Raw genomic sequence first — 144,179 nt, forward strand, 5'->3', positions numbered from 1 at the left:
TTCTATCCGGCAAAACTATCATTCTATGCAATAAACCTAACATATATCATTTTATCATTTTATCAGTCAGTCAAAAGTATCATTTTATCAACTCAGAGTATCATTCTATCCGGCAAAACTATCATTCTATGCAATAAACCTAATATAATCGGCACAATACATAATATACTGTCACGACCGTATTTTCTAAGGATAGAAAACACGGTTGATCGCGACTAGGGGAGGATTAAAGAAGCGGGGAAGAAAGGGGAAAACACCAATCGACCATAGCTCGAAACAAATGGGAATAGCTTGAAATAAAATCAGAGTTTTGAACAAAATTAGACCTGGGTATTTTAAGATGCACAACGGAAGCAAATGAACGCGGTTCCATGTATGAAGACATGAACCTCCGAGAGTCATATTCCGACTGAATTAAATGTCTTGTCTTAATAGCACTACCTCCACCACTTCGCTGCTCAACCTGCACATTTAGAAATATATGCAGGGCTGAGTACAAAGAGTACTCAGCGAACACATTGCCGAAAATTACACATATCCATTTGAAAATATTGTCAAGCCATCATCACAGTAACACTCGGGGTGTTGTTAAAAAGACCCGAGCTTACAAAAAATATCACATTGGGTTGCAACCCCTTTTTCCGGTACTTAGCCATATCTGATCACATTGTGCCGTCGAGATGGTGTTCTCGCACGGTCACCTTCTCTGCCCAACATGTCAGAGGTATTCTTGTGCCGGGAAGGTGGCCACCTTCCACGGTCACCTTCTCTGCCCAACATGTCAGAGGTATCCTTGTGCCGGGAAGGTGGCCACCTTCCTCGGTCACCTGCTCTGCCCAACATGACAGAGGGAGCTTGTGTACACTAGTCCGAGCGGGGACACCACCCTCACTAGGACCCGAATTCGACTTATATCATCATTCATAATTTACTTGGCCGTAGCCAACAGATAGGCATCATACACAAAACATTTATGGCAAGACAACATCTTTAATAATCACGAACATGTGTTCGTGTTTTCATAAAATACGATTTGTATTTTTAGTATAGGAAAGCTCACCTGGTTCGTTTAGTTCCTTTAACTTGAATTTCTTACTCCGACCTTACTTGCGGAGATAACCTTTTTGAAAACAAACAACGTACTAATAAGACTTGAGAAATTCACATACTTATAGGAATGCATGCCCCTACTTTATTTTTTTTATCATTTGTTCACCGTTAGAAAATTTTAGAAACTTGCATATTAATTAAATTGGGAAATTTAACTAATAGCACTTCTTTATTAAACTTAATTATTTATGTGACTTGAGAACGTCGTCTCCCTCTTTCTTTCCATTTCCTTAGCGGCCGCCCGAGGCGTCGCGGGGCGATGCCGGTCGGTCACTCACGCCCATAATTCCTCCGTTAGCTCCTCGTATTTTTCCATCATAATATCGAACAAAAATCTCAAAATTTATTTAAGCGCATAATTGAATTATCGCAAGTATTTCCCCTTGCAATTACATTTATTTCGAAACTTGGGATAAATTATTTGTACGTCGAATTATTCCGATAATTAATTAAATAATTCCCTACAATTAGTTCAATTATCAACTCAAAGATTTATTTAATTATCGGTCCAAACTAAAATTAGTGTTCTATACCTTACTAATTATTCTATAAAAACTATAGCAACTTGGATCATAACAAATCATTTTATCTTACTTAACCATTTTATTCTTAGGTCCAAAATAATTAAATTCGGAATAGGCCTCACATTTACTATGCATTGTAACTTCAAATTATTTAGAAGGAAATGGGCTCGAATTATTATTTTCTAATTCTCTCATCTTCTTAACCCAATACATGCAGCCCAATTCCTAAAAACTCTAGCCCAATGGAAAAAAAAACTAACCCTACATAACACTAAGTCATCATCTTCTCCCTCATTTCACAAAATGCACCGCTTCTTCCTTTCCTCCCTTTCGACGCCGCCGATCTGCCGCCCCGCCAGCGCCGCCGCTCCGGCGACGGCCCTCTCTCCATCTCTTCCTCACGCCGCCGCCGCCCCCCTCTTTCTCTCCAGATTCGCCGCCGCCGCCACTGTGCATGCACAGGCGGCGGCTTCCCCGTCCTCTTCCCGGAGTCCGGACGTAGCAGCAGCGGCCTCTCTCCCTCGGTCGGTCTCTCTCGGTTCGCCGCACCGCCGTCGCCGCTGCGGATCCGCCGCCGCCGCTGGTCCGCATCAGCCGCCGTCGCCGCTGGTCCTGCGGATCCGCCGTCGCCGCGAAACTCCCGGAAGGTAATGTTAAATTTCTTCTCCTTTGTTTTTATTTTATTTGATTTTCTATAAAGATTTTGTCTTTTATTTATGGTTTGTGTTTTAACTTTGTAGATTTGGCAAGATCTTGAACTTATAGAAAGTCATAGGGGTGTGGGGCTGCCCTCGTCGTCTCCGGGCTGCCGAGCTTGCTGCCGGAATCCGGCTGATTCATAAAGATAAGTTTTTTTTCTCCTTATTTCTAGTAACTAATGCCGTAGGAGCCTACTTTGTTTCTATTTACTGAATTTGGTGAATTATGAGTGGTAAATGCCTTGCTATATGAAGATTCAGTGGTGAAAAGAAAACAACATGTTGTTAAACTTGTAACTTGTGGTGGCAGATGCTATAGCAACTATGTTCTTGAGGTGCTAAATTCTCTATATGAGATATATTGAATATTGTGGTTTGGGCAGATGATACGTTTTGCCTATGTGAAAAGTTTCAATATGTTGGAAAATGAGGTGTGGGTACTCACTTTTATTTGATTGTGAAAGAGAAATGTTGAATTTGTGCTTCCGTGTGATTGTGAAAAAAAAGCAGCTAGATTTGCTTCCTCCTCTTGCTCAGCTTTGTTGTGAGATTGATGTGGAGTAAAAGTTTATGTGGGGTTTGTGAAGGGAAATTAGGATATCTGGTGTGTGTGTATGGTGAAAGAAAGTGATTTGCGTAAATGTTCTTATACATAAAAGATGGCAAGTAACTTATCTTGCAAGAATAAGTTGCAAGTGGCTTACCTTACATTATTCAATATGATGATTTCTACTGCAAATCTTTTAATGCAGCATTAAATGATGTGTTAAAACCTCTGAATCTGCCCTCCCCTTTTTGAGAAAATTATTTTTTTATTATTTATTTATTATTTATTTATTTTTGTAATTATTTGATTATTTAATTATTTACTGGTTTATTTAATTTGGTGTAGGTATACTCGGTTCCTGTTCGTGGCTATTTGTGTTGAAGTACCCACTTCCATACGATGTATAAATTAATTTTTGTTGCACTTTTGTTGGATGTATCGGACATCAAGATTTTAAATTTTAGGATCTTATTTATTTATTTAAATTTATTATAATCATATAGGTGTAATATATTTACGTGTTCTATTCACTTGCCTAACGTCAAAACAAACAACGACAATCTATCGTAGCTCGGATGTAATCGCATAAAAGTCACTTATATAGGTAATAAAGTTAATAATATAGTTTATAATAATATCGGCTTAGCGGGTCGTTACATTCTACCCCTCTTAAAAGAAATTTCGTCCCGAAATTTAGGAAGTACTTAGACAAAAATCTCGGGATATTTCTCCTTCGTTTTCTCTTCTAGCTCCCATGTTGCTTCTTCCTGTCCGTTGTTTTTCCACAAAACCTTCACTGTAGTAATCGACTTGTTCCGAAGCTGTTGCACCTTCCGGTCTAGTATTTCTATCGGCTTTTCTTCGTAGCTCAGGTCAGGTTCTAAAGAGATTTCTTCGTGACGAATCACAGGTTTCGGGTCGAACACGTACCTTCGAAGTTGGGAGACGTGGAATACGTTGTATACGTTCACAAAGTTGGGTGGTAATGCCAAGCGATATGCTACTGGGCCCACTTCTTCCAGAATTTCATAGGGTCCAATAAATCGTGGTTTTAGCTTACCTTTGAGTCCAAATCTGGTTATTCCTTTGGAATGGGATACTTTCGAAAAGACCTTCTCTCCGATGTTAAATTTCAATTCGATTCGACGTTTGTCCGTGTAATTTTTTTTTTTTTTTTTTGCGGTGGTCAGTATCTTGCCTCCCATGAGGGTCTCACAAGCAAAAATATAGAGTTCATCTAACCGTTTTAACTTTGATAGGAACTGAATTTGGGATCCCAAGAGGAATATTCGAATCGTTCTTGCTTTGCGTAGGCTCCAAGATAGACATGAAAATAAAACGATTATAATTATTTCAATTACGTGAGTGTTTGGTTCACCACAAACTCTCACCAGTAGCTTGCAACAAATGTTTTTATGAAGTGCAAAGACTAGGCTCAATTGGGCTCATTATGCTTACTCCCAGAAAAATACAACTTCAAAGGGCTTAAGCCATACCCATAGAGCTTGGGAATTTTATTGTGGGAAGAGCTTGCCAGATGGAATAAATTGCAAAAGTGGGGTATGATGAATAGAATGTAGATGTCAATAATAGGTTGCCAATAATATAATCAAAATGAACAGTGAAGTAGAAAAGTTTCAAGTATCCCCCAGATGATAACAGGAAGACCTGAGATGATTGGTTACAAATGGATTTGAAAAGAATAGGAAAAACAAACAATTGCAATTTGCTCGACAACACCTATGATCATATCAATGAAATTTTTAGAGTTTATAAGCAATTTAGGGAAACTAACTACAAGAGGGAACTAGCCAAGGGAGAAGCAATATGCCAGCTTTAAATATGGAGCTGCATAAAAGCTCAAATCAAGAGACAACAGTCATATTTGAATTCAAAAGATGAGAGTACTCATGTAAAACAAAGAGCTTGTCAACAACTATGTCTGAAAATACAAAGGGTCAATTTAAAAGGTTTAAGGTCTCACCAGATGACTGCTCTAATACGGTACGACTGAAAATGATTGGGCTCAAGTGAATTTGAGAAAGGAGAATAACAAGGAACTACCCTTTTGGGTCAACAACATTGTGATACTATATCAAGTTAATGAATTCTTGAAGTTTATAACCAAATCACGGAAATTAACTAGTAGAGAAGACAATCCGAGCAAACTGGTTCAAAGATAGAGCAAATTGCTTTGGACCTGGAGTTGCTGAAGAGCTCACAGCATGATGGAATAATTATAGTGAAATTAAGAAGAGGTGACTATTCTTTATAAATTAATGAGTGTCAGCAAGCCCTTGTGAAAACACTAAAGATCTACTAATGATCTTTGATGAATATATTATCATTGAACAGACAATAGTTTAGGGAAACATGTTCATTCTAAAGGCTATAAATAAAGCAACTCCAAGTATAGGAGTTTGATGGCAAGAATTCAGAGAGTCAAAGTATTGCTTTTATACAGAACGAGTAAAGAAAGACCGTAGTCACTGGAGGTTATCAGAAAACATGAGGGAGCAAGCTCAAAACTGAAAGTGATTCTCAACCTTGACATAGAAGAGGGAAAATAATGGCACATTACCTTGCAAAAGAAGTCATTTAATATCTTAATTTAACAAAAAGTATTTTGATCAAGGGGGATGCGAGAAAATGGAATTCATGGGAATTCGAGTAAGCATGGCTGATGAATCTTCTTGGTTAACTACAAGGGTGATACTCCCTTGTTTAATTCTTCATAGAGAATGGTAACTGAGTTATGAGAAACTTTGGTCACAAGCTATTTTCACTTTACGATCAAGTCAGAGGACTATATGTGGAGATTATGACTCATCGGTTCGTCAGAATGCTCATTCTCGTAACACGTCGTTTCTGTTTACTTATATTGTAAAGCTAGGTTCTTTGTTTACATTGTAATCATATTATCTTGCTATGTATGTGTACATAGCTTAGTTGGATCAAAGGTATGATCCTTTGGAGTGATTGGATTGTCAGAAAAGATAATGGCTAACCCAGATTATTCATGTCATTTGGACATAGAAAATGGCATTTAACCCCTACCATCTTTCTAGAAACATCGCTTTGTTCTATGTTGGATTGCTTTTCTCGTGACGAAGTTTCTTTCTTATTGCGTACTTTCTTTTCGTCGCTCGGGAAAGCGAGAAATGTTCATACTGTACTTCTAAGTTCGAGTTCATATTGTGTTCTAAAAGGAATGCATAACTAAGTATTCTAAGTTCTTGGAAATTTTGAATTCCCCATTCTAGCAACATGATTCAATGGCTAACTCAAAAAGATGTGTCATTTCACCAACTTAAAAAAAAACATCATTTCAACAGTTGGTACCAGACTCGTATACTTTATACTTTCATATTTCAATACCTTTTTCCATTTAGGAAAGTTACTTCTTTTATTCATACAATCACAGTCTTTAGCCAAGAAAAGACATACTGACTCTTTCTTTAAGCATGCTACCAAATCAAGAAACGTCAACTCTTTTTTTTTTTTTGAACTTAATATTTTCATCTGTTCACTCAAATTAACTGCATGAGTTATTTCTCCATTTCAAACTTTCAAACATCTTGACTTTCTTTTGAAAAAGAACAAGTTACCTTTTTTTTTTCCTCGTTGAGTGCGATTGGTGGGAGTGCTAAGAGCATTTTCATCGATTAGACAGTCTAGTGGAGCAAGGCTAGACCAAAGATTTTCAAAGAAGACTCTCGGGTTCAGAGCGAGAAAGAATGCTCTGATACCACTCTGTCACGACCGCATTTTCTAAGGATAGAAAACACGGTTGATCGTGACTAGGGGAGGATTAAAGAAGCGGAGAAGAAAGGGGAAAACACCAATCGACCATAGCTCGAAACAAATGGGAATAGCTTGAAATAAAATCAGAGTTTTGAACAAAATTAGACCTGGGTATTTTAAGATGCACAACGGAAGCAAATGAACGCGGTTCCATGTATGAAGACATGAACCTCCGAGAGTCAAATTCCGACTGAATTAAATGTCTTGTCTTAATAGCACTACCTCCACCACTTCGCTGCTCAACCTGCACATTTAGAAATATATGCAGGGCTGAGTACAAAGAGTACTCAGCGAACACATTGCCGAAAATTACACATATCCATTTGAAAATATTGTCAAGCCATCATCACAATAACACTCGGGGTGTTGTTAAAAAGACCCGAGCTTACAAAAAATATCACATTGGGTTGCAACCCCTTTTTCCGGTACTTAGCCATATCTGATCACATTGTGCCGTCGAGATGGTGTTCTCGCACGGTCACCTTCTCTGCCCAACATGTCAGAGGTATTCTTGTGCCGGGAAGGTGGCCACCTTCCACGGTCACCTTCTCTGCCCAACATGTCAGAGGTATCCTTGTGCCGGGAAGGTGGCCACCTTCCTCGGTCACCTGCTCTGCCCAACATGACAGAGGGAGCTTGTGTACACTAGTCCGAGCGGGGACACCACCCTCACTAGGACCCGAATTCGACTTATATCATCATTCATAATTTACTTGGCCGTAGCCAACAGATAGGCATCATACACAAAACATTTATGGCAAGACAACATCTTTAATAATCACGAACATGTGTTCGTGTTTTCATAAAATACGATTTGTATTTTTAGTATAGGAAAGCTCACCTGGTTCGTTTAGTTCCTTTAACTTGAATTTCTTACTCCGACCTTACTTGCGGAGATAACCTTTTTGAAAACAAACAACGTACTAATAAGACTTGAGAAATTCACATACTTATAGGAATGCATGCCCCTACTTTATTTTTTTTATCATTTGTTCACCGTTAGAAAATTTTAGACACTTGCATATTAATTAAATTGGGAAATTTAACTAATAGCACTTCTTTATTAAACTTAATTATTTATGTGACTTGAGAACGTCGTCTCCCTCTTTCTTTCCATTTTCTTAGCGGCCGCCCGAGGCGTCGCGGGGCGATGCCGGTCGGTCACTCACGCCCATAATTCCTCCGTTAGCTCCTCGTATTTTTCCATCATAATATCGAACAAAAATCCCAAAATTTATTTAAGCGCATAATTGAATTATCGCAAGTATTTCCCCTTGCAATTACATTTATTTCGAAACTTGGGATAAATTATTTGTACGTCGAATTATTCCGATAATTAATTAAATAATTCCCTACAATTAGTTCAATTATCAACTCAAAGATTTATTTAATTATCGGTCCAAACTAAAATTAGTGTTCTATACCTTACTAATTATTCTATAAAAACTATAGCAACTTCGGAATAGGCCTCACATTTACTATGCATTGTAACTTCAAATTATTTAGAAGGAAATGGGCTCGAATTATTATTTTCTAATTCTCTCATCTTCTTAACCCAATACATGCAGCCCAATTCCTAAAAACTCTAGCCCAATGGAAAAAAAAACTAACCCTACATAACACTAAGTCATCATCTTCTCCATCATTTCACAAAATGCACCGCTTCTTCCTTTCTTCCCTTTCGACGCCGCCGATCTGCCGCCCCGCCAGCGCCGCCGCTCCGGCGACGGCCCTCTCTCCATCTCTTCCTCACGCCGCCGCCGCCCCCCTATTTCTCTCCAGATTCGCCGCCGCCGCCACTGTGCATGCACAGGCGGCGGCTTCCCCGTCCTCTTCCCGGAGTCCGGACGTAGCAGCAGCGGCCTCTCTCCCTCGGTCGGTCTCTCTCGGTTCGCCGCACCGCCGTCGCCGCTGCGGATCCGCCGCCGCCGCTGGTCCGCATCAGCCGCCGTCGCCGCTGGTCCTGCGGATCCGCCGTCGCCGCGAAACTCCCGGAAGGTAATGTTAAATTTCTTCTCCTTTGTTTTTATTTTATTTGATTTTCTATAAAGATTTTGTCTTTTATTTATGGTTTGTGTTTTAACTTTGTAGATTTGGCAAGATCTTGAACTTATAGAAAGTCATAGGGGTGTGGGGCTGCCCTCGTCGTCTCCGGGCTGCCGAGCTTGCTGCCGGAATCCGGCTGATTCATAAAGATAAGTTTTTTTTTCTCCTTATTTCGAGTAACTAATGCCGTAGGAGCCTACTTTGTTTCTATTTACTGAATTTGGTGAATTATGAGTGGTAAATGCCTTGCTATATGAAGATTCAGTGGTGAAAAGAAAACAGCATGTTGTTAAACTTGTAACTTGTGGTGGCAGATGCTATAGCAACTATGTTCTTGAGGTGCTAAATTCTCTATATGAGATATATTGAATATTGTGGTTTGGGCAGATGATACGTTTTGCCTATGTGAAAAGTTTCAATATGTTGGAAAGTGGGGTGTGGGTACTCACTTTTGTTTGATTGTGAAAGAGAAATGTTGAATTTGTGCTTCCGTGTGATTGTGAAAAAAAAAGCAGCTAGATTTGCTTCCTCCTCTTGCTCAGCTTTGTTGTGAGATTGATGTGGAGTAAAAGTTTATGTGGGGTTTGTGAAGGGAAATTAGGATATCTGGTGTGTGTGTATGGTGAAAGAAAGTGATTTGCGTAAATGTTCTTATACATAAAAGATGGCAAGTAACTTATCTTGCAAGAATAAGTTGCAAGTGGCTTACCTTACATTATTCAATATGATGATTTCTACTGCAAATCTTTTAATGCAGCATTAAATGCTGTGTTAAAACCTCTGAATCTGCCCTCCCCTTTTTGAGAAAATTATTTTTTTATTATTTATTTATTATTTATTTATTTTTTGTAATTATTTGATTATTTAATTATTTACTGGTTTATTTAATTTGGTGTAGGTATACTCGGTTCCTGTTCGTGGCTATTTGTGTTGAAGTACCCACTTCCATACGATGTATAAATTAATTTTTGTTGGACTTTTGTTGGATGTATCGGACATCAAGATTTTAAATTTTAGGATCTTATTTATTTATTTAAATTTATTATAATCATATAGGTGTAATATATTTACGTGTTCTATTCACTTGCCTAACATCAAAACAAACAACGACAATCTATCGTAGCTCGGATGTAATCGCATAAAAGTCACTTATATAGGTAATAAAGCTAATAATATAGTTTATAATAATATCGGCTTAGCGGGTCGTTACATATACAAACCTACAAAGCAGTAAACGTATCATTTTATCAACTCAGAGTATCATTTTTATAAGGTTATTGTCATTTTATCCACTTAGATTATCATTTTATCAGGTAAAAGTATCATTTTATTAAACAAAAATATCATTTTATACACCAAAAATACATATAATTCTATCAGCTGAAATTATCATTCTACCCGGCAAAACTATAATTCTATCGGCTGAAAGTATCATTCTATCCGGCAAAACTATCATTTTATCAGTTTTATGTCATTTTGTCACGTTAAAGTATCATTTTATCAGCTTATATGCAATTTCTTCAGCTAAACTATCATTTTTATAAGCTAACTGTCATTTTATCCGCTTAGATTATCATTTTATCAGGTAAAAGTATCATTTTATTAAACAAAAATGTCATTTTATACACCAAAAATACCTATCATTCTATCGGCTGAAAGTATCATTTTACCCGGCAAAACTATCATTCTATCAGCTGAAAGTATCATTCTATCCGGTAAAACTATCATTTTATGCAGTAAACCTAACATTTATAAGCTAAAAGTATCATTTTATCAACTCAAAGTATCATTATATCCGGTAAAACTATCATTCTATGCAATAAACCTATCATTTTATCATTTTAGCAGTCAGTCAAAAGTATCATTTTATCAACTCAGAGTATCATTCTATCCGGAAAAACTATCATTCTATGCAATAAACCTATCATTTTATCATTTTATCAGTCAGTCAAAAGTATCATTTTATCAACTCAGAGTATCATTCTATCCGGTAAAACTATCATTCTATGCAATAAACCTATCATTTTATCATTTTATCAGTAAGTCAAAAGTATTATTTTATCAACTCAGAGTATCATTCTATCCGGCAAAACTATCATTCTATGCAATAAACCTATCATTTTATCATTTTACGTGATAGTTGGCGAAATTCAGAAATTAAATGAGGGAAATGACAGTTTTACCCCCGCGCTTTTTTTATGAAGTAAATCTAAGTTTGAATCTCAAAACTATCATTCTATGCAATAAACCTATCATTTTATCAGTTTACGTGATATTTGGCAAAATTCAGAAATTAAATGAGAGAAATGACAGTTTTACCCCCGCACTTTTTTTTATGAAGTAAATCTAAGTTTGAATCTCAACAGCATGATTAGAAATATGTGTGGTCCAGATTTGGTTATAGGGTTATTACGATATTTTGGGGTTATCATATGATCACGACTCTATATATATATATATATATATAACCATTCTTAAGTGTAGAACCTAGAACTCTACATATTTTATTCATTGGATGAGGAAAAATGACGGTCAAGATTAAAAATCATACATATTAGACTATGTTTTCACGACATTCCGGACTCAACATGTGAAAAAACTCACATGTTGATGGAAGAATGAATGAAACGAAGAAGAGTCCATGCATGCTTTATTTTTTCACTTATCTGCATTCACCCATTAATAATAGTTTTGGTTGTAATGGGAAGTTGTTGTGCAAATCAACACCATTGGATTAAAAGATCTAACGACCTCCGTTTGGCATTTGTTCTACGTTTAAGAATAGTTCTACGTTTAAGAATGGTTCTATCTTGATCACAATCCTATATATAGTTGTGATCAATATATATATATATATATATTATGTAGTACATGAGTGAAGATTGAATGTTATTCATACATAATTACATATCCAATAACCATATCCCCTAGTTAATTTATTATTAGATGCATGATTATGGATTATTATATTTGTATATTTATTTTCTATGATTACATAAATTAGTTATTGACTTTTTAAAAAAAATAGTGCATCCTAGAATTGATTGTGTTATAATAATTTTGATTTGCATAATTATAGAGATTAGTTGTCAATGATATATCTCTAGTTTCATAAATATAATGATTGATTAGTTATTTATATGTATATAATATATGTATATGAGTATGAAGATTGATTATATATATATATATATATATATATATATATATATATAGTTGTGATCAATGTCGAACCAATTTTAAAGACCGAACCAGAGACCAAATCTGGTCCATTAGATCTAGTTTTTTTGATGAGATGTGCTGTTGTGTAAAATTTTCGGTCTTCATTACAAGCCCATTTTACTTCATTGTATAGGTTTATTACTTCATTCCGTGCGTAATACCTTGAAACTACAACATGTTTTTACTTTCTTCCAGTAGGTTTTGAAATGATTCAACATATGTTTCATTTGAATTCATTGACTTGAGTTTTTACTTTATTTACATTAAAAAATGCAATTTATTCAAGTGTGTTTATTACTTCATTCAGAAACGTTATTACTTCATTGGATAAGGTTGTTACTTCATTCTAGTAGGACTTCAAATGCTTCTACACAGACTTTATTTCAATAATTTATTACATCATTCCATGTGTTTATTACACCATATCAGTGTTGTGGCAGTGGTGATAGATATTGTAGAAAGAAACAACGGCACGCGACGGCGAAACAGCATTTACGTACTGGAATGAAGTAATAATCCTACTGGAATGAAAAAAAAACCTAATAGAATGAAGTAAAAACCTACTGGAATGAAGTTAAATCTTCGTAACATGTTAGTATGACTTATTTACCTTCGGATGAATTAAAATAGGCTCGTGATGAAGGCGAAAATAATTGATAAATTTGTGTCTCGCATCCATAAAAAACTAGATATAAAAACCTAATTTGGTATGGTTCGGTGGTTCGGTGGTTCGGTCTTTAAGAATGGATTTGTAAATAATGAGACTCTATATATATATATATATATATATATATATATATATATATATATATAGGAAAAAGGTTTTGATCCAAGCAAAACCAATAATTAAACAAAAACACGGAGGGTCATTGTAAAGCAGTTTTAGGTCATATTATAAACTTTGGGTTTGAGGTCATGTTAAGATCATTTCATGTCATCCTTACTATAATGACTTAAAAATAAGCTTACAATGACCTAAAAATGACTTTTGTATGCTTGGTTCTGCATTTTTGTATTAAGAATGGTTTTGCTTGGATCAAAACCATATATATATATATATATATATATATATATATATATATATATATATATATATATATGAGCGTTATTCTCCTATTCATACCTTAGATCCTTTATTCTTCTTAATATGGGCCGTTAGATCTCATTCATCAACGGTCCAGATGATCTACATTATTACACTATAAAATCTGCATTATTCAACTGAAAATCTGCATTATTAAATGACACGTGGCACCAATCTAACCGTCGGATGACAAAATCGTGGGGCTGAGATTAAAAAGAACAAAGAACAAAAGATACAAAAAGGAAATGAATACATCCTATATATATATATATATATATTTGTATTTGTATTTGTATTTATATATTTTCATGATAATCATAGATTTTATTAATGAAATTCTATAAAATAATCAATTAATTTAATTACTCAACCTAAACCAAAACTTATAACAAATTTATTTCCATTTTTATTTGCATATTAATAAATATTAATTGTTAATTGATTTGCATAATTATAGATATTAGTTTTTTTTATAGATTTATCTCCATTAAAAATAGTTTCATAATTATAGTATTATGATTCCTAAATTTGTGGGATTATAGATTTATGTGTGTGTAAATTGTAATCTATAAATATAATACACAAAATTTATGGGAATACATAAAACTTCATGTATGCAAAATCTTGATTCCTTATTTTGTGGGAATATGTATTTGTACATCATTAGTACTATACTATTCAAGTAGAGATTAATATTGTTTAATTAGCACAATAAAAATTTTGAATTTGGCCAGCCCGGCCCACTTACCAATTGGGCCCGAGCTTGGGCTTGGCTCATTCTATGTACCAAAACCCACGCCCGGCCCGCCACAGACATGGGCCGGGCTGGGCTCAAATATCGTCGGGCCTCACCGGGTCCGGCCAGGGCTGGCCGGCCCACTTGACATCTCTATGTGTGGCTTGGGCATCTGCATAGTTGATCAACCCCAATCGGCATGCGAAACCCTCCAGCTCTTTCTCTACTCTGGATCGCATACGTCTACCTCCAAAACACGACATTAATTGCATATGAGCATGCAAATATATTATAGTATGAAAAGTGATAGAAAATATGTGACACAAATACCTTTGAACAGGCCAACCCAACCCACTTACCAAGTGGGTTGGGCTGGACTAGGCTTTGAGATACAAGCCCAGTCCACTTTAGGAATAGGTCTATGCAGAATTGGGCCCCTGTATGTCTAGTTGGTATCTTTTAACCTATATAATCTCCTTTCAATTGCATAAAAATAAGCTTTTGAATATTTTATTCATTTACATTATTATATTAATTATCTTTATATTTTATTGTGTGAAATACTAGCAATAAATATAAAAAATTTACCATCAAATATCATGTGCAATGCTAACAATAAAAAAAAAAGAAAGAAAAGCAATCCTATCATATAAATTGGTGATTTTTTTTTTAAAAAAAAAACTCTCCACAATAGCAGCATTAGCAATGATGACTTTTAAATTTTGTGAAAAATTTAAGTTCATTAAAAAATTGATATGTGAATGCGGATATATATAGGGATGTGATCATATGATAACCCATATTTATGGTGATAACCTAATAACCTATCATTCTATGGACGAAATATATCATTTTATAAAATAGAATATCATTTTATGGATTAAAAATATCATTCTATGCATGCTGAAAAAATATCATTTTATAGTGTAAAAATATCATTTTTAGTAAAAATGATATTTTTGACCCATAAAATGATAGGTTATTAGGTTATCACCATAAATATGGTTATCATTTTACCGCACCCCTATATATATATATATATATATATATATATAGGGGTGCATTATAATGATAACCCCAATTTCCGTAATAACCCTATAACTAAATCTGGACCACACATTTTTAAAATCACGTGGTCTAGATTCAAACTTAGATTTACTTCATAAAAAAAAGCGCGAGGGTAAATATGTCATTTCGCTCATGATAAAATTTACGTATCCAAATTTTGCTCATTTAATTTCTGAATTTCGCTCATTTTATCATTTTATCAGTCAGTCAAAAGTATCATTTTATCAACTCAGAGTATCATTCTATCCGGCAAAACTATCATTCTATGCAATAAACCTAACATATATCATTTTATCAGTCAGTCAAAAGTATCATTTTATCAACTCAGAGTATCATTCTATCCGACAAAACTATCATTCTATGCAATAAACCTATCATTTTATCATTTTATCAGTCAGTCAAAAGTATCATTTTATCAACTCAGAGTATTATTCTATCCGGCAAAACTATCATTCTATGCAATAAACCTATCATTTTATCAGTCAGTCAAAAGTATCATTTTATCAACTCAGAGTATCATTCTATCCGGTAAAACTATCATTCTATGCAATAAACCTAATATAATCGGCACAATACATAATATACAAACCTACAAAGCAGTAAACGTATCATTTTATCAACTCAGAGTATCATTTTTATAAGGTTACTGTCATTTTATCCGCTTAGATTATCATTTTATTAAACAAAAATGTTATTTTATACACCAAAAATACTTATCATTCTATCGGCTGAAAGTATCATTCTACCCAGCAAAACTATCATTCTATCGGCTGAAAGTATTATTCTATCCAGCAAAACTATCATTTTATGGAGTAAACCTAACATTTATAAGCTAAAAGTATCATTTTATCAACTCAGAGTATCATTCTATCCGGAAAAACTATCATTTTTTATAAGGTTTCTGTAATTTTATCCGCTTAGATTATCATTTTATCAGGTAAAAGTATCATTTTATTAAACAAAAATGTCATTTTATACACCAAAAATACCTATCATTCTATCGGCTGAAAGTATCATTCTACCCGGCAAAACTATCATTCTATCGGCTGAAAGTATCATTCTATCCGGCAAAACTATCATTCTATGCAATAAACCTATCATTTTATCAGTCAGTCAAAAGTATCATTTTATTAACTCAGAGTATCATTCTATCCGGCAAAACTATCATTCTATGCAATAAACCTATCATTTTATCAGTAAGTCAAAAGTATCATTTTATCAATTCAGAGCATCATTCTATCCGGCAAAACTATCATTCTATGCAATAAACCTATCATTTTATCATTTTATCATTTTATCAGTCAGTCAAATGTATCATTTTATCAACTCAGAGTATCATTCTATCCGACAAAACTATCATTCTATGCAATAAACCTATCATTTTATCATTTTATCAGTCAGTCAAAAGTATCATTTTATCAACTCAGAGTATCATTCTATCCGATAAAACTATCATTCTATGCAATAAACCTATCATTTTACGTGATATTTGGCGAAATTCAAAAATTAAATGAGGGAAATGACAGTTTTACCCCCGTTCTTTTTTTATGAAGTAAATCTAAGTTTGAATCTCAAAACTATCATTCTATGCAATAAACCTATCATTTTATCATTTTATCATTTTACGTGATATTTGGCAAAATTCAGAAATTAAATGAGAGAAATGACAGTTTTACCCCTGCGTTTTTTTTTATGAAGTAAATCTAAGTTTGAATCTCAACCGCATGATTAGAAATATGTGTGGTCCAGATTTGGTTATAGGGTTATTACGATATTTAGGGGTTATCATATGATCACGACTCTATATATATATATATATATATATATATATATAGGGATGTATTCATTTCCTTTTCCTATATTTCTTCCTATTTCCTTCTTAATATCAACCATTAGATTAGAGAAATGGACGGTCAAGATCAACATTGGGTAATTAATCCCGTGTTGCATTATTGGTCCTATTTTGTGCATTATGAGGGTACAATAGTAATCTAATAATGGCTGGAACATTACTAATGAATTGTAAACCGCTACGAATAATGCACCACATGGTAACGAGTAATGCATATAATTGACTATATAATGCACAATTTGTGAACTGCAATGCATACGAACAAGATGTGCTGTGTTATGATGTTTGACACTGAATTGTAAACCGCTACGAATAATGCACCACATGGTAACGAGTAATGCATATAATTGACTATATAATGCACAATTTGTGAACTGCAATGCATACGAACAAGATGTGCTGTGTTATGATGTTTGACACACGTTTCTTTTTTCCCTTAAGGGTTTAATAAGCTTAGGGGCTAGGGTATAGTAAGTACGCATTAATAATAAATTATAAAACGATACGAATAATACACCAAATTGTCATGAGTAATAGATGTTATTAACTATATAATGCACAATATGTTAACTGCAATGCATACGGATAAGATGTATCATGTTATGATGTTTGACACACGTTTCTTGTTTCTTCTAAGGGTTTAATAAGCTTAGGGGCTAGGGTATAGTACGTAAACACGTATGTAATCTTCACATGGTAACGAGTAATGGATATAATTGACTATATAATGCACAATTTGTGAACTGCAATGCATACGAACAAGATGTGTTGTGTTATGAAGTTTGACACATGTTTCTTGTTTCCCCTAAGGGTTTAATAAGCTTAGGGGCTAGGGTATAGTATGTACGCATTAATAACAAATTATAAAACGATACGAATAATTCACCAAATTGTCACGAGTAATGGATGTTATTAACTATAAAATGCACAATATGTTAACTGCAATGCATACGAATAAGATGTACCATGTTATGATGTTTGACACACGTTTCTTGTTTCCCCTAAGGGTTTAATAAGCTTAGGGGCTAGGGTATAGTACGTAGACATTACTAAATGCACGTATGTAATCTTCACTGCGTTGATTAACCCATATACATAATACCTCTAATAATGCATAATATACTCAGATAATGACAATTAATAACTACATAATGCACTACCTAAACCAAATAATGCACATACGTATATTCCAATAACAACAATTTGTTAGTAATGTCTACGTACTATACCCTAGCCCCTAAGCTTATTAAACCCGTAGGGGAAACAAGAAACGTGTGTCAAACATCATAACATGGTACATGTTATTCGTATGCATTGCAGTTCACATATTGTGCATTATATAGTTAATAACATCCATTACTCGTGACAATTTGGTGAATTATTCGTATCGTTTTATAATTTGTTATTAATGCGTACATACTATACCCTAGCCCCTAAGCTTATTAAACCCTTAGAGGAAACAAGAAACGTGTGTCAAACATCATAACACAACACATCTTGTTCGTATGCATTGCAGTTCACAAATTGTGCATTATATAGTCAATTATATCCATTACTCGTTACCATGTGGTGCAGTATTCGTAGCGGTTTACAATTCATTATTAATGTGTACGTACTAAACCCTAGCCCCTAAACTTATTAAACCCTTAGGAGAAATAAGGACCATGTGCCAAACAACGAAACATTGTAGTTCACATATTGTGCATTACATAGTCAATTATATGCATTACTCGTTACCATGTGGTGCATTATTCGCAGATACCAAAATATGGCAGTTCCTTTTCCGTCAAATGTCAATAATAACCCTGTAATGCATACAACCCCCTTCTATAATGCAACACGGAACCAGATTTATAGAATCAATCTGATCCGTTGATGCCTTAGATCTAACGCGTAATATTAAGAAGGAAAAATGATCTAAGAGGTGAAAAGGAGAATAACGCACCCCTATATATATATATATATATATATATATATATATATATATATATATATATATATATATATATATATATATATATATGACCTATGTATTAACATGCAAAACTTCCATATTTTGCCAAGCCATGTTTGATGCCAGTTGGAGGTGGGGTTAATGCATATGTTCATTTGTCAAAAATATTATTCAAAGGACATACCACATCCTAATTCCATGTAGTATGTCTAGACCACTGAATATTTTTTCCGACGAGACGCAGTTGACAGCTATTAGAGATTTGTATCATCTTCATCACTAATTTCGGAGAGTAACATTAACTCTATGCATTAATCATGAGATTAAGTAATAATTATGAGATAAGTATTAATTAAATTCATGATTTTTCTACTGCGCGTATATGGATGGACGCGCACAAAAGGCCTTCTCTAGACATTATGATGAGATTAGGTCAATACTGTAAAAAAACAGTATAGAATTCATTACGAGTAATTGTATATTTAATGTAGTACCGGACCAAAAAAATTATTAGTATGGACATTACAAATATATACTATATTTTAACATATAATATACTCCATTAATTCGGTACGAACTTTATGGAGTTACCTATATTCCTTTTTTCTAAACTATCGTTGTAGCTTTTTTTTCGACAACCATTATTTCCCCCATATTCCTTTTTTCTAAACTATCGTTGTAGCTTTTTTTTCCGACAACCATTATTTCCTTCATATATATATATATAGATTGTACAAACTTCAAATTATGATATACCGCTAGAAAATGCCAGCAAATGACAGAATAACATCAACAGAAAATATCAACACACTCTGTTGAGGAGTTCGGAATTTGTACAATATACATAATTTGCATTTTATCACCACCCTTAAATAAATTGAAAAATATTAATTAAAATTTTCCGTAATAATAGTTAATTAATCCCTAAAACCCACATTTTCCTATTTTTCTCATTGACTTTTTTGAATTAATGTCTTCCAATTTTCAAATAACAAAATATTTTACACATTAATATTCCTAATTCGCATATAGATTTTGCATTATTATTTTTTCAGTCAACTCCATCTTTTTCATTTATATATATTGACATTTTATCACATATGTCAACACAAATGCATAAAATATAATCACACTAGTATATGTTGCACACTAATATATCAATAGAGAATCATCATAATGTCAATATTTAGTAAAAGTATGGAGCTTAAACAATGTCAAAAGACTAGTATATTAATTATACTAATGGGATGTAATTAAATAATAATTAAATCTTTGATAATAATTATTAGGCAGTGGCGGAGCCACATTGGAACAAGGGGTACCATTGTACCCCCAAATTTCATGATAATTATATATATAGTTGTAGTTGATACTATGGAATGGTAGTAGTGCAACAATAATTCGCTCCATTAGTGTATCTGGATGCTCGTGTTCGATTCCTGTCAGCGGCATTTACTTTATTTTGACTATTTTGTTACTTCATTTTGATTATTTTTCCTAGAATATTGTAGTTAAATGACAACATATACTCCATACTCTTCTATACAATATATAAACATTACCCTGGTCTAGTAGGAATATTATATATTTTGTGCTTCCTCCGTCCAATTTTATTTTTTATTTATAAAATTCATATATATTTTCTTCTACAATAAACATTACCTTAGTACTGTAGTGTTTTAAATAAATATTTTATTTTTAAAATTTATAAAAATTGAAATAAATTGACATAGTACATTTTCTCTTCTATTCAATAAACATTATGTCAATTGTTATATATTTTGAATTCAAGCATTAAGGTATATTATGTTAAGCCTAATTTATGCTAACATCATATTTTGAAGTTCAGAGTTATGGAAATTATTTATCATACCCCCGAATTGAAAATTCTGGATCCGCCACTGGTACTTAGATATCTAGATTTGACATATAATGCCAATACAAGGTCTCATTTAATATTTTTATAAAGCGTTTTGATATTCGTATGTTTTAATCTCGATTCATATTTTTAAGAAAAAAAATTATATTTGTATGTTTTAATCTTAGTTCACCATTCTCTAGATCCAACTATCCATATTATGAAGTACTTCCTCCGTCTGCGAATAGGAGTCCCGTTTTTCCATTTTAGTTCGTCCGCGAATAGAAGTCCCGGTTCACTTTTACCATAAATGGTACAAGGGTCTCACCTTCCACTAACTCATTTCGCTCACATTTTATTTAAAACTAATATATACAAGTATGACCTCTATTCCACTAACTTTTTTTCACCTACTTTTTTTATCATTTCTTAAAACTCGTGCCGCTAAAAAATGAAACTCTTAATGGCGGATAATAAAGTCATTTTTTCTATTTTGGGAAGTTCCAAGTTAATTGAGTCATTTCTATTTTTGGTAAAAAGTAATTCTCCTTTTTATTTTATTCTCTCTTTATCTATTTTACTTTATTTTCTCTTACTTTTTCACCATCCATTTAACATACTATTCTTAAACTTCGTGCCGAAAAGAAATGTCTCTATTAACAAGGAACGAAGGGAGTATCTAAGATAATGGTAGTATTTTAGTAGGACACTACCCACTCCATATATAATAATTTATCCTCTCCGATCCTTATCCTTCAATTTCAATATTTCAGTCTTAATAAGCTTGGTAAATACCAAAAATAATTTCGAAATACTATTTCTTTTTCAATGAAAAATAACTTTAAAGGTAAAACACATTATTTTTAATGCAAATTTAATAAAGTAAGAGAGAAAGTTTACATAAATATTATGTTCACGTGGCCCCGGTGGTAGGGTTATACATATTCCACAGCAATTAAACCCGTAAAACACGAGATTTCACTTCTTGCTTACGATCAATATATATGTGGTGGTGGAATTAGAATATCTTAATCTTTGTATTTGGACATGAAGTCATCTTTGTTAGGTCACCATTATTAATTTGACACATCTTATATTATTATATTCCTTATTATCATCATATCTAAAAAGTTGACATTTTAAATCCATCATTTCTTCTTTTTTATATATTTCTTTATAAAAATAATTTCACTGTTTTATTATTCCTCTCTTTTCAAGGGGAGATAATATATCACACCAATGCATTATGTAACTAAAGTCTAAGTAAACACAACTATTATCTATTACAATCAAAGTATCATCTTGAAGGAGAATCCAACGAAGCCAATCAACACACAGACTCTATCTATATCATAACATGTAAGTGTCTTGGAAGATATTATGATAATCTTTCCAATCAACAACTCTACATGTGTGTTTTTATATTTTTATATAACTAATAACTAAATAGACTCTATCTATATCATAACATGTAAGTGTCTTGGAAGATATTATGATAATCTTTCCAATCAACAACTCTACATGTGTGTTTTTATATTTTTATATAACTAATAACTAAATATCAATTTTGTATGTTAAAAATATCAACACAAAGACATAAGTTTATCAACACATGAATATTGATAAATTTATGTCTTTGTGTTAATATTTAAATTTACATGTTGTATTGATATAATTATATCTTTGTGTTGATAATTTTTTGAAAGTTATTAGTTATTACTGTAAATTAGTTAGCACACTAACGCATCCGCATCCCTATAAGGATAACAGTTATCTACAGTACATGACATACACCAACAAGGTATAATTAAGACATGTAGGTTTTCTTCTTAGTCTTCTTTTAATTAGGAATTGCATATTTAAGAACGGGTGGTTATTAGTTATCTTATGTATTAAGTTACATTGTTTATATAAAGCAAAACACATCCTTTAGTTTTTTATTTTATGTATTAATGTGTTTTGCCTAATCAAACAACAAATTTCTTTTAACGATTTAGAATTCTTTAGTTTTTTATTTTATTTTGTTTTATCTTTTTTTAAAATATTTATGTCATGTTTATATTTTCCAACTAGAATATTAGGTGGAATAAATTTAAATAATTAACATATGATGTGTTATTTTATAACGGAAAAGTTAACGATTCCGTCAAATAAGGATTATAATATATTGAATATAAAAGTACAAGGACTTACTAAAACGAAAAAATTGTATAATGACCTATTCAAATAAACAATCAAAGTAAAAGGACTTAACGATGTGTTTTGCGTTAAATTCATTATTAAGACAAGATTGTGATGACTTACATGATTGAAGTTGTGAGGAAAACTCGTGGGAAATGCCATTTGATGTTCATCTCCTCCTAGCTCCTAATTAACAGGATTGACAAAACTCATAAAACAGAAAACAAAGTATATAGCATTTTTAATTATTTGGAATATATATGGTGCATCAACTCACCTGCATATAGTTGGGAGGGACTGGATGAGGAACATACACTCCATGATCAATATTATTATTGTTGTTGTTATTTGGAATGGAATCATCATTATCCTGAAATTGAGTATTTGGAATGGATTCATCATCATCCTGAAATTGAGGAAGTCATGTATATATGAGAAACTGAGAAGATGAGAAGACTTGACATAGCTAATAATGAAGATGATAGTAGTAATAGAAGAAGATAGATACACGGAGGTGTGATTCCAAGGGGACGATGTCGTTGAGGAAGGCTAAGAGAGAGTGGTCTCTAATAGCGAAAGCGACGTCATTTCGCTGCAGAGTTTTGCGGTTGTTAAGTTGAGTGTGCATCCACGCCCCCACGCTTAATTCCATCACAAATAGCTCACACGCTTTACTGAACAACACCGGTGTATCAGCGCTGATCATCTGATACACCACAACATTAATTAATAAAAATACATGTTACCCGATTTTTAAATTTCTATTCACTTATAAAAAAATTCTTAATATACTCAAACTTATGCATCCCCACATTATATTAGCAAAAAGTTCTTAATAAAATAATTGCATCACACGTGAGTTTACGTTTTATTCAACAACCAAAAACTAAATCAAAGTACAAACATTTTGAAAATAAAATAGCATAACAACTTACCCTCACTTTTTCGTCAGATTTCATCACTTTCTTTATGCGAGCTAATGGCAGTGTGTGTGGAGTCTTGACATCTACAAAACCAACAAGGGAACATATACTTATAAACATATTTTTATACTAATTTATTAGATATATGAAAAGTGACACTAAAAAAATTATTCTAGCAATAAAATTAACACAACATTCAAGAATAATTAAAAAATGGGAATTACCAGTAGGAGCGTCACGAATCTCAGAAAGTCTCTCTCTCCAAAAATTATGCAAGTTGTGCTTCAAATGGTTCATAAAAGATGCACGTCTTTCGGCTTCAAGCTGCATACACAATAGTTCAAAACTCAATGCTCAAAATAATTAAAACAATAGTAAAAATTAAAACATGGAGTACTACATACTATAAATTAATTCATGTAGCAACATGTCATTCTAGCCATTTTTCATTACAGAAATGTGTAAATTAATTCGTTTTAAAAGTTTGCCTCTTAATTTATTCCATTAAGAATCGACAAATAAGATTAAATACATAACAAAACACAATGAGCACATTTGTCTCTCTTTAGCAACATTCTAATATAGTGCAACCTCCCTCAACTAAAGCGCGAGGCCTAGGGTTTTAACCCAATAGTATCCGGGAATCGAAACAAAATTTTAGAAACACCAAATAAGCGAGTAAATAAAGAAGATGATGAAAAGTGAACGATTTACCAGATCATGGTCGACATGAATAGAAGAGGAAGGCATCGGCATAAAGTTGTGCATTTGCAAATGTAGTTGAGAAGCCGACAGCGTATGCCTCGAGTTGCTAACGTTCCTTTCCCTATTATAGTTCATTTTCAAACGAAAAATATTTTTTACTTGCTACAAATAAATAAAAGAGCTTACAAATATTTAAGGAGTGAAGGGAGTGGATGTTTGAGTTTGTGCTTATAAATAATATTTTCTTGATTTTATTAAGACGTTACTCACTTTGCATAACATTCCATGTCTGATTATCTATGTTATTTAAGAAATAAATAATAAGACCATCCACATCCGTGCTCTTGCCAACGAGCACGGATGTGGGCCCAGCACTTTTACTCCCTGCTCTTAGGCAAGAGCACAACACCAACATCCGTGCTCTTCCCAAGGACATGCTCAAGGGCCCACCATTCTATTATTCAATTTAAATAAAAACATTTCCATAATATTAAAATGCATTAAAAATAACCGAAATAATATTACAAATTACAAACAAATTTAAAATTACATAATTAAAAACCTAAAAATTAAAATTTTCTTTATTAAAGTCTTCAAAATTAAAAATTACATAATTTAAATCCTAAAAACTAAAAATTACATAATTAAATTCATAAAATTAAAAAAATCCACTACTCGTGGCCGAATTTCGCCCAAATGGATGATGAATGTGTGTATTTATAGATGATTTTGGGATTAAATTTGTTTTAAAAAATTTCAAAAAAAAATCAACAAAATGGTAATAAAATCTGTATATTTTTGGGAATCCAAAAATATATTTTTTTTGGTATTATTTCAATTTTTTTTTTAAAAATGCCAACGGCCAATAGAAACGCTCCACGTCGCCCTGCTCGCTGGCACGGACGTGCTCCTAGCTAAGAGCAGAGCCGTGCCAGCGGCAAGAGCGCAGCGGCGGACAGCGGTGTGCTCTGCGCTGTGGATGCTCTAATACTTTCGAAATTTATTTATTATAGTAAATTCGACAGAAATAAGTGAATGACCAGCGATGACTTTGGATAGTATTTACATAAATTTTTGGTTGAATCATCAACATACAAGAGGATAAGAGAAAGATTAATGGCAATGCATCTGGAGCAGGTATCTGTAATTAATACTCATCACCTCTTTTGAAAGCAGTTATTTTGAGATTTAATTTTAGAGTAAGCATGCAGCACTGAGTGTAAGTATTATTTCTACTAGTTATATTTTTTCAATCAGACTAGGCTAGTCTTAGTGATTTAGGTTTACATTTGAAGGCCTCCAGGAGAATTTTTGCTATTCTACTATGATTGTCAATGTATGGATAGACTCAAAACTTGGTTGAATTGTAAGAGTCAACGCCAGATTAGCCAACTAGGATATGTCCTTTGTCAACTAAGACTATGTTTTCATTTATTAATTTAAATCAATACACTCGAATATTTCGTCGTTATTGACTCGCTTTAAATTTAATTTACGAATCAATTATTCAAATTAATGATATACGTTATTAGTATAAGCTAAACATAGAATAGGATTTATTTTATAAAAATCGAAACCGGGCCGAAATCACTGCAACGGTCAAAACTTGAAGAACCATGAAGTCCCTCGTTGTCCTATCAAGATTCAAGTATTTTTGGAACCAGAATCGGCGCTTCCAAACCATAACCAGCGATTCCAGCATCGTGAACATGTTTAATGTGGTTTTTTTCAAAAAGAAAAATATATCTATAACACCCTAAATCAGATTTCCTTAAATAATAATAAATCTTAGCGCTTAATTGGGTTTTTTTATAAGGTTGAGTTTTCAAAACTTAAATATCTAAGAATAAAATTATTTTTAGTATGTCTTAATTAGTAGATTGTAAAATATGAGTAATTAGCATATAGTTAAATAGTACTAGTATATGGTATGAATTCATCGATCCTCTACAGACTTGAGCGATTAAGGAAAGCTTGCATAGCCGTTCGATATGGTCCAAAGTTGAGTGTGTGGTATATTTTGTGGCCCATTCAGAAGAGGCCCATTACATTAATTTATGTGGACCGCTCCTTATTTGTGCCCATCTCTATGCCCACTTACTTCAGACGTCGTTGATTGCCGGCGCCATGTGTTGCTCTTGCTCCACTAGGATTGATGAGCGGCTTATCTCTCTATCCCTCTCACGCACTCTTTCATTTTGAGCCTTTCATTCTCTCTTTTTTGTGTTTTCTCTTACTCAATCCGAGATATCGCTCTGCCTTCTTTCTAGAACTATCTTGCTCTCTTCATTTCTGAGCGTCGATTGTCTTATCTGATCATCTTTCACCTCTTGGGTTTCCTTACTAGTTTTTCGACACCGAATTGAAACTTTGTGTTCTAGTGTCAAGTCAGAGAAGATTCCGAAGTTTTGTGGTGAAACCGAGTGTTGGGTGAGAATCCTCCGTAGTGATGTAGCAACCTGTGTGGTCTTAGGGTTTTCGTGTGGTGCTTGAGTTGTAACTGCTTCCTTCCCATAAGATCTTCGGTCGAAGGGTGTATCGTGTATGGTCTATGTGTGTCTATGCGACATTGATCCACTTCGATCTGTTATCTTTTACTTGTGCACATGTTTGCTATGGGTGTCGGAAGTTATCAGATTTTAAAAAATTGTACTCCCTCCGGTCCCCAATAGTAGTCTCATTTTATCATTTTTGTCGGTCCCCATTATAAGTCTCATTTCACATTTTCTATTGAAGGCCGAGAGGGGGTATTAACCATGGTTTGTTATTTGTGAGACTAACCATCTCACCAAGGTGACCTTAAACAGGTCTCGGTTATTATTGATTTAATCCCTACAACCACAATTAGAGGGTCATATTACGCTTATGTCCTCCCCTCCGATTCTCTCATTCATGCAATTTCTCTCGCCATAGTTTCAGTGCTCTTGGTTGAGGACCACAATAGTCAGCATCACCAATAGTAGTTTTTTTAATAGCTTAGGCTCTGGCGCTTGTAGTGAGATCTCTTTAAATTTGGTGGCTTTATTTCCCCTCTATTTAGTTGATGCAAAAATGTCATATCCTGTTAGATCATGAACTCTATTGTGGGCTGAGTGATTTTGCAATTTGAAAATCAACTTTTCCACTTTGTTGTTATGCTATAACATGATCAATATGTGAATTTAAGTGGGTTAGCGACTTGATTTGGGTGTCCATCTTGGAATGAGATTTTTTTTCTTGAAGCTATTGAATTATCAACATTATAACGTCTAGAATTTACTTAACTTTTTAATTAATTTGTGAACATTCTGTTTCTTTCTTTGTGACGTATACTAGAATTTAGTTGGCCATTTGATCTCACCAACCGTTAGTTGCCTGATCAAGCGAGCGGGGCAAGAAATAAACTATTGTAACTATAAATAATACAGTAAATAACAAGAATGATTGTAGTAGTATTATTAACTACCGAGTTTCAAGAATAGCTATGTCAATATGGAGAACCAAGTTTAGTCCAAAATGTTGCATGTACACATGCCATATTAACAATTGACCAAGATTATTTTATCCTTATTCTCTATAGTTAAGCAATCAATCTCTTCATGCAACATACCACATCGACGAAAGCGATCATCAAGTGCTATAGATCAAAAAACCCAATCCAATTTCAAGAGAACGTACCAATCAGCGTGGTGGTGGTGTTCTCATGGGCGCTGCCATGAGCTTCTCCTCCTCAGTAAGAGAGTGGCGAAAATGGCAGCGGTGGCCGTAAGGGCAGGCATCTCCGGCGAGCACCATACGACAAACCTCGGTCTTGTAGCGCGGGTGCCTGATCACTGGGCGCAGCTCCTTGATTCCGTGAGCGAACTGACAGTTCTCCCCATATGGACACGCGCCGGTCTCTTCCCATTTGTTGCACAGTTCGGTTTTGAACATCCCTTGGTTGTAGACATCGAATTCCAGCGCATCTTCCTCCTCCTTTGCCCCTGGCACGTACACCCTCTGCTGCTTACGGTTGCACGCCAACAAAGCCACAGGAAATATGGCACAAGTTAATGTTGGCAAACAACTTAATTGGAACATGATAATTGAACATTCAACATTCAATCATTCAAGCTGGATCTGAGTACACATTTGATATAACAATAATTGAGTTCATTAAGAGAAGAATCGACCACTACTTGAACATTCCGCTTCTCCAAATTTACAGATGCCTATTGTTCGAGATCTTATTTCAGTTTTGCGATACAGCAAGCAACTCATCCAGGTTCAGAGTAAACAGAGTTTAACAGATCGGTCGTAGTACAATATACAAATTCGAATTTCAGATCACGAAAACAGAGTATACTATAACCTTCGAAATTCGTAATATTTCGTGATTGTTCAGATTTCAGTTCTTAAAATTACAATTATAGTAAATTCGTAATGTGAATTCATTGAAAAATACTACTCCATTCGCGAGAAATTCAAATCTAAGAACAAATCAGAAACGGTTTTCACGTGAAACGAAGCACACTAGGGTTCGAGTTGACTCACCGAAGGTGGAGACGGCTGACTCACTGTTTTCTGGATATTCGTTTCCCGGCCAGATCTATTCACCAGCTTCAGATAACCTTTTGAACGCACTGAAATGCTCTTCGGAAGTACGGTCTTCTCTGGAGACCTCCGCTCGAAGCGATTGCATTCCGCGAGAGGTTGCGGTGCCGGCACATGAACCGGAACAGGAATAGGAAGGGGAACCGGAGCGGCGGCGGGGGGAGAGGAGACGCTGAGATGGCTGAATTCAGAGAGCAATCGTGTGCGAGAGAAGAGCATTGCGACGCGACGAGATAGATCGGCGTTGGAGACACGGAGAGAATCGTTCTCGAGGCGGAGCGCGTCAACCTCCTCGATAGAATCGCGAAGTAGCGATAAGCAGATTGTGTAGCGGTTGTAGAGCTGCTGGTACTCGAGGATGCTGCTCGAATCATGGCAGCGGCGCTCGGAATCGCCGATGTCGAAAGAGGCAGCGTCTGTTGTGTAATTCTGAAACAGCGAGGAGTAAATGGAGGCGTCGGAGTTGAGATAATCATCCGGCGAATTTGAGAGAAACAGATTGCTCCGAGAGAAACACACCGGCGAGGCATCGGTGGTGGTGAGGGCGGAAAATGAGGTATTCTCCTTCTGCATCTCACCGGAAAACTCTGTGAGATTCAGAAATCAGGATACCTAAGCGGTTAGAGATATTTGTAGAGAAACAGGGGGAAAAGAATTGGGTCTGCGCAGATTAGCAAAAGGGCGGGAGAATATAAAGCATCAGAAGAGAAATTACTGGATGTGTGCTGGTGTACAAAGGCTACAAGTTTGCGCCAATGATAAGACGGGATTTAGGTCGGTTAGAATGGTGTTGGTGGTGTAGCCGTAGAGCATAACTTGCTTGCAACAGAAGCATTTAAACTTTTTGGCGGGGAAAATGCCTGTCGTGTGAGTTGTGACTTCGAGAAATAATCAAGAATCAAGCAGTTTACAAAATAAATATAAAATGGTTGGAATAAATATGTTTATGTTTTTTATTTGAAACATTTGACAGCTGATATTTTGTTACTATAAACAAAGAAAATATAGGAATCACTTATGCATGAATGTTTTCATATTTGTAACATAAAAAATTAAAAAGGAAGGTGGATGAACACTAGCCACCACTTTAGTTGCTCAAATAATACTATAATGATTATGTTGAAAGATATGAGTATTATTCATTCAATTTGTTCAGAGAATTACAATAGGTACACCTCCTTTAAATAGGCCAAGGGTTACATAAAATTGTCAAGATTTGCCATAATACTCATTCCCTAATTAATTTTTTTTCCTTGCTTACCTATTTTCCTTACTTACATATTTTTCTTTCTAACACTCCCCCTCAAGTTAAGTAATGAGATTACCGATACTTAACTTGCCCAATACCTCATGGAAGCTTCTTGCATCGACAGCTTTCGTGAGTATATCCGCCAACTGATCTTCAGATCTCACAAAAGGAAGTTCTACCGTCTTGGCCTCTATATTGCCCTTGATGAAATGTCGATCCACCTCGACATGTTTTGTCCGATCATGCTGAACTGGATTTTCAGATATACTGATTGCCGCCTTATTATCACAGAACAACTTACATGACTTCTGTGAGTTTAAGTTCAACTCAGTCATCAATTTCCTCAGCCACAGAATCTCAAACAACCCACTCTTAATCCCTCGAAATTCAGCTTCTGCACTTGACAAGGCTACCACTTTCTGTTTTTTGCTTCTCCACGTGACAAGATTTCCTCCCACAAAGGTAAAATATCCAGCAGTTGATTTTCTGTCATTTGGGTTCCCTGCCCAATCAGCATCCGTGAATCCATGAATCTCTAAATGTCCATGATTCTCGAATAGAATCCCATGGTTCGCTGTCCCTTTCAGATATCGAACAATCCTCAGTGTTGCTTCCCAGTGAGCTACTTGAGGTGCATGCATAAACTGACTAACTACTCCAACTGCATAAGCTATGTCGGGTCTAGTGTGGGATAGGTATATCAATTTTCCAACTAAACGTTGATATCTCGTGCGGTGAGTGGCTTCAGCTCCTTCAATTATCCGCAGACCATGATTCTGAACCATAGGAGTATCTGCTGGCTTACAGTCCAGTGGTCCTGTCTCGGTTAACAAGTCAAGTACATATTTCTTCTGACTGATGAAGATCCTCTTCTTTGACCTTAGCACTTCTATACCCAGAAAGTATTTAGTAATCCCAAGTCCTTCATTTCAAACTCTGCAAACAAATTCTTCCTTAGCTTGCTTATTTTCTCTTCATCATCTCCCGTGAGAATCATGTCATCTACATAGATGATGAGGCATGTAATCTTTCCTTCTCTTTTCTTCAAGAATAATGTATGATCAGAGTTGCTTTGTTCATACCCATACTTCTTCATTGCCTCAGAGAATCTCCCAAACCAAGCTCTAGGTGACTGCTTTAGCCCATATAGTGTTCGTTTTAGTTTGCAAATCTTTCCTCCTTCGAAATCTCCAACAAATCCAGGTGGTGGCTCCATGTAAATGGGCTTCTTCAGTTCCCCATGTAAGAATGCGTTTGTCACGTCGAACTGTTGTAGTGGCCATTCCCTGACTGCCGCTATTGAGAAGAGCACTCGAATAGTACTCATTTTTGCTATCGGTGAGAATGTTTCAGCATAATCAACTCCATAAGTCTGAGTGTATCCTTTGGCCACAAGTCTCGCCTTATACCTTTCAATCGACCCATCTGGCCTCCGTTTGATAGTGAAGACCCATCTGCATCCCACAGTTCGAACTCCATCGGGTTTAAGACATACTTCTCATGTATTGTTCTTCATCAGAGCCCTCATTTCTACTAGCATTGCTTCTCGCCAGTGAGCAATTTTCATAGCCTCCTCGGCCGTATATGGGATTTCTTCTTCTTCGTAAAGTGCTGCTTCAAACGCCCTAGCCATCTCTGTTAGATTTGCTTTAGCCAGATTCGCCATAGAATATCGGCTTCTACTAATCCTCTCAGGACTGTATCTCTTAGCCGGGACCCCACGAGTAGTTCTGTTGGGGAGTATATAGCGGCCGGTATCACCATCAATTGTTGCATTCTCATTCTCGTCTACACCAAAAGTGTCAGCAGTAATAACTGTATTATCTGAGCTAGTTTCAGGAATTACCTCGGATATCACTGGAGGAGGACTCGATTCAGGCGTAGGCGGTTGAGGAGGCTCTACAGCAGATGTGACTGACTCGGCAGTGACACTAGCTTGTTCTGTTGGTTCCACGTTCGAGATACTTGGATGTGGCATCGGAAAACTGAGGGGTCCAATTTTATCACACTCCCCCTGAACAGCACTCCCCCTGACCCCGAGGTTGGGTGTGATAGAAGTATTCACTTTCTAGAAAATTACAATTCATGGTTGTTATAACCTTCCTAGACCCCGGGTGATAGCATCGATAGCCCTTCTGATTTACCCCATACCCCAAAAAAACACATTTTATTGCACATGCAGAAAATTTTCCTCTTTCGTGTTTCGGTACATGCACATAAACGGAACAACCAAAGATTTTGAGCGGAAGTATGAGAGGTGGGGGAATATCGGTAAGGGATGCGAGAGTCTGCAAAGGAGTTTTCATACCCAAAATTTTTGTAGGCAAACGATTAATCAGGTAGACAGCAGTGGCAACAGCTTCGGGCCATAAAAATTTAGGAACATTTGAGTCAAAAAACATGGCTCTCGTGACCTCTAGGATTATCCTATTCTTTCGTTCAGCTACACCATTTTGTTCAGGAGTATAAGGACAAGTAGTTTGATGAACTAACCCATTTTCTTTAAAAAAATCAGTCATGTCTTTGTTAACAAATTCCCTACCATTATCGGATCTAAGAATTTTGATCGTGGTTTGGAATTGTGTCTGGATCATTGTAAAGAAACGGGTAAATTTTTCAAAAACGTCAGATTTATGCTTCAAAAAATATACCCAGTCAATCTAGTGCAGTCATCCACAAAAATGAGAAAATATTTAAAACCATGATCACCAACAATAGGAGCTGGACCCCAAACATCGGCATGCACTAGAGAAAAAATAGTCTTAACACGAGTATCACTTGATCTAAAGGATTGTCTGTGGTTTTTTGCCAAAACACAAGATTCGCAAGTAATATCCTTAAAATGGGAAAACTTTGGAAAAAGCAATTTTAAATAACCCGAGGATGGTTGCCCCAATCTGCGGTGCCACAACCAAGCTTCCCGATTTGCAGATCCGTGAGCAAGCATCGCGGTGCCACCTTGTTGAGTAATCTCATCCACATAATAAAGACCTTGACGCTCAGTGCCACGCCCAATTATCCTCCTCGTCCTGATATCCTGTAATACACAGAAATTTGGATGCATTAGTAACGTACAGTTTAATTCTTTCGTCACGTGGCTGATAGACATAAGTTTATGAGATAATTTGGGCACATAGAGGCAATTTGTAAGCTTCAGGGTTGGGGATATTTCAATGGTTCCACTCCCACCCACAGCGGTCAACTCTCCATCGGCAGTTTGAATTTGGCTTTTAGTTGCCCCATTAAATTCACAAAAATCTTTCAGATCGTAGGTCATAGTATCAGTTGTCCCACAATCAAAAATCCACTCACTCTCCTTAGGATCAATTTTACTTTGGGCAATGCATGCAATATGTATATTTTCCAAGGGTGCAAAACGATTTGGGCTTAAGACAGAACTTTCAGACAGTTTTGGGGTCAAACGTGGAATATAGTTTTTCTGGGGTCCTAACTGTAATTTTCCCGGGTCATATTGCATATATTCTGAACTATAAGGACCAGAAATTAAATTACTCATGCTTTGGGGTTTATTCTGAAAATCAAATTGGGGATCGGGGTTTCTCAACCCCAATCCGTTACCTCTATATGACCCGCCTCCTTTCTTCTCCGCGAAGGCTACCTCGCCGGGCCTGCCGCCTCCACCCGGTTGAGGACCGGTATCTCCTGCTCTCCTACGGGTGTTAGTCATCTCCCTATTCCCTGCCCCTTGCAGAAATAATCCGCCTCCAGCTTCGACTCCGATGGCTAATCGAGCTTTAGCCTTTTGATTTTCATCCCATCATTCCGGAAATCCAACGAGGAGGAAACATGTATCTCAAGTATGTCTTTGTTTTCCGCAATGAGAGCACCAAAATTTTGATTTGTCGGGTTTGAAACTGCCTTGGCGATTGGGTTGTTGCGCGGCGGTTAGTGGTGGTGGCTGTTTTGGTCGCGGTGGTGGCTGGTTTCTGACGGCGAACCCGTGTCCGACTTGGCCCGATGATGATCCATCGTTGATTGCGCCGGTCTGGAGATCGATGTCTGCTGCTGGCATGATTTTCAACCGCATAGCTTCTCGTTTTACCAGACCGTATGCGGTCTCGGCTGAGGGTAACGAGGTTTCCTTGAGAATATCCCTTTGGATCCCGTCATATCTTGCATTCAAGCCTGTTAGGAATTTGAACAGCCGTCTTGTTGCTACATACGTTCGAAGTTGGCTAATCCCCTTGTCGCAGCAATCCACAGGTTGATGTTGGCATCGGTCAATTTCGACCCAGATTCCGTGGAGATGTCGCCAATATGTTTCTAGCCCATGTTCCCCTTGCACGATTCGGCCTGCCTTTTCCTCTAGATCGTACAACAGATATGGATCTGCAGTACTTTCGAATGTAGTTTGTAGGCTCTCCCACAGAGCTTGCGCGGTTTGGTGATGTGCAAAGTCGACAACAATTTCTGTTTCGACGTTGTCAATTATCCATGAGAACACTGTCATATCGGCTTCCTCCCATTCTGTGTACCCCTTCATTCCAGGTTCCGGCGGCTGCGGTTTGGTGATGTGCAAAGTCGACAACAATTTCTGTTTCGACGTTGTCAATTATCCATGAGAACACTGTCATATCGGCTTCCTCCCATTCTGTGTACCCCTTCATTCCAGGTTCCGGCGGCTGCGGTGTACCGGTGATATACCTGTTTGCTTGTCTTCCCACGATGGCTACTCTCATCAGCCGTTTCCATAGGGGATAATTCATCTCGTTGAGTTTAACGGCTAGAGTAACATTCTTACTCATCTTTAATCGTGTCTCCTCCATATTTGGTTTCTCTTCATCGTCTGACATGTTGCAGGTTGAAAATAACTGTCTTCTTGGTCGGGAAAGGTATTAGGCTATGATGATTTTGTTTTGAGCCTTTGCTCTGGTACCATGTTGAAAGATATGAGTATTATTCATTCAACTTGTTCAGAGAATTACAATAGGTACACCTCCTTTAAATAAGCCAAGGGTTACATAAAATTGGCAAGATTTGCCATAATACTCATTCCCTAATTAATTTTTTTTCCTTACTTACCTATTTTCCTTACTTACATACTTTCCTTTCTAACTGATTATAAGTTGGATAAACTCATTTCCAGATCTAATCATCATATACAAGCACTTGCTTCTCCACTACAGCTCTAACTAATTCTGTTTATGTCAACCACAAAATTTGACATAGTAAGTCCCTTGAGTATGAGTATTCACGAAATACTTTGTTAATTAGAAAAGATTCAGAAAAATATAGAATGATAATTCCCACAAATATTTCATATCTTTGTTGGTACGGTTACATCTTAGACTTCACCATTCTTACTAGATTCGAAACCTTCCATCCTATTCCATTTTCCAATCATTTTATTTTATTATACCAAGCATACGGGAGATATCACCAAATATAGAATACCAGTCCTTTATGGAGTATATGTAAGCAAAATCTTTTTATCAATTAAGTTAGTACTTCATCATCTTTTATATTTCCCATTTTCGTTGCTTTATCTAAATAAATATCAAATTGATGTACTCAACATGCAATTACTAATAAAAATAAATTATGGCTAAAGATGAATAAACCATGTGAATGGCCGCACACAAAGGACTCTTTGACTTTACTAGTTTACTTGTCACAGTAAAATCTTATGCCACGATATTTTAGCATTGATGTTCCTGCCTATAATTCAAAGAAATAAAAGTTGAACCTTGTTCATATATCATAGCCAAGATTCATCAAGTATCTATACTCCCCTCGTCTCAAATTACTTGAATTGTTTCAGTTGAGCATAGGATTTAAGAATGTGACGTTTGATGATAAAGTAGGAGAAAGAAAAGAGAATATTTTTTTGTCATTATAGTGTCCGCAATGCATCCACAATAACTTTTCGGTGCCGATTTCGTATGTATAGATCTCTATCTATTTCTGCACATAATAAATAGTATTAGAGACCATTTGTGTCCCTCTAAATTTAATAAAGAGTGAACTAAAAAAATAGTCTCAGGACTATAGGTTAATTTTAAAATATCTCTAGTAGTCCCTGGATTAAGGTTTATTTTCACCATCAGCACCACCGTCGTCTTCATACTTGTCATTGCCAAATCCTAACCCAATCTTGCAGCAATATGGCGCCGGATGAAAAAAAGATATGTATACTACAACAAGATTTTACTCTCTCTTTTCAATTAAAGGTATATGTAATACGTATACAATGTGTCTGTATACTACATAATGCAGCAAAAAATATTTTTGAAGCTAAAAACTGCCTCAATTCTTTCATTCCCAATTTCACATTTATAACAACAATCATATTCTTCCTTTCTGCTTGCGAGAATTAATTGTTAGTTAGGCCATCCACAACGCTGTTCCCTCACCGTTCCTAAACCGTTCCTTAAACTACTATTTGCGGGCCCCACTGTACTTTTTTACTTCATTCCTTAACTAAGGAACGAAACCTGCAACCCTCCGTTTCTTATCCGTTCCTTAACCGTTCCTTAAATTACTATTCATTCAATTTCATTTTTTATTTTTATTTCCAACCCAATTCAATTAAAACAAACACACTTCATTAAAATTAAAATAACATTACAACTTAAAATTCAAAAAAATAGAAAAAGACATAATTAAAATCCTAAAAAATAAAAAATGACATAATTTAAAATACAATTTTATAGAGACAACCAAGAATGAGTTTGTCCCACATCGAAAGTGGAACATAAAACATTCAAGGATGTCTCTATAAAATAGAGACAACCAAGAATGAGTTTGTCCCACATCAAAAGTGGAACATAAAACATTCAAGGATGTCTCTATAAAATAGAGATAACCAAGAATGAGTTTGTCCCACATCGAAAGTGGAACATAAAACATTCAAGGATGTCTCTATAAAATAGAGATAACCAAGAATGAGTTTATCCCACATCGAAAGTGAAACATAAAACATTCAAGGATGTCTCTATAAAATAGAGATAACCAAGAATGAGTTTGTCCCACATCGAAAGTGGAACATAAAACATTCAAGGATGTCTCTATAAAATAGAGACAACCAAGAATGAGTTTGTCCCACATCAAAAGTGGAACATGAAACATTCAAGGATGTCTCTATAAAAGAGAGACAACCAAGAATGAGTTTAATAAATTCGCAAGCCCATGAAATATATATGGGCTAATACGAATTTCTAGTATTCATTTATTTGTAAAAATTGTTTTTAAATATAAAAAACAATTTTTATAAATAAAAAATATTTTTTTAAAAATTCATTTTTTAAAAAAATGAATTTATTGCGTCAGCGTGACGACGCCCACTCGCGGGCCGGCGAGTGGAGCGTCACGCACGACGCAGGGCGAGCCACGTCGCCACGTCGCCGAAGCGCGTGGCGGCACGGACCGTGCCCCGGGTCGTGCCGTTGGCACCTGGCACGGCTTGGGAACGACACGGAGACGGAACGCACCTCCGCAACGCGTCGCGCGCCGGTTCCGTTCCGCTGGCACGAAACGCGGAACGCGGATGGCCCGCGTTGCGGATGCTCTTAGAGAGAGAAAGAAATAAAGAGAGGAGTAATTGTTAGCTAAAGCGTGTGATTTTAACGGTCGGCAGTATGTCTGCGGCAGCGGCAATAACAAGAAGAGGAAGCGAGCTATGGATAGTTGTTATGAATCAAAAAAAGATATGGATAGTGTTATGGAGAAAAAAAAAGGAACAAAGTGAGACTGAGGAAAAAAGAAGAAGATAATTTTAAAAGAATATCAGATTCAATACATAAAAATAATATCAAAATAATATCGAATTCAAAGAGTGAAATTAATTGTGAATAGATAAAAATGTCCATCTCATTTCTGAGGTCATTTTGAGGAGAAAACAGTGTAAAAGGACCGCTAATAAAATAAATCCTTAGTCCAGAGACTACTAAAAACATTTTTAAAATCTAATGACTATTGATGAAATAAACCAATAGTTTAGGAATTATTTTTGTAGTTCCCTCCTATATTACTTAGTCAGCTGCTAGCTTATTTAATGACAAAAAAAAATTACATAATACTAATATTTAATGTTTTATGTACTCTAATACACATAAACAATTGATTCACAGTGTGGAGTAATAATATATTAATAATCGTACAAACACAAAATTAAGAGAAAAGAAAACTTTAAGAAATTACGAAGACATATTTAAATTAAAGGAATCCAGTTAGGTAACAACGAATATCTTATCCTGCCTAAAACAACAATGAAGGGAAATCTGCTTTTCGCCAACGGTTTCCAGAATGCGGAATCGAATTCAAGTGCTCTGTGGAAGTGGAAAGGAATCGATCTGCAGGAGAGAAAGCCCGAGGGTAAGCTGTATCCGGTGACGGAATTCTTCCACGAGAAGATCGACGACGCCGTCCTCGGCCCCGGAGTCGGCGCCGGAATCGGCTGCGGCGTTGGATTGGGGTTCGGAGTGGTCGGCGGCGCCGGCTTTCTCAGCTCGTCGTGGAATGATCTTAGATTGGTGTTTGGCGTCGGAATTGGATGCGGAGCCGGCGCCGGAGTCGGGTTCGGGCAGGGTTACGGCGGAGGGTTCAGCTTGGAATCGCTAAGATCTTATTGGTCGAAGCCGAGATCTAAATCGAAGAGGCGGGTTCGGGTTTAGGTAGGTTTTATTTGACCCGGAAATTTTGCTCTCGTTTTCGGAGATTTTGTAGCATCGAGTCTGTTTTTTAAATGGATGATAATGAAATGTTATTTTGTTTCGTATTTTTGTTATTAGTCGGTGAATGAGTATATAATTGATTATATATGGAGCTTCCAATTGAAAAAATGGTATAACTAAATGAAAATTAATTATAAGTGTGGGATTAAAAATTTCCTAATTTTTACTAAATAATATTCCATCCTAAATTATGGAGTATGATAAGGTCAATTTCATGCATTGGTTATGAGGTTAAATTCTATGATTTCTGTGAACTAATATATGTTTTAAGTTCAGGTGCGCAGAGAATTTGTCAGAAATAGAAGGAAAAATCCAGTCAGAAATAGAAGGAAAAATCCATCAGGCAGAGGAAACTGAAGGAAAAGTGGAGTGAAGAAGTCAGTTGCAACCTGACCCAGGAGATCAAGGAAGCAGTTGTGAGCAGAAAAGTGTCTTGTTTAAAGGACTTTATAGGAGGGAAAAATCGACAATTCAGTAGAGGAACTACCCTAGAAGTTCGAGCATCAACTATAAATAGAGACAACATGAAGAGAGATCAGCATCATTCACCTTCCACTCTTAGCTCATCACTCACACACATCATTCCTCTGCGCACTTAGATACTTATGGGGTAAAATTCTGGGAATTCGTGGTGGTCTAGCTTGGATTTTGTGGTGTAACACCGTCCTCGTGAAGGGCAAAGATACAATTTATCATTTTCTGTTGCTTTCCGTCGCTTTAAGCCGAGACTTCACCGTTTTAGAAGCTCATCGTTTATTGCTTATGTGTTAAACTTTGACTATTGTTGCTATGGAATTTCATATTTTCTGTTCAGCTGCTTCTGATGTTTGATTGTTGGTATTTACTGTTTTGGGTGCTTTTCGCAACTGTTGTTTGAATCGGGGTGGAGATCGGTTGATCGAAGTTGGTTTGTCGTTGAATTGTTTGAATCGGAGTTGAGCAATATGGGTTTGACGTATTGGAGCGTTTTTCTCTGTTGATCAGAGTAGAATTGTTAAAAGGAGTTGTGGATCTGAGTTGAGAATTAGAGACTTGAACTAAGTATTCCAGTTTCCAGACAAATGTACTCGCAGATCAAGCCAATAAATGGATAATCCACTCATATGCACCACCAGAAAATCAACAAAAAGTATAAAATTGAGTACAAATGAGGATGAGACAAGAAGTCACTACCTTAATAACAGTGTTAGGCCCGGTGACATCTTCAAAACGTATGGCATATCCAAATTTATCACCAAGTTCAGTTTCCATCTCTTCGCTCACTCTTGTTGCAACACTCATGGCGAACACACGCCTTGGTTGTGTGCAGCCAACAATGCCATTGTTTGTGTACCCATCTTCGTGAAGATACTGTGCAGGGAAAGTACGTATATGATTGAAACAATGTTTCAGGATATACAGACACAAATTCAGACAAATATTTTATAAATACGATTCTGAACATGCACTGTGTTAATTGTGTTGTCTTTCCTGAACCAGTTTCACCAACCACTAGATCGCTTGATTTTCGCGGATTACCTGTATTTGTAAAAGATGAGATTAAATAACAAATACTCCAAAAACTATCAAAATGTGGATTCTCTCGGCAGATCAGATTAGACTAAATGAAAGATAACCTAAGATATACATGTTTGTTGCATGATAGTTACATGGATTTCTCCAGAAAACCATCATGATACCATTATGCTTTGCAGGGAAATCAAATTTGGAAAATGCTGAAATGCACAACTCCTTCTCAAAGGACCCAAAAACAGAAATTAGGGTAAATTCAGGTCAAAACTATTTACCACATCGCTGCAGTACAAATGGTTTATGAGCCAAAACTGAAAATCCAGTAAAATTACAGAACACCAATCTTATTTTCCATTCAAAGCTTCATGTATTGGGGAATACTTTAATGTTTCTACATCAATCAATCAAGCATAAGAAAAGCTGAACAAACAACTCATACCTGCAATAATTCTTCTCGTATAGAGAAGATGGGCAAATATTGTCGCTGTTGGGCTAAGGTTTTTGATTTAGCAAAATTGCTGACTCCCTCTCCTTTTTTCAAATGTTGTGCAAATTTTGCATCCTGTTTGAAATCAATTTCACCTTGATCGCCAACTTCAGCAGTATTCGTCCGCGTCAATCTAGAAACAATGCAAAAAGAGTTCAGAGCTTCAATGACTAATGGCAAAAGACCTAGAAATAAATTATTTAAATTCTGAATGTTGCATACCTGTTCTGCAGTTTTCTCAACACCAAGAATATTGCCAAGATTAGAACCAGCAAGCTCCCAAAACCGTTGTCTGGACTTGTTCATGCTTTGTTTTTCACGAATTTCCCTAACCAGATTGGAGCCCTTCCGTGATATTATAGCCATATCTGACGTAGGGTCTTTTAATGGCATAACCGGCTCAGCTTGTTTCGTGAAAGCAATCCTCCCGTCGAGAAAAGGTGGTTTTGTATCTGATAACAAAATATTTAGAATCTGAATAACAAATATAAGAGTTTTGCTTCAAATTGAAAAATGAAGACAATCATAGACCATCCAAGTGTAAGATTCAGGCATACCATGCACAAGAAGAATAACTTTTCGTTCTTCCTCATCATCGAACTCAGTCTGCACCTCAGTTCCTCTGACAGCACCTGATCTCAAAAGTTGTCTATCCTCCCACTGAGCATTATCAGCAGTGAGCTGCGAATGTTTTTTGCTTTGTGCAAGAGTCATCTTAGTCCCATCTCTTCTCACCTACAATCCAAAACAGAATCCGTTGGATTTTTAGAGAAGCATGAAAAATTAGAACAAGCTATATCAATACTTATAGTAGTTCTAACTTTTCCACATTACATGAGCTCATAGTACAATTTTAAGCAATTAGATTTCAAGTTCATTCCCCTTAAAAGACGTAGGCCAAAAAGGATTAAGTTACATTAGACACACACAAAAGCCAAAAAACTGTTCACATTTTTAGGATCAAAGGCCATAGCTTAAATTCTAGAGTTAACCACTATTACCATTGATCAGAACAAAAGTCAAGGGTCACAGATAGTCAGAAATAAAGTGGGATCAGTTGGGCCACCCTAAACAAGGAAATATGTTACAAATAAAGCCTTAGGAACTATACCAGTCGCTTAGCCAACTCCGCTTCTTTTTTCTAGAAAGATGCCTCGTCGCCGAGAAAAGCGGATGAGCCATCAGCGTCATAAACATTGCTTTCTTCGTCTCGATCATAGCTGCAGACATGATACATTTGCAATGAGAAACATTCAGTTTATGTATGAAGCAAACTGAAAACAACAAAATCCCATAATGCGATTGACAGATTAAAAATGTGAAAAAATGTCCAGATTAAATTACCAAGCACGATCAGAATTGTATTCCATCTCTAAACGCATTCTTTCTGTTATCTCATGATTTTGGTCTGCGGATGTGCTTTCTGGACCATTTTCTCCATTCTAAAACAAGCAAAGATACATAGAAAATGGAAATACGTAAGAATAAGAAGTTACAGCAAACAATAATTTGTAACTGTTAGGAGGGGGTTCAGGAGAACTAAAAAAGAGAGATAGGAAGAAAGAGTTCGAAAAGAAGGAGAGCCTTTATACCGTCGAGTCAGCCTGATTGGAGCTCCCACCATATTGGGAACTTGAAGACCTAAAAGACGTCCCGTCCCACGTGCCCGAATTGGAGCATAGCTATCCCAAGGAGACGCGCATTCAGAAAAGGTTAACAAGTTACTATACAAGATAATTCCAAATTGCAGCAATGAGTTATGAGAGGTTTATGTGATTTACCTGAAGAATTAGAAGTACGCCCTCCCAACCATGGAGAAACAAGCCGTACATCAGGCGAGGCACCAACAAGCATGGGGGATGGAGAAGGCCGACAATGTCTGCTACTAGAATAGTGACCATCACCGCGCGGGGATTCTTCCCACTCCCATCTTCCATCATCCCAATCAGACATGCCTACAATGTTATGCATAACATTATGTTGGAAAAAACAGTCTTAAATAGTTTTATTTAAATTCAATGCAAGGATTTGAAGATGTGAACTAGATTTTATTTCAGATGTCTCAGCAAATAGTTATAATATATTTGAAGGCGTTAAATAGTGAAAATAGAGAACAATGCATACCAGCTGTTCTCGTATCTACATCTTTTTCTCCCATACTCTCCATGGCAAAATTCCAAAAAGGGACGTTATGGTAAAATGTATCCGCCATTTGGACCCTGAAAAAAAAAGTTTCCAGCCATGGTAAAGACGCGAGAGCTTATCGCGTCTTTTAACTAAACACGCGTGAAGCTCTCGCGTGTTTTAAAAGTGTAGACGCATCAGCGTAATGCGTGTTTAAAGTAAAACACGCATATTCCTCTCGCGTGTATTAAAGAAGAGACGCGTCTTCCTCTCGCGTGTTTAAAGCAAACACGCGACAAGCTCTCGCGTGTCTCCCTTGCTTCACAAAATCCGTCCAGAAGGCAGAACATACCACAAAACGCGAAGAAGCAGCGAAAATCGGCGAAAATTCTTCCCAACCAGCGAAATTCGAAGCCTAATCCGATATTTAGCTCTCCCATTCCAATTTGAAGTGTTGTTAGGTAACTTTCAACCCTTATTTTCGATTTTTATTGGTTGGGTATAATAGTTAGAGTTCATGGGGTAGGAAGTATTTTGTTGAATTTGGTTGAATTTGGTGTTGAATGATTCAATTTGGTTGATTTTATCTTGAAATTGGTTGTATTTGATGTTGATTATTCAATTTGGTTGATGTTTTGTTGAAGTGTTGAATACGGTTGAATAAGGTGTTACTTTGTTGAATTTGGTGTTATTTTGTTGCATTTGGTGTTAATTTGGTGAATGTGATTGATATTTTGTTGAATTATTGAATTTGGTTTTGAATTATTGAATTTGGTTGAATTATTGTTGAATTATTGAATATGGTTGAATATGATGTTAATTTGTTGAATTTGGTGTTGATTTGTTGAATGTGGTTGATATTATTGTTTTGAATTATTGAATTTGGTTTTGAATTATTGAACATGGTTGAATTTGGTGTTAGTTTGTTGAATAATTTGTTGAATTTGGTTGAATTTATTAAGTGAAGTTTTTTTTAGAAAATTTGGTTTATAATTAAACATGTTAAATTTTGATTATATTAGGATGTCGCGATATGGACCAGAAGATCCTTCTGTTTTGCATTATCAGCACAGTCATATATCACGCAAGGCGTGGGCAGGCCAGGAAACAACCTCTTTCAATATTCGGCGCTTTGAGGGACATTTCTGGGAAATCGATAATCATCACAGACGCGTGATTGATTATGTTTGTAGATTTGGTTTAGGTGGAGTTCTTTTCTGTGGTAAGGCTCTGGATGTAGATCATGCGCTGATCACAGCTTTGGTTGAGCGTTGGAGGCCAGAGACACATACATTCCATCTTCCCATAGGGGAAACTACCATTACATTACAAGACGTTCAAGTATTATGGGCTTTACGTGTAGATGGAGTACCCTTCACAGGAAATGGGTTTTGTGAAATTGGGTGGAGGGGTTTATGTGAAGAGCTCTTGGGCTTCTATCCCCTTCAAAGCGAGATGAAGGAAAACGGTATCTTGACATCCGCGCTAATACATAGGATGACGATTGAACCGTTAGGAGATGGTCTCGAAGACGAAGCCTACATTCAACGGGCACGTATGATTGTGCTTGTGCTATTGGGAGGGTTGATCTTACCCGACGGCTCAGGGTGTAAGATACCTCTCATGTGGTTGACCCAACTTCGAGATGTAGAGGCTGCCTCTATGATTAGTTGGGCGAGTGTTGCACTTGCTACATTATACCATAATCTTTGTGAGGCGTCTATGGGCAAAAGGACAGACATTGGAGGTCCGACAGTGCTCCTACAGCTTTGGGTGTGGGAGAGAATGCCCACATTGAGACCGGATTTTGTAGCGGCACGTATACATACAAACAACACTCCATGTGCATTAATGTAAGTTTGTTGTTTCCTCTCTTTTGTGTATTTAATGACACCATATTAAATTGACAACTTTTGTTATTGTAGGTGGACTGGCTCCTATATGATAAACAGAGCCCCCAAACATTCTGTTCGACATTATCGTGAACAGTTGTCATTACTCCAAAATAGCCAGGTAAAATGAATAATGTTTGATATATATTTGGGTAATTTTAATGTAAACTTGTTATTGTAGTTTATTTGGATGCCCTACGTGGACCGTCAATTGCCAGACTCCTGCCTCGAGATGAACAACAGTTGGAGATCTGTGACGTACATAGTTTGTTGGGCTATTGTAGAAGCACATGAGCCTGAGCGCGTGGTTAGACAATTTGGAGGCACGCCGTTCATCCCGGAATTGCGTGATTGGGGTTTCAATGAAACTCACTTCAAAACCAATCGTCGTGGAAAGGCTAAGACGAACTGGGCTGTGCAGAACAAGGCCTACATCCAACATTGGGAGAGAAGGTCGGAGTTCGTTACTGATCATTACATGGAGCCTCTTGCAGACCACGTGCAGGTGATGAGAACTCGACAATACATGGAGTGGTACTTTAAAATTACCATTACATATATCACGCAGCCGGGTAGGCTTCCAGAAGTAGGGATGAACACTGTTGCATCATCATCTACACTCCAAGTAAGTATTGTATTTTTATAGATGTTGTTTCATTTTAAAAGTATGCATGTTATTAAATATGCACGTTTTATTTGTTACAGGCGGAGACATTGGCACGTGTATTTCATATGTCGTGCGGTTTTGACCCAGCAGACGCCGTAGGATTGTTGCATGAGATTAACAGTCTTGCTCTTAACTGCCTCACCGAGTGCAGTGAGAGTGAACGCACGGTCATACCTTCCACACAGCGCACTGATGTGGATATGTCCCGGGGGTTTATTCGAAGAGCTCGCGGTATTGGTCAGAGAGGTATCCGAACAGGCGGGCATGGTTATTCACGGCATTTCAGAATGTTCCAAGACATGCCAGGGTCATCACAAGCAGCAAATGAAGAAAATATTAATTCAGATGACAACATAGATTTGGATACATTCATCGACAATTTTGCTAGTGAGCCCGAAATGCAAAATCCACCGGCACCAGATCCCTCTAGTTGGTTTCCTTCCTACTTGGTCAGACGCGCCACAGTCTAGTTGGGCGACTCCATTAGATAGAGTTGGGCTACCATGGAATCCTACTACACAGGATTCATTCTTTTCGGATGTCCATATCATGCACTCTCCGACAAATGATGATGATGATGCTGCTGATGATGATGATGCTGCTGATGATGATGATGCTGCTGATGATGATGCTGCTGATGATGCTGATGTTGCTCCTAGGAGTAGTGCCTACATAGAGCGCCCCACGAGGAGAGAGCATATTGACCCTCCTAGGAGTAGTGTTCAATTTGAACGGCCTAGTAGCAGTTCACATACATCCCGTCCCGATAAGGAACGCTCCAGACCAAGTTTGTCTCAGACAATTTTGGGTATGTTCCCACGTAGAAGGTCTAGCCGTGACAACAGAGGAAAAGGCCCGAGTAAATATACACCTTCGTCATTTAAGTAGAATATTATAATTAGATGTATTGACTATTTATTACAGATGCAGGTGATGAGATGTACTGTTGACTTATTATATGTTGATTGATTTGAGATGTAATGTTTGTTCATTACAGGTGGATTGATCAATAAATAAAGTAAACTCTGTCGAAATTTTTTTAAGCAATATTACTTAAGAATGTCATTTCAGTCTTAAACTTGGTTCAAACACATAATAATATTCAACCCTCAATCACGAGTCTCAAACATAATATAACTACACAACACGTCCTAAAGTGCACTTTCTTCTATTATGGCCGGTCTCTCCACAAAGGCGGCATCGAGGAGGAGCTCTTGGCGCATCATCGTCGCGCTCATCCATTTGGTTGTGTATCCTGCTTCTGTTGTACCGCCCACGTGAACGAGGAAGTAGCCGTGCTGGTGAACATTCCAGTGTCCATTCAGGTTCATACCAATAATCTTGGTGTCTCAGTGGACGGAACGCAGCTGCTTAAAAGTGCAATTGTAAGACATGATAAAAATGTAAGAATAAAAAGTATCTAAACAACATACCTGCGTACTGGTGAATCCAAACATCTGTGTGGTATCGTGTATCAACATGACTAAAGATGTCATCACTGCGTTCGCTCAGCACCGCTACAGCGTGAGAGCAAGGCATTCTCCAGGTCTGCCACTTTCCACATGAGCATCTCTTTTCACGGTAATCCACAACATGTATATTATGGCCTCTACTTGGACCTCTGTGATAGGTTAGCACATCATAAGTTCCACGTGCTATGCTTGTAGTCCTAACATGATGACGTCTCCCTTGACGGTCATTCTTCTGAAATAACTCCCAAGCCCACGGTGTCAAAGGCGTCTGACATTGTTTGGCTAGAGTCGTTCGGTTAACAAACCAGTTGATGGTCCGCCAGAATGTAATATCAAATTGGGAGTTCCCTCGTAGATAACAACACATTATTATAACACTCGGCCATGTTAGTATATGTCTCACCCCATCGACGAAATTCATCGTGTGCCATAGTCCTTTGCGATCTGTCTATGGTGGTTTCGAGGTACCTCAGAGCTTCTGGACTCACCTTTTCTAATTCACGCCTTGCAGTCCAATATCTCCGCTCCTCAATTACTTCACCCATCTTCCATACCCATTTCTTCACTTCGGGGCCTTTGTGTCTTTGTAACACATTCTATCTAACGTGAATTAAACAGAATCGATGATAACCAACTGGTGACTCTTTCCACACATCAGCCTTCAAGGCATTTATAATGCCTTGATGTCTGTCACTTATTATGCACACTTCCTGGTCATGCTTTATAATATGCACTCTCATAAGATTCAAAAACCAACTCCAACTCTCGTTTGTTTCTTCATCAACAATAGCAAAAGCAACAGGCAAACAATTCTTATTTGCATCGTAACCTACTGCAGCAAGTAATTTACCTTTCAATCTTCCACGCAGGTGAGTCCCATTAACTGATAAGACCGGCTTTGCTACTTGGAACGCCTCTATTGCTGGCCCAAATGCCCAAAATACGTAGCGGAACACCTTTGTATTACCTTGACTCAATACAGGGTCATGCAACGACTCAACGATTGTCCCCGGATTTTGAGTTTGCAACTCAGTCAGGTAGCTGGGGAGTTGTCTGAAGGATCCCTCCCACCCACCATATACAAGCTCAATAGCTTTTCTGCGAGCGTACCATGCTTTCTTGTAGCTGATTTTCACGTGAAATTTATCTTTGATATATGTAAGCACTGCAGAAGGCTTGAATTCAGCATCATTTTCAATTTGACTTCGAATACAGAGAGCAATCATGGATGATGTAAGATTAACATGTTCACTTGGATCGTGATCTCCCATACAGCAATGACGATCAACCCATGAGTTGATCGACCAGCTACCATCACGTTTCTTAAATGTTGCTTTAACCTCCCAATTACATGGGTAGCGTTGCCCAAGGTCCCTGCCTCTTCTTTTCGGACCAAATGGGTCCCTACATACTGCATGCCATCTTCTTGAATGACTATCCATAACCTCACACATCCGACCTGTTCCCACATGCCATAATGTGATAGCAGTTTTCAACTGCAATTTGCTATCAAATTTTGTTCCCACATCTATATGTCTCGGATTATCCTCATCCCAATACCACATATCTTCGTCAACCAATCCATGGTCTTCTGAAAAGTAACCTCGGCTGCCTTCACATGGTAATGATCGAAAAAATGGTAACCCTTCAGGCACATAGTCGGGAACAGATTACTCCCCACGAACAGATGGTTGTACATAATTCTCAATCATCATATCAAGTGACTCGTCGTCTGTAGGATCTTCACATGATTCTGCACTATAATCAAGATCACTTGGTTGAGAACCATCGGAACCATCACAATCAGAGCCATCTGCACCATCAACATTATCTGCACCATCACAATTATCAGAACCATCTGCACCATCACCATTATCAGAACCATCACAATTATCAGAACCATCTGAACCATCACAATTATCAGAACCATCTGAACCATCACATGTCATATTTGGTACATCTAGTGGTTCATCAACCTCCCTCCCAGATGTGTTGAATTCAAAGCTATGATATTCATCATCCCTCCTAGATGTCCCGACATCAAAACTAGGATAACCATCTCTCCTAGACGTTCCAACATCATGATGAGTGATAGGTGGTTCAAATTGCAACGCAGTGGTAACCGGAGTATATTCAATAAAAAGTTCAATTTGACGTGGATTTTCAGCAAACATATACTCCAACAAATTAGCATCCACTGGTGTAGCTATATAATTCACCACTCCACTAAAAACCACAGGATGCCTCCATGTTAAATCAATCGTATGCGCATCCAACTCAATTCCAATTTTTTTCACATATCATTGAAACAAGCTGATAATAAGATATGTTTTCATTCAATATATTAAATGACTTTGCACGAGGGGGATCATAAGCAACACCCAAACCTGGGAGCTGAATAATTTTCCCATCCCAATATAAACTAACAAACACCATTAAACCTGCAAAATAAGTACGACATAACATCATATACTATAAATTCAACATACTTAAATAAATATTGAACAAAATTAAAACTGAAAATCAATACCAAGTTCAATGCCATAAACCCTAAATCTATACCTAACTAACATATAGCAATGATAATTGAAATTAATAGTAAAAAATTACCTAGCACCACTTCAAATAGGAATTAGAGCATCAAAATATCGGATTCACTTCGATTTTCGCTGGCTAGAGACGTTAGCCGTCGCTGAGAGTAAGAGAATGAGCGAGCTGGAACTGAAGTCGCGAGTGGAAAGTGAGGTCTCTGCCGTCTGGGCTGGAATTTGTGTACAACGAAACACGCGAGAGCGTGTTGCGTGTTTATCTAAACACGCGATTTCCTGATGCGTGTTACGTATACACGCAATAGCCTGATGCGTGTTTAATTAAACACGCGAGAGCTTCACGCGTGTTTAGTTAAAAGACGCGAGAGCTTCTCGCGTCTTTACCATGGCTGGAAACTTTTTTTTCCAGGGTCCAAATGGCGGATACATTTTGCCATAACGTCCCTTCTTGGAATTTTGCCTACTCTCCATTGTGCTCTTTTTCTTGACCACGAGATGACTCTCTAGGGGTCCTTTCTTCCTGTCAGCACAAAACCCCCATTTTACTTGGTTGGCCTTTTTTTTACTACAGCTCTCTTAATTACTTATCTGCATTCAAGCAAACATTTATCAAATAAACCCCAGGGATATAACACTGATCGGCATCTAGCTATTTCTAAAACATATATCAAATATTTACTGGAATTGTTCAATGGTGGCTGGAGCGACGGATTTGGGGACTCCAGCGCGGTTATTTTCTGTTTATAAAAAACTCAATTAAAATTTTCATTCGATTTTAATAGTCTCTTTCCTTTTTTGCTATTTTCCTACTCTATTTATGGCCATTTTTCATTCATTTTTTCTATTACGTTAATATAGTATTTCTTGATTTCATGAACTTACAATTCCTACACATAAAATCGTTTATTTAGTCAGATTAATTAATAATTAGTTTATGAAGGTAAAATATAAATCAAGCTTACAAGTCCTAATTTTGTATTCCAATTTTTACTTTTATGAGCAATACAATGTATTATTATTAAGTTATAATGAAACAGGAATTTCAGAACCAATGCCAAGGCCTATTTGCATTATAAGTTGTAAATTAATAGTTTAATACTATGAAGGAAAATTTTCAGCCCAAATTTAAGTACAAAGTTATAGTGAAATTATTCAGCGTATGTCTTCTTGGCTACTTTGTGTCGAAGAAACGAAATAATTTAATGTTATGTCTTTAGTATCTATTAACATATTATATATAAATTTATATTTAAAATATATGTTATGGTATTTTTTTCTTATTGCAATGTATTAATTAATAAATATCAATAATTAATATCCCAAAAATAAATTTAGTAGTACATCGCACGTAAACACTAGCTACAATTAAAATGCCACTCAATAAACTAAGGACCATTAAATAAAAGAGGTACGATAGCCCAAAACAATATATGTTTTATTTAATTAATTAGTCTAATAGTAGTAATAAAATTTATTTATTGAATACTAGTATTATTTTTAAGATATTCAAAGTTTATATCTTAATTATAATAGTATGAAATAATTAATATAATAGCTACTAACAATTTATTAAATAGCCATTTACATAATTATAAAAAAAATTATATTTAATTTTGTAATTTTAATACTTTAATTAAACCCACCTCCCACCCCACCTTTCGGTGAGGCGCTGCGGGCGGTGCACTCGAGCTAGCCCCATCTGATGCCATCCCACTGCCCGTAGTTACGCTCCTTGCCCTTAGTTCCTACTATAAAAGTATTAATCCCAAATATTTTGATGTATGACTTAGAATAATTATAGAAAAGTTTAACGTTTATTTATGCCAACATGTTTTTCTTTGTCAGCTTACCACGTCAACAAAGACTGTTAATATTTAATACTACTAAGTAATAATGTACGTGTAATAAAATGTTCTTTAGTGGACTTTAAAGTATATTATCTACTAGTATCATCCATTTCACGCACTCTAGTATAAGTGTATAAGAGCATCCCCAACGGTGCTCGTTAGGGAGTACGCCGTCCGTGCCAATGGCGCGGCACGCTGCTATCCGCCGCTGCACTCTTGCCGACGGCACGGCGCTGCTCGATGTATCGAGCACGTCCGTGCCGCTGAGCAGGGCGACGTGGCGCCCTCTCATTCGCCAACGGCTTAGCCGTTACAATTTCTATTTTTTTTAAATCGAAAATAATATTAAAAATAAAAAATATACATTTTCGGATTCCCAAAAATATAGCCGTTTTTTTTTATTTTTTTTAAATTTTTTTAATCCCAAAATCATTTATAAATACACACATTCATCATCCATTTTTCACATCAAATTATCTCTCATTCATATTTTTTCATACAACTCATCTACATCTTCCTCTCTCACTCATACCCTCTCTAAATTCAAAAATGGATTTCAGCGATATCATGGCGGAAGCGGAGCGCGAAGAACAAGAATACTATGAATAATATCATGCCGCCTATGAAGCCTATGTTGCCGCCGCTACCCTCGCCCCTACTCCTCAACCAACTAGATCAAATCGCAGCTACATCCCTCGTGACCGGGAGGGAGCCCACGAAAGGCTCGTTGCCGACTATTTTTCCGACGAACTGCGGTTTCCGAAAGATTATTTTCGGCGCCGTTTTCGCATGTCGAAACGGTTGTTTATGCGTATTGTCAACACATTGTCCGCCCGTGTAGAATACTTTCAATCACGTAGAGACGCAACCGGTCGGCAAAGTCTCTCGGCGTTGCAGAAGTGTACTTGTGCCATCTGACAACTTGCTACTGGGAAAACGACTGACCTCTTCGATGAGTATTTGCATGTGGGTAAGTCAACTGGAATCGAATGCCTCAGAAATTTTTGTGACGGCGTTCGTTTTGATTTCGATGATGAATTCCTTCGGGCACCTACCACCGAAGTGTAGAAATCATGGTATTAAATATGCCCGGTCAATGGATTTTGACCAAATAATAAATGTGACGAGACATTTAATTTTGTGAAATTAAATGAAATAGCGTCGATCTACATTTTACGTAAATAAATGTAGTATATTCACTTTCTCAAATCCGATTTCCGGTGAGTGAGAAATAGTGGATTAAAGTTGAGCATAATTAGCTTTTATTAAAGCTTGGAGTTGGAGCTTAGGGAATAATTAACTAGTGTTAATTATCCCACATTGGAGGATTAACACATCTTTTAATGTGTATAAATTAAGTGACTTTATGTTACTTAATAATTATAGTGGACCAAGATGGGTGAAAGAGCCCACACGCGCGCACACGCGCGCGCCGCCGCCGCCGCCCGCCCGAGCCCGAGCCCGAGCCCGTGCCCGTGCTCGTGCTCGCGCTCGCGCTCGCGCTCGCGGGCCGCGGGCCCGATCCCAATCCCGATCCCGATCTCGATCTTGGCAATTGGTCTTTGGGTGGTCTTTGGGCTTGGGGCTTGGCCCAAACTATTCTTTTTGGACCACCGCCGAGTCAGCAATCCAAGTGGCTTGACACGTCGTCAAGCGAGGCACAGTCACGGCTGCCACGTGAGAAATCCACACGCTCCACATGCGAAAGGCACACGCCTGCCACACGCTCGTAACCGACGTCGGTTACGAATCTGCCATGATGAGCCTTCATGGCTCGGTTGACCCTGCATGGTGGCTTGGCCTATAAATAGGCTAGCCATACCACTGCATTAGGACACACAATTCCAAGCATTCTCTGCATCATAAGCTCTCTCCCTCACTGCATTGTCTTTCTGTCGAAGCTCTGCCCTCTCCTCCATCCAGTTCGCCGGAGCTCTACTGATTGCGGTGCTGCATCAAAAGAGACGTAGTCGTTTTACCTTTGGGGACGAAACGCCAAACCGAAGAGCACTACCGGGGCGTATCTCGTCTTGCGGGAAGAGGCCTCCTCGACTCGGCTAAACATTCACGGTTTATTTGTTTCATTGTAATTCAGTTCAGTTTCGTTTCTTGTATTCCTTCTTTTGGGTTGTATTACGCCCGGCTTTTATCTCTTGTAATCAGTAGAACCAACAATCGCAAGACGAGATAACTTGCTTTTGAAGGGTTTTTGACCTCTAAACTGAACTTAAAATTTCGAAACTTAATACACCTTTGCTGGAGATGTCGACGGAATCCAACACCACCGCTGCCGCCACCACTGCCGCCATTCCTTCAACCATGGCGACCACTGGACCTGTCAACACGTCGTCGATTCCGACGATGATGCCCACTCCCGGGCGCTATCCTTCTTCCTCAACAACCCCTTGGGAGTTCGTTAACCCCCTTGGGCTCACTGGTGGATCCACTTCGAGTGGGTCGGTTGGTTCCACTTTGAGTGGTTCCTTCGGGTCCTTTAATGGATCGAGTGCTGGGGCCTTCGGGTCTCACACGGGTGTTGGGGCCTTCGGGTCTCATACGAATGCTGGGACCTTCGGGTCTCATGCGGGTGCTAGTCCCTTCGGGGCTGGTACAACCATGGCGGGCTCTATGCCTAACGTGAATGGTGGGGGCTCTATGCCCAACCACGTTGTTGGCTCCTTCGGGGGCAACGGCATTGGTTCCTTCAATGGACCAAGTGTGGCACCTATGGCACCAAGAATGATGCCACCCGCCGAGAAACCACCCAAGTTTGGAGGATCAGACTTCAAGAGGTGGTACCAAAAGATGTTGTTCTACTTGACAACATTGGGCGTCGCCAACTTCCTCACGGAGAACGAGTCGCCCGCGCCAAGCGACCAAGAGACTAGGCTCGAAGTCATGGCGGACTATGAGGCTTGGAGAAAAGGGGATTATCTATGTAAAAACTTTATTTTAAGTGCATTAGATGATAGCCTCTATAATGTATACTCCAATGTAACCACATCTAAACAAATGTGGGAAAGCCTAGAGAAGAAATATAGCATAGACAATGCTGCAGGGACTGAACAGGTTGTAGCATCCAAGTTTATGGACTACAAGATGGTCGACTCTCGACCCATCATGGAGCAAGTCCAAGAGCTCCAAATGATCATCCACTCCTTAGTGGCTGAAGGGATGACCTTGCCCGACAAATTCCTAAGGTGCACGATCATTGACAAGCTCCCTCCAAGTTGGAAGGACTTCAAGAGTTATCTCAAGCACAAGCGAAAGCAGATGACCCTTGAAGACTTGATCGTGAAGTTGCGCATCGAGGCCGACGTGCGCAAAAGTGATCAAAAGGCTAAGGGATTCGCCCCAAATGAAGCCAAGGCCAATCTGTTGGAGCGGGGCGGACCCTCCAATAAACGCCCTCGCCCAAACCGTCCAAATGACAAAGGGAAGGGAAAGCAACCTTCAAAGAAGTTTGAAGGCGACTGCTACAAATGTGGCAAACCGGGCCACTTTGCCAAAGACTGCCGCAGCAAGAAGAAGAAGCCGGCAGCCCACGTCTTTGAGAAGGAGTTCAAGGACTGGGATGAGAACGACCTCATTGCAGTGGTCACTGAAGAGGTTAACCTTGTTGATAACAAGGGAGGCTGGTACATCGACACCGGCGCTACTGCTCATATTTGCTCCGACAGGAGCAAGTTTGCCTCCTACACGGCTGTTGAAGGAAGGAAAATCAACATGGGGAATCAAGCATCGTCTGAAATCCTCAGCGTTGGCAACGTGATTCTCATGATGACGTCTGGCGTCACAATCACTTTGAAGGATGTGCTGCATGTCCCGGACATCCGCAAGAACCTAGTGTCAGGATCAATACTAGTTAATAATGGGTTTAAACTTGTATTTGAGTCTGATAGGTTTGTCTTGTATAAGTTTGGAAAATCCCTCGGAAAAGGTTATGTAACCGATGGGCTTTTCAAGCTTAGTGTAGCAACTCGCAGTGTTGCAAAGCCATTGGCTAATAATAATAAAGCATCTACTTCCTCTTATTTGACCGAGTCTTCAAATTTGTGGCATTGTAGATTGGGACATGTAAATTCAAAAGCCATTAAAAGATTAGTAAATTTAGACTTACTAAAGGCTAATGAATTGGATATCCAAGATAAATGTGAAATTTGTCTTGAAGCAAAAATGACTAAGTTGTCGTTTCACTCGGTTGAACGAAGCACAAAACCCCTTGAATTAATTCACACAGACGTATGTGATTTAAAGATGGTGCAAACAAGAGGTGGTAAAAAGTACTTTATCACTTTCATAGATGATTGCACAAGGTATTGCTACATTTATCTTTTAAGAAGTAAAGATGAAGCAATAGAAGCGTTCAAAAATTATAAGAACGAAGTTGAGAATCAACTTGGTTGTAAAATCAAAATGATTCGAAGCGATAGAGGAGGCGAATATGTAGCCCCGTTTGAGGAGTTATGCAACGCAAGTGGTATAATTCATCAAACAACTGCTCCATATTCACCACAATCTAATGGTGTTGCAGAACGCAAAAATCGAACTCTAAAAGAGATGATGAATGCACTGTTTCTAACTTCAGGATTACCACATAACATGTGGGGGGAAGCTGTTTTGACAGCCAACTATATCTTGAATAAGATCCCTCTCAAAGGAAAAGATGTCACTCCTTATGAGTTGTGGAAGGGAATGAAGCCATCCTACAAATACCTCAAAGTGTGGGGGTGTTTGGCAAAGGTGATGGTTCCTCCGCCCAAAGAAGTTACAATCGGACCTAAGACGGTTGATTGCATCTTCATTGGATATGCACTTAACAGTAGTGCATATCGATTTGTTGTTCACAAGTCTGAAATATCGACTATCACAGTAGAAACAACAATTGAGTCGAGGAATGCTGTATTTCTCGAAAATACATTTCCTTGCAAAGACAAGGAAAAAGTCTCAACCAATTCTGAGACAAGAATTGAAGAAGCCACTAGTTCTAAACAAGTGGAAGAAGAAGCCACTAGTTCTAAATCAGCAGATGCGGAACCTGAATCGCGCAAGCGTGCAAGGCCCGATCCAAAAGATACAATACTAAGACGTGGTAATAGAGTCAGAACACCAAAAACTTTTGGTCCTGACTACATTGCTTTCATGTTGGATGAAGAACCAACATCGATAAAAGTAGCCTTTGCTGGCCCAGACGGGCTGCATTGGAGAGAAGTTGTTCAAAGCGAAATTGATTCAATTTTGCTAAACCACACATGGGTGTTGGTTGATTTGCCCGAAGGTGCTAAACCTTTAGGATGCAAATGGGTTCTTAAAAGAAAGTTTTAGGCCGATGGAACAGTTGATAAGTATAAAGCCCGATTAGTAGTAAATGGTTTTAAACAAAAGGAAGGACATGACTTCTTCGATACCTATTCACCTGTAACAAGGATTACATCTATACGAGTGCTTCTCGCTATTGCTGCATTGCACAATCTTGAGATTCATCAAATGGATGTAAAGACCGCGTTTCTAAATGGTGAACTAGAAGATGAAATCTATATGGAACAACCCGAAGGGTTTGTAGTACCTGGACAAGAGAAAAAGGTATGCAAGCTCGTAAAGTCCCTATATGGATTGAAACAAGCGCCATTGCAATGGCACTTGAAGTTTGATAATGTGATGTTATCAAATGGGTTTAAAATCAACGAGTGCGACAAATGTGTCTACATCAAGAGCACTAATAACGGTCATGTTATAGTGTGTCTCTACGTTGATGATATGTTAATCTTGGGTAGTAACACTCAAGTAATTAACGATACAAAGGTCATGTTAAAGAGAAACTTTGACATGAAAGACATGGGTCTAGCCGATGTAATTCATGGAATGAAGATTCTAAGAACGAATGATGGAATCATCTTAACACAATCACATTATGTTGAGAAGATATTGAATAAATTCAAAGCCTATGATGGCGCGCCGGTTAAGACTCCAATTGAACTCGACGTTCACTTGAGCAAAAACAAAGGCGAGCCCGTTGCACAAGAAGAGTATGCACGGGTCATCGGGTGCATTATGTACTTGACTAATTGCACTCGACCTGACATTGCTTGTGCCGTGAACAAGTTGAGTCGTTACACGAGCAATCCAAGCAAAGAGCATTGGAGAGCTCTTGTGAGGGTTTTGAGATATTTAAAACACACTCAAAATCTTGGGCTACACTTCTCAAGATACCCCCGGTACTTGAAGGGTACTGTGATGCCAATTGGATATCCGATAATAGAGACTCACTTTCAACAAGTGGATATGTCTTTACTATTGGGGGTGGTGTTGTATCGTGGAAATCCACAAAACAGACCTGTATAGCCCGATCAACAATGGAATCGGAGTTCATTGCCTTGGATAAGGCTGGTGAGGAAGCCGAGTGGCTTAAGAACTTCCTTGAAGACATTCCATGTTGGTCTAAGCCAGTGCCACCAGTGCTGATCCACTGCGATAGCCAAGCAGCTATTGGAAGGGCAAACAATGGCTTCTATAACGGTAAGTCTCGACATATACGTCGACGACATAACACCGTGAGACATTTGATCACAACAGGGGTGATTACAATTGACTATGTGAAGTCAATAGATAATCTAGCGGATCCGCTAACCAAAGGGTTAAACCGTGATCAAATGAATAAGTTGCTAGAGGGAATGGGTTTGAAATCCACAAACTAAAGAATTATCATAGTGGTAACCCAACCATGATGACTGGAGATCCCAAGAACTTGGTTCAAAGGGACAACTAAGCTATGAGAGTTCATGGAAAACACTCAAACTATATCTATTCCCTAAGAGCAATAGAGTGTTGGAGAACTTGCCTAGTGGTAAAGGCTAAGTCTATGACTTTTAATGGTTCTTAAAGATCTCAAAGAGATGGAGTTCTCAAAGAGACCAAGTATGGCAAGGTACTTGACTAAGAATCACCTATGTAAGTGCGAAGTGTGGTCGCTTCATAAAAAATGCACTTATGAATCCAAAGTGGTGTCCAAGACCGCAATGGACACAAAACGTGAGAACGGATGAGGTTGAGGTGTTTAAGCGTTAACACCATTGTCTCGGTGCACGCCGTGGGGGATTAGTTCAAAGCATCGCGCTACTAAGCCGCCTGTGTATCCGATGGTGTCGACTATGGAGGGTTCAAAGTCAACAACTACCTATCCTTATGCTTATATACCTCTCGAGGGTTGAGCTTGTGTCTGCATACATATGCATTCGGCTATTTCCACTCATGTGGGGGATTGTAGAAATCATGGTATTAAATATGCCCGGTCAATGGATTTTGACCAAATAATAAATGTGACGAGACATTTAATTTTGTGAAATTAAATGACATAGCGTCGATCTACATTTTACGTAGATAAATGTAGTATATTCACTTTCTCAAATCCGATTTCCGGTGAGTGAGAAATAGTGGATTAAAGTTGGGCATAATTAGCTTTTATTAAAGCTTGGAGTTGGAGCTTAGGGAATAATTAACTAGTGTTAATTATCCCACATTGGAGGATTAACACATCTTTTAATGTGTATAAATTAAGTGACTTTATGTTACTTAATAATTATAGTGGACCAAGATGGGTGAAAGAGCCCACACGCGCGCACACGCGCGCGCCGCCCGCCCGAGCCCGAGCCCGTGCCCGTGCTCGTGCACGTGCTCGTGCTCGCGCTCGCGGGCGGCCGCGGGCCGCGGGCCCGATCCCGATCCCGATCTCGATCTTGATCTTGATCTTGATCTTGGGCTTGGACTTGGACTTGGACTTGGACTTGTATCTTGGCAATTGGTCTTTGGGTGGTCTTTGGGCTTGGGGCTTGGCCCAAACTATTCTTTTTGGACCACCGCCGAGTCAGCAATCCAAGTGGCTTGACACGTCGTCAAGCGAGGCACAGTCACGGCTGCCACGTGAGAAATCCACACGCTCCACATGCGAAAGGCACACGCCTGCCACACGCTCGTAACCGACGTCGGTTACGAATCTGCCATGATGAGCCTTCATGGCTCGGTTGACCCTGCATGGTGGCTTGGCCTATAAATAGGCTAGCCATACCACTGCATTAGGACACACAATTCCAAGCATTCTCTGCATCATAAGCTCTCTCCCTCACTGCATTGTCTTTCTGTCGAAGCTCTGCCCTCTCCTCCATCCAGTTCGCCGGAGCTCTACTGATTGCGGTGCTGCATCAAAAGAGACGTAGTCGTTTTACCTTTGGGGACGAAACGCCAAACCGAAGAGCACTACCGGGGCGTATCTCGTCTTGCGGGAAGAGGCCTCCTCGACTCGGCTAAACATTCACGGTTTATTTGTTTCATTGTAATTCAGTTCAGTTTCGTTTCTTGTATTCCTTCTTTTGGGTTGTATTACGCCCGGCTTTTATCTCTTGTAATCAGTAGAACCAACACGAAGATTGTCAACGGTTGCTTCATCTTCACGAAACAGTCAACGGATTTCTCGGTAAGCTTGGTAGCATTGACTGCATGCATTGGAAGTGGAAGAATTGCCCGAATGCTTGGAGGGGGCAATACTGAAGCGGCCACAAAGGCGGCGGCCCAACGCTTATCCTTGAAGCGGTCGCCGACTACCGCCTATGGATTTGACATGCATATTTCAGTGTGGCCGGATCCAACAACGACTTGAACGTGCTTTATTTTTCACCACTCTTCAATGATGTTTTGAATGGTGTAGCACCGGCGATCGACTTCACCGTCAACGAAAATCCATACCACATGGGTTACTATCTCGCCGATGGTATCTACCCAAGGTGGTCGACTTTCGTGAAGACGCTCAAGAATTCGCAAGACCCGAGACGGGTTCTTTATGCGCAGCGTCAAGAGGCTGCTCGGAAAGACGTCGAAAGAGCTTTTGGGCTCCTTCAAGGCCGATTCAACATTGTGAGGGCCCCGTCTCGGCTATGGTACGTTAAGAATATTGCCGACATCATGTACACGTGTATTATCTTGCACAACATGATTATAGCTGACGAAGGACCGATGGCGGCTAACTTTAACGACGAGGATGAAGCCGGAAGCTCAACCGCAAGGTCTCCCCCACGATGAGGTATGCATTTGACGGTGCGCGAGAGGATCCAAACAAGACACACAATACGTTATACCAAGACTCACACTGAGCTACAAGATGACTTAATCAAACACATTTGGGCGAAATTCGGCAACGAGTTGTGGGTTTTTTAATTTTTATGAATTTAATTATGTAATTTTTAATTTTAGGATTTAAATTATGTAATTTTTACTTTTTAGACTTTAATTATGAAATTTTTAATTTTTTAGTAATTAGTAATAGTATTTTGGATATTTTTAATGCATTTTAATATTATGGAAATGTTTTTATTTAAATTGAATAATAGAATGGTGGGATCTTTGAGTATGTCTTTGCGGAACAGCATGAATGGGGTGTTGTGCTATTGGGGAAGAGCATGTAGTAAAAAATTAATAAATATGGGGCCGGACCCACAACCATGCTATTAACAATGGGTGCGATCAAAATAAAAAAAAAAAAAACCATGCTATTAACAATGTTAAAATCTAAGTGGCAAATATGTAAATTTGCCCATGAAACAGCCAAATAGTGTAACAACAAGACTGTATTGTACGTTTATTTATTGGTTGCATCCCTATGCGAACTCTCATTGGACAATACACAATTAAAAAAACAAAAAAAGGACAATTTTCTTAATAAGATAATGGCAATTAGGCGTGTTAATTAGCCATCAATATGACTAAGTCCAAAATCCAAGAAGCAAAGTGCACTAGATTTGCTCTTGTCCCAAGATATCAGGTTGACACGTCATCAGGTTTACGTGGACGGTGGGCTCTGCTGTCAATTAACTTACCGCGTTTTTTGTTTAATTAATTAATGGGATAACTGTCTTAAAAGTCACCAACTTTACTCGAATTTTTGTTTTTCCCACGACCTATAAAATTGGCGTATAAAGTCATCAACTTTGCATTTAGTCAGCGATTTCCCATGATGGTTTTCCCGGCCAACGAGTGAGCTGACGTGTCATTTTTAATTGACGTGGCGCTGACATAGTCAACAGTATGCAACGAAAATTACACAATAAAATTACAAAATAAAATTAAATTTTACACTAAAAAATTCACCCCCAAATTAACCTAACCTAAATTCACCCCCAAATTCTCAAAATCTTCTCTGAGGAAATCGACCAGCGACGACGAGGCGAAATCTTTTCTGAGGAAATCGACCAGCGACGACGGGGCGAGCTGTGCGTGGTTCCCCACTTTGGTCGACGAGCAAGACCACGATGAGTCCATAGGCTTAACTGCAACGGCGACGAGCTGTGCGTAAGGTTTCTTCAATCCTCCCCAAGAGAAGCAGCCGCTCCGGCTACTCGAGGTCCATCGCGAACCTCAAAGACGTGATCCACGACAACAAGAGGCATCCCGAGCCGCCTCCCCCCGCTTGCAGCCCTCACTCCATCGGCAGCAGCGAGTTCCTCAACCCGATAACCCACCATGTCGTCTTCTCCACTTCCAAACACGACCTTAAATTCTCCGGTTTCTCTCAAGACACCCGTAAAAATAGAATCACATCGCAAACACGAAACGACGAAGTTGCTGGCACTGCAGCCTGCCACAAATGCGGCCAACAATTCCTATGTTAGATTTGGGGAATTTAAATTCTGCTGACGAAGCTGAATTCCTATGTTTGATTTGGCACCCGACGAAGCTGCTGGCAATGCAGCCTGCCACAAGTGGGAGTCTCTCGAATTTAAATTCTCCGGCGATGAGCTGGTTCTCTTTGATTTTGGGAATGCCTATGTTTGATTTGGGGAATTTAAACCTAATTGCAAATTTTAGGATGAAACGAGAAACGACGTCGTTTCATCCCTTTTCCGATGACATCCACGTCAACTTTCAGGCATATCACATGGGACACTTACTTACCGGAAAACACATGGTCGGGTCAATTTGGGAGATACCAGCAACCCGGCAAAGTTGGTGACTTTATACGCCAATTTTATAAGTCGTGGGAAAAACCGGAATTCGGGCAAAGTTGGTGACTTTTAAGGCAGTTATCCCTTAATTAATTGTGTACATTGTATTAGCGATTACCTGAATTTAAGTAATTATTTTTGGTCTCACAGTCACAGCTGTTTCCAGTGGAACTAACTCCACTTTTCACCATTTTTAATGAATTCGATTCTCCCAAAAACTAGTTGATCACATCGAGTCATAAAAATATAGTAAACCAAATTTATAGTTGTTAACGTTAGCATTACCACTAGTGAAAAATGCAGTAGTTAAACTGCAATGTGTATATCAGCCACTCTATGTGATGATTTGGCAGTGAAGTGATGAATGTATAAATCATGATTCGAAGGTAACTAATTTATAGTATACCAATACGTTTCCATATATGATTACGAATATAATTTGAATATCGGAAATATTGTACTAGTATTATTAGAATTGTTTAAAGTATATTTTTTTAATAATTTTTTAGACATATTGTAGTATTAAGAGCATCTCTAATAGGAGAGGTAAATGGAAGGTAAAGTCTTATTTGAGAAGATATTATATCTTTTATTCATAAAAAATCAAATTTCAAGAGGAAAATGTATTTGAGAAGATATTATATCCTTTTTCCATTTTGAAGGTAAAATCATAGCTATCATATTTGTCTTATTTTAATGAAAAAAAAACATTTTACAAGGTATTTTAGAAGGTATTACACCTTTATGTTTTAGAATGCATTTTGTATTATTTTATTTTAAAAATAATTTAACTTTTTATACATATACCTTTTCTCTTTGTAATATGTTAATTTTTAAAATGGTATATTTTACTTTTTGAGAAAGTAAATAGAGAATATACTATATATCTCTTTTATTTATCTTTCCTCATGGAAGATGCTGTTAAATTTTTTTTAAAGTACTACTTTTGTAGGAGTAATAATTTTTAGACCGATGGTATATACTGTATTGGCTATTTACGAGAAACTAACAACTTGTTGTACCACTAATTTGAGCGAATAGTTTGATACAATAACCATCAAACAAACTTTCAAGTGTAAATTAAATTAAAATAAATAATGTAAGGCGTAGTAACTAGTAACTTCTAAGTATTGGGTTTAGAAGATAAACCCAACCTACGTTAGAATTATAATTAATGGTATAATATTTTGAATGTGAAGTATATACCACCAGTAATGGACAGCTACATAGTCAACATATTTTTACGCATGCAATATGGTTATATGCTAAATTATCATCTTAGATTTATACATTGAATTTTAATATATACACTTTGTGGTAAAAAGAAAATATATACCACCAACTATGGACAATATCGGTAGATGCTGAATTATCATCTTATATTTACTGTTTACACATTAAATTTTAATAATAAAAAAGGAGAAAGACATGAAGAAAAAAAATAGTTAAAGTATTACAAATACTAAAAAACTTAGATTCAGTCAAATCCTAACCACTTTAAAGATAATTATAAATATAAATTAAATAATGATTATTTTGTCTTATTAACATGTTTACCTTTTTTTTATTTATTTCAGTGAAGATAATCACTTTTTATTTTTGAAATAGGAGTAAATGTTTTCTCTTCTATCTTCTTATAAAATATCCAATTACTTTGTTCTTTCTACTACTATATTTATTAATTCTATCTAAAATCGCATATTATCATTTTGAATGGGAAATATATAGATTATGAACATATTTTATGAATTATTATTACATTCGCATGATATGCCATACAAATAAATACTACTACTCAATACTCGTACTATAAAATTAAAACCACATTTTTCTATGAGTAGTATTTTTATTTTATCCTGAACGTACATATTACACCACTGCCCGTGTATAACATTAGTAATTGTTACCTAAACACCAGTAATAATTACTATATTTTGCCCCACGAAAATGTTTACTTGAAGATAATCACTTTTCATAAATTATTTTCCAATTATGCCCTCATGTTTACTCTAAGATAAATTTATCTCTGTTTTGGTGCGATAGTTTTTAAAGTTTCGAAAATTTGATAATTGCCCCCAAAAAGATACACAGCGTAATTATCGCGCCAGCTCCTTCCACTATTATTAAATCTCAACTTTCCCTCTCTCTCACTCTCTCTACAATCCTCTCTCTCTCTAGATGGAGCCCCAGCCTCCGCCACCGCTTTCCTCCACCGCCACCTCTCCTCGGCCACCTCTTTCGCCCACTAAAATCCGCCTAATGTGCAGCTACGGCGGCCACATAGTCCCGCGCCCCCACGACAAATCACTCCACTACGCCGCCGGCGAAACCCGCATCGTCGCCGTAGAGCGCCGATCCACCGCCGCGTCACTCTCCCTGCTATCCGCGCACCTCTCCCGCACGCTATTCGGCAACCGCCCCTTCCTCCTCAAGTACCAGCTCCCCGACGAGGACCTCGATTCCCTAATCTCCGTCGTCTCCGACGAGGATCTCGCCAACATGCTCGAGGAGCACGATCGGATCTCTCCGCCCGCCCGCATCAGGCTGTTCCTCTTCGCCGTCAAGCCGGAGTCTCTCGGCTCCGCGCTGCTCGGCCCCAAGTCGGAGACGTGGTTCAGCGACGCGCTCAGGAGTACGGGGGTTTTGCAGAAGGGGCAATCGGCGGATTGTGGCCTTCTGATCGGCGTTGGAACGGATTTGGAAGCTCCGGTTGAGAGTGTGAGTCATAGCGGCGGCGGAGGGGAGAATAAAGCGGGGGCGGAGTCGTTGGTTTTGGAGACGAATTCGTCGTTTGGCTCTACTTGTTCGTCCTTTTCTACATTGAATTCTCCGCCGATTGCGATTGCCGAAGAAAAGGGTTTGAATATGCTTGACCGGAAAAATAGAGTGCCGTCTTCAGCCTCTTTTGAAAGGTAGATCAATTTCTTTCAGTTTATTATACATCGATTGTGCTTCTACGATATTTGATTGCAAATTACTTCTGTTTATCTACAATTATTTGATCATTTTCGTGCATACTATGCTTAATGATATGATGCATATGTAAGTATGCTTGGTTTTAGGAAAATTTCTAGTGAGCTCTTTGAAGTTGCGAAGACCTTAACCGAATCTATAATTTGACTTGGAACTAAATACATCAGAGATTTGGTGTAAATTTTGTTGGATAATTGAGGAGTCCGTTATGCATCTGGATTAGCTCAATGAAACTCATGTATTGTGATAAGAACTTGATGGCTGAATTAGTAGTATACTATTTTCACAGTGATAATAGTGGTGGAAGTTTGGCCGCCCCTCTAAAAACCGGAGTCCCCCCAGAGCCACTGATTCATGTTGGTCCGGAATTTTCATCAGAAGCTCCCATCTCCGACCCTCTAATTGATATGGCAGGGCAAAAACCAGTTCAAGTTCTTCGATATCCTTTACCTCAGGTGCAGGAGGGAATGAAGCAACAGCACGACACACCCTTAATTCAAGGAGGGGTGCAGTATATGCCTCAATATGCAGGTCCAGTGCCAATTTCTCCTTACTATCCCTTATATCAAATGCCAATGCACCCACAGCATGTATCTTGTCATCCTAATCAACCATACCCGATATATTTGGTGCCCATGAGACCACCTCAATATCAAAATGTTCCAATGGCATGTAGCTCCGTTGATGCAAACACAGTTAATCCTTCAACCCTACCACCCTCTTCAACCCTACCACCCTTGCATCCAAAGACTGCAGTTATTCCTCCACTTGTGGGCCATAAAGACGTATTTGGAGCTCAAATATCTGAGTCAGTCGTGTACTGCAGTATTCCTGCTTCATCACAACTAGTTAATATCCCCTCTAATCAAGGCCAACTAGTTGTAGGGTCTCTAGAGCACCAGATTCCCTCAGAGTCGCCTAATCCTATTCCGGTAGCCTCTGCTACTGGGGGCACTGACTTTGATGAAGAAATTGCATACAGCCAAATATACAAATCTCAGCCTTCAGCGCCAATATTGCCTTCTCATTACCAAACAATGACTAAGGGAACACCAACTTTTCCCGAGCCTTCAGTCCATGCAAAGTAATAGGCAGTGTTGCATCCTCCGTAGTACTACTGCTGAACGGAAGGAATACTGTATCAGGTGCTCGTTCCTTTGCCTCTGTCAACCCTGTTAAGCGTCAAGTTAAAGATTATTGTGGATGAATCGCCCCTTTATGGAAGATGGTTGAGATTTAAAGATTTTGTTTACTTGAGCATACAACATAGTCATTTCTTTGTATTAAAAAGTTTGTTTCTGGTGAGATATGTATCTACTCAAGGTGTAAAAGTTAACTGAATACTATACACAATTTGTTCATTTGTTTGTATTTTGTTCAAAAAACTGTTACTCTGTTTCTTTTTATTTTAGATTTTGATGTGCCAATCTGAGAGAACATTTCATCCTGTAATAGCTTATTTCTACAATTTGTTATGTTACATTACTTGCTGAAAGCTGCCATGGCTGGTGTTGATGGTTTTAGCTTTTTCTCTAACATGGTGCTTGTTTCATTCTGATGGTGGAATTACATTTTATCTGTATTTCCTCAAGCTGTAAAATAATGAATCATCTAAGCTGTGAAAACGACTCTCTCAATTGCCATTCTTGGATTGAGATTCCGTATGTGCAGCTTCATTTGCCATCCTGATTTTCGCGTAAGCTGGTTTGTCAATTACAGCACATTCAGATAGCGAAAGAGAAGACACAAAGCTATGTGAAATTTTCATGTTAGTTTAGTTACTTCAGCGAACTGGTAGTTTCGGTATACATTTAAGTGCTTCATCTTTCTCACCCGTGCCAAAGCAAGCTTCCACAAATGGACGATAATCTAGAGGAGACAAGACGCGATCCATCAAAGTTTACGCTGGAAAATGCGAGTCAGGTCGTCGGATTGGGAAACTGACACGTCCATTAAAGTTTATGATTTTTAGCAACAAATTTAGAAGTTTGCTAAAAAATGGAAAAATCAGGAAGTGTCCTAGTTCATGATATTCACGGTTATATTACCCCTTTATTATAATACTAACTTAAACGTATGATTTAATAAATTCGTAGGTAGAGGTGGTTTTGGGCTCTGTGTAAGTACATCAAAATATAAGGATTGCATTTGAGCAATATATGTTTATTTTGTTCTCTAATATTTAAAATGTTAATTAACCATTTTAGAACAGGTGGTAGGAGGGTGTGTTTTAATTTTAAGTTTTAACCATATATGTTTGATATTGGGAGGAAATTTTATGTTTCACAAGTTCCATATTGGGAAGAATTTTGATATTTCATCATGTTTGTCTAAGCACAGACTTTTGATACCTTAGTCGGAAGAGACACAACTCCTCCCTTAATAAATTTTATGTTGTGATGTAAAAAATAAAGAATTACAAATGAATGGAAGCATATACCCTTCTTTTCCTATCATCATACAACAAGCAAAAACAAAAAATGAAGGTGTCTCTCATTCACTGGGATTAACTTCATCGTTGCCCTTAGTTCTCCCTCGAAGCATATCACTGAAACCGGCCCTCATGATCCGTCTAAATCTTGTGTCCTCGGCTGGTGGTTGTGGAATTGTGTTCTCAGTTGTGACTGGAACCGGAGTCCCAAAATCTCCGGTTTCCTTTTTCCCCAGTAGCCCACTGTCGCTGAAGAAACTGCTCACTGAAGAAAGGCCCAGATGAGCTCCCATCACCTTGCTAAAAGCATCAAATGTTCCACCTGATCTTTCCTTGAATATGATCTCGAGAGCTTCCTTATGAGCTGGATCAAGCGCATCCGTATCTTTCAGTAGATTCTGAATTGCAGGGAGTAGGAAATCCCTGACAGTCGATGCTGAAAGATCTGCACGAATAGATACGAACATAGATCAGTGTAACAAGCTGAATTCCAGAGGGGAGCAGAATGTATTTCCAGAATTGTACTACTATAGGTTTTGAAAGATTGAAAATATATTACTATACTCCTCGGTCCCATAGACATAGGCCATATCCATTTACGTCAGTTTTTTTTCTCCTTCTCTTTTACTTAATCATTTATGGATCCCACTATCCACAACACAATATCAACTACTTTTTTCCTTTCTCTCTTACTTTACCAATTACGCATTAAAATTCGTGACAACCCTAAATGACCTATTTCTATGGGACTGAGGGAGTATATAAAAGTAATAGTCTTCAACTAGTCTAAAATAGGATTTGAAAATGCACGCCATTGCAGGCTTAAATGGTGTTAATAGAACATGAGGTTCGTTCGCTATGTCAACGAGGGATCAGTAATGTTAATGAGTTTTTATACAGAGTGGAAGCATAAGCTGAGCCTGAAATCCTCGAAGATGTTTAACCAATGCAAAAGTAATTTCAGAAAATGCCGACGCAAGCACACATTTTGGGGCCATACTAATATTGATATGTAATTTAAAGAAATCTTGAGCACATACCTGTTGCATCAAGAGCACGAATTGCTTCACAGCAGGCATTGGCTCTGTCTCTGCGCTTCGTTACATCACTTGAAAGGGATGGTGATGACGTGAACTGAAAAATCTTGGAGACTAGATGTACAAATGGTTAAAGAAAATGAGCTTGCACATTGGCCACAAGAACAAAAACATAATTAAATCAGATTTTTATAAGGAATAGAACAGATTCCGTATGCCAAGAGACAGTTAAAAGATGTAAATAGTACACAACATTATTAGCGAAAGGGAAGAAATTCAATATGCCAAAGAGAAAGTGTGAAGGATATAATCCCGAAGCCTAGCAGTTGTGTGAGGCACAGCTACCAAAAGAGCACGAACCACAGCAATGGTAGCCTCATGTGATCCATCTTCAAGAAAAGCATCCATCTGAATGCGTATCTTGTCGACAATCTAAGGAAAAACCAGCCAGTCAATTGCATGATATCTTCATCAGAAAAAGCACGCATAGGATGGAAGGATCTGCATACCACATCACTCTTAAAATGCTGTGCTACAGCACCAAATGCATCAATGCTGGCATATTTTACATTCAGATTTTGGTCAGAACCAAGAGTCACAAGGGCAGGCAAAACATTAGCTGAGGCAACCTTTTCGTCAATATATGGTACCTAGGGGGAAAAAACAAAGATACAATATGATTCTAATAAGCACTGCAGGAGATAGGAGGAAATGGCATGTTTTCTGAAATTAAAAGGAAATTAAACCCTTACGATGACTTTCAGAATATTGGCAGCACTGATTTTCAACATTTCATCAGAACTTGCAATCATCTCCCATAAGATGTTAAATACTATACTGTGATTCTCTTCAAAGGTACTGCAACAGGAAAAACCCATGGTAACAATAAAAGATAGCTCAATAATATGCAACAGTCAGCGGGAAAACATACCAAAGAAAACGAACTGAATTGATAATCTCGTGATTCGCAGGAAGACTATTCTCCCTAGATCTTTGAATCAGAAGATTCCTTAAGTACACTGTTAGGCTGGCACGCTTGCTTGGTTGTCCTAGTATGCCTGCCAGGAGAAGCGGTAGGGCACACATTGTAGCAAGTCTCTGAGCAAACGCAGATTTAGGTGTCAAACCTGAAAGGGATAAAGTTGATACTTTTAATACAAATAAGAGCCATTACTTAAAGAGAAAGGTGTGAAAAAAATACCCAAGCAGATCCAACCTCAAACATTGTGAAGGGTTACTGCGCCTTTTATCAGTCAATTTTGTGTATTTTGTGTCAAAACAATGTTTAGGATTGGATCTGCTCCTGGGAGTAAAAGATGATGTTGTTTTGGCACCTTTTCTCTTACTTAAATAGGGAATAGATAAAAAAAAATATCATGAGATCTATATCCAAGAAAATGGGAGCGAGTTCTCATGAGTCAAAACTAAGAGTAAAATATATATATATATATATTACCTCTAATTTTAGACCTGGCCTTAGGTGGGAACGATTTAAAATCAGCATCATCTCCAACAGCCACTAAACACAATGGCAGCAGGATGTGCGTCAAATAAGGTTCACCAAAATGATCAACCACTTCGCGCAAAAACTGTATTTGGTCATCCACAACTTCAAAGCGTAAGGAAATAAAAAAAAAAGAAAATGAAAAGCGACAAGACACAATGAGCAATAACGGAGATTAGAAGAAAATAAATGAAACTCAAACTCATACCTTCGTAACACGGATTCTTAAATTATCTTCCTTCTGAGGCAATAATGAGCACAGCTGAATCAAATTAGGAAAGCACTCAGTAAGCAACCAATCAAAGGCTGGCCATTCCACTTGTCCCCTGATCAATTACAAATGCATTGGGTAGTAAATCCATCATACGACATTCTAGATCCACAAAAAGTAGTAGTATCATGCAATCACTGTGGTAAACAGGACATTAGAGAAGGGTAGCAATCTTACTCTGCATATTGTTCGAGCAAAGATGGCGTGAAAGAGATTCCTGTAGAATCTGAATCTGAAGAGAAAGGACAAGTCTCAACAACTTTCTTGTGCACATATGGAAGTAGTTCAGCAAGCAGCCTCAATAGAACATCAATGTTCCAACGTTCTCTTTCACCTAAAACATGAAGTTGTGACTCAATGGAACCCTCAACCCCGGAAAGAGGAGGGCAACGCTGAAATGCAAACATTTCAGATAAGATTAATAGCGTTAGCATAGATTAATGACAAAATTATGCTGATTATAATACCTGAGCAGATCCCAATATGTGAGAGTGCAAAACTTGTAGAATGTGGTCCAGCTTGTTTCCCCAATTTATGAGCGCAGGAACTAAAACCTTTTTTGTAGTGTCAACAACTATACCAGAGGGATCACAAACCAACTGAAACATCATCTCCTCAACCTATTCAAAATCAAGATATAAGTGTTTGAAAATATTTTCTTATTTCGTTTTTTTCCATAAATTTTTATTTTACTCTAAGGAATCATGTTATGACCAAGGGAAACGCTCCATTCCTAGATCACGGAGCTTACAGTGTAGGAAACTGTGAAGTCCGATACCTTCTCCATGATTTCCTTGAAGCATATTTAGTGAGGCTGACCTTGAAATATTTGTCTGTATTTGGGAAGAGTGCCAGCAACAAAGCCAGGTTAAGAGCTGCAGCCTCCCTGACAACTGTAGCAGAATCCTCCATGAGCTGTTGAACTATGGACAAGATGAGTGAATCACGTATCTCAGGCCTTACAAATTCTGCAAGTTCACCACATGATTGAGCAACAAGCAGCCTACGCTCCTCGTACATGTGACTAATCTACAAGTGCCAAAGCCATCATTAAGTTTGTGGCCATTTGAATCATATGGGAAAAAGAAAGCACTATATATTTCAGATAGTTATACTTGTTCCCAACACTGGGGCAGCAATTCCGTTTCTGTTCTCAACTCCCCTACATTCTTGGCAAGAGTAACACAAGCCTGATGCCACAAATAAAACCGGAAACCCATAAGTGCAAAATATATAATCTTCATATATGCAGATGCTTTTCCATCAGATTCTTACATCCATTATAATCCGTCTCTGCTGCTCATCAGGGCGCTTTATCAGATTAAACAACGTGTGAGTCAAGGAGTCTCGCACTGCACTGTCCGGATGACGCTCGATTGCACACATAATCAGAGGAAGAAGCTCCTAAAAGGGATGAACTCCGATAATAATTATGATAAGAAACATATTGTATATAACTGCTCCAATAACCTTTAGCCTAGTACATATGCTTTGAATAACAAACGCAAATATATCAACAAACCTCTCGATGGTTGATTAGAACATAAGGCACGATTTTAGGCAAAGCATCTGATAATATCTGTATGGTTCCCACTCCCTGACAAGTAAACATAAGTTAGATTTCATCCTGAAGGAAGATAATTTCTCTGAAACAAGAAAATCAAATGAAGGAATACACTACAAGAGTTTTACCATCTTTTCAGTATGTAATTCAGCATCAAGTTTCGGAGACCTTATCACAAGTTTATCTTTTCCTAGGGAAGGTGTTCCAACAAATCCACTTTCACATTGAGGAGTTAATAAGTCTTCTGGAACTGTCTCAGTTATGCTAATTGCATCATCAAATTTCTGCTTCCCTGTCATGTCAGTATCTGCAACAGTTAAAACAGCCAATGAACCAACTGCAGATGTTTCCTTATCACTGACTTGTGCCTCTTTAACAATGTCCACTTCCCCCATTATCCCTACATCTGTCCTCAATGACTCAAGGCCCGTATTCAAAGAAGTGTTGGCTTTTGACATATCTACTTCATTTGGAAGTGGACTCGTATCATCGTTATTGCTCCTTGCAGAATGAGCAGGTTCAGAGTCCGCTTGCAACAGAATGTTTCCAGATCGAGCTCTTTCAATAAGCATTTTCAGTGAAGTTATTTCAGCTCTACAATCATCTAGTTCTTTTTTCTGACTTTTCAAAGTTTTCTTCAGAGCTTGGACCTGACAGGCGTTTAAACTGTTAAACATTATAAAATGAAACCAAAAATGAATAACACAGAGATATCTGTTGAGAAAGTTACTGTATTCGTTTTTTCCTTTATATCTTTTTGGAGCACCTCCAAAGAATTTGTCAATGACATGACTTGAACATCTGGCGTTTCTTTTTCTTTCAACAACGATTGTATATCACTTTTTAGCCTTTCATTTTCTTTGAGCAACGATTCATTTTCTTGAAGGATCACCATTTTCTCCTGCAGTAAAAAGAATAATACGAGCATGGGAAATTGAACACAAAAAATAATCCTACAAAAATACGTCAAACACATTTGAAATATAAGTGATCTTGATTCAGTAAGTTGGACCAAATCTAGTGAGGGAGTATTCTTTCTCAAGATTCTCCAGTATATGAGACAGTCCCTTTAATTAGGTTTACTTGAAATTGAATAAAAAGGCTGATAACCCAGGATAAACAGAGCAACAAAGAGAATTAAAGTGATAATTTTTTTTTATTGATGTATATATATATATATATATATATATATATATATACACTCCCTCCGTCCACGAAAAATAGGACACATTGTGAATGACACGGGTTTTAATGTGGAATTGGTAAAGTAAGAGAGAAGTAGTGTTAGTGGAATGTGTGGTCCATATTATTAGTAAGAGAGAAGGGAAAAAAGTAAGAGAGAAGTAGTGTTAGTGGATTGTGGGGTCCATATTATTAGTAAGAGAGAAGGGAAAAAAGTAAGAGAGAAGTTGTTGAAAACTATCCTTTTTTATATGTGTTCTATTTTTCGTGGACAACCAAAAATGACAAATGTGCTCTATTTTTCGTGGGCAGAGGGACTATTTTTTATTATCACTGTTATTTACAAAAACCTATTGATGATGGCATTGGCGCATCACATGCTAGTAGTCGACCATACACTCTAAGAAATGAGGATGGGCTTATGGTTTCGATCATATGGATCTAGTAGACGTTGACCTGAAGTTATATTTACTTCATCTATTTTTCAGGTTACGCATGCATATCTAAGATGTACCTCAGCAGCATTTCTAGCTGAAGAAAGATACTGGTAATAATAGTGTCGCAATGCATCTGGTACGCACGCAGATGAGTTTTGCCAAACATCCAAATTTTGGTCAGTGACCTGTTGCAATTATAAAATACAATTATAACATTAAATACCTGTTTATACACAACAACGACCCAACAGTCAAATGAAAAATATACAGTAGACCATATTTCATGTGAACTTTTTTCTAATCACATTCTATGACTGAACCAGGACATTTTTCTTTCCTGCATGATCATCACCTAATAAATAGCTGGTGCTATTATATTAAAAAGTGACAATTAGTACTGAGCAATTTTCTCTATAATAGTGAGACTCATACTTGATAGCAAAATATAAAAATCCATCAAACACGTGTTTTCCTTTTTACTTCTTGATAACCAGGTTCAAATACTACTGGTCATTGTTATAATTGAGCTCATATATCTTTAAGAAACTTTTACTCCCTCCGTCCCATTGAAGATGACCCTCTTTCCTCTTTAGTTTGTCCCAGCCATGATGACCCATTACTAAAAATGGAAGCACCTTTCTCTCTACTTTATTCCCTCTCTCTTACTTTACTCTCTCCACTTCACACAAAATAAAGTTGCATAAATTCCCGGCTGCCCAAGGAAGGGGTCATCTTCCTTGGGACGGAGGGAGTACCTAACAACAGGAATTACCAAATAAAACATTGATTCAGAAATTCATTAGTAGATTGCACACAATATCAGGGCTATTTGCTATCTAGGAAGGACAAAAAACCCACAGAAGGAACTAAAAAGTCATTGATCGATATACCTCTTCGTAAAATGTCATTGCAGTTAAACGGTATCCTGCCAATAATAGATACTCCTTCACTGCACAATTGATATCCAATCGTTCATTATCCTTCAAAGGACCCAAATCTGATGAAGAGATGTCCCTGTTTATCGGTTCGGAAACCAGTCCATTATTTGCTGTAGTATTGTTAATATTCGGATCTGAAAACACATTTAGACACATAGGTCAACAAGAAAATAACACAAGTACTTTTTCTTATCTTGACATACAGCAGTTGCTAAACTAAGGAACCTTAATATCACATTATCAAACACAATGAAGGATGTGTTATGCATGCGTGTGAATTTTCCAGCATCTTACAAGTAAGGTGGCAATCACTTTCCATGCACAGTGAACATAACCGTTAGCTGTGCTGGAGAGTATACTTGTAGCTTTACCTCTTGATTCATGCAAGGTTGTCTCAGCTTTCTTGAGCAACTCAGTTTTGAGGTTAACAATGTCTTCTTGAGCTAGACGAAGTTCATATTCACGGACAGCCAATTTTTCTTCCAACGATTCCTTTTCTTCAAACAGGCTCTGGGGATCTGCCACTGTTTCACAACAAAAAGAAGAAAAAAGGAATTATCTCACATCCTCTACAAGGGACCCTCCACTTATAACTAAAGCCAGACATCAAAGTAAAGTCAATCAATAAGGAAGTGAAACATAATATATGAACAGTTCCAGTATCAATAAATTACAGTGAAGTCATAACAAGTGATCTGCAGACTACTTCATTTTTTACAGTTTTCTCTTACTATGTATAATAATTGATCTAAGATGTGGTCAAACTATTTGGAAGCAGCTCTATCAGCACATCTTAAACCAATCAGCAGCTATATCTATGGAGCCCCTTTTTCCAGTTGTTAGTACTATACTTGGATTCTAAAATTGATTCAAATGATATGTTCATATTATTCATCCAAAAGTGACAGAAACCAGAAGAAATGAATATTCAGAAAGTTTCAACTAGGTTTGATGGGAACATTTACATTGTCATCTATTCAATTCCTATTTTTATGGGAAATTTTGCTCTTGGTTCCAAGAACAACATGGATAAGAACCACTAGCATGATGCAGCAAATACCCTAGACAACTTCAAGAAATAAAGCATAACACTGTAATCAAGGAAATTTTTTAGTACAACCACCAGGGAAGATATCCACTCCAGAAGAGAGCAATATACCGAAATTTAAGCATAAATCTCCTAGGTAATCAGATGATAATTTTATTTTTGCTTTGGGCCCATAAAGTTATCGAACTCATCCTTCTCACAAATTCTCTGGTCCCTCTCCAGCTATACTAACCAATATATGCACTATGTAACCAACCGCCTTTCTGTGTTTTGAAGAATTCCATTAACACCTTATAGTTGTGTACTTGCATTGTCAACTGGTGAGCTATCTTAAAGCTGGCATTATTATGAAATATGGATAATTCTCCAGACTCGAACAAATATCAGGTTTTTCTAATACTTGTGGTAAACAAAATTTTACCATTTTTAACAACCCTCCAAACTTGACTGGCAATATAGGTTACTATCATCTAATCTTATGTACTTCAAAGCATTGACATAAAAAAACAGCACATAAACAGCAATTTTTAACATAACAGTAGTTAGTAACAAAGAGTACGGGAGATGATAATTATTCTTCGTTATTCTCAACAAAAATATTAATCTTCAATATAGAAATAGTAATTACTAAGCTATCATCCGCACTGCATGTTCTGTGGGTTGTTATATCTCCAAGTGCACAGCTGATAAAAGCTTTGAATTTCCAACACATGATAATTAACAGAACAGCATGAGATTAATGTTATCCAAATTTAATATTAATGATACGTGGAATGAGTTGGATAAAAAATAAGTTGGCTATAAAATAGGCGAACTATGCCACAATAACACCCCAGTAAACTGAATGATCAATGCAGAATTCTAAACCAGACTAGATTACTTACTAAGAAAAGGACAGAAATAGTTGCAATCTATCTTAATTGCAACTGAATTGCAATTGCAATCGACATAAGTTTTAAACTGGGGCACGGCAGCTCTACCACAACTCCACCAACTCGCGAAGATAAAATGCAGAAACCAATAGAGAAAAAGGATTAGCGCGCGCTAGTATGCAATGATTGAGCGAACCTCGTAGAGTGTTGAAGCGGGAGATCTGATCGGGCGGAAAGTGAGTGGGATCGGAGAAGAATTCCTTGAGGCGAATAGCGTGATTGTCGCGTCCATCCTCGAGGAGCTCGTGGAGAAGCTCGAACGCCGACAGCAAGTAATTCTCTTCAAGCAGGAAATTGACTACGCAATTGCAGAGCGACGATCTCTCCACGTCCATCTAGAATCGCCGGTACCAATTCAGAATCCGTGTACCGACTTAAACCCTGAGCCGAGGGTGAGAATCAATGCCACATTTTCCGGTGTGAAGCTCTTGGTGAGATCTGTGAAGCCTGGGGAATTTGATTGCTGCCTTGTTTTATGAGCGTTTGGAATTTAACCGATCATAGGGGAGCAATCACCTGCTACGCGGATTGATGGAGTATCTTACGTGTAGTCGGAGTTTTGGTCAACGCCTTTGTTTCTTAGGTTGTTAACCGTAATTGGCGGTTTCGTTCTTAACCCGAACAGTGAGATTTAAATGGAATTGAAACTGCCACTTTTGGAACCGTGGGTCGATTTAGATTCTAAAATATCAGAACCAAAACCGTACTGAAACTACCGGTTCCGGGCAGTTCCAAACCGAAACCTTCGGAAAATCGTGACACCGAACTGGAACAAAAAAATCTGTTGGTTCGGTACCAAACCGAACCGTGAAAAACCGCCGAAAAATGGTCGATTCGAAACCAAAACCTGACCGACGATTTTCTAAGAGGAACCGTAACTGTGACTGCCAAATACGCTCAAGGTTCGATTCTGGTTCAAGATTTTCCGGAACCGGCCGTTACGGAACCTTGGGCATGCTTAGGTCGTACTATTAAATTATTTATAAATAATTTTATACATTTATTTATTCATACTCCCTCCATCCAATAGAAATTAGCCATTTAGGGTTGACATAAGTTTTAATCCGTAATTGGTAAAGTAAGAGAGAATGAGAAAAAACAATAGAAATTGTGAAGTCGATGATGAGATCCATAAAGGATAAAGTAAAAGAAAATAAGAAAAATATTGGCATAAATAAATATGAACTATATCTATGAGACGAACCAAGAAGGAACTATTGTCTATTTCAATGGGATGAAGGGAGTATAATTAATAATTGATTTTAAAATTAATGTATAGAAAGCAAACTTGTCTCTTCTACTTCAAAATCAATAAAATATACTCATCATAATTTAATTCTCCATATGTTCTATGATAAGCAAGTCATTTCCCTTTTAAGCAAAAAATTCCCGCTCACTTTATTTTTCCACGTGTTTTATTCTTTTCACTTCTTTATATTTCATCTCTCAAACTTTACTCTCTCTACTTTAACTCTTTAAATAACAATTCTTTAAATCTTATGTCTAAAAAAAAAGTTCTCACGAGTTGAAGGAAGTATTTATTACACCCTTCAAAGCCGATCACGAAATTAAGATAGAACATAACAATTGTGTTATTTATTGCGGAATGCACTAAAAAAGGAGCATGCATTTTTATCATAAATGATTAAAATAAACAAAAAGCTCCTTGATGTATGGATAGTTTTAAAAATTTATAAAATTTTCATGCTTCAATTGATGTTTACATGTACGTGGTCTTTCTCAATAAGGGATCACCTGCTACATTGTATGCTACATTGTATACATTGTATGCTACATTATCTTATACACCACTATAAAGTAGACAAGTGAACTCTAAATTTAAGAAAAGAATTTTTACATAATTTATACCATATCTCCTAATACATAATTTCTAATTACCATCAACACCACATTATTATTTGACAATCAATGTTCATTTATATCTCGGGCAACTCCTTGTCATCCATATCGCAACTACTTTTCGATGATGCAAATATAAAAAAATATCTCATAATTGTTAATAATAATTTGGACCCCAGACTTGAAATCCTGTGTTCGCCACTAAGTGGGAGAGATGGAAAGAGTGAAATTAAAGTGTCTCAACATAAATGAGTTGGGTGACATTTCAGTCGGAAAAAAATGAAAAAAAATGCAAAATGATAAAAAAAAGCATGCAAATATTAAAAGTTTTGGGATCACAAATGATACTCCCTCCGTCCCTCTATATCTGAGTCTTATTTCTTTTTGGATTATCCCATTGTAGCTGAGTCGTTTCCATTTTTAGCAAAAAACAACAACTTTTCTTCTCTATTACTTTATTTTGTCTTCATCTCTATCTTTTTTCTTTTCTACTTTATTATTTATTTACTTACCTCATTTAACACAACTTTTCTTAAATTTTGTGTCGAAAAGAAACGCATTTACTATAGAGAGACAGAGGGAATACTATTTTTTAAAGTTTAAAGATCGGGAGGGGATCACCTAATACAATTTATACCACATCTCCTAATATCACTATAAAATAGACAAGTGGATCATTTTTAATCTCCTAAAGTTTAAAGACCGGGAAGTGGATCATATCTACACTTTCTTTTTTCTAGTAGCTCCAATCTGCACCGCTAATCGCTGCTGCACATTTGAAGGTTGAACAACCTTCATTTTTGTTCCTCACTGATTTGTTTGTTTATAGAACAATTTTTTTGATAAATTGCTTTATTCAACCAGGTTTTAACTAGCCGTACAACTAGTTAAACCGGAACATATAATAAATTATGAATAATAAAGAAAAAAATGACATTATCATACATATGTATTGAGTGTTAATAACATGAAATGCATCTCGCATATTTTTCTTATACCAAATAACGAACTCAAAACAAAAAATTTAGCGAACATTTCAATCACTTAGATCAATTTTAAGATTAATACTCCCTCCGTCCCGGGCTACTCGCTCATTTCCTTTTCGGCTCGGAGATTAAGGAATGAGTGTATAGGAAAGTCAAAAATGACGGCTGTAGGTGGAATTTTTTACTAAAAATGGAAAGAGTGCAAGTAACTTGGGACGCCCAGAAAGGAAATAAGTGCGAGTAGTGCGGGACGGAGGGAGTACAACTCTAAGTCAATAAATCCATATCTTGGCAAATCAATTTTGTCATCATTAATCCTCATTGTATCATCTTCTTCACATACATAAAGATTAAAACAATATTAAGCAATGGACACAATGAAACATGAAATTATAAATAAATCTAGTTTATTAACCTTTTTGCTTGTTCTTAATCTAACAATTCATCCAACTCCTCATAATCAAGCTATTTATTAGTACTTTCATCAATCACCCAAAAGCCAAAACTCTACTTTGTCAATACAGTCATAATCATTTGAATCTTAGTCATTTATTTTCGGCGGTTCGTCATCCGCCTCGCCGGATACAAACTTCTCACCTCCTCTTACCCAAGGCTCGCAAATTCTGGGTAACTATCAACCTTACCCGGTGGAAAATCAAAATGCCCCCGATATGCAGTATGAGTGGGCACCTGAACACGGCTCAGCAAGAAGCGGCTCGACATAACTGTTGTCCCAAATTCGGGAGGGCAATTCCGGCGGTCGTGGTGTCTGTAGCCGTGACGGTGGCGGTGACCCCAACGTCCGCATGTCGTGCACTCCGCTCGAGATGGAGAAGATATTCGCTGTATATGTCACGATCGGTGAAAATCTGGTGGTAGGCACAAACCAAATCGGGGACAAGTTCTGATTCCGCATCGCTCGCATGTACAATGCCAACCGACCAGAGGGAACGGTGGAGCGCACTGAGAGTATGTTGCGCAATGTCGTCGGAAGAGCCAACGAAGAAATCCAGAAGTTCAGGGGTTTTACCTCGAGGAACAACGGTCGGCAGGAAACGTCACCAACGAGGTCGACATCATCACGGCCGCCATATCGGCCTACCAAACAACACACTACACAAACCATTCAAGCATCTCAACACTTGGAAGAAGGTGCGTCATCTTTCAAAGTGGGAGGGAAGCATCCAATCCACCTCCAACTCCACCAGCAAAGGTTGAGGTCGCTATCAGACTTCGGCGAGGATGAGGGGGCAAGCCAACTTGCCGGAGCTCACTAGGATAGTTTCGGCGCCAGCCCGAGCGATTCCCAACGCCGTTCGCCGGGAAAGAAATCGGCGACGACCATCTGCCATCGTGCCGCGACCCTAGCCGAACCTCCGACTCCCTTTGTGCCGCCTCTACCCCCTGCAATGCCTCCAAACCCCAATACTTTATTTCCCATTTTGAATAACGCCATTTTCGTTGATACGTCTCGGATGACTCTTGAGCAAAAAGAGGCTCATCATTGGATGATACGAACCCTCCAAATGCAATTGGGGTGCCACCCATCCCCAACCAACAACTGCCATGGAACTAATCTTTTTTAAATTTTTAAATTTTTACGGATGTAATTTTTAATTTTTAAGATTTTAATTATGTAATTATTAATTTTTTAGAATTTTTAATTATGTAATTATTAATTTTTAGGATTTTAATTATGTAATTCTTAATTATGACCTTCCAAGAATGAGTCTACATACAAAAAAAATGGGTTTTATTTTTCATCTTCGATTACTCGATAATATATCCACAAGCACAAATTCCACATTTCAGGAATCCTAATCGCCGACGAACTAAAATGGTAAACCGAGATTCCTAATGGCAGGCGAGGAGAATAATAAACTTTAATAGATTTATTTATAATTTCATGTTTTACTACTAAATTGTATAATCTTTATGTAGGAGATGAAAGATGATGAAATTGATTTGTCAAGATATTTGGTGATGATGAAAATATTGTACCATTAATAATGAATGTAATGACTTAAGTTGCATTAATCTTGAAGTTGAAAATGAAAGTGATTGAGATGACCATTAAGTATTTTGTTTTGAATTTGTTGTTTGGTATTTTATAAAAGAGTTCTATAATTTTTTGTGTTATTAGACCAAGAATATTCACTGGTGGACTCAGTAACTATTTCCCGTTCTGATTAATAGATATACTTTGAAGAGTAGGACAGCTGGCCATAAGACTTAGTTGCATTAATCTTGAAGTTTAAAATGAAAGTTATTGAGATGATCACTAAGTATTTTATTTTGAGTTTGTTGTTTGATATTTTATTAAAGAGTTCTGTATTTTTTGTGTTATTAGACCAAGGATATTCGCTGATGGACCCAGTGACTATTTTCCGTTCTGATTAATAGATACTTTGAAGGGTAGGACAACTGGCCTAAGACTTTAGTATTTAGTTATTTGAACTTGTTAGTAGTGTCATACAGGCCGATTCATTAAGATCCAACAAGCAAGGCAGTGATTGAAAAATACTTGATATGCAGTCATTAACAATATATGTATGATAATGTCATTTTTTATTTCCAGCTCTTCGTCTTTAATTTCCCTTAACCACATGAAAAAAAATTCAATTTATAAACAGGTGATCAACGGAAATGACGGACATAGAGGCCACTGGCTCTGTGAGTTCTTACCGCAAGCCAACTAGAGAGGGCAACAAATCCGAAACAAATTTCCAAGAGGAATCAGAAAAGCATTATTTAATTTGCTTTTCAGTGTCCATTTCTTGTAATTACCTGACATGTTTTAAGAAGCCTTTCGTCAAAACAAGAGAGCTAAATCGTGCAAAGAGAGATACTAACCTGTTATCCGGGAGTAGAGGTAACTGCTGAATCGAGATCCTAGCTGTTTGCTGCAAATAAAACGGCAAAAGATCTCGAGCAAAGAGTTGAGGAGTCGAATGCAATAGGAAAATCGCAGATAGAGGACTTGGAGAAGCTGCGGGTGGTTAGAAGAGAGGATGAAGAATGGGACTGTGAGGATTTGGAGTGTGAAGAAAGTGATGAGAGAGTTGGAAATGGTGAAACGAGAGCAAGCTCAAGGTTGATATGGCCCGAGTTGAGGAATCAGGCAGCGAAAGAAATGAAAGGGTCTATGTCGAAAAGGGAGTTTTACTTGAGTTCAGCCGAAGCACTTACTAAGGAGATTGAGGGAGTCAATGAAGAAGAGTTGAGGCCATTAAGGAGTACGAAGAAATCGAAGCTAAAACAAAAGATCAAGCTGAAAAACACGCATCTGCAATATAGGTGTCTCAGATGGAAAAGCAGAACATGATCGATGAAGTTGAAGATGCAAAAGAACGCGGAGACCAAGACTGATGATCACCATGTCGGAGATCAGTACGTTAAAGAGTGAACTCAAGCAACTTAAGAAACAGGAAGAACACACCGATGGACTGGAATTCTGCAACTTTGCTAGAGTCCGCGCTGAAAGAGTTGGCGGCAACAGAAAAGGAATTGGAACAAGTTAAAGAAGGAAGCTTTCAGTTTATGGCTTCCATGGACATTATTCGGGACAAGCTCAAGCATGTTACAGGACAAACAGCTCGATTAAAGAAGGAAAAAGAGGAGTCGGAGATATTTATACATTCTCAACTCAAAGCTTCTGAGAGCCATAAGCAAGCTGGAAGCAACATAAGCGGCAGATGACAAGGCTAGTTATATCAAATATAAAGCTCGCACTTGAACAGCTCGAAGCAGAAGCAGAAACACACAAGAAAGAAAAGTCTCTCAACAATGAAGATTGAAGAAACTGCACTTGTCAAGGCAGAAATTCAGAAATCAGAGGCTGAGATAGACATGGCAGAGGAAAGATTACAAGCCGCATTACAAGATCTCAAAGCTGCCAAATCATCAGAAGCAATGGCACTCGAGAATTTGAAATCCATTATTGACAAGACAGTAAGAAATAGAGCATCAGCCTCTAGGCCTAGCTCAACAATAACTATTTCCAAGTTTGAATACCTGAAAGGGAATGCAAGTGAGAAAGAATTCCAGATTAAAGCAGAGCTCTTCAAAAGAGAAACTAGAGCCCTACGAGTAGAGGAAGGACACAGGGTTCATCAAACTAAAGGATCAAAAACCTCAAAGAAAAGAGTTGAAAATGACTGAGAAATAGAGACAGTTGATGGAACCTGAAAAGCTGCCCCCTGATGGAAAAGCCATGAAAAAAGCACTAAAAGGACACCAACAAGACGAGGAATGGTTCGGAAATCTGCATCTCCAGTGGTTCATCGTACTCCTCGATCAACTTCGTTCACAGTTGGGACTTGGGAGGAGGAGAAAGATGATGCCAAGTCTAGCCAAGTTCTTCAGTGGAAAGCCCGTTGAGAGCAACCTACAACCTACATGGAAACTTCACCAGTAAAGTCAGGCATAACATATCACCAAATAATGTCATGCTTGGTAAGTTGATCAATTTTGCTCCCAGGAGCACCATAATTATTACTACTTTGTTTTCCAAGGAATAATGCTGTTTTCACTCTCAGTATCAGTAAGTTAAAACTATTACTATTATCATGATATGTGAGTGTATGCATCTCATAGTCTCGTACAATTGCAAGAATCAAGAAAATTTAGCATTTGCTACTAATCATATAATTAAAGTACTCCCTCCGTACCAGTTTGAGAGTAAGATTTAGTTATGGCACGGATATTAAGAAATTTGTGGAGTGTGTAATAAATGAAGTGAGGTAGTGGTTGTTGGAGTGTGTAATAATTGAAGTGAGGTAGTGGAAAGTGAGACCTTTTTGACTTTTTGTATGTTTAGAATTTTGTTTTGTTTTATTTTTATTAAAATAATGACATTTGAGTGTAAATTTGATGAATAATGAGGTTAAATTTTATGTCCAAATATGGTAGATTCTAAATGTGACTTTTAAATTGGGATGGACTTAAATGGAAAAATGTGACTCTTAAACTGGGATGGAGGGAGTATCACTTAGGAAACAACAGCATGCAAAGCACAATACAAATGAATTGTGCATAACAACATGCTCATAATATGGAAGAATACAACTTATCTAATTGAATCCTGAATGTGGCTGCTTCATTGGAAGTAATCACACAAACAAAAGCCAGATAAAATATCTTCAATGAAAGCATACCAATGGGTTAGCTGAAAATAGCAAATGATGATCACACCCAAAGAAGTGAAGGGAGACCATAAAAGAACAAAATATACCATGATTAAAGAGTATCATCCAAATACAGTTAGTTAGATGATTCATTATTTTACAGGATGAAATGAAACAAGCACCGTGTAAGAGAAAAGCAAGTGGCAAATGTAAGAGAAAAGCTAAAATCATCAACACCAGCCAAGGAATCATAGCAGCTTTCAGCAAGTAATTTAACAAAGTATAGAAATAATCTCTCACAAGATGAAATGTTTTCTCTCTGATTGACACGTCACAATCAAAAATAGAAAGAAACAGAAGAGGTACAATTTTTGAATAAAATACTGTATAGTTTTCAGTTAACTTAGTGAAATTATAAATTCGAGTATGGTAAAGGACAAAAAGTTTATTGGCCTTCGCAACTTCAATGAGTGCAGGAGAAGTTCTGCTAAAACCAAGCACACTTAGATACGCATCATATCGTTATACACAGTATGCACGAAACTGCAGATAAACAGAAGTAATTTGCACTCAAAAATCGTAGAAGCGAAATCGATGTATAAGAAACGGAAAGAAATTGATTTACCTTGACGGCACCCTATTATTCCGGTCAATAAAATTAAAACCCTTCTCGTCGTAATTAGCGATTGCAATCGGCGGAGAATTCGGTAGAACCAAACGACGAATTCATTCCCAAAACCAACGACTCTGCCCCCAATTTATTCTCCCCTCCGCCGCCGCTAATACTCACTCTCTCAATCGGAGCTTCCGAATCCGGTCCAGTGCCAATCAGCATCCCACAATCCCGCCGCCTTGAGCCCAGCAGCGCCGACTACGAAAGTTGTTTCAACTTTCAACGGTTATAATTTGAAATGGAGTTGTGGGTTCAATTTTCGACGGTTTTATAATGCAAACGGGTATAAATAGTTTTTGAATTTGAAACAAAAATTAGCTTGAATGAGATTACTTCGATAAATAAATTTATGAAAGTCTACGAACATTAAAAAATATGCTTTATGCAAATTCTTTAAAATTAGACATTTAATATGAATATAAACCATATATTTCAACTTATTTAGTTTTGAACTCGTAGCCAAAATCTAACCCACAAAATGTTCAAACCACCGTCAATTTGAGCGAATCTGAGCCCAAATAAATTCCAACAAACTGTTAAAAATGCTAATCTATGGGGTGCCAAAGGCCCAAATCCACAACTATATGGTTAAAACTTAAAAAGTAACACAATCTAAGAAATGTTCTAAAATGATTGATTAACATAAAAATATTAAATATCATAATAATTGCGTAATAAACATATACTGCTCAAATATTATTTGCAAATTGCAATCCTCATTTTTCGAGGTGTTTACACCGGGCTCAAAACCGAATCTTTTTTTGGTGTTAACCGTATAAGAAATGTATAATACATTAATATAATGAACTTTAAAACTAGTTACTAATAGATTTGATCGATGGCTAACTCATTCTTTAATTGCTAACTATAACTAATTTAATACTCCCTCGTCCCCAAAGAGTATGAACTATTTTATTTTTCGTCTGTCCCTAAAGGGTATAAACTTTCTAATTTTAAAAAAATTCAAACAACATACTACCCCTACGCATCATTTTATTTACAACTTATATCATTACCTTTAACACTTATACCATTATAATAATGTGGACCTCACTTTCCACTAACATTATTTCCACTGCCCTTTCTCCCTATCTCTCTCCTACTTTTTCCTTTATTTATTAAAACTAGTGCCGAATCCAAGGTTCATATTCTTTGAGAACGGAGAGAGTACCATAGTATTTTAAAGATCTAATAGTCTATAAATTATCATGTGTAAATTAGTTTTTTATTTGTTAATATTAAAAAGATAATAACAACTCTAAATTTAGAGCTTTAAATCAAAATATCAACACATTGAATTAAGCATAACACCATGTTTTGAATACGTCAACACAGTTTCATAATGACATTTTACATATATTAAGTTGACATATTATGTTAATTATATTGACATTAAATTGTTGTCGAAATATATGAAAATTTACGAAAATAATGGAGTATCAAATTTTGACATCAAAACATATGCATATAGGATCTTGTTAGAATCCATATAAAAAAATCTTTAATTTGGTATATGTTGTGTGAAAAAAATAATTTAAATCAAGATAGTTATATGCATCTTAAGTTTTGAGATATTTTTTAAAAGTTAGTTATAACAAATTTTGTGTTAATTGACATAAATACCGTAATTGACATTTTTAGTCCAATGTATTGATATTCGGAGTTGAATAATCTTTGCACTTAGATTTAAAAATCCAATGCCTATTACTCCCTCTATCCCTGAAAATTTGTCACATATAATTTTCTGCACTCATTTTAGAAAAATAATAATAAATAGTTAAAGTGAAAACAAAGTAGAGTAAAAGATAGAATAATATAGAGAAGACTCTTTTTTACATTATTCTCTCTCTTACTTTACCATTTCACCACTTTAACTATTTATTATCATTTTTTCTAAAACAAATGCATAAAATGAAATGTGACAAATTTTCAGGGACGAATAAAGTATTTAATTATAGTTAGCAATTGAAGAGTGAGTTAGCAATATAACACACCCCTAGTTACTAATATATCGTGTCAATTTTCTAACTTGACACTGACCCAGTGTTATAAATGGCCTAAAACGACATCATTTTGATCCAACAAATCAATTTTAAACTAATAATGAAAACTAGTATTTTTATTCAATTTGAAATTAATAATTATTACTGGTATTTTTATTTTAAATACCCCTCCGGCCCCTAGTAATTGTCCACTTTGATTCCGGTACGGATTTTAAAAAATGTAAAGAAAAATGAGTTGAAAAAGTTAATGGAATAGAGATTCCATTTTTTTATACTATTTTTATAATAAAATGTGAGTGTGATGCGTTGATAGAATTTGGGGTCAACTTACCATATATGATAAAAAGTGAAAGTGAAAAATTAATACTGAAACAGATGAAAAGGGCAAAAGTGGACAATTAATGGAGACGGAGAGTGTAATTAAAATATCGACGAACACTCTCTCTCTCAAAACTTGACACTGACCCACTTTTAGTCATGGATATTGCATAAGTTTTTTGTGGATTCAAGCAATTTAAAAGTTCTAAAATAGTCTTATTTTTTTGATGTAATGGTACTTGCTAAAATAAGTTTAAAATTCTAAATACTACATTTATATTTTAAGACATGCATAACAAACAACCGGCTATCAAAATTTAATTATCTCAATTCATGGGATTTCCTAAATAAATGGCACCGTTTTTCCGGCTATCAAAATTTAATTATCTCAATTTATGGGATTTCCTAAATAAATGGCACCGTTTTTTTGTTGTAGTGATCTCCTATATTTTCACATTTATATGTATAGTCCACATAATTTAATAATGATTTAACTTTACCAAAATAACAAAAGGGTACTTAAATAAAGAAGTGGAATAATTGTTAATAAGAAAACCAATTTAAATAAAAATTAGTTTAAAATTTAAGAAATTTTTGTATATATAATTTTTGTCAATATATCTTTACTCTAGTTTACGACAGTAACAATCAGAAATTTGCTTCATTAAATGGCCTATTAACTTTATAATAATGAATGAAAGCAAAGCAGAGCTAGTAATTAGTTAGGAGCTAATTGGTAGCACTTGTCACCTGCCATTCTTTGCGTAATAAATGATCCATTAATTAACAACTTTAATAATTCAACAAGTGGGCTCTTTCCCTCTAGTGTCTCCCAACTCATAACCGAAATACTTTTAATGCTACAAGATGTTAAATATATTGAAAAAGTATACCTTTTAAGGTATTTTACTTAAAATTAGTTCATAAATACTACTCAATTCGTCTTCAAAGAGTACGAACTTTGATAAAGTAAGAGAGAGATAGATAGATAAAAGTTTTTTAAGTATTGTTAATGGAGAATGAATCTCACCTTATTAGAGAGAAGAGAGTTTCCAAAATCGGAATATTCACACTTTTTTAGGACGGATGAAAAAGAAAATAGCGCATACTCTTCCGGAACGAAAGGAGTATTAATTACTGTATAATTTAGATTGAATATATTATCAGTACATATTTACTCTTATAGTACAATAATATAGGAAATACTATTAGCCTTTTCATATAAATATATTCAGATAAATAATATAGGAATCCAAAGTATGTTGATAAATTGGCTGGAGTAGTCTCCCTACTAATAAATATGGAAGTTGAATTGAGTGGTCTTACAAATTTTGGTGTATAAGAAAAATGAGTGCAAGTCCGTTGCTACTAAAATGGAGCGCCAACTCTTCTCTTCACTAATTTGGCTTCTCCTATCATTATCAATCCCCCCAATTTCATGCATTTCAAACAATTCATACAACAGATGCGGAGCTCTCTTCAACTGCGGCAACCTCACCGGAATCGGCTTCCCATTCTGGGGCGGCGATCGCGCGGCGGAATGCGGCCACTCCCCCCTCAAACTCGACTGCGATCGCCGCGTCCGCGCAGCCGCCGCCACGATCCAGATCAACAGCGTCAATTACCGCGTCCTGGACATAAATCAGGGCGAAAAAACCCTCAAAATCGCGAGAGACGACCTCCTGCGGAGCCAGTGCCCGCCGCAGCTCGCCAACACCACCTTCGACCCGCAGCTCTTCGCCTACGCCTCGAGCTACGTGAATCTGACGTTCCTGTACGGCTGCCCGCCCGTGGACTTCCCGGTGCCCTACCCGTTCGAGTGCGCCGTGAAGGGGACAAAGGAGAGGCGCGGCTTCGTGGAGTTCGGCACGCAGCTGTCGGGGATGTGCCACGCCAGCGTCGTGGTTCCGGTGAGCTATTCGTCGCTGATCAATTTTAAGGACGTGGCGGCGCTGATCGGGGAGGGATTCGAGGTGAGGTATGTGGAGAGCGCAGGGTGCGGTGGCTGCGAGAGGTCGGGTGGGAGGTGCGGGTATGATGAGACGGGGACTGAGTTTGTGTGCTTTTGCTCGAATCGGTCTGCGGCGGAGAACGGAACGTGCGGTGGTGGTGGTGCGGGGGATGAGGCTGATGGTCCTCGTGCACCGGGTGTGGCTGATGGTGGACAGCAGTGGCCTAGGGCGGTGACGGTTGAGCCGTCTGTATCAGGTACGCAAGCATTATGTTCATCTGAATTATGCTGATCAATGTGAAGGTTTAGAATATTACTGGTTTTGCTAATCATATTTAACGAACTGCTAATCATACGAGTGCGAGTAAATACTCCATCCGTCTCATAAATATATAACAAATTAGTGCAATCGGTAAAATAAGATAGATGAGGATAATAATAGTTAAATAGTGTTATTATACAGTAATAATTGTAAATAAATTGATGTATATGAATAATAAGTTAAGGTCAACTTTCATAAATGGAAATGTCCATATATGTTGACCCGGTAGGTAGTCCGGTTCGGTTCACCCCTTTAAACCGCCACTGCATTGAACAGCCGTGAACCGGTGGAACCGGCCGGTCAGACCGGTTGGACCGTGAACTGGAAATCGGTTTTCTATTTTTTTTTCAAAATTTTTTAAAATTTGTTGTTGATAGAAGTTGAACTCATGACCTCTCTTCTAGTTAAGAAGACCTCTACCACTCCACCACATGGGCTCATTGAACAATTTGAACTTTAAATATTTTTATACATTAACCATTAATTTTATCTACAAAAACTAATAATTCATTTTAATTTTATTATTCTTTAATATAATTGTTAATTATAATATATATAATTATCATCCTTTCTATTTTAATGATGCTCTACTTACCACCTATATTATTATTAATACCATATAAGATTCATTATTTACTATAAATAAATTTTTTATATTACATACTTAATTTATATACCCTAGCTATTGACATTAATGAATAATCTTATCTAAACTAATTAATAAGTACTTAATTCGTATTTAATTATATATTATTTTAATATAAACATTATCTATTTTAATACATGAAATATTAATTTTTTTTATCTAGACTAACTAATATTAAATATATATATCTGAATATATTTACTAAATTTTAATATTATTTATATTTATACATCACTAATTATCTATAAGGTTTAATGTTTTGTGATATATTATTAATTGTAAATCATTTACTAAATTTAATATATTTTTATATATATTTGCAACAGTAAAACGGTTAGACCGGTGGTTCGACCGGTTGGACCGGTTGAACTGTGAACCAGTAACGTCGCCGGTTCGCTTGCCGGTCCGATTTTTAAAACATTGCACAAAGTTTATCTCAATTGGAATCTTTTCAAAAATAGACATTAAATACACCATTCAATCTCCTCAATGTGGGACTCTTATTCCACTATACAACTCCATTTAATACAAAGTCGATCAATTTCTTAAAACTCGTGCCGGGTCAAATTGGGACAAACTTTGTGGGACGGAGAGAGTATAATACAAAAATTAATAAAATTTAAGAAAAAATTAATAAAGTCTAATTAGTCCCTTCCCTTCGTCCCTGAAAATTTATCACACATTTCCATTTCTGTTCGTCCCACAAAATTTGTCACATTTCACTTTTGATAACTTTTGTAGTGAATCTCACATTTTACTAAATCATTCTTACTCATATTTCATTATAAAACTAACATTTAAAAGTAGGACCCACATTTCATTCATTTTTTAACTCACTTTCCAATTTCATTACATTTCCTAAAACCCGTGTTCGGTCAAAATGTGACAAAATTTAAGGGGCGAAAGAAGTATTTTTTATCATACAAAAACATATTAAGAGTTATTTATAATCATAGTTGTATATATATTTCATATGTATTAGTATAAAAATATTCAATTTTTGTACTCCCTCTGTCCTATTAAAAATGAAACGTTTTCATTTTCGGATTGTTCTATTAAAAGTGAAATGTTTCATAAAATGAAAACATCTCTATCTCTACTTTTACATCTCTCTTCTTTACTATCTTTTCATTAACTCACAAAACAACAATAAAAAAACTCGTACCGATTCCCAAATGTTGCATATTATTATATAATAATAAACTATAATAAAAATTTAGATGACAATGCATATAAGTGGATGCTAAATTTAAGTAGTATACACAAAAACTAATTAAATTTAGCATTAAGTAAATATTAGTAGATAATGTGTGTTATATTGCCAACTTAACTTTAAATTGCTAACTATAACTAAATGATAGACATTAGATTTTTAAATCAAAGATCAAGATCATTCAATCACGAGTACAATACATGAGGTGTTCAGTTTGCAAGATTGTATCTCAGGATGAAATATGTATTGTGTTTGGTTTATGAGATTCAATACCACAACTCAATCCTAGATGGATAATCATGAGATAATTAGTCATAGCTAACTCCCATATGACTAAAATAATCTCATAACTCTATTCTAGATTGTATCTTGGTACAATTTTATCTAGAAAACCGAAAATCACCGCAATGTATAGAAAATATCAATTAAGGGTGTTAATGTCAATTAACAAGTTAGTTATAACTAACTTTTAAAAAATGTCTCAAAACTTTGAATGCATATAACTATCTCGATTTAAATTATTTTTTCATACAACATATATCAAATTAAAGATAATTTTATAAGGATTACAACGAGATCTTACGTGCATATGTTTCAATGTCAAAATTTGATAAATTTTCGTAAATGGTCATATGTTTCAAAGAATAGTTCTATGTCAATATAACTTATGTAATATATCAATATAATGTCCGTACAATGTCAATATGAAATTATGTTGACATTGTTATGTCATCTTGTTGATATATTTAATACACAATATTGACTTTGAGTTCCAAAACACTAAACTTGAGAGAGTGAGAGACATGTGTGGAAAAAAGATAGGCGATGAGCGAGTCATGAAAGGGAGAGAGATTGAGGGACATATGTGTGAGAATGTGCGAATTTAATCCCAAAAACTGAAATGTTATCTAATTTAATCTCAAATTATGAAATCTCTTGTGAGAAAAAGAGACATGTTAAAGAGAAGGAAATAATTCAAAAAAAGGAATAATTAAAAAAATTCTAAAGCCGATTCAACTGCCAACCAGTTCACAATGAGCTGGTCGGTTTTCTAGAAGGGCTCGGTAGTTCATATAATTTTAAGTTCAAATTGGACCAAACAATGCACCGATTTGAAACTAAATCGATTCATAGGACAAATTCGAGTTGGTTTTTAGAATACACGATACAAAATGACGATGATGTTGAAAATAATGAACCTATTCGACTAATACGTTCAATTGTCATTGTGTGAAAAGCCCATTACACCCAATTAAACCTATTCGATAATGGAAGTCTAACTTTTCATATTAGTAATCAGTCATTCATGATCAACTAGTTGACTCGTATCTCTAGCTAGGTAACCAAACTTTACTCAGTTAACTACCAACCAAACATTGAGGCTCTTCAATTCCAATTTAGATAATTTATTATTTGAAAATTTTATCCAAGGTACATCCACCACGTGTACCATGATAATTGAATGATTAGATCATCTAAGCGATAGTTCAGTATTTCTATTTTAGCTCATATTTTCTCATATTTCACTACAAAAATTAAGCATGCAAGGAACAAATCTATACTACTCTAGTCTACTACAGTACTACTGACCATGTAAAAATAAATATATCATCTGAAAAACTAAATATATACTGTAGTACATGATCTATAATTAGCCTAGGTAGAAATCGCTCAACAAACCACCTATGTAATTAGAAGTATATCTCCTGTCGTGGCCTAATAGTAGTATCTATGGAAAATGCCCTTACTCTTACATAATCAATTATTGGTTAACAAGTTCTTTTCTTAATTTAGCACTAGAATAGTTGCTTTCTCAACTATAAGCATTTCACAGTAGTCTTTGAAGTAAGTACCTACTTCAACTTCCAAAGAAATATGTGCTCTGTTTTAGCCAATAAATTCAGTTGTTTTCTTAGTATTACTTTTAATCACCCCCCAAAAACCATGACTCCTTTCATGAATTCCCGAACATTTTCATGGCTCTCCTTCCTTCATGTTGTGTTCACCATAAAATTCTTGATCCTCCTTCAATCATTAGACGCATCCAGCTCCTCAGCAGAGTTTTATAAGACCTGCGGCAACACATTCAGCTGCGGCGACACGATCAGCGGAATCGGATACCCTTTCCGTCGACAAACCGACCCCATCTACTGCGGCCACCCAAATCTAGCCCTCACCTGCGACGGTCGAAGCAACGCCACGACCATCGACATAATGAGCATGACGTATCGGGTGCTGAGAATCGACCAATCCACACAGACCATGAGGATCGTTAGAGAGGATCTGATGGAAGGGCCCTGCCCCCAGGAGATGGTCAACACTACTCTCGACTACTCCCTCTTCGACTACGCGGGTTCCTACGCGAACTTCACCTTCCTGTACGGATGCCCCGCGTCCAACTTCCCGGGCTTGAGCCTCACGCCCTGTGGGCGCTCCGGGTACAGTGGTGTGTACGTGTTTCCCGGGACTCAAGGGCCGGGGAAATGCAATGCTAGCGTGATAGTTCCTGTGCTTTTGGGCGTAGAGGGAGGCGGTGGAGCGGAGAACGCCACGAGGACTACTCTGAACCAAGTTGTGCAGCAGGGCTTTGAGGTGAGGTGGAAGATTGACGGCAAGTCTTGCAGTGATTGTACGGAGTCGAAGGGCCGGTGTGGGTACGACGTTGGAACTAATCAGACAAGTTGCTTTTGCCCTGACGCGCCTTACGTTGCAGATACATGTACAATGTTACGAGGTATGAGATTGAATGCTATCCAATTCCTCACCTGAATATCTTGCTTTTAGGCTCATCCTCACATGTCCATGCCTATGTTAGTATGCCTTGAATCTGTTTCTTAATTGGGTTAGAATTATGTTTCCTAATTAGGATAGGATCCCATGTGTGTCTATTTATATGGAAGTAGAGCACATAATTCTGTGATCTGAAATCTGTAGCCACAATCTGAAAACAATCTGTTTTCCGTTCCCTGTTCCTGCCCGTGGATGTAGCCAATTGGCGAACCACGTAAATTCTATGTCTCTTTACGTTTCTGTTCTTGTCTCGATTACACAATTGTTCTATTCTGTCACAACACATTCCACCAAACTTTCTTCCTTATTTTTGATAATTTGTTCATTGGCATGAACAACAAAATGCTGATACACCATGGATGTGAAGTTACCATTTAGTTCCTTCATGTCTAGAGAAAAAACCCAAGAATCCATGAAGTTGAGTCAATTAAGCTTGTTGACTCGATCCCAATGATTTGGGTCAACCCGATTATATTATAAGCCCTCGAAACCAGTCCTTAGCCTGATAACTTATCCTTCAACTTAGATCTCGGGATGTGTGCCACGATTGAAGTTCGTATTGGCAATGGAAACATAACAATATCTCACGTTGGGGCGAATAGAGAATTGAAACCACTATATAAGTCTCATGTGCCATTTGGTTTTAGGATTTTAGGATCGAACTCCAATGATTTCTATCAGTTCGATCGAAGTGATTGGCTGGTTTTCTTTCCACAATATCAGTTTACCTTTCAGACTTCATAGTGCGATGCCAATTATAACTTCTGGCTCTTTGGGGTGTTTTGTTTCTCATATATTTAAGTGCTCTTTAGCACGTGTTAGTTCTGATATTGCATCTATCTCTGAAACCGTGAAGTAATTTAAACTTTTTAATGTGATTCATTCAGACATAAAATATAGCACCTAGTCATGAGTTTGAAGTTTTTTAACAGGGTTGAAGATTTGACAAATCATATAGGTTGGCAAATCTTGACAAACTCTTCCACTTAGATATGGAGTAATATATTAGTTGATCCCTTCTAGATATGATGTTACGGTATTCAATACTGCTGTATTCCCATTAAATAAAAACGCCTTTAAGTCCGCCGCCCACGCAGAAGCTTCCATTTATTGGCGAAAACCGACTCCTATTGGCAAACTTAGTCAATTCCATACACATATGTAACGTTCAAGACAAGTTGATCAAACAAACTCATATTCTTCACCCATCTCCAAAAATGAATGGAGGATTTCTCCCCCTAATCCTCCTCCTCGTGATCTTCGGAATCCCAAGCTGCGTCGTGAGTCAGTTCGAAACCTGCAGGCAGCCATTCCGATGTGGATATTTAGTGGATATACCCTATCCATTCTACGGCGTAAACCGGCCTGTGTCGTGCGGCGCTGAGGGATATGAGATAATCTGCAGAGACAATATTCCACTCATAAACACCTCATCACTACTCTACCGCGTCCTTGAAATCAACAACCTGACGCGCACTCTCAGGGTGGCGCGAGACGACCTATGGAACGACCCTTGTGGTCAGACTCAGCAACCCCTTAACACAACTTTAGATACCACCCTTTTTAGTTTGGATGAGCCCTCTAATGATCAGAATATCACTCTGCTCTATGGCTGCACTCTTCTTCCGTCACAAGCCCGACTGCCCAATCTGTTTGACTGCAGTGGCAGAGCGGCTCTCTTCTTCGCAACACCTGAACTGATAAGAACTTTCACATGCACCGGCCTTGAAGTTACTGTTTGGGTAACTCAATCTGCAGCCACGAGCTTGGGATCAAATCTATCACCCGATTCATCGGCCCAACTATTGAGAACATCTATTCAAGGTGGATTCTCCATCCAGTGGTCAGCGGATAACCAGAACTGCCAGAGGTGCTTAGATTCCGGTGGAGCTTGCGGCTCTGATGGATCGAGCTCGTTTGTTTGCCACTGTGCTAATAATACCTCAGTTCCATCAACTTGCTCAATCGGTAACAATTCATTCATCTCCCTACCGCATCACTGCATCTACCCTGATTTTTTTGTTATTCCTTTCATTAAAAACCTCTTTGAATCGATTCTTCTGTGAGTAGTTTTTATATTCTTAACGATGATAATCGAGAGAATTGAAAGAATTATGCATTGGAAGCTATTGGAATTGGAAGAAGAGATTGTTTTTCTTATTGCTTGTGTATAAAATCCCTCGTTCTCTCTCTTTAAGTAGGGAAGAAGTACAATGTAATTTAGGTATCAAATCACCTATTTTAGGACAATGTAATACAAATTACATTGTCTGCCGGTTGTTCTTCCGACCAGCTTTGGATGAACAGCTTTGGTTAGTATGTCTGCCAGTTGTTCTTCCGACCGGACAAACGGGAATTCAACATTGCCTCCTAGTTTTTCTTTGATAAAATGCCGATCAACTTCTACATGCTTGGTTCTGTCGTGTTGTACCAGGTTTTCTGAGATGCTGATGACGGCCTTATTGTCGCAGAATAACTGACTCTTCCGAGTAAGTGGGAAGCCGATTTCTGTGAGTAACCTTCTTAGCCATAGAATTTCCATGAGTCCACTTTTCATCCCTCGGAACTCAGCCTCGGCACTGGATAGAGCTACAACTTTTTGTTTCTTGCTCCTCCAAGTGACCAAATTTCCCCCAATGAAAGTAAAGTAGCCTCCTGTAGATTTTCTATCCACAGGGTTGCTTGCCCAGTCGGTATCGGTGTATCCATCAATCTCCAAATCATCTTTCCTTGCTAAGAAAACTCCATATCCCACAGTACCTTTCAAGTATCGCACGATTCTCAATGCTGCATCCATGTGATTAGCTTGAGGTTGGTGCATGAACTGACTTACAATGCCTATGGCGTATGCGATGTCGGGTCTAGTATGTGAGAGATAGATGAGTTTTCCGACAAGCCGTTGGTATCTTTCTTTGTCTGCGAGTTCCGCTCCTTCCTCTATCTTTAAACCATGGTTGGGAATCGTTGGAGTGTCTGCGGGCTTGCATTCTAGAAGATCAGTTTCTGCCAACAGGTCTAGGACGTACTTTTTCTGCCTTAGGAAGATTCCGTGTTTGGATCTCAACACTTCTATCCCCAAGAAGTATTTTAGTGCCCCTAATTCTTTCATTTCGGATTCTTTGAATAGATTTTCCTTCAATCTCTGGATTTCCTCTACATCATCATCTCTGAATAAAAAGTAAATTGAAAAAGTTAATAAAATGTGAGACCTACTTTTATTTATTAATTTTGTAATAATAAAATGTAAGTAAAAATAAGTATTTAACGTATATTATCAAAAGTATTTAAAATAAATGCAGTAAATATTGACGAATGGACTTTAAAAAAGGTTAGCAGTATGAATTACGGATGAAAATAATGAACTCAATAGATAGGTAGAAGGTGGAGTAGTTTAAAAGGTCAAGTTTTGGGGGGCCAATTTTCGGCAAAGAATTAATACTCTTTCCGAAATGGTACGATATTTCAATGTTTGTGTGCTATAAAAGTCAATAGAGGGTTTGGCCAGTCATGTGTTTATATTACTATTAATCTTATGCACTGTCTGTCCCCACTTCATACCACAACTAATAAAATTGGCATTGAATATGTAGTTTTCTCCATTACTGTTTTTATTTATTTTTAAAAATTTATCACCTTTCACTTTTATTCACTAACTCATTTTTTACTATAAAACTAATATATAAAAGAATAACTTATATATCTATAACTTTTTAAATTTATTTTTTATTATATTTTTAAAAATTCGTATTGTATGACTTGACTACATATTTTTCATAAATAGTCAAAATATAGTTTCATTGAATAGGAAAAATGCCTTTCTGCCGTTTCACTCTCTATGTAACAATCGTTTCGAAACCTAATCCTCCACTTAATCTTCTGTCTCTTGATTTATTTTCTTCCTTTTTAGTTTTGTCCATCTCATTTCTAGAAGAATAGTTTCAAGTTTAAACCAATCATTATTTTCTCGCGATTAACTATCTGCAATCAGATGCAGTGAATATTTATTGAGTTTATGAGTTTCTTCAAATTATAATTAAGCAATTCGAAATGCATTTGTACTTTTCTTCTGATAAGAAAATCATTTATGGTTAAGTTGATCTGATTATAACAATCGTTTGAGTGAATGAACAACTCATTCATAAATGAAAATTTAGTTATTCAAAAACTGAACTAAATTAGAAACTTAATAAATTCATCTTTTGAATTAACCACGCCAGAGTGAAAAATACCGTTCAAAAATCAACCTAAACATGCCAACTCACCTCTTCACTCCCTCCTTCCCTTCCGCCACCGATGCCGCTCGCCCTCTTCTCTCTCCTGGCCGCCGCCGCCGCCGCCGCCGCCCTCCTCACCGCGGCGTATTCCCAAACCATCACCACCTTCTCCAACTGCGACCGCACCTTCTCATGCGGCGCTATCCAAAACATCTCCTACCCCTTCATCGGCGGCGCCCGCCCCTCCTACTGCGGCGTCCCCGACCTCGCCCTCTCCTGCCGGAGCAACAATGTCACCGTGTTAACTCACAACAAGATCAACTACCGCGTCCTCCTCCTCGATCAGGAGCAGAAGCGCCTCGTCCTCTCCCGCGCCGATCTCTACCACACCACCTGCCCTTCCCGATTTCGCAATTCCACCCTCAAATCAACTCTCCTCTCCTCCAACGCTTCGCAAAACCAGGATCTCACTCTGTTCTACGGCTGCAACTCCACGGCCACCTCCACGACCAGGCGCTGCCGCACAATCTCTTCAATTGCAGCTCTAGCAGTTTCAATTTCAGCGACGCGTATTACGTGGTCAGGCCTGTGCCGCGCGATCCAATGTTGAAATTCATACATTGCAGTGCGAGGATCAGCCTGCTGGTTTTGAGTGAGATCGCCGATCGATTGCGAATTCGCAGCTGAGCCTCGGGGAGGCGCTGAAGCAGGGTTTTAGTGTGAATTATAGTGTTCCTGAAGAGAGATCGTGCTCTCAGTGCTACAAATTGGGTGGGCAATGCGGGTATGATTCAGTATTGAGTCAACTCGTTTGTGCTTGCGGCGATAGGCCTTGCCATATTGCTTTAACACTACCTCCTGTTGCTAGTCCGAGTCCTCAAGGTATTTGGGGATTTCCGTTAGCCATAGTTTTTTGAATTTTGATTGGATGGAAATTTCTCGTTTGAATTCATTTATTAGTTCGATTATGGATTTATTCCTTATCTAGATCTCTGTTCTTAGTTAGCATCTTTTGGCATTCGAACGTGCTTCTATTTTAAATTTTTATGTGAATTTCTACGCTGTCAGTCTATCAACAGCAAAGAGGTCAATGATATAGTTATAATAATAGGAACCGTTGGTTGGCTTTAGTTTTTCTATATTTATTGTCGCTTTCTTTGCATATGCAGCAATTATATTCCTTTTCTTGTGGGAAGTGGATGGGATGTATGTTTGAACACTTTATTACTATGATATGCCACCTGCTTCCTATCTCATCCTGCAACTGACACTTTGTAATTTCATGGCTACAATACCAGGGAATGGTAGTAACTCAGATACGGGGAGGAATATTGGTATGTAATTTATCTAAACTTGACATACTATTTGCTGCAAACAAATTAGGTTGATTTTCTAAAGTCTTCATCTTTCTGTCCTCATCCAGGCCTTTTCATAGGAGGTGCAGTTCTTGCTGGTGTTGGCTTGGGATGGCTGATTTTCTACTATAGGCAGAAGAGAAAACAGCGCCTTCAGCGCCTAGCTACTGGATCTATTCAAACCGCGAGCAAGGATGCCTTGACGCCTCCTTCGAGCAAGGATCTGTCCACGCCTCCTTCAACTAAATTCGTTAAAAGCATCCCTTCGTATCCGTCCTCAAAATCTGATTTTGGTAGGGACAGCACATATTTTGGGGTGCAGGTATTCACTTACCCGGAACTTGAAGAAGCTACCAATAACTTTGATCCATCTAAAGAACTCGGTGATGGTGGCTTTGGGACTGTATATTATGGTAAGAAGACGATTTATAGCTAATTCTTGATCAAATTGAAGAGCTCTCTGCTCACATATTTGATTCCGATGCAGGGGTGCTCGCTGATGGTCGTGTTGTTGCGGTGAAACGGTTGTACGAGAACAATTTCAAGCGCGTTGAGCAGTTCATGAATGAGCTTGAGATCCTAACTCAAGTGAGACATCCAAACCTTGTGGCTCTGTTTGGGTGCACATCCAAGCGAAGTCGAGAGTTGTTGCTTGTTTACGAGTACATACCGAATGGAACAGTCGCTGATCACCTCCATGGAAAACGTGCTGCATCTGGCTTGCTATCTTGGCCTGTTCGGCTGAATATCGCCATTGAAACTGCTGAAGCGCTTGCTTATCTCCATAAATCTGAAATCATACATCGTGATGTCAAAACCAACAACATACTTCTAGACAACGATTTCCATGTCAAAGTGGCTGATTTTGGGTTGTCTAGATTGTTCCCACTCGATGCTACTCATGTCTCGACTGCTCCACAGGGGACTCCGGGCTATGTTGATCCGGAGTACTACCAGTGCTACCAGCTAACAGAAAAGAGTGACGTGTACAGCTTTGGAGTGGTCTTGATCGAGCTCATATCATCCCTGCAGGCCGTGGACACCAACAGGCACCGCCATGACATCAACTTGGCTAATATGGCCGTCAACAAGATCCAAAACCATACATTGCATGAGCTGGTTGATTCAAGTATTGGCTTTGAGACGAACACTACCGTGAGACGGATGGCTACATTAGTGGCGGAGTTAGCTTTCCGATGCCTGCAGCAGGTGAAGGATATGAGACCATCCATGGAAGAAGTTGTGGAAGCTTTGAAAAGCATCAAGAATGAAGACTTCAATGCTCACAAGGTAGAAATTGTTGATATTTTGGTGGATGATGAGACTGGGCCGCTCAAGAGCAGCGTTGCGCCGCCATCGCCGGACTCGGTTGCGGCTAGCGGCTCAACGCCCAATTCTAGTGCGTGAGTTCACTCACCCTAATGTTTTGTGTTCCTACATTATACATATGCTTGTTTCCTTTGATGTTTATGTCTGCCTGTCTATGTAGAGCCACATGATTTTGATAACAAGGATTAGAGGAATGTATATAGTAAATGGAGCTATGTGAATATTTACAGATATTTTGGCATCATTTACTTTATAAGTTTAGGATAGATAGACTAATTATGGAATAAATGTAATCGGATTAATTAGTTTGTCAATTAGACAATTACCCATATGTACTCCACTTTTAATACTCCGTGTTTTGTTTACTCTTAATTTTTCTTGTACTATATATCAACACTCACGTCATGTTTGATTTGCAAGACAAAATAATCTCAAATAATCTTGAGATTTAGATTGAGTATGAAATAGGTCAAGATTGAATATGAGATTAAGAAAAGGTGTTTGGTTGGCCTGACAATATTTATATAATTAAAAATATATTTAATTTATGATATTCTTAAATACATATTTACCAATACACCCTTCATATCCCTTTTTCAAAATTAAACGGAAATTGCTTGAAGCAGGAGGCCAAGCACCGCCGCCTCCACCGCAAAATCCCCTATTTTTAGGCCGTCTCTCAACGAATTTACAGCTATTTGGTTTTCCTTTGTGACGGTGGCATCTTCCAATTTGGGCAGCACCATCATCACTCCGGCACCTCCTATCCCATCCCCAAATCCTTCATCACCATATACTACTTTGCAAAACCCCAGCCCAAAAACAACTCCATCATGTCTTCGCACGGCCTGATTTGATTGGAGAACCTCGCTCAGCCCAATCACGTTTCCCCCTTCCCTGATTTGGTTGGAGATCAAACAACGACCTCAGCCATTCCATCACCTCAGTGTCTCCGCCGACGAAAACCGCCAAACCTCCGCATCGATAGAGTAACAGTGTTTGCTGCGGGTGAGATCTGGATCTGTGTGTGGTTGATAATGAAGGAGAGGATGTGGGCAAAAATGCAACCAATTATTAATCCGTCCCTGACTCATTTAATATAATCGGTGCCCGTTCGGTTGGGCTGACTGGCCCAGATTAAATCTCAATAGATTGTTAATAGTGTGTTCGGTTGGGAAAACAAACTAAAATCACGACCCATGACTAATAAGAAGCTCGCAGCGAGGCCCGCCTCTTTAATACCATTTTCATTATTTAGGGCAGACTATTCATCTCACCACATCTCCTGTAATTATTTTAATCTTGCACTAGTGAAACTCTCTTTTTCTCCCTTTGACGCCGCCACTCTTCTGCAAATCCGCCACCGTCGCCGTGGAGAAACCTCTTATCATCTTCGCCGCCCCCGCCGTCGAGAAACATCGTAACTTCTGCTCCGCCCCCGCCGTCGAGAAACCTCATCCGTGCCGCCGCCAACCCTCGCAACTTCTGGCCTTCCTCCCTCCCCTTCACTCTTCCTTACAGTTTCCTGTCTTCTGGCATTTTCCATCATCATTTATTTTACGAAAATAGATTGGATTTTGACTGGTACTTTTTTTGCCAACATTAGTTGATTTTTTGTTTTTTTGCTGAATTCGGCAGTGACAAATCTGGTCAAAATTTTATATTTTAATCATGTCAAGTTTCTATTAAAATGCTTTTGATCCTTATTATTTTTATAAAAATAATCCATTAGTAATTAGAATTCGTGTCGATCTAAAGTTATCTAAGATTTAATCTAGTAAACCAAACAACAATCCTTAATCCAATATTAGTTTTATCCTAGATAAGGCCCATCCTAACCTATCGCATACTATATCTTAGGATTATTTAGTGTCGCCAACCGAACAGGCACTCGGGAGATTATCCATCCCAGATAATATCATGGATTATATAGTCATTCAATCTTCCTAACCGAACATAGGATTAATTTTATACATGATTCAGTTGCACCAACCGAACGCCCACTCAGTGTCTTATTTTTTTATATCAAATCATGGATAGTAACAGCATCTGCAACACGGATGTTATGTCTCAGTTCCGGGGAATGAGACGGGATCGGGATATGTTGCAACTTGCAAGCTTGCGACACATCCCGTCCCCCATTTGTTCTTAGGACAAGATACAGTGGGGGCTGTCCCCCCAGACTGCCTTGTCAACCAATGAGAAACAACCGTGATGCCCATTCACAAGCCCGCTAGTGAGCTTTGTTTTATCCAAGTATAAATAATTGGCTTATAATTTCAATTGACATATTAATATTTGATCACCGAAAAAATATGAATCAAACATTTTAGTAGAGAATGAGGTTCATCATATTAGAGAGAAACGAGTTACCAAAAATAAAAGTGGCTATTTTTATGTGACGAACCACAATGCAAAAAGTCCATATTTTTATGTGACGGAGGAAGTACGTAAATACTAGTACTAGTTTAGGATTAGCCACCATGTTAATATTTTTATGACTGAACAAATTATGCAAAATCTTCTATTCTCAAAACGTATACTCCCTTCGTCCCTGCTTAAGTAAGACGTAAGTATTGTTTTTGAGATATCTCAATTTAAGGAAAACGTTTCATTTTTAGCAATAATTAACTCACTTTTCTATCCCACTTTATCATCTCTTATTCTTACTTTATTTTTTTTTACTGTTTACAATTTAAATCACTAAATACAACACTATCTAAATTATACGTATCTAAATTAATGTAGCTTAATAGAAACAACTCACTTAGAGCATCCACAACGCGCGCCGCCCGCGTTCCGCGTTTCGTGCCGGAGGAACGAAACGGGCGCGCGACGCGTTGAGGACATGCGTTCCGTGCCCTGGCCGTGCCGTGTGCTGTCGTCGCGAGACGCGGCACGGCCTGCGTCGCCACACGCTTCGGCGACGTGGCGCGCCCCTGCTTCGTGCGTGACGCCCACTCGCCGGCCAGCGAGTGGACGTCGTCATTTATGACGCAATAAATCTTTTTTTTTAAATTCAAATTTATAAAAAAAATTAAAAATGTGTAAACGGTAATATTACCGTTTTATATCCATTTTTTTTTAACTCTATAAATACTTCTAATTCATCCTCATTTCATATACAACTACACATCTATTCTTCCTAAAATCAACTTCATTTCCTCTCCAATTTTTATCTAACATCTCATCAAAAAATGTCAGGCAACGGCAACTCCGGCGGTGGCGGCTCCGGCGGGTGGCATCTCAACACGTTTACCGATTGGGATACCATGTACAACACACTTGGTGGTTCCGGTTCGTCGACGCCGGGCACGGCGGGTTCGGCGACGCCACCAACCACCCACTTTCGACGTGGATGCATACGCTCGACCCTCCGCCCCGCGGTATTCGCAGGGATTATCCCAGATTCGGGAGGATTTCCCCGTTGAACCCACACTGGGAGGAGGCCGAGGCGGGCGAGAAGGAGGAGGGGGAGGAGGCCGAGGCGGTGGAAGCTCCAGGGCGGAGTCGGAGGCGGGCGAGGAGGAGGAAGAAGAAGAGGAGGATCTAGGCCGGCATCCGTACAGCAACAACGAAACGATGGTGGTGTACAACGTCTGGATCACCGTCTCGTACGATCCCATCGTCGGGAATCAACAAGCCCACAAGCGCTTATGGGAAAAGGTCACCGAGATCTACCACCAGATTAAGTCGAAAGGCTCCCGGAAGCGCACATATACAATGCTCCGCTCTCACTTTGGCCGAGTCGACAAACAGGTAAAAAATTCTGCGGCATCTACTCGACCGAAGCGGCTTTGTGCGTCTACAACCAGGACACCGGCAAACAATTCAGATTTGTTGATGTTTGGCAGGCTGTCAAGGACGAGGACCGGTGGGCCGGCGGTGTCCGCTCCAGCTCGGGCTCAACCTCGAAGCGCATGAAGCACACGACGAGTGGCCAATACTCGTCTGGTGACACCGGTGAGGGCAGCGGCGGACAAGAGGGCGCACCGCAGGAGTTTGCGGGTAGGGCCGGCGATGACGGGGGATCCAGCCGTGCGCGCCGTCGGCCGCAAGGGACGAAGGCGGCTAGAGCGAGGAAGGGCCAAGGCGAATCGAGCCAGGCAGGCTCGGGGGGGAGGCTCGAACACCCTTATGGCGGTGTACATGACCGCCACAATGGCGGACACTTCCCGCTTCTCGGCCTCCCAATACGCGGCCTCGTGGAACGGAATTGTGCATATGGCAGCACAACTTGGCCTTCCGACTCCCCCTCCACCTCGACCGCCTTTGGGGGATGATTCGCTGGCAGAGTAGTTTTTTTATTTTCTTTAAATTTGTATTTTAAATTATGCAACGTTTAATTTTTTAGGATTTTAATTGTGTGTTTTTTATTTTTTAGAATTTTAAGTTGTAATTTTTTTATGTTGTGTGTTTTTTAATAAAGTGTGTTTGTTTTAATTGAATTGGGTTGGAAATAAAAATAAAAAATGAAATTGAATGAATAGTAATTTAAGGAACGGTTAAGAAACGGATAAGGAATGGAGAGTTGCAGGTTCCGTTCCTTAGTTAAGGAATGAAGTTAAAAAGTACAGTGAGACCCGCAAATAGTAGTTTAAGGAACAGTTAAAGAACGGTGGGGACAGCGCAGTGGATGCTCTTAGTAGATGCTCTTAGTAGAAGGGATGGTGTATGTAAATAGTAATAATGACGTAAAGTCCTAAACAATAGTGTTCCTGGATAAATCAAGGAGTTGAGGATACCGTGACTAAAATGAGTAATATGCAAGCTATCTAAATTGCCCATTCGTAAAGGAAAGCTATTCATAGAATTAGCATTCGGTGGTAAATAAATTATTAAGATTAGATTATAAAACGATAAACAAAATAAACAAGGGGTTACGATTTCCAAATACAGTTACAACAGAATTAAACATCGCCACTGAATTAACACAGGCCGCCGCCGGCTTCACTCCGGAATCCCGCCGAGCACCGGCCGCCAAGCTCTCCTCAACAACAATCGTTGCCGGAAAGTCGCCGACAGCGGCCGGAGCGACCGTCCATCTCCTCTCCTCAATTCGCCGCCGGAGGGCAGCAGCATTTCTCGCACATTTTCCGAAACCGCCGGCGGAGGCGACGAAACAAACAAATCCTTCAGCTTGTTGCTCACCAACGACTCTTTACCCTTCTCCGGAGCGCTTCTCTTCTCGCTGCTCCCCCTCCGATCGGCGGAAGCGTCGCAGCATCGCGGAGGCAGCCGTCTCCCTCCGCCTCCGCCTCCTCCCGTCGCTCGGCTGAGCAGCATTCGGAGTGTTCTTCTCCGGCGGAGGTGGATCACCGGACTCGCCGACGGACTCCTGGCAGGACTGGCGGCGACGGCGCACGCCAGGAGCTTGAATTTCTGCAGAGATGACATTTCCCCTTCTTCAATTGATGATTTTCTGGCAAAATTGATTTGTTTTATGGGTTGATTTGTGGATTTAGTTTCAGTGGCTGAGGAAATCGGAGTGGATTAAGATGGAGAAATTAGGGATTGGAATATAGTTAGAGGGAGAGAGGGGAGAAGTGAGAATTGGGCTTGTTGTGAAGGAAAGGGATGGAATAATCTGTTGCTTGTTTATGCTTATTTTCAAGGAATAAGTATGGGAGTGAGTGAAGAGAGAGGAGAATAAAATGTGTAGAGAGAGAAAAAGGAGAGAGATGGAGGGGTGGGTCTTTTGAGACTTCCATATGTCATTATTATTACATGTGGCTCTCATCCCATCCTTTTTCTAGACTCTCAACTCAAAATTAGAACTCCCCAATAATTATGAAATACTCTTAGGCCCCCATAATTTTAATCCTTGCTTGTGATTTATTATACCAAACACTATAATAAGATAACTCACAATTATCTTAATCTACCAAACACCCAATATATGTAAATTAACTAATCGAAACTATGATAACTATCATAATGGTATCATGTCTAGTCAAAACATGACATAGCTATCAAACGAGCCCTTACAGTGTAGAAATAATCATTTGATATTAGCACGAGATTTGATGCACAATTGATAGAGTAAGTAATAAAAAAATAGTTAAAATTATATAGTAGATAGTAGACTCATTAATAATAAAGTAAAAAAATGAGAAAAAATTACCGAATATGGACTATTTGTATGAGACGGACGAAAAATGAAACATGACCTATTTCTATGGGATGAAGAGAGTATTTCGTTTTCAGCATGTTGTGAGTTAATAAAGAGAGAGTAAAGTAAGAGAGTAAAGTAAGATGGAGTTGTTTTCATTTTAGGAAATGTTTCATTTTGAATGAGTCAACCTAAAAAAAGAAAACGTTTCATTTTTAATGGACTAATGATCTATTTCCTTCTATCACTTGTGACATTTCTTTGAGCATAAATATTTAAGTAATGATATTTAGTACTATTAGTTTAATAAAAAAGAATAAAGTAGGAATAAGAAAAAATAGAAAGAATAAATAGAACAGAAGATAAAATAAGAGAAAAATAGAATATTATTTTTTTTATCATAAAAGGAATGTCTCATTTATAACAAATTATCCTAAACAAAAATATGCCTCACTTAGAGCATCCGCAGCGGTGCGTCCGTCCGTGCCAGCGGCGCGGCGACAATGACGTTGGAATTTCCTTTTAAAAAAACAAATTTTAATTAAAAAATCCGATTAAAAATTAATAAAAATATTTTCCCACTTCCCAAAAAATTATATCCGTTTTCTACCCACTTTTAATTTATTTTTCAATTTTTTCCTCTAAAAATTCACATTTTCATCTATAAATACCCCCACTTCCACACAAAAAATTTCACACCACACTACATAATTCTCATCTAAATTCTTTCATTTCCATTATTACAATTCTCAATCTTTTTTTTCACTCTTACAACTAAAAAATGTCCGGCTCCGGCGATCACCCCTCCAAAGAACATTGGGGGTAGAGCCGGATGAATAGTCTTCCATTGGGGTATTTTTAGCCTTTAATTATGTAATTTTTAATTTTTAGGAGTTTAATTATGTAATTTTTATTTTTTAGGAGTTTAATTATGTAATTTTTAATTTTTAGAATTTTAATTATGTAATTTTTATTTTATAATTTATAATAGTATTCAATGTAATTTTAATGCATTTTAATATTGTGGAAATGTTTTTATTTAAATTGAATAATAAAATGGTAGGACTCTTGAGCTTGTCCTTGCGGAAGAGCACGGATGTGGGTGTTGGGCTCTTGCCTAAGGACAAGGAGTAAAAGTGGGTCCGGGCCCACATCCGTGCTCGTTGGCAAGAGCACGGATGAGGATGCTTTTACGATTGAGGACTGATGGAGTAGTAATTCTTTGTATTTTGATACTATCATACAACTATTCTCTTCGTTCTACAATAATAATTTCATTTTTTGTACTCATTTTTTAAAAATAATGATAAATAGTTAGAATAGATAAAGAGTAAAGTAAGAGTTTATAATGTAGAGAAGTCCATATCTACATTATTCTGTTTTTTACTTTACTATTTCTAAATTTTAATTATTTACCTAATTTTTTAAAATGAGTGCAGAAAATAAAATGATTTTATTACTGTGAAACGGAGAGAATATTATTTATTTTCATTAATCTTATGCTAAAAGAATTCTAGAAAACTAATGTTATACATTATCGTCCATGTTTAATGTTAGATTCTGATAAACACGTAATATGAAAGATGCCATTGTAGATGAATACTTATCGTCAACAGAAAAAGGTTAGGGCACCCGCAAGCGTCCCGCGGGTGTCTCTTATCTCGTCCCTTCGAGACGAGACGGACGCGGGACGCGTTGCAGTGTCCCGTCTTGTCCCTACCTCGCAGAGACGGATGGCGCGCCAGCTCGCCACGCACCTGCGCCACGCGTGACGCCCACTCGCCGGCCCGCGAGTGGGCTTCGTCACGCTGACACAATAAATCATTTTTTTTAAATTAAAATTTAATAAATAATAATAATAATAATAATAATAATAATAATAATAATAATAATAAACGGTAATATGACCGTTCAACGGTCATTTTAAAAAAATTATTATTTTTTATTCTGTAAATACTCATCTTTCACACACACAAACACACATATATTCTTCTCAAATCATCTCTCTTTCCTCTCCAATTTTCATCTCAAAGCATCTCTTTTATTCTTCTCCCAAATTTAATCCATTCATGGATCCATTTGAGGAAATGCGTCGAATAATGGAAGAATCGCTTGAAGAAGATCGACGTAGGGAGGCGGAGGAAGCCGCGGCGCCCCAACGACGATCCCGGACTTACATCCATCGTAACCGGGAGGAAGCCGCCGCAAGGTTAGTACGCGACTACTTCTGTGATAACCCGGTATGGGGAGAGACCTAAATTCCGTCGCCGTTTCCGCATGCGGAAACCGCTATTTCTGCACATCGCAAATACATTGGCAGCACGGGAAGAGTTCTTCCAAGAAGGGTTCGACGCCGTCGGCCGTCCCAGCCACACGACGTTGCAGAAATGTACTGCAGCAATTCGTCAGCTTGCTACTGGATAAACAGCGGATTTGTTCGACGAATACCTCCACATTGGAGAAAGCACTGGGTGAATGTGCTTGATGAACTTCTGCAAAGGCGTCCGGGTAGACGCACATGATCTTTCTTCTGCTTCTTTGAGCTTTGAGATTTTGAATTTAGAGAGAGTGAGCGGAAGAAATTAAATTATGTATTTTTTCATTTTTTAGGATTTTCAATTATGTTTTTTTTTTATTTTTTTAGAATTTTAAGTTGTAATTTTATTTTATTTAATGAAGTGTGTTTTATTAATTGAATTTGTTGGAAATAAAAATAAAAAATGAAATTGAATGAATAGTTAAGAGATAAGATGGTTAAGAGACGGATAAGAGATGGAGGGTTGCATGTGTTGTCTCTTAGTTAAGAGATGGAGTGAAAAGTATCGTGAGACCCATGAATAATTAATAGATGAGACGGTTAAGAGACGGATAAGAGACAGCGTTGCGGATGACCTTATAGTATCATCCCACTTTTAGTATCTTCTTTTTTTTTTTATGAAAAGGGCATAATTTAGTTTAATGAACTATCAGTTGTCATTCAGATGTACAAAATACATCAAAAGTTTTATTGACAAACTACTTATCGTACTAATTTATAAATATGGAAACTCTATTATTGATTTGTTGAAAATAAAATTTGAATGTAGATTGTAGGCAAGAATCTCTAACTAGTCCCCACTTTTATTGTAAATGCTTTTTCCATCGCCTCAAGAAAAGAAAAAGTAAAGGGGATGGTCAAAAGGTACTTGAGCTAATTGTTCTTTTCCAATATATTTTTTAGAAATCAAATTTCGTTACTTTCTTTCACCCTTTATTTTTATTGACATATAGGGACTATGTTGGATTTAATATTGGAGAGTGCAAATCTAGGTAATGATTTGCATGTCTATGAATAATTGTTGAGAGCATAGTGTTTATTTGTTTTTCTGAACATGAGTGATCTACTACTTATTTTCCAATTATGAATATTTTTCTATAATGTTGCGACTTGCGATAGTGAAAATATAAACGTATGTTATAGGTATGAATATAAGATGGACATAGATAAACAAGGAGTATGTATAATATTAGCGAACAAGGAACCTGCAAGAATTAATATATGCGATTTGAATCGTCATTTCATCAAAAAAAACTATAAAACTTAATAATGCTCATTACTCAATAAAACAAAATGAGAAAATAATTTTATAAATATACAATAAGTCATTTGTTTTTTCAAGACGATTGAACACATAGTGACATAGATATATTTTTCACAAAAAAATGTCCGAATAACTAAATTGAGGAGAGATTTTTGAATTCAACTTTTTCTTTTAACTTTTATTCTATATTCTTTTCTTTTTGGTAGTACAGGTGGGTCGGGACTACTGAAACTTGAAAGTGCCTGGATCAAGATATTGAAAATATGATTGTTCAAATAAAATCCAAATTAAAGTTAAATCTCATTTTAGTTTGCCTTTGGAAATGTTAATGCTTTTTTACATTTTAAGGGTAATTATTTCGGATATACTTCTAACTTTTCCGCTACCCAAGTGTGCTTTTAAATCTGATACATGTGATGACCCGTTTTATTTTGTTAGCACTAATTTTGAATTGCTAATTAAATAAAACAATAGTATAAATTTTAAAATAAACTATAAAAAAACTCATGTTGATTAGAATAATACTATTGGTTATTTGCGCAAAAAAAATGTCCATATTCTTGACTAAGTATTCAATATTAACATCAAAATAGAAAAATAACAATACGAACTAGTATAATTTTTCTAATAATATAGAAAAATACGAACTAAGTAAATGAAAATCTTTCATCCACCCATTCATATCAAAAGTAAAACAATTAATAAGTTAAACCAAAAAATAGAAGAGATAATATAAAAAAACATTCGAACAAGTTGAAGGACGAGCATTTTACCACTAGGTTATTCATAGTTTTGAGAGTACAATTGTTCCTCCTTATTCTTAATTTCGTCCGCTAGTGCTTTGCCCAGAGAGAATGGCAATGAGTTTGCTGCTAAGAATGAAAAAATATAAATAATTTTAAAAATAATTTAAAATTGATTAATTGAACGAAAACGGTGTCGTTTTGGCCCATTATAAGTCTGGCGTATCCATGTAGATTTATCGTCTGCTTAATTTTTCCAGAAATAACAGTTTGGGACAAATTAAACACAAACTACAAAAGTTTTGTGATTTGATGGACTATTTTTTAAGTTTACACAAAAAATCAAAAGACGCTCTAAGTTGACTATTTTAATAGCTATTACTAATGTATAAAATGATTAATCTATTACTATATCAATTAGAATAATTAGAATCATTAGAACATTACAGACTGCTTCTGCATACATACATACATACTCACACTCACTATTAGAAATATCTCATTTACCCTTAAAAGGCTTTATAAAGGGAGAGTTATCCACTTTTATATAAATGAGACAGGATCATCACCAAGTCGTTGTCGTTGATATGTGACATATTTTAGAGATTTAACACTCACATTGTTGACCAATAATTTTATCATTGAGATTGAAAGATGGAAAACATTATAGCTATATTTGTTGCGATGAACAAGCTACAAACACAGGAACGAACAAGAAAGAAAATGCACACAGAATTTACATGGTTCAGTCTTTCGATCTACATCCACGAAAAGGATGAGATGTTTAATTGATTCACTCCACTCGGTTGCTTGTGGAAGAACAGAGGTGTGCAGTTGCTACAAACGAAAACGCTCAAACTACTCTGAAGGTGAGATCTGTGGTTGATAGTCATCTACTGCTAACCAACTGAGAGCCTTATATCTCAGCTCAATGTAACAGTATCACAAACTAGCTAACAGAAACAGACTCAACAGCTAGTTTACAACGGTCACGGGCTGGCTGCATCCTTGAAGCTGAACCAGCTCATTGCTTCCTTCCAGCATTGTGATGACATGGCCACACACCAGCAACATTAGAAGGGACTTGTTCTCCTCATCACCAAAATAGGTGTTAATTCATTTTTCTCATACTAATAGTATTGACTAATCTAATCCGTGTATATTCAAACTTTTATTGATCATCAGTCCTAAAATTACTGTTGAGGCCAGATTTACAGTGCATTCTCCATCCTATCTAACTTACCATTCAATACTATTAATGCATTGGCATCAAACTGAAGTCCTCCTACGCAGTCCAGCAGAAGCTTCCAGTTATTGGAAAAATCGACTCATATTAAAATGGCATACTTAGTCAATGTCATACATATGTATAATGTAATGCTTAAGACCAGTTGATTGATCAACATCATATTCTTCAAAAATGAAAGGAGGATTTCTCCCCCTAATCCTCGTTGTGCTGTTCGGAATCCCAAGCTGCGTCGTGAGTCAGTTCGAAACCTGCAGGCAGCCATTCCGATGTGGAGTGGATATACCCTATCCATTCTACGGCGCAGACCGGCCTGTGTCGTGCGGCGCTGAGGGATATGAGATAATCTGCAGAGACAATATTCCCCTCATAAACATCTCATCACTACTCTACCGCGTCCTTGAAATCAACAACCTGACGCGCACTCTCAGGGTGGCGCGAGACGACCTATGGAACGACCCTTGTGGTCAGACTCAGCAACCCCTTAACACAACATTAGATACCACCCTTTTTAGTTTGGATGAGCCCTCTAATGATCAGAATATCTCTCTGCTCTATGGCTGCACTGTCCTTCCGTCACAAGCCCGACTGCCCAATCTGTTTGACTGCAGTGGCAGAGCGGCTTTCTTCTTCACAACACCTGTACTGATAAGTAGTTTCACATGCACCGGCTCTGAAGTTACTGTTTGGGTAAATCAATCTGCAGCCACGAGCTTGGAATCAAATCTATCACCCGATTCATCGGCCCAACTATTGCGAACATCTATTCAAGGTGGATTCTCCATCCAGTGGTCAGCGGATAACCAGAACTGCCAGAGGTGCTTAGATTCCGATGGAGCTTGCGGCTCTGATGGATCGAGCTCGTTTGTTTGCCACTGTGTTAATAATACCTCAGTTCCATCAACTTGCTCAATCGGTAACAATTCATTCATCTCCCTACCGCATCACTGCATCTACCCTGATTTTTTTGTTATTCCTTTCATTAAAAACCTCTTTGAATTGATTCTTCTGTGAGTAGTTTTTATATCTCACCCTTTTACCTAATCTTCATACTTTGTTACAGTTGAGTTGATTATATTTGAACCAAAACTTGTCTGACCAAACTTATGAAGCTATGCTTTAGAAAATAAAGAGGAAAATAGCTACGTGTTAGAATTAAGATATACTAGTACCTTTGATAGTAGTATTATTTTTAGTGTATTTTCCAAGAATAATATTTAAGTGTACTACATTGATGTAGGGGAATATTAGTACTCATAAAACTACAGGACAAGAAATTACTGAGAGAATGACCCTCCTTCGGTCCGCATTAATTGTCACAGTTTATTTGACACAAGTTTTAAAAAATGTTATAAAAAATGGATTGAAAAAGTTAATAAAATGTGTACTTTTATTTATTAATTTTGTAATAATAAAATGTAAGTAAAAATAAGTTAGATAAAGTATATTATCAAAAGTATTTAAAATAAATGCAATAAATATTGACGAATGGACTTAAAAAAAGGTTAGCAGTATGAATTACGGATGAATATAATGAACTCAATAGATAGGTAGAAGGTGTAGTAGTTAAAAGGTCAAGTTTTGGTGGCCAATTTTCGGCAAAGAATTAATACTCTTTCGGAAATGGTACGATATTTCAATGTTTGTGCGCTATAAAAGTCAATAGGAGGGTTTGGACAGTCATGTGTTTATATTGCTATTAATCTTATGCACTGCCCCACTTCATACCACAACTAATAAAATTGGCATTGAGGCGATCCACAATGGGGCGGATGATAGCGCGCCCGATGCATCGAGCGCGCTATCGTCCGCCACTGTGGCTCCGTGGACGACGGACGATGCGTCGTCCGCCCCCGACGCTTAGTCCGCGGACGATAGGGCATCGTCCGCGTCATCGTCCTCCCACTGTGGGAGGCGAGGACGATGCAACGCGTTTTTATTTTTATTTTTAATTAGAAAGTTGTCTATTTAAACCTCAATTGTCATTCCATTTTTCATACGAACATTTCTCGCATCGGTTCTCTCATCTCTCCAAATCTCACAAGCCAAAATGAACCAGGACGACGACCGGAGTTCCTCGGAGGACGGTAGTTCGACCTTGACTAGAGCTTTAAATGCAGCCGTGCACGACGCAATGGCGGAATGCTTAGTCATAATTCAACGCGAGGAGGCGGCGGCGGAGCAGATCCCCAGGCCTATTCGACGTCGGAAGTCTGTCCGACGCGATCACGTCCCAGCTCACGAACGTCTATTTGCAGACTATTTTGCCGAGCAACCACGGTGGGGCCCGACTGTTTTCTGCCGTCGGTTTAGAAAACCTCGTTACCTTTTTCTCAGCATTGTCCAGACGTTGCAGTCAGGCAATGAATACTTCTAGTATCGGGAAGATGGCATCGGCACACCCGGACTTATGCCGTTGCAAAAGTGCACAGTTGCACTCCACGTCGGGGATACAACAGGCCGTGAGTGCCTGAAGAGATTTTGTAGGGGAGTTGTCGAGGCCTACAACGACGCATATTTGCAAAAGCTGACGACTGTAGATTGCCAGGGCCTAATGAGAATGCACGATACGGAGCACGACTTTCCTGGGATGCTAGGGAGCATCGATTGTATGCACTGGGAGTGGAAGAATTGTTCGGCGGCGTGGAGAGGCCAATTTACTAGTGGATACAAGGGCAGCCACCCGACGATGATCCTCGAAGCCGTCGCAGACTATCGGCTCTGGATCTGGCATGCTTACTTTGGTGTAGCCGGGTCGAACAACGACATCAACGTCCTCAACTCATCCACCCTCTTCACCGAGCAATGCAACGGCAACGGTCCGGCCATCGAGTTCATTGCCAACAGACACCAATACCACATGGGGTACTACTTGGCCGATGACAAATACCCACGGTGACCTGTTTTTCTGAAGACGATCAGCTGCCCAATTGGTGATAAGAAAACTTGAGTTTTCTTTGCGCAAAAGCAGGAGGTGATGCGAAGCATTTTTCCTATACTTTTCCCCCGTAGACTAAACATTTCTATGTTAATTATAACTCACCAAGTCGTGCTTTGAGTGTAGTTTCGGGTGTTAGAAGCTGGAAGTTCGTCGGAAATGCATAGCTGAGATTCCAGAGAGTTCGCCCGGTCGGGCGATTCTGAGCTTCTAAAACGCCCGGTCGGGCGTTACGCATGAGGATTCCAGAAAGTTCGCCCGGTCGGGCGATTATTGACGACACAAAACGCCCGGTCGGGCGTTTCCCCACGATACCTCCAGAAGCCTTTCGCCCGGTCGGGCGATTATCCCTTCTAATTTCGCCCGGTCGGGCGTTTGGTGGTTCAACTGTATTTCAGCAGTTTTCTCGGCAGTTTTGCTGGGGAAATAAAAAGAGAAAGGACGGATTTTACAAGAAAAGGGGGGGAAGACAGAAGGGAGAAGAAGGAAGAAGAGAAGAGAAGGAGGAAAATCTACCCGACACTCCGACGATCCGACTCCGCCATCCAATTCTACTCCGAAAGAGCATGCCTTCTACGGTTTTAATCATTGAATTTATCATGTATCAAGGCTAGGCTCATTTGTTGCTCCAAGTTGTGAATTAGACTCGTTAGAATGCTTCTACACTTTTGAACTCACGTTTGATATCATTGATTGTGTTTAATGCGTAATTCTATTACTTTAGAGGCATCTGTTGTGATAGATATCTAATCCTTGTTTATTGTCTCTTTAACATAGACATGGATGGATTAATCAATTGTTATGCTATCAAATTAAAATTGTTCAGAGGATAATTTGATAGTGGATTAGGTAAGCTCGTATAGTAGTTGATGTTAGATTCCCGCGCTTCCGCAGGAGTTGAATGCCTTCGAAAATTAATTCATGGAACAAGTGTTCAGCTGACTGTGAATTATACGTCGCAAACATGTTCAGTGCAAGCGATTAGGTTGATAAGTTAATCCCAAATTTGTGTGTGATAAATGTGTAGAATGATTCGAGTCTAAGGAGCAACTTGGAGTGACCTGTTTTTCTCGTGTTTAAAATCCTTGCGTAGTTAGTTTGTTAACTTAGTGTCATTAATCATCAAAACCAAAAATCGAACCTTTTTATGCTTTGTTTAGTGTTAAGTTTTAATAATCATTCCCTTCCCTGTGGATCGACACCTAAAATACTACACACGAAGCTGTATTCTCGCAGTTAGTGATAATATTTGGGTAATTAAATTGAACTTGCGTGCGAAATTGATCTGTTTTACAAACCAGTATTATCCACATCAAGTTTTGGCGCCGTTGCCGGGGAAGGCAATCGATTATTTAGCTTATAGTTTGTTTGTTTTTATTTTGTTTGATTTTTCTTTTTGAGTTTTATAGGTACATTGTTCGTGTTCTACGGTGTGATAGCCATCTACCACGTCCGGACTTGAAGACGAAAGAGTGTATTCTTTTAGGTAATTTTTAGCTAACTCTTAGTTTAGTTTTAGGTAGTTTTGTTTGCACACTAGCACACACGTTTTATAGGACTTACCCCGAAGTTGTCGAGAGGTCTCGCTTTCGGTAATTAGGAAATATTTTATGCTTGTGCTTGGTGTATTTTCTGTTGTGTAGGTAAAAATAAAAATAAAAATAAAAAAAGTGAATGCACACGCGATCACAGGGTACACCACCGTTTGGGTTGCTCTGTTATCAAAGAAGAAGAGTTAGAGGATCGCCTACTGAAATCTTCCCGGACTATCCGAGTCCAATTAGAGGCAACTTGTTCAGCGAGCCGAGTACAGAAAGAGATTCAGAATCAGAAAGTGAGATGGCAGATAACAATGAGATACCACCACCTGTTGTGAGGTTTGGCGATACACTGAGATCGGGAATTGAGTACCCCGGAGAGTTTGCTTATGCGAACAACAACATCAACATTCCACCTCACTATATTAGTTTGGTGAATGGGGGGAATCTTTTCCATGGACGGGATGATGAGGACCCGGTGAGCCACCTCAATGCCTTCTACGAGTTGACGAACTCTCACAGACCCCCGAATGTGGAACACAATCTAATCAAGAGGGTCTTATTCCCATTTTCTCTGAGGGAGAAAGCAAGAGCTTGGTATGACTCTATCCCGGGCTACAACATAGCAACGTTCCAAGAGTTGAAGACGTTGTTCCTCTTGGAATACAATTCTCCTATGAAGATTGAGAAGTTGAGAGAGGAGATCACCTCTTTCCGACAAAAGTATGACGAGTCCTTCGCGGAAGCATGGAAGAGATTCACGGAATTGATAAGGAAATGCCCAAGTCACGGACTAGCTCCGGGGCATGACCTTTTGAAATTCTACAAGGGACTCAATAATGAAGGCACGGGACTAGTTACTGCAGGCTCTAATGGAAACCTGGATGACTTAACGCATGAGGAGGTGAGAGCCTTATTCCAAAGGTTGGCTAACAATCAACGGAACTGGCACAACCCAAGGAGAGCAGCGGAGAAAGGAGGAGACACATTCGGTGCTACAAAGGATGCAGAGAGAGTATCTGCAATTGAAGCTCAACTGGCGGACATTAGCACTCAAATGTCGTCGATGACAAAGGCAGTTAAATCTCTTCAACTGACTCCTCAACCCCAAGCTGTGACGGTGATGAGATGTGGGTTGTGCCAAGGCGGGCATCATACTGATCAGTGCCCAAGTCTTCAAGGACCACCTGTGGAAGATGTGAACTATATTGGCAACAATCGCCAAGGGTTCAATCAAGGCAACCAATACAACAATCAGCAAAATTGGAGACCTCAACAAACGGGATGGAATCAGGCTGGTCCTAGCAACAACTCGGGAAATCAATGGAGGAACAACACTCAACCGCCGGGTTATGAGAAGAAGCCAACCGTCGAGGATCAGTTGGGGCAGATTCTCTCTTTCATGACTAAGAGTCAAAAGGAGAACGAAAATTTCAAGGAAAGGACGGTGGAAAAGTTTGGGCAGATGGATGCGACAATGAGGAATCTTGAGACGCAGATAGGGCAGCTTGCCACGGCATCACACACGAGGATTCCTAACACCATCCCGAGCAATACCGTACCTAATCCGAGAGGCAATGAACAGTGTAAGGCAGTGGTCTTGAGAAGTGGTCGTGAGTTGGATTCAACACCATCAATGGACGGCCAAGGTACTTCCGGCATCTCACACGCAGGGGCGGATGAGATGTTAGGCTTGCATTCCTCGCACGCAGGGGCGGACGAGGCATGTAAGGGAAGTCCCGCGTTGGTGCAGGGTGCCCAACATGGTCAAGAACAGGCTGCATCCGGCAGCAAGGAAAATGGTGTAGAAGCCGAGTTAAGTGAGAAGTTTTTGGCAGAAAAGAAGGGAAAGCAGAAAGTAGAGATGGGATCAAATGGACAGCTGATGACAAGTCCGGCATTAGACCCGAAAAGCAAGTTCAACTTCCCTGATCACATTCCTCCTCCACCATATCCACCGAAGAGGAAGAACAGAGCTCCAAAGGAGAAAAGCTTCGAGTGGATGATGAACGTGATTCGAAAAGTGAATGTGGATGTATCGTTGGTGGACCTCTTCACTAATTTCCCCAAGTTCTCCAAGTTCTTTAAGGACATGATGGCAAACAAGGAGAAACTTCAAGACGAGGGAATAGTGGCATTGAGCATGAATTGCTCACAATTGATTTCGGGAATGATGCCCATGAAGAAGAGGGATCCGGGAAGTTGTGTGATTCCTTGTGAGATAGGCAACACAATTTTTACCAAATGTCTATTGGATCAAGGATCGGGGATCTCACTGATGGCATTGAAAACAGCACGTGCCATTGGACTGGAGAACAGAATGGAGCCCATCGACATTGCTCTACAACTGGCTGATCATTCCATTGTGAAGCCCACTGGAATAGTAGAGGATGTCTTGGTCAAGGTAGACAAGTTCGTCATCCCCGTTGATTTCATAGTATTGGATATGCCCGAGGACAAAGAGGTACCTATTCTGTTTGGTAGACCGTTTCTTGCCACGGGAGATGTGTTGTTAGGAGCTAAAGACAACTCTGTCACGTTTAGAATTAATGGTGAGCAAGTGACCATTAATGTGGAGAAAGCGATGAAGCATCCTAGTGATGCAAAAGCGTGCTTTAGAGTTGATGTCCTCGACAAGTGTATCTTTGACAAGATGCGTTGCTCGGCAAGTATAGAAGGAAGCGTTTATGATAAGGGGAGCTTGGAAAGAGACTTTGGTTCGACAATTAAAGTTGATTTTGATTTTGATGAAAGTGAGGATGCTCAAATTGATCGACCAAGTCTAGAGAATGAATGTGTGGTGGATACTTTCGTGGCGGATGTGCAGCCCTCAATTGAAGTACCACCAAAGCTAGAATTGAAGCCACTCCCGACAAATCTGAAATACGCATTCCTTGGTGAGGATGAATCTTTACCGGTTGTGATATCGGCGATGTTGAATGATGAAGAGGAATTGAAGTTGATAGAGCTACTGAAGTCACACAAGAAAGCTCTAGGTTGGTCCATTGCCGACATCAAAGGAATTAGCCCCGCAATATGCATGCATAAAATCTTGATGGAAGATGGAGCTAAGCCGGTAAGAGAGAGACAAAGGAGGTTGAACCCACTTATGCAGGAAGTGGTTGAAAAAGAAGTGAAGAAATTGCTGAAATATGGGATGATCTATCCCATTTCCGATAGTGAGTGGGTTAGCCCGGTACAATGTGTACCAAAGAAAGGGGGAATAACCGTGACCGTCAATGAGAAGAATGAGGTTTTGGCAACTCGATTGGTGAACTCATGGAGAGTTTGCATGGATTATAGAAAGTTGAATACGGCGACGAGAAAAGATCACTTCCCGTTGCCATTTCTGGATCAGTTGCTCGATAGGATTGCGGGTTATTCCCATTATTGCTTTCTTGATGGATATTCGGGGTACAATCAGATTGCAATTGCCCCGGAAGATCAAGAAAAGACGACATTCACATGTCCTATTGGAACTTATGCCTTCCGCCGGATGCCTTTTGGTTTGTGTAATGCACCGGCTACATTCCAACGTTGCATGATGGCAATTTTTTCTGATATGAATGAAGACATCATGGAGATCTTCATGGATGATTTCTCCGTCTTTGGATCCTCATTTGACTTTTGCTTAGAAAACTTGAGACGGGTCCTACAAAGATGTGAAGAATCAAATCTCGTGCTCAATTGGGAAAAGTGTCAGTTCATGGTCAAGGAAGGCATAGTGTTGGGACACAAGGTGTCAGAGTTGGGGTTGGAGATGGATAAGGCGAAGATTGATGTGATCTCAAAGTTACCTCCCCCGACGAATGTGAAGGGCATCCGTAGTTTCCTTGGACACGCGGGATTCTACCGACGTTTTATAAAGGATTTTTCAAAGATTGCAAAGCCACTTTGCAACTTGCTTGAAAAGGATGCCAAGTTCGTCTTTGATGGGAAATGCCTTGAGGCATTTGAATTGCTGAAGAAAAAGCTAGTCGAAGCTCCTATTATTATCACACCCGACTGGTCAAAGCCGTTTGAGCTGATGTGTGATGCTTCGGACTATGCTGTGGGGGCCGTTCTAGGCCAAAGGAGAGACAAGGTTCTACACGCTGTCTACTATGCTAGCAAAGTACTCAACGAAGCTCAACTGAATTACACCACGACAGAGAAGGAAATGCTAGCAGTAGTGTATGCTTTTGAGAAGTTTCGTGCTTACTTACTTGGCACGAAGGTGGTAGTGTTTACGGATCATTCGGCTATCAAGTACTTGATGAACAAGAAAGATGCAAAGCCTCGGTTGGTGAGGTGGATCCTTTTACTACAAGAGTTTGATGTGGAAATCAAAGACAAAAAGGGGACCGAGAATTTGGTAGCCGATCATCTGTCTAGATTAGAGGGATTGGAAGAGACGGAAGATGAAAGAAAGAAAAGGATAAATGAGAAATTTCCCGACGAGCAAGTGTTGCAAGTGGAGGCTCGGGAAACATATGTGCCGTGGTTTGCCAATTTGGCAAACTACCTTGTCACGGGCATTATACCAGAAGGGTTGTCATCTAACCAAAAGAAGAAGTTTTTGAGTGACACCCGCACATATGTTTGGGAAGATCCGTTTCTCTTCCGGATTTGTAGTGATGGAGTGATTCGAAGGTGCGTTGGAGAGCATGAGCACCTTCAGATTTTGTCTGCATGCCATGATTCGTTGTATGGCGGCCACTTTGGAGCACGACGAACTGCTTTTAAAGTGCTTCAGTCCGGATTCTTTTGGCCATCGATCTTCAAGGATGCAAAAGCCTATGTAGAACGATGTGACAGTTGCCAAAGAGCCGGCAATATCTCGTGGAGGAATGAAATGCCGATGAATAATATTCACGAGGTAGAACTTTTCGATGTTTGGGGAATAGACTTCATGGGACCGTTTCCCAAGTCTAATGGGCAGCAATACATTCTCGTTGCTGTCGACTACGTATCTAAGTGGGTAGAGGCAGTGGCCTCGGCAACCAATGATGCCAAAGTGGTGTTGAAATTTATCAAGAATCACATCTTTAACCGCTTTGGGACACCACGAGCCATTATCAGTGATGGAGGAACTCATTTTTGCAACAAATTGTTTGAAAACCTCCTAGGAAAGTATGGTGTCCAACACAAGGTTGCTACCCCTTATCATCCCCAAACAAGTGGTCAAGTTGAAGTCTCCAATCGTGAGATAAAGCGGGTGCTTGAGAAAGTTGTAAGGCCGTCTCGGAAGGATTGGGCTCAAAAGCTAGATGATGCTTTGTGGGCCTATCGAACGGCGTATAAGACCCCGATTGGAACTTCACCATACAAATTGGTATTTGGGAAGGCTTGCCATTTGCCGGTAGAGCTTGAGCATAAAGCTTTTTGGGCTTTGCAAAAGCTTAATTTGGATTATGATGCTGCAGCCGAGAAGAGGATGTGCGATATGAATGAGATGGATGAGTTTAGGCTTCATGCATATGAGAGCGTTGATCTCTACAAAGAGCGTGCTAAGAGGGTACATGATGCAGCCATTAAGCCTCGTCAATTCCATGAGGGACAACTGGTCCTTTTGTACAACTCTCGGCTTAGACTGTTTCCGGGCAAGCTCAAGTCAAGATGGTGGGGTCCCTATGTGGTGCACAAGGTATACCCCTATGGTGCTGTGGATGTTCGGGATCAGAAGAATGGTAGCATTTGGAAGGTGAATGGCCAACGCTTGAAGGCCTATGTTGGAGTTGAAAGTGGCACGGAGACAGAAGAGGTGGTCACACTAGAGAATCCGAAAGTGTAGACCAAAGATGAAGAAGGTCGAGCCAACGACTATAAACAAAGGCGCTGATTGGGAGGCAACCCAAGTTTTTTTCTTTCTTTTATCTTTTGGTTTCATATGTTGGAGGTTTTGTTTGCTCAATTCTTTCCTCCAACATTTATTTTGAATTGAGTGTTCTTTTTGTAGTTTTTGTTTTTTTTTTTAGGAGCAACTGGGAGTTAGGATTGGAGCTTAGGAGGAAGCACACCTGCAAAGGATTTTTACACCCACCCTCCCACCCGAATGCACTATGGACGTCATGCCAAGTTTGGGGGAGTTTCCTTTCCCTTTACTTTATTTGTCTTCTTTGCATGCATTGAGGACAATGATGCATTCAAGTTTGGGGGGGGTTATGAATGATTTGTGTTGTATGTTTTTTGGGTGTTTTGCGTGATAAAGATGTTTTGAATCTATGTAGTTGACGGGTGCATGCTTTATCTTCGGCTTTCTGGTTGGGAAATCTTGCTTAATTTTACTTGAACTTTGAAGCCTAGGATGAATAGAATGGGTGCATGGATCTTTGTGAAAAAGCATGTCGTGATAACATCCGATTTCTTGAGTTGAGGAGAGTATGAAAATCGCATGACTTGTGGAAATTATGTTGGATTGATTTGCTTTATCGAGTGAAGTGCTTGCGTTCGTTTGTGTTAACGATTTGGGAGGATAAGGCACTAGGATGAACTCCATGGCCAAATGATCACATGCCTAGTCCATCAAATGATCCCCTAGAAGCCACCTTGAGCTTAATTTCTTATTCTTTGTGTAAACACTTAGCCAAACACTTAGCCACTGAAATAAGCCTAATTTTAGCCTCATCGATAGACCTTGCTACTATTTGGGTGCTAAATACAAGTTGAGCTTTGTGGTTTGAGTTTGAGTGTGGGTGGTGAGTTGTAAAGAGTAGACATTTCTAGACTTGATAGAAGGTGAAAAGAATGAAGTTCTAAGAAAAAAAAAAAAAAAAAAAAAAAAAAACAAGAACAAGAAAAAGAAAAAGACGACCTCCAAATTCACAAAAGTCGAGGTCTTTACAAAAAAAAAAAAAAAAAAAAAAAAATAAGTTTGATGAAATAAAGATAGAGCTTCTATAATTGTGCGATGTAATCTTGTCTAGAATAGATCTCAAGTTTGGGGGAGTTTGAGTTGGGTTGTAATTTTTGGTTGTTCGATCTTTGGAAGGATGTTGTAGGAGGGAAGATTTTGGCACTCAAATGTGTAGCCTTTGAGCTCACTATCCATACTTATCCTACCTCGTCCCTAGCCACATTACAACCTTGAAATAAGACCTTGGACCTAATCGTTGATGCTTGTGGATGTGTGTAAATAGCTTGGTAGAGTTAAAGAAGTTCGGTTTGAAATCTGCGAGTCTATGAGATTAGTAGTGCTTGATGAATCAATGATGACGGTTTGAGTTGTTTGATCGTATGCTCGGACTTACTTTGAAGTGCATCTTGACTTGAAAATCTAGGGGGATGAGTGATTGTTCTTGAGAGTGGGAAATCTCGATTGGAAATGTCGGGGGTTTAGATCTTGTCACTCACGTCCCTACTTGATTCTTGTTGATGAAAATCTCTTTGCGGGTTAGACTTGGTTGAGTTTTTGTGCTTAAAATGTATCTTGCTCGGGGCGAGCAAGAGCTTAAGTTTGGGGGTATTTGATGCGAAGCATTTTTCCTATACTTTTCCCCCGTAGACTAAACATTTCTATGTTAATTATAACTCACCAAGTCGTGCTTTGAGTGTAGTTTCGGGTGTTAGAAGCTGGAAGTTCGTCGGAAATGCATAGCTGAGATTCCAGAGAGTTCGCCCGGTCGGGCGATTCTGAGCTTCTAAAACGCCCGGTCGGGCGTTACGCATGAGGATTCCAGAAAGTTCGCCCGGTCGGGCGATTATTGACGACACAAAACGCCCGGTCGGGCGTTTCCCCACGATACCTCCAGAAGCCTTTCGCCCGGTCGGGCGATTATCCCTTCTAATTTCGCCCGGTCGGGCGTTTGGTGGTTCAACTGTATTTCAGCAGTTTTCTCGGCAGTTTTGCTGGGGAAATAAAAAGAGAAAGGACGGATTTTACAAGAAAAGGGGGGGAAGACAGAAGGGAGAAGAAGGAAGAAGAGAAGAGAAGGAGGAAAATCTACCCGACACTCCGACGATCCGACTCCGCCATCCAATTCTACTCCGAAAGAGCATGCCTTCTACGGTTTTAATCATTGAATTTATCATGTATCAAGGCTAGGCTCATTTGTTGCTCCAAGTTGTGAATTAGACTCGTTAGAATGCTTCTACACTTTTGAACTCACGTTTGATATCATTGATTGTGTTTAATGCGTAATTCTATTACTTTAGAGGCATCTGTTGTGATAGATATCTAATCCTTGTTTATTGTCTCTTTAACATAGACATGGATGGATTAATCAATTGTTATGCTATCAAATTAAAATTGTTCAGAGGATAATTTGATAGTGGATTAGGTAAGCTCGTATAGTAGTTGATGTTAGATTCCCGCGCTTCCGCAGGAGTTGAATGCCTTCGAAAATTAATTCATGGAACAAGTGTTCAGCTGACTGTGAATTATACGTCGCAAACATGTTCAGTGCAAGCGATTAGGTTGATAAGTTAATCCCAAATTTGTGTGTGATAAATGTGTAGAATGATTCGAGTCTAAGGAGCAACTTGGAGTGACCTGTTTTTCTCGTGTTTAAAATCCTTGCGTAGTTAGTTTGTTAACTTAGTGTCATTAATCATCAAAACCAAAAATCGAACCTTTTTATGCTTTGTTTAGTGTTAAGTTTTAATAATCATTCCCTTCCCTGTGGATCGACACCTAAAATACTACACACGAAGCTGTATTCTCGCAGTTAGTGATAATATTTGGGTAATTAAATTGAACTTGCGTGCGAAATTGATCTGTTTTACAAACCAGTATTATCCACATCAGGAGGCGGCGCGCAAGGATGTAGAGCGGGCATTTGGGGTGCTCCAATCACGGTGGTCAATAGTGAAAGGGCCGTGCGTCTCTGGTTCAAGGAAATCCTCGCCGATGTCATGTGTGCTTGCATAATCTTGCACAACATGATAGTCGAACACGAAGGTGGGAGCATCACCGATTGGACCGATGACGAAATTGCATCCAGCTCCTCCAACACGGCGACCGCGCCCCCCGCTCGAGGATTACCGACGGGCTTCAATGAGGTTCTATCTAGACATGCCTCAATGCGCAACCAACACGACCATGTGCAGCTCATGAACGACATGATTGAAGAAGTGTGGGCCCGTAACCGCCGTCGCTGAGTTTGCGTATTTTTTTGTAATTCGTATTGTAATATATTAATTTTGTAAATGAAACGAATGTTTTTCCCAATTTTTGTAGTTATTTAAATATTCAAATAGAAGAAAATGTTTAGGACGTCCCACTGCAGTTGGAAGGGCAGGATGATAAAATGCTGACGTGACGGTGCATAGGGCGCGCCTTAGGGCGCCCCATTGTGGATGGCCTGAATATGTAGTTTTCTCCGTTCCTATTTTTATTTATTTTTAAAAATTTATCACCTTTCACATTTATCATTTTTAATGATGAACCTTTTGTTGGAATCTTGTTTTAAGATGTCCGGTCAATGAAGTTTGACCAATAATAAATGTGACGAGACATTTAATTTTGGAAAATTAAATGATATAGCGTCGATCTACGTTCCGCATAGATGACCGCAGTATATTCACTTTCTTAAATCCGATTACCGGTGAGTAAGAAATAGTGGATTAAAGTTGGTCACATTGTAGCTTTTGATAAAGCTAGGAGTTGAAAGTGTAGGGAGTAATTAACTAATGTTAATTATCCCACATATGAGATGAGACACATCTTTAAATGTGCATTTATTAAGTGACTTATTACACTTAGTAATTATCGTGGACTAAGATGGGTGAAAGAGCCCCACACGCGCGCACACGAGCGCCGAGCCGAGCCGCGCCCACGCCCGTGCCCGATCCCGTGCCCTTGCCCTTGCCCTTGGACTTGGACTTGGACTTGGACTTGGATCTTGGCAATTGGTTTTTGGGCTTGGTTCTTGGGCTTGTCCCTGGACCCAGACTTAATGTTTTGGACCACCTAAGTTTTGGGCAGCAGTCTGATCAACTTGACATGTTGCGCCTTGATCAGCAGTGTGATCAACTCGGCCTGTTGCGCCTTGAGCGATGGCTTCAGTAGCCTGATCAAATCGACCTGCTGTGCCTTGATCGATGGCTTGATCAGCGTCTTGATCAAGTCGAGTCCACATGTGACAGTTGAACTAGGGCGTGTACAGCGTCTAGATTCAACGTCCTTCACTCCAGCTTTCAAACTCGTAACGGTCGACGGTTACAGCCCCGCCATAATGAGCCATGATGACAGCCTTGATGGCTGTGTTGACCCCCCTGCAGTGGACTAGGCCTATAAATAGGCTAGTCATTCCTTGCATTAGGAATACACGTACATACGAACATACACCCAAGCATCATACTCTCTGCATAGTCTTTCTTTCCGAAGCTCTGCCCTCTCCTCCATCCAGTTCGCTGGAGCTCTGTTGATTGCGGTGCTGCTTCATCAGAGACGTAGCCGTTTTTATCTTTGGGGACGACACGCCAAACCGAGAGCACTACCGGGGTGTATCTCGTCTTGCGGAAAGAGGCCTCCTCGACTCGGCTAAATACTTTTACGGTTTTACAGTTTCAATTTCCATTGTAATTTTCAGTTTTAGTTCTTTCTTCTTGGGTTGTATTACGCCCGGTATTGTCTATCTCTGTAATTTCACTCGGAAAACCAACAATCACAAGACGAGATATACTTGCTGTTGAAGGATTCTGATCTAAACTGAACTTAATCACTTTCGAAACTTAATACCTTTGCTGGAGATGTCGACCAACGCCAATACTTCAGCTGCTACTACTCCAGCCACCGCCGCCTCAACTGTTCCGGCCACCGCTGCGACCACTGCACCGGTTAACACATCGTCGATTCCGACGATGATGCCCATTCCTGGGCGCTATCCATCCTCATCAACAACCCCTTGGGAGTTTGTTAACCCCCTTGGGCTCACAGGTGGATCCACCTCGAGTGGATCGGTTGGTTCCACTTTTAGTGGTTCCTTCGGATCCTTTAATGGATCGAGTGTTGGGGCCTTCGGGTCTCACACGAATGCTGGGGCCTTCGGGTCTCATGCGGGTGCTAGTCCATTCGGGGATAGTACGATCATGGCGGGCTCTATGCCCAACATGAATGGTGGGGGCTCTATGCCCAACCATGTTGTTGGCTCCTTCGGGGGCAACATAATTAGTTCCTTCCATGGACCAAGCTCGGCACCTTTGGCACCAAGAATGATGCCACCTGCCGAGAAGCCACCAAAGTTTGGAGGATCTGACTTCAAGCGGTGGTACCAAAAGATGTTGTTCTAGTTGACAACATTGGGCGTCGCCAACTTCCTCACGGAAAACGAGACGCCCGCGCCATGCGACCAAGAGACTAGGCTCGAAGTCATGGCGGACTATGAAGCTAGGAGAAAAGGGGATTATCTATGTAAAAATTTTATTTTAAGTGCATTAGATGATAGCCTCTACAATGTATACTCCAATGTAACCACATCTAAACAAATGTGGGAAAGCCTAGAAAAGAAGTATAGCATAGATAATGCTGCAGGTACTGAACAAGTTGTAGCATCCAAGTTTATGGACTACAAGATGGTCGACTCTCGACCTATCATGGAGCAAGTTCAATAGCTCCAAATGATCATCCATCCACGCACTAGTGGCTGAAGGGATGACCTTGCCCGACAAATTCTTAAGGTGCACGATCATTGACAAGCTTCCTCCTAGTTGGAAGGACTTCAAGAGCTATCTCAAGCACAAGCGAAAGCAGATGACTCTTGAAGACTTGATCGTGAAATTGCGCATTGAGGCTGATGTGCGCAAAAGCGACCAAAAGGCTAAGGGCTTTAGCCCACTTGAAGCCAAGGCCAATCTGTTGGAGCGGGGCGGTCCCTCCAACAAACGCCCTGGCCCAAGTCAAAAGGATAAGGGGAAGAGAAAATAGCCTACAAAGAAATTTGAAGGCGAATGCTTGAAATGTGGCAAAACTGGCCACTTTGCCAAAGACTGCCGCAGCAAGAAGAAGAAGCCGGCAGCCCACGTCGTTGAGAAGGAGTTCAAAGACTGGGATGAAAGCGACCTCATTGCTGTGGTCACTGAAGAAGCCAACTTGATTGAAAACAAGGGAGGCTGGTACATCGACACTGGAGCAACTGCTCATGTCTATGCCGATAGGAGTAAGTTTTCAACTTACAGTCCCGTTGATGGGAGGAAGATCAACATGGGGAATCAAGCATCCTCCGAAGTCCTTAGCATCGGAAATGTGATCCTCATGATGACGTCTGGCGTCACAATAACGCTGAAGGATGTGCTGCATGTCCCGGACATCCGCAAGAACCTAGTGTCAGGATCAATACTAGTTAATAAGGGGTTTAAACTTGTATTTGAGTCTGATAGGTTTGCATTGTACAAGTTTGGAAAGTCACTCGGAAAAGGTTATGTAACCGATGGACTTTTCAAGCTTAGTGTAGCAACTTGCAGTGTTGCAAAGCCGTTGGCTATAATAATAAAACATCTACTTCCTCTTATTTGACTGAGTGTTCAAATTTATGGCATTGTAGATTGGGACATGTAAATTCAAAAGCCATCAAAAGATTAGTAAATTTAGATTTACTAAAGGCTAATGAAGTGGATACCCAAGATAAATGTGAAATTTGTCTTGAAGCAAAAATGACTAAGTTGTCGTTTCACTCGGTGGAACGAAGCACAAAACCCCTTGAATTAATTCACACGGACGTATGTGATTTAAAGATGGTGCAAACTAGAGGTGGTAAAAAGTACTTTATCACTTTCATAGATGATTGCACAAGGTATTGCTACATTTATCTTTTGAGAAGTAAAGATGAAGCAATAGAAGTGTTCAAAAATTATAAGAACGAAGTTGAGAATCAACTTGGTTGTAAAATCAAAATAATTCGAAGCGATAGAGGAGGCGAATATGTAGCCCTGTTTGAGGAATTATGCAACGCAAGTGGTATAATCCATCAAACGACTGCACCATATTCACCACTATCTAATGGTGTTGCAGAACGCAAGAATCGAACTCTAAAAGAGATGATGAATGCACTGCTTCTGACTTCAGGATTACCACATAACATGTGGGGGGAAGCTGTATTGACAGCCAATTATATCTTGAATAAAATCCCTCTCAAAGGAAAAGATGTTACTCCTTATGAGTTGTGGAAGGGAAGGAAGCCATCCTACAAATACCTCAAAGTGTGGTGGTGTTTGGCAAATGTGATGGTTCCTCCGCCCAAAGAAGTTACAATCGGACCTAAAACGGTTGATTGCATCTTCATTGGATATGCACTTAATAGTAGTGCATATCGATTTGTTGTTCACAAGTCTGAAATATCGACTATTACTGTAGGAACAACAATTGAGTCAGGGAATGCTGTATTTCTTGAAAATACATTTCCTTGCAAAGACAAGGAAAAAGTCTTAACCAATTATGAGACAAGAATTGAAGAAGAAGTCACTAGTTCTAAACTAGTGGAGATTGAAGCCACTAGTTCTAAATCAGTGGATGAGGAACGTAAATCGCGCAAGCGTGCAAGGCCCGATCCAAGTGATACAGTACTAAGACGTGGTAGTAGGGTCAGAACACCAAAAACATTTGGTCCTGACTACATTGCTTTTATGTTAGATGAAGAACCGACATCTATAAAAGTAGCCTTCGATGGCCCAGGCGGGTTACATTGGAGAGAAGCTGTTCAAAGCGAAATTGATTCAATTTTGCAAAACCACACTTGGGTGTTGGTAGATCTACCTGAAGGTGCGAAACCTCTAGGTTGCAAATGGGTACTTAAAAGGAAATTTAAGGCCGATGGAACAGTGGATAAGTATAAAGCCCGACTAGTAGTAAAGAGTTTTAAACAAAAGGAAGGACATGACTCCTTCGATACCTATTCACCTGTAACAAGGATTACATCTATCTGAGTGTTTCTCGCTATTGCTGCATTGCACAATCTTGAGATTCATCAAATGGATGTAAAGACCGCGTTTCTAAATGGTGAACTAGAAGATGAAATCTTTATGGAGCAACCCGAAGGGTTTGTAGTACCTGGACAAGAGAAAAAGGTATGCAAGCTCGTAAAGTCTCTATATGGATTCAAACAAGCGCCATTGCAATGGCACTTGAAGTTTGATAATGTGATGTTATCAAATGGGTTCAAGATCAACGAGTGCGACAAATGTGTCTACATCAAGAGCACTAATAACGGTCATGTTATAGTGTGTCTATACATTGATGATATGTTAATCTTGGGTAGCAACACTAAAGTAATTAACGATACAAAGGTCATGTTAAAGAGAAATTTTGACATGAAAGACATGGGTCTAGCCGATGTAATTCTTGGAATTAAGATTCTAAGAACGTCTGATGGAATCATCTTAACACAATCACATTATGTTGAGAAGATTTTGAACAAATTCAAAGCCTATGATGGCGCGCCGGTTAAGACTCCAATTGAACTCGACGTTCACTTGAGCAAAAAACAAAGGCGAGCCCGTTGCACAAAAAGAGTATGCACGGGTCATCGGATGCATTATGTACTTAACTAATTGCACTCGACCTGACATTGCTTGTGCCGTGAACAAGTTGAGTTGTTACACGAGCAATCCAAGCAATGAGCATTGGAGAGCTCTTGTGAGGGTTTTGAGATATTTAAAATATACTCAAAATCATGGGCTACACTTCTCGAGATACCCCCCGGTACTTGAAGGGTATTGTGATGCAAATTGGATATCCGATAATAGAGACTCACTTTCAACAAGTGGATACGTCTTTACTATTGGGGTTGTGCTGTATCGTGGAAATCCACAAAACAGACATGTATAGCCCGATCAACCATGGAATCGGAGTTCATCGCCTTAGACAAGGCGGGTGAGGAAGCCGAGTGGCTTAAGAACTTCCTTGAAGACATTCCATGTTGGTCTAAGCCAGTGCCACCAGTGCTGATCCACTGCGATAGCCAAGCAGCTATTGGCAGGGCAAACAATGGCTTCTATAATGGTAAGTCTCGACATATACGTCGACGACATAACACCGTGAGACATTTGATCACAACAGGGGTGATTACAATTGACTACGTGAAGTCAATAGATAATCAAGCGGATCCGCTGACCAAAGGGTTAAACCGTGATCAAATGAATAAGTTGCTAGAGGGAATGAGTTTGAAATCCACAAACTAAAGAATTATCATAGTGGTAACCCAACCATGATGACTGGAGATCCCAAGAACTTGGTTCAAAGGGACAACTAAGCTATGAGAGTACATGAGAAACACTCAACTATATCTATTCCCTAGAGAACAATAGAGTGTTGGAGAACTTGCCTAGTGGTAAAGGCTAAGTCTATGACTTTTAATAGTTCTTAAGGATTGAAAGAGCAGGTTTGTGCAGGTGTCGTTAAAGCAAGGATGTATCCTACTGATCAGTATGGAAGTCCCTGCTAATCCTGAACCTGGTATCAATAATCCTCAACCCACTTCTACTGGCTAGTATAGTGGACGTAAGGGTCGAATCCCACAGAGATTAATGCGTTTTGGGAATTGTGGTGATATTCTGGAAAGGTTTGGTTAGCTACCACGCTTTGGGTTGAGACTTATCTAGGCTGGAATTTAAGGTGGTACTCTACTGACTAGGAGGTGAGAAAGGTGTTGGACAGGCGACTGTGTACGTGTGAGTGGGGAACATGATGTTTCAGAAATAAATGTAGAAGGTACGAGTTTACTATAAAAAGGCTAAACGGAATATCAGAGGGAAAGAGGTAGTTAGGTGACTAGACCTGCAGATCTGAAAAGTAGCAGCTGAAAAGTAAGGACAAAAGTAAAAAGTTGTTAAAAAGCAAAAGTGGTCCCCAACTTGGATGGAGATGTTGTCTTCTTCAACATAAATCAAATCAGATCAGCAAAACCAGATTCATCACCATAAAAACACAGATAAACAACTTCAAGAACACAGATCTACAATTAAAACTTCAAATCAAAAGATCGAACACTGAAACTGCAATTATGCTTACTGGTCAACATGCAGGGTGGCAGAAATCACGTAAACTGGGTTTTCACACTTAACTAATTCGGATCTAAAATCTAACAGCTATCTAGACTTGCAAACTCAGAGAGATTAACTACAGAAGTTAAAACATGTGATTCCACACTGGAAATTAGCGTAACAGCTAGATCTAAGCTATCGAGGCAGGAAGAAGAAAGAACAACGATACAACCGAACGAAACAACTTCATAGCAATTTAGAAAACGTTTGGATCACAACCAAGACTTCAAAATAAGCAAAATACTGGAAATGCGAAAGATCCAACGTAGAGAAAACAAACAAGATTAACTAGAAAGCAAATAAAGATTGTTTTTGCCACTCCGGGCGATGGAACTGCTAACTACGATCGTGCTGACTGAAAAGAGAACTTCTGGAACTCCGGAGACTTCTGGAACTCAGGTGATCATGGTTGTGGCGAGGAATGAGGCTCTGGACTGGGCTGAAGGACTGAACTACCGAGAGAATTCTACCTAAGAATGGATGATCCTCCCATTTATCTCTCCAAGTGGCTTCCTTTTATAGGGAGGCTTGCCCTTGATTTTAGGGTAAAACCTCATTGCGAAATGACTTCTCTGCCCTTAATTGTTGTTGACCAGCCCCAGCTATCCTTCTTCTCCATCTCGAGCCATATTTTTTTGCATGCATCCTGGTCAGTATGTAATCGTTCTGACGCCTTTTTCACCTGAAGTATCTGAAGCTTTGCCTACTGGCTAGAACACTCATCCTGCACACTTAAGCAATTGTTTTGCAGATATAATCCAATTATGCACATCATACTGACCAGTAACCAAGGCCTAGAATACGACTTATCAAGGATCTCAAAGAGATGGAGTTCTCAAAGAGACCAAGTATGGCAAGTTACTTGACTAAGAATCACCTATGTAAGTGCGAAGTGTGGTCGCTTCATAAAACGCACTTATGAATCCAAAGTGATGTCCAAGACCGCAATGGACACAAAACGTGAGAACGGATGAGGCTGAGGTGTTTAAGCTTTAACACCATTATCTCGGTGCACGTTGTGGGGGATTAGTTCAAAGCATCGCGCTACTAAGCCGCCTGTGTATCCGATGGTGTCGACTATGGAGGGTTCAAAGCCAACAACTACATATCCTTATGCTTATATACCTCTCGAGGGTTGAGCTTGTGTCTGCATGCATATGCATTTGGCTATTTCCACTCACGTCGGGGATTGTTGGAATCTTGTTTTAAGATGTCCGGTCAATGAAGTTTGACCAATAATAAATGTGATGAGACATTTAATTTTGGAGAATTAAATGACATGGCGTCGATCTACGTTCCGCGTAGATGACCGTAGTATATTCACTTTCTTAAATCCGATTCCCGGTGAGTAAGAAATAGTGGATTAAAGTTGGTCACATTGTAGCTTTTGATAAAGCTAGGAGTTGAAAGTGTAGGGAGTAATTAACTAATGTTAATTATCCCACATAGAAGATGAGACACATCTTTAAATGTGTATTTATTAAGTGACTTATTACACTTAGTAATTATCGTGGACTAAGATGGGTGAAGAGCTCACACGCGCGCACACGCGCGCCGAGCCGAGTCGCGCCTGCGCCCGTGCCCTTGCCCTTGCCCTTGGACTTGGACTTGATGGACTTGGACTTGGACTTGGACTTGGATCTTGGCAATTGGTCTTTGGGCTTGGTTCTTGGGCTTGTCCCTGGACCCAGACTTAATGTTTTGGACCACCTAAGTTTTGGGCAGCAGCCTGATCAACTTGACCTGCTGCGCCTTGATCAGAAGTGTGATCAACTCGGCCTGTTGCGCCTTGAGCGATGACTTCAGTAGCCTGATCAACTCGACCTGCTGCGTCTTGAGCGATGGCTTGATCAGTGTCTTGATCAAGTCGAGTCCACATGTGACGGTTGAACTAGGGCGTGTACAGCGTCTAGATTCAACGTCCTTCACTCCAGCTTTCAAACTCGTAACGGTCGGCGCCTGGATGGCTGTGTTGACCCCCTGCAGTGGACTAGGCCTATAAATAGGCTAGTCATTCCTTGCATTAGGAATACACGTACATACGAACATACACACAAGCATCATACTCTCTGCTTAGTCTTTCTTTCCGAAGCTCTGCCCTCTCCTCCATCCAGTTCGCCGGAGCTCTGTTGATTGCGGTGCTGCTTCATCAGAGACGTAGCCGTTTTTATCTTTGGGGACGACACGCCAAACCGAGAGCACTACCGGGGCGTATCTCGTCTTGCGGAAAGAGGCCTCCTCGACTCGGCTAAACGCTTTTACGGTTTTACAGTTTCGATTTCCATTGTAATTTTCAGTTTTAGTTCTTTCTTCTTGGGTTGTATTACGCCCGATATTGTCTATCTCTGTAATTTCACTCGGAAAACCAACACCTTTCATTTACTAACTCATTTTTATTATAAAACTAGTGCTCCCTATGTATGGATGGACACTAGTGCTCCCTTATGATCCTAAAGATGGATGGAAACTATTGCTCTCCTATTCCCCTATGTATATAACATTAAATGTAGGGAAAATAGTCTAAATTATTAAACTTTGATCAAATTCTAACTCACTTTTAGATGTCCGATTTTGCATAGATGTCAGACTATTAAATATATGGATAATGATATGGTAACGAACATATTCACATTAATCATTACATTCATGACCTAACCGGTTAATCGTTTTAGTTTCAGGAGCTACAGAGCGGCTTAATTTTAATGTGCAGAAATTTGCCATTATTGCCGGTAAACCCTCTTACAATTGTCTTGTAAGTGCATTCAGTTTACTAATTGTATATATGTTCTATTGCACTCGATGAATTACCAGGAAGTTCAGTCGGCGCACTTGCTCTACTTTTATCAATCATCACTTATTACTTTGGAAAAAATCGCATATTGCAATACTTGAGGAAAAATAGTAGTAATTCGAATGTGGAGCAATTCCTACTCAACCATGCATCTCAGTCACAAAAGAGATATAGCTACTACGAGATCAAGAAAATGACCAAATTCTTCAAAGACAAGGTTGGGCAAGGAGGATATGGCATTGTCTACAAAGGTGAGCTACTCGACGGTCAACCTGTTGCGGTCAAGGTCTTAACCGATACTCGCGACGACGACGCGCTAGAATTCATCAACGAAGTTGCAAGTATCAGTGAAACCTCCCATGTCAACATTGTGAGGCTCTTAGGGTTTTGCTTCGAGAGAAAGAAAAGGGCTCTAGTCTATGAATTCATGCCCAACAAATCATTGGATAAGTTCATTTCAAGTCCAGAATCTTCGTTGGGGTTGGACAAGCTATACGTGATTGCGCTTGGGGTTGCTCGCGGCCTTGAGTATATGCACACAAGTTGCAACACGAGGATCCTGCATTTCGACATCAAGCCTCAGAATATACTCTTGGACGAAGATTTTTGCCCCAAGATCGCTGATTTTGGGCTTGCGAAACTGTTCAAGAAGAAGCAGAGCATGATATCACTGCTCGGGACGAGAGGGACTATAGGGTACATTGCTCCTGAAGTATTCTCTAGAAACTTTGGGGTAGTTTCTCACAAGTCGGATGTGTATAGCTATGGAATGATGCTTCTTGAAATGGTGGGAGCGAAAGAGATGGCTAAAACGACCGAGCCTATAATCCAATCGAGTGAAAACTATTTTCATGAGAGTGTTTATGAGGTTGTATTGGCGAAGAAGGAGAAGATTGATGATGTGATGAGAGATGAGAAAGAAGAAAGTAAAATGAAAATGTTAATGGTGGGGGTTTGGTGCATTCAGACGGCTCCATCGGATAGGCCGTCGATAAGTAAGGTTGTGGAGATGTTACAAGGGAGTGTGGAGTCTATAGAGATGCCTCCGAAGCCATCTTTCCCTTCTGCTCCGCTGCTTGAATCACTACAGTTTTCATCTTCCATGCATATGGAGACACAATAGTTATCATTTTTAAATTGTGAACGTCTCAAAATAGCAAATTATGACATTATCTGTAGAAGAAGGGAGTATCTTTTACGGCATTTGACTGTGCTACATGTTTGCAGGGTGAAACTTCTTGAGGTCAGACTGATGGTTGTACTCGTCTATCATTCATGATGTTGTAAGAATTCACCAATCAAATCATTTTATACTATTGTCTATTGATTAACATGTTTATGTACATATAAATTGCTGAAAGTAGAATACAGATAAACCAGTCAATAATCATCATGTACAAATTACAAAGAAGACAAATTGTAACATATTTCATGATACAATCATGCTTCTCCAATCTTATTGAGAGATTAAAATCATTTAACGTGAATATGTATGAGTGAAAATATATAAGTTTGAACCTATATAAAGAACACAACTTTTGCCAAAATAAAATTAAATATGAACATTTACTTGTAAAATTGATACCCATACAAACTGAAACACTGAAAGAAAAAAACATTTTTTAATAAATTCGTAAAAGCAAGCAAAATAAGAAAATCAACGCTAAATACTGCAACCCAAATAAACTCACTGTGATCAAATTCTCAGTCACCTTGTCTTTCCAATTCCTTGAGCTCTGCCGGAACTGCAAATTAACTACGTCGCAGTTGGCCAGAAAATACTTTCCGTACATCACCACCGCCGCCACATCAGCTACCATCTTCCCAACCTCTGAATCCGCCTCCGCGCACGCTGCCAGATCTGCCACCGCGGCGCCGATCCACGCCTTCATGTTACCGCGGTCGTAGCTCTCCAGTTCCGGTTCGATCCCCAGCGTCTCCAGAATATTACTGAGTTGAGCCGCCGCGTGTCTCAGCGAACTCGTGCAGCTACTGAGCGAGCGGTCGGATCGAGCTATCGGGATGATTTCGGAGATTTTGGTGAGGGAGGATTGCAGAGAGAGGAGAAAGATCTGGTTAGGGTTGGCGTCGGGAGAGGGATTGGTTTCGGATGATATGGAATCGACACATGCGGATTGGAATTCGAAAGGGGAGCAGAATTCAATAACCGCTGGATTCGGTGTGATTGATTCGGAGTTGAGTTTTAGAACGAAGAAGGTGATTGTTCCACCGGTGATTAATGCTAGTAGGATGATTAGGGAGAAGAAAGTTACGATTAGGATTTTGTTGCGCCTGCGAATTGATGCGAGCTTGTCTTCTCTCAGGGGCTCTGAAGCAGCATCCATGGCTGATCTATGAGTTCAAAGCTTTGAATCAAGTACAATTTCTGGAATTTCAGTTTCACAATTATTTGAAGGTTTTATGGTGTGGTGTGGTATGGATTTAATTTGGAAGAAATGAATATCTTCAGTGGATTAACTTGACTCTAATTTTATTGGAAGGTAAGTCAACTCAATGATTTTATTTAAGATTAATTGCCAGATAATGGATGAATGTATAAAACACTCACTCTGGAGTTGATTATGATACAAATTGAGATAAATTAGGTTGGATGAATGACACATGCCATAATCATCAGAAATGGTGAGCACATGCACATGTAACCTACTCAAATTTGCCAGTGAAAAATGCAGCTTAGAATCAAGATTATGAGACATATTGAGATTAGATATGTTCTATTTGGGATGGGATAACTCCACAGAGACCGCATGAGCTCAGATAAATGCTACTGAAAGATGTAAAAACGAGCGAATCCAAATGGCGAAGGTTCATCGATGCTTGGTCGTCCCTGTGCAACACGGCCAAGATCATCACCAGTGGTGAGAAGTGGAATTCTCTGCTCGAATTTGAAACATTCCTTGTTCCTGCTTTGCTTAACATTAATGTGGTGATTATGAGAATCGATGATGAAACAAGTACCGAACCCTTAATCCGTCACTTTACCTACTCTGTATTATCTTTATGTAGTAGTAGTTGTAGCTCTAATGATATTCAAATAAAGCAATTCTATTAAGCGGTATTCACTGACTGCTTTGCTGCAAATTTTCTAAACTTTCCTTATCCATTGTGTAATCATGCAATCCATTTGTCTAGTAAGCAAGTGCTATTAGGACAAGAAAGTAATCTCTGTCGTAGTGAACAATAAACTAAGTTAAAAGGAAAAACAGAGTAAAAGAAATTTACCTAGATGATGAGAGAGAGATTACTTATGAATTGTATAAATATGTTAAGAGTAGAGGTACTTAACTAAACCCCAACAATATCTAATCACATATACATATATCAACATTTATTTGATCGTCATTCTACATTAATTTACAACATTATTCGGGAAGAAGAGACTACGGAAACAGAGACATTTTCATATGACTACTGGACTTCTACATATTTACATAAAAGAAGTTTTCTTAGGAAACTGTAAGCTCAATCTGAATGCATGAGACGAAGCACTGATATTGAGCGGAACGGCATTGCCAACTGTGGTGGGCGCGCACCAAGTTGCTGAGCCACTTCCTTCATTGACGGCCGCGACTTTGGATCACAACATACACATTTCAGTGCTGTTTTGATCACTCCAACCACTTCCAATTCCATCGACACTCTTGCATCGTCACCTGGAGATGCTAGCCTCTTGTCCAAGAGTTGTTGCACCATCATGTTTTCAGCAAACTGTGCTGATCTCGCCACCATCGTGTTGATGGAGGAAATGAAATCTCCTGGATGACCTCCAAACATGATTTCTAGTGCCACAACTCCGAAGCTGTATTACATCACATTTTTCTGTAACCACCATTGTGAAGGCCAACTCTGCAGCCAACAAACACGTCATCGTCATGGATACAGTTACTTGAAACTATGTTATGGCATGCATACCTGGTGCAATATAGCCTCGAGTTCCCACGCGCAGAGTTTGATTGGATGACTCAGGATCCAACAATCTAGCTGTCCCAAAATCAGATAAACAACCTTCGAACTCTGAATCCAAGAGTATGTTGCTGCTCGAAATGTCTCTGTGTAAAATAGGAGGGCTGCAATCGTGATGCATGTACGATAGTGCATTTGCAATGCCCTTCACCACATTTACCCTTTTCTTCCAGTTCAGCTCCACAGCTTCATCTTCATCCATCAACACACGAAAGAGGCTTCCTCGTTCCATGTAGTCGTAGATGAGAAACATGCTTTGTTTGTGCAAACAAAAGCCAAAAAGCTTAACAATATGTCGATGGCGTATCTGAGAAAGAACCATGGCTTCATTCCTAAATGAGGAATCGAAAACAGGGTTATCTCCTTCAAATCTGTGAAGCTTCTTAACAGCAACAACTTTTCCAGTGGGAAGTTGAGCTCTGTAGACGCTCCCGTAGCCACCAGTTCCGATGCAGTGTTTGAAGTCAAAGTCTTGCGTTGCTTCAATGATGTCTTGATAGGCGATGTTGCCATCGAAATTCCACATCTTGAATATGTCTCCATGTTTGAGATCAGGTGTGACTGAGGGGACTTCTTTGTTTCCCCTTTTGGAGAATATTAAATAGATCACACAGATTATAAAAAGCACAAAGACTACACAATAAATGGCTTCCACATTAACCTTGTATCCCTTTGGAAGAAGTAACTTAGAATTTCCGATGAATGATTCTCTTGGAAACTTATGCCAGACGCTGGATGGAATCTTGCCCTCTAAACTATTGTAGGACAAATCGATTCTATCCAAACGTGAAACAGATTCTGGGACTTCACCAAAAAGATGGTTCCAAGAAAGATCTATACTAAGAAACTTGGCATTAGGAACATCTCCAAACCGAGGAGGTATCCGTCCTTGGATTGAATTCCGGCTGAAGCCTATGGTTTCGATACAAGGAAGCATGTGTACTCCTGCCTCAAAAACACCTTCCACACTATTATTGTCCAATTTCAAGATTTTTAGTCTTGTTAATTGGGTGATAGTAGGGGGCAGAGAGCCATTGATGTTATTAAAGCTCAAATCAAGAACAATCAAACGACGAAGGTACCATATCCCAGAGGGAATGGCGCCGAAGAAACTATTAAAAGAAATGTCAAGCACCTCTAAGTCAGTGAGATTTGGCAGTGAAAGAGGCAGCGTCGTATGGAGTTGATTATGAGACAAATTGAGATACAGAAGTTTGGACAAGCTTCCTATGTTAGGTGGAATGATACCATAAATGTAATTGTTATCAGAAATGTCAAGCACATTCAACTTAGTCAGATTTACCAATGAAGGAGGCAGCTCAGAGCTAAGAAGATTATGAGACAAATTGAGGTAAGATAAGTTGGAGAGGTAACCAATGCGAGGTGGGATGACTCCATAGAGACCACATGAACTGAGATGAATGCTGGTGAGGGATGTGAAAGAAAGCGGATCGAAATCGCCAAGATCGTGCCACCTAGGCTGAGTGTTGCAACCTACATGAGTTTGCAGGCTTAACTCTGTAACGCGGCCATGATCATCGCAAGTGATGCCTTTCCAGCTGCAGGGATGAGCTGTGGAGTTGATATAAGGCCACCCGAAATCCATCAACGCCTCATATTCTCTGCTCGGGTTTGAAGCATTAGCTGCAACTACATTACTCAACAATATGGTGATGCTCATAATCATAATAGCATTAGCAGCAAACACATGATCCATCATCACTTGTATTTTTCTTTAGTTTTTGTGTATTTATAATTTTTTTCTTAATTATACTCATAGCTCTAAGTAACCCTTTATATACAACTCTCGGTTCTAACAGGATGAGATTAGTCTGCTTGATGTCCACTGCAATCGTTTAATTGCTTATGTCATTCTCATATTTTGTGATTACGTGGTCATTGTTGATAATACACGTTTAATGAATGAAAAATATAAAAATAAGAGTCATCCAGGTCAGTGATTGAACTGTCATAGATTGTTCGATGACTACAAATTTTCCAAACTTTCTTTCCACGGCATTGCAATGTATATATGTGGTCACAAAGATAAAATAAAATTGAAGTCTTTCCATTTACTTGACTACCCAAGCCAACCTACAAGTTTTACATAATTCACTCCGTGTTTGATAAGATAGTAATACCAAGATAGGAAATTATACTTGGACATTTTTAATTGTTTGATATAATATTTAAGCTTAACTCAATATAAGATAAGGGTCCGTCTTAATCTTGCTAAAATTATAAATTTAACCATGTTTATGTAACCCACCAATTTGTCAAGTTAAACCGATGTTATTTAATAGTACTATACAAATTTAGATAATTTCTTTTCTATCAAACAACAACGAAAAAAATCTTATCTCTACATATGTGGACATGAAACCCGTATTTCTTATCTTATTTTAATGATATATATATATATATATATATGGGAGCGTTATTCTCCTATTCATCACTTAGATCCTTTATTCTTCTTGATATGGGCCGTTAGATCTCATTCATCAACGGTCCAGATGATCTGCATTATTACACTATAATGGTGCATTATTAGTCGGTGTGCATTATTCAACTGAAAATCTGCATTATTACACTATAATGGTGCATTATTAGTCGGTGTGCATTATTCAACTGAAAATCTGCATTATTAAATGACACGTGACACCAATCTAACCGTCGGATGACAATATCGTGGGGCTGGGATTAAAAAGAACAAAGAACAAAAGATACAAAAAGGAAATGAATACATCCCTATATATATATATAGGGGAGCGTTATTCTTCTTTTCACATCTTAGATCCTTTTTCCTTCTTAATATTACGCATTAGATCTAAGGCATCAACGGATCAGATTGATTCTATAAAACTGGTTCCGTGTTGCATTATAGAAGGTGGTTGTATGCATTACAGGGTTATTATTGACATTTGACGGAAAAGTAACTGCCACATTTTGGTATCTGCGAATAATGCACCACATGGTCACGAGTAATGCGTATAATTGACTATATAATGCACAATATGTGAACTGCAATGCATACGAATAAGATGTACCATGTTATGATGTTTGGACACACGTTTCTTGTTTCCCCTAAGGGTTTAATAAGCTTAGGGGCTAGGGTATAGTACGTAGACACGTATGTAATCTTCACATGGTAACGAGTAATGGATATAATTGACTATATAATGCACAATTTGTGAACTGCAATGCATACGAACAAGATGTGCTGTGTTATGATGTTTGACACACGTTTCTTGTTTCCCCTAAGGGTTTAATAAGCTTAGGGGCTAGGGTATAGTACGTACGCATTAATAACAAATTATAAAATGATACGAATAATTCACCAAATTGTCATGAGTAATGGATGTTATTAACTATATAATGCACAATATGTGAACTGCAATGCATACAAATAAGATGTACCATGTTATGATGTTTGACACACGTTTCTTGTTTCCCTTAAGGGTTTAATAAGCTTAGGGGCTAGGGTATAGTACGTAGACATTACTAACAAATTGTTGTTATTGGAATATACGTATGTGCATTATTTGGTTTAGGTAGTGCATTATGTAGTTGTTAATTGTCATTATCTCAGTATATTATGCATTATTAGAGGTATTGTGTATATGGGTTAATCAACGGATTGAAGATTACATACGTGCATTTAGTAATATCTACGTACTATACCCTAGCCCCTAAGCTTATTAAACCCTTAGGGGAAACAAGAAACGTGTGTCAAACATCATAACATGGTACATCTTATTCGTATGCATTGCAGTTCACATATTGTGCATTATATAGTTAATAACATCCATTACTCGTGACAATTTG

General features: G+C 38.6%; 9 protein-coding genes, 1 long non-coding RNA gene, 1 other non-coding gene and 4 pseudogenes across 13 annotated transcripts; 8 read left to right on the top strand and 7 right to left on the bottom strand.

The window, feature by feature from the left end:
• Positions 1-22,241: 22,241 nt before the first annotated feature.
• Positions 22,242-24,447, bottom strand: LOC121776650 (nuclear transcription factor Y subunit C-3-like). Its single transcript, XM_042173837.1, has 7 exons — positions 24,322-24,447; positions 23,832-23,931; positions 23,620-23,690; positions 23,193-23,390; positions 22,962-23,090; positions 22,808-22,870; positions 22,242-22,277 (listed from the first exon to the last, which is right to left on the bottom strand). Exons 1-7 carry the CDS (start codon positions 24,445-24,447, stop codon positions 22,242-22,244), a joined length of 723 nt encoding a protein of 240 aa, XP_042029771.1.
• A 3,307-nt stretch (positions 24,448-27,754) lies between these two features.
• On the bottom strand, positions 27,755-29,534 carry LOC121776309 (zinc finger CCCH domain-containing protein 14-like). Of its 2 annotated transcripts, none has more exons than XM_042173484.1 (2): positions 28,825-29,534; positions 27,755-28,290 (listed from the first exon to the last, which is right to left on the bottom strand). In XM_042173484.1, exons 1-2 carry the CDS (start codon positions 29,455-29,457, stop codon positions 27,973-27,975), a joined length of 951 nt encoding a protein of 316 aa, XP_042029418.1. In that variant the 5' UTR covers positions 29,458-29,534; the 3' UTR covers positions 27,755-27,972. The 2 variants fall into 2 exon arrangements, with proteins under 2 accessions (XP_042029418.1, XP_042029417.1); XM_042173483.1 differs by having other exon boundaries at positions 27,755-28,293.
• Positions 29,535-38,170: 8,636 nt separating this feature from the next.
• On the top strand, positions 38,171-39,639 carry LOC121775743. Its single transcript, XR_006045193.1, has 2 exons — positions 38,171-38,766; positions 39,103-39,639. It is a non-coding gene; the product is annotated as an uncharacterized LOC121775743 (long non-coding RNA).
• A 274-nt stretch (positions 39,640-39,913) lies between these two features.
• On the bottom strand, positions 39,914-43,037 carry LOC121776651 (annotated as a pseudogene).
• A 4,539-nt stretch (positions 43,038-47,576) lies between these two features.
• On the bottom strand, positions 47,577-48,545 carry LOC121776652. Its single transcript, XM_042173838.1, has one exon. It carries the CDS (start codon positions 48,543-48,545, stop codon positions 47,577-47,579), a length of 969 nt encoding a protein of 322 aa, XP_042029772.1.
• A 15,936-nt stretch (positions 48,546-64,481) lies between these two features.
• On the top strand, positions 64,482-66,786 carry LOC121777613. Its single transcript, XM_042174921.1, has 2 exons — positions 64,482-65,276; positions 65,627-66,786. The coding sequence occupies exons 1-2, from the start codon at positions 64,543-64,545 to the stop codon at positions 66,423-66,425; spliced, it is 1,533 nt and encodes a 510-aa protein (XP_042030855.1). The 5' UTR covers positions 64,482-64,542; the 3' UTR covers positions 66,426-66,786.
• Positions 66,787-67,679: 893 nt separating this feature from the next.
• LOC121777421 (RAB11-binding protein RELCH homolog) lies at positions 67,680-77,146 on the bottom strand. 2 transcript variants are annotated; one of them, XM_042174674.1, is made up of 20 exons: positions 76,818-77,146; positions 75,073-75,225; positions 74,654-74,835; positions 73,841-73,948; positions 72,875-73,045; positions 72,273-72,794; positions 72,103-72,177; positions 71,856-71,984; positions 71,696-71,770; positions 71,400-71,609; positions 71,048-71,200; positions 70,758-70,972; positions 70,518-70,635; positions 70,262-70,394; positions 69,737-69,932; positions 69,558-69,663; positions 69,315-69,455; positions 69,114-69,237; positions 68,809-68,925; positions 67,680-68,213 (listed from the first exon to the last, which is right to left on the bottom strand). In XM_042174674.1, exons 1-20 carry the CDS (start codon positions 77,014-77,016, stop codon positions 67,831-67,833), a joined length of 3,510 nt encoding a protein of 1,169 aa, XP_042030608.1. In that variant the 5' UTR covers positions 77,017-77,146; the 3' UTR covers positions 67,680-67,830. The 2 variants fall into 2 exon arrangements, with proteins under 2 accessions (XP_042030608.1, XP_042030609.1); XM_042174675.1 differs by lacking the exon at positions 76,818-77,146 and having other exon boundaries at positions 74,654-74,777; positions 75,073-75,214.
• Positions 77,147-79,773: 2,627 nt separating this feature from the next.
• Positions 79,774-83,944, top strand: LOC121776653 (annotated as a pseudogene).
• Positions 83,945-95,786: 11,842 nt separating this feature from the next.
• On the top strand, positions 95,787-96,635 carry LOC121776654 (LEAF RUST 10 DISEASE-RESISTANCE LOCUS RECEPTOR-LIKE PROTEIN KINASE-like 1.2). Its single transcript, XM_042173839.1, has one exon. The coding sequence runs from the start codon at positions 95,787-95,789 to the stop codon at positions 96,633-96,635; it is 849 nt and encodes a 282-aa protein (XP_042029773.1).
• Positions 96,636-98,847: 2,212 nt separating this feature from the next.
• LOC121776433 lies at positions 98,848-101,816 on the top strand (annotated as a pseudogene).
• Positions 101,817-112,655: 10,839 nt separating this feature from the next.
• Positions 112,656-115,771, top strand: LOC121776434 (LEAF RUST 10 DISEASE-RESISTANCE LOCUS RECEPTOR-LIKE PROTEIN KINASE-like 2.4). The gene is made up of 2 exons (XM_042173609.1): positions 112,656-114,065; positions 115,209-115,771. The coding sequence occupies exons 1-2, from the start codon at positions 113,324-113,326 to the stop codon at positions 115,238-115,240; spliced, it is 774 nt and encodes a 257-aa protein (XP_042029543.1). The 5' UTR covers positions 112,656-113,323; the 3' UTR covers positions 115,241-115,771.
• Positions 115,772-117,567: 1,796 nt separating this feature from the next.
• On the top strand, positions 117,568-123,490 carry LOC121776432. Its single transcript, XM_042173608.1, has one exon. The coding sequence runs from the start codon at positions 117,762-117,764 to the stop codon at positions 123,396-123,398; it is 5,637 nt and encodes a 1,878-aa protein (XP_042029542.1). The 5' UTR covers positions 117,568-117,761; the 3' UTR covers positions 123,399-123,490.
• On the bottom strand, positions 118,314-118,420 carry LOC121778024. Its single transcript, XR_006045596.1, has one exon. It is a non-coding gene; the product is annotated as a small nucleolar RNA R71 (small nucleolar RNA).
• A 12,545-nt stretch (positions 123,491-136,035) lies between the features above and the next one.
• LOC121776655 (LEAF RUST 10 DISEASE-RESISTANCE LOCUS RECEPTOR-LIKE PROTEIN KINASE-like 2.4) lies at positions 136,036-137,539 on the top strand. Its single transcript, XM_042173840.1, has 3 exons — positions 136,036-136,069; positions 136,252-136,308; positions 136,391-137,539. Exons 1-3 carry the CDS (start codon positions 136,036-136,038, stop codon positions 137,491-137,493), a joined length of 1,194 nt encoding a protein of 397 aa, XP_042029774.1. The 3' UTR covers positions 137,494-137,539.
• Positions 137,540-139,694: 2,155 nt separating this feature from the next.
• LOC121776195 lies at positions 139,695-142,093 on the bottom strand (annotated as a pseudogene).
• Positions 142,094-144,179: the final 2,086 nt, after the last annotated feature.

The sequence above is a fragment of the Salvia splendens genome, chromosome 18 (assembly GCF_004379255.2).
Source record: "Salvia splendens isolate huo1 chromosome 18, SspV2, whole genome shotgun sequence".
Lineage (NCBI taxonomy): Eukaryota > Viridiplantae > Streptophyta > Magnoliopsida > Lamiales > Lamiaceae > Salvia > Salvia splendens.

What these genes read in the sequence shown, in the direction of transcription:
- LOC121776650 (XM_042173837.1), bottom strand. Translation starts at nt 24,447, where the DNA reads ATGAACTATAATAGGGAAAGGAACGTTAGCAACTCGAGGCATACGCTG. An exon ending in TTCATGTCGACCATGATCTG is followed by an intron (nt 23,932 to 24,321) that starts GTAAATCGTTCA and finishes TTGTGTATGCAG; the next exon opens with CTTGAAGCCGAAAGACGTGC. An exon ending in TTCCTCACAACTTCAATCAT is followed by an intron (nt 22,278 to 22,807) that starts GTAAGTCATCAC and finishes CATGTACTGTAG; the next exon opens with ATAACTGTTATCCTTATAGG.
- LOC121776309 (XM_042173483.1), bottom strand. Translation starts at nt 29,457, where the DNA reads ATGCAGAAGGAGAATACCTCATTTTCCGCCCTCACCACCACCGATGCC. An exon ending in GTCAGCCGTCTCCACCTTCG is followed by an intron (nt 28,294 to 28,824) that starts GTGAGTCAACTC and finishes AACCGTAAGCAG; the next exon opens with CAGAGGGTGTACGTGCCAGG.
- LOC121776652 (XM_042173838.1), bottom strand. Translation starts at nt 48,545, where the DNA reads ATGTGGTATTGGGATGAGGATAATCCGAGACATATAGATGTGGGAACA.
- LOC121777613 (XM_042174921.1), top strand. Translation starts at nt 64,543, where the DNA reads ATGGAGCCCCAGCCTCCGCCACCGCTTTCCTCCACCGCCACCTCTCCT. An exon ending in TCTTCAGCCTCTTTTGAAAG is followed by an intron (nt 65,277 to 65,626) that starts GTAGATCAATTT and finishes CTATTTTCACAG; the next exon opens with TGATAATAGTGGTGGAAGTT.
- LOC121777421 (XM_042174674.1), bottom strand. Translation starts at nt 77,016, where the DNA reads ATGGACGTGGAGAGATCGTCGCTCTGCAATTGCGTAGTCAATTTCCTG. An exon ending in ATACAGACAAATATTTCAAG is followed by an intron (nt 71,201 to 71,399) that starts GTCAGCCTCACT and finishes GATTTTGAATAG; the next exon opens with GTTGAGGAGATGATGTTTCA. An exon ending in TTGCTCGAACAATATGCAGA is followed by an intron (nt 70,636 to 70,757) that starts GTAAGATTGCTA and finishes GTAATTGATCAG; the next exon opens with GGGACAAGTGGAATGGCCAG.
- LOC121776654 (XM_042173839.1), top strand. Translation starts at nt 95,787, where the DNA reads ATGAATGGAGGATTTCTCCCCCTAATCCTCCTCCTCGTGATCTTCGGA.
- LOC121776434 (XM_042173609.1), top strand. Translation starts at nt 113,324, where the DNA reads ATGAAAGGAGGATTTCTCCCCCTAATCCTCGTTGTGCTGTTCGGAATC. An exon ending in TCCATCAACTTGCTCAATCG is followed by an intron (nt 114,066 to 115,208) that starts GTAACAATTCAT and finishes AAAATGAACCAG; the next exon opens with GACGACGACCGGAGTTCCTC.
- LOC121776432 (XM_042173608.1), top strand. Translation starts at nt 117,762, where the DNA reads ATGCACACGCGATCACAGGGTACACCACCGTTTGGGTTGCTCTGTTAT.
- LOC121776655 (XM_042173840.1), top strand. Translation starts at nt 136,036, where the DNA reads ATGGATGGAAACTATTGCTCTCCTATTCCCCTAT. An exon ending in TTGCTCTCCTATTCCCCTAT is followed by an intron (nt 136,070 to 136,251) that starts GTATATAACATT and finishes TAATCGTTTTAG; the next exon opens with TTTCAGGAGCTACAGAGCGG. An exon ending in GAAATTTGCCATTATTGCCG is followed by an intron (nt 136,309 to 136,390) that starts GTAAACCCTCTT and finishes ATGAATTACCAG; the next exon opens with GAAGTTCAGTCGGCGCACTT.